This window comes from Pipra filicauda, unplaced genomic scaffold (assembly GCF_003945595.2).
Source record: "Pipra filicauda isolate LSUMZ 115617 unplaced genomic scaffold, ASM394559v2 scaffold416_size611912_pilon, whole genome shotgun sequence".
NCBI classification, from domain to species: domain Eukaryota; kingdom Metazoa; phylum Chordata; class Aves; order Passeriformes; family Pipridae; genus Pipra; species Pipra filicauda.
Genome location: NW_024104550.1, coordinates 311,081 through 449,326, shown reverse-complemented (window position 1 = coordinate 449,326; position 138,246 = coordinate 311,081). Strand labels below are relative to the sequence as shown.

Below are 138,246 nucleotides of genomic sequence, written 5' to 3'. Positions count from 1 at the left end.
TGAGGGTGAAAGTCACCTCGTGCTGATGCTGAGCACAAGTCTGCAGTATCAAAAGCCTGCCTGGGAGAGGCAGCAGGAGCTGCAACAGCAGAGAAATCCTGTGCTGGGCCCCAGGACAAAGCAAGTTTCACACAACACCCAAGTCAGGGTGTGCTAAAGTTCCCAGCCCACCCCCCTCCCACCCCGCCTGCTTTTCCTCTGTACTCAAAACTCTCTGTGGTGCCAGGTGGAGCACTGAGTAGGTGAGGGGCAGGCCCCAGGTGTGCAACAGCTCAAAGCCCTTCGACAGACAGAGCATGGTTTAGGACATACGTATCATTGTCCTCGTCTTCCAGCAGCAGCTTCTCGATGGGCAGCGCGCCGATGACCCGCCGGGCATCCTCCAGCTCCTGGGGGGCTGGCTCGGGGATGGAGATGGGCACGGGCACAAACTGAGGCCCCGAGAGCGTGGAAGAGGCTGGCTGGTACTGCAGAGTGGAGGCTGGCAGGGCAGAGAGGGGCTGTGCCCACGGGAAGTACGTGAGGGGCGGCTGCTGCTCCGTCACCTCGAGCGGGGGCACCACGGCCGGGGTGCTGCTCCGGGGCTGGCAGGGAAACAAAACTCAGTCAAACCAGTGGCCAGGTGGGGCAGGGGGTGGGGGGACACAGCACAGACTAGGGGTGCTCGGTCTGACCTCTAACATCCCTTTTCCTCTCCCTCTGGGTGCTCTGAGTGTGACACTTTCCCCATGAGAGCGGTGGCTGTGGGTGTCCCAGGTGCTGGCTGCCACGAGCTCACACTCGTGGTCCAGTTCCCTCTAGCTTTCTGTTCCCATTCCCACCCTCTCTGTAAGCCCATGGGACTCTCACACCCTGTGCTGGAAACTGCCTTCTTGACAGTCTCTTGCAAGTTGACTTTGCTGCCACGGGGCAGCTCGTTCTGGCTCTGGAACAGCCCATCCTGACCAGCCGTGTCACCCACGGCAGAGCCCCCTCAGAAATGGTGGCCTTTCCTCAGCACCGAAGGCCAGAGGGCACAGGGTGGGCTTTGGGTGCTTTGCTGGCTCTGTTTGAGCAGCTGAACCGAAGCATTGAAAGGAAAAATCAGCTGTTTGAGTTCCACTGAAACACGAGTCTCTGCCCTTCTCCTCCAAGGAGGAACAAATTATCTTGGGTCGTCCTGCAACCAAATATTCTGCTGTCTTTCCTATCTTTACGTGCTATTTTGACCTTCCTCTTCCATCAGTAAACAGCAACTTTGGAGAAATTTATTGCCAAGTCATTCTTCCTTCTTCACCTGTTGTGTTTCCTGGAATCCCATTTACCTGTGCTTTTTTTTTTTTTTAAGCTTGGAAATCAATAGTGAAGAACCCCTACTCAGCCTGGAGGAGTGGAAAAGGGCAGTGAATTTTGCCTGATTCCAGTACAACCACAGCTTTTTTGCCCTGTTCAAACCATCCTGATGTCCAGCCAGTGCTAGAACAGCTACATGGCGTGGATGCAAACACAGGAAACATTATGCAATTAAATAAATCAGACTAACTACACCAGTCAGCCCCATGGCTCTTGCTAGAAGGGACTTAGGGGAATCAGGGAATTAGCTAATTCCTTGGGGGGAATTAGCTGTCACTTGTAACCTTTGGCTCACTGCAAAACTGGCATTTTTGACTTACTGCAAAGTTGGTGATGAGTGGCTGGGAAGTGTAGGTCAGGACAGATGAAGGTCCCACCAGGGTGTAGCTGGGACACATGGGCTGGACGTACATGTCTGCTGTGTAGGGACAGCTGGCTGCCTCGTGGGACACATACTCGGGGTAGGTGGTCCACTGGGTCAGGGGCTGCAGGGATGTGGGAGAGGGCTGGGGGATCCAGCCAGAAGCCAGTGCTCCTTCATCTGTGACTGGCAGAGCAGGGGCAGGCACATCCATGTCGATGCAGGGCTGGCCTGATAAAAACAGGAGAGGGTTAAAGATTAAACCCAGCCCAGCCCAGCCTTCCCTGCAGCAAACACTGGGAGGGTCGGGGATACATTACCCATTGGGGAATAGGAAGGAAGTGGCTGATGGGGCAAAACAACCTGGAAGAGAGAAGAAAATAAATTCAGAGGTGAAGACCATCAGCATTAAATTCAATCCCTTAGAGAAGCACCGAGGGACAGAGCATATTGAGTGTTGTCAGCTGGTTATCAGCTACTACTGCACTGTCAGTGTCTGGATTTCCCCACCCAGATGAGCTGAGCCTGGCAGCCAGGACACATAACCCCAGCTCAAGGGGACCTTAAACTGGGCTTAAACCTTGTGTTGCAGAGGGAATTCCTCTTCAGAGAGGAGCCAGTCCACCTGCTCCCTCCTGGGAGGGCAAATAGAGGCTGAAACCAGGCAGCAAATCACCAAGGATGGCTCTGGGTCATCCCCTTCTGTGCTCTTGAACAAGCTGCCTCACTTCCAAGCCACTTTTTGTCCCCAGGAATTAGATCCTGCCAAGAGCAAAGCACTTTTCCCCTTTCAGTGGTGACTGAAGGTGCTCAGCACACTAAAGGGGGTATTAAAGGTATTTGCCAGGCAACACGAGGCTGCAGTGCCTGCTTTAGAGATGCAAAGATTTCTTTCACTGCCAAGGCAGTGCTGGGGCTGGTCAATCATTTAGCCACCCAGGAATGATTTTCCTCCCGTGTTTGCTTTCCTCCTACCGTTGCAGCTGCTGTTGCAGTGGCATTGTGGACATTCCCCCTCTTCCTTTTCAGCAGCTCCTTCACTGGCTCCTTAACACGGACTCCCTGGTAGGGCCGAGGCTGTGGCTGCTGGTCTGGAGCAGAAGCTGAGGGGGAAAAAAAAAATGCAGGTGACACTTATTTTCCTTTCTTGGAGCCCAAATCCTCGTGGCAGCCTGTTGGTCTGCAGGCTGGACCAGTCACATGGATGGAGCAGGTTTGTTTTATTCCCCTCAGACCTCACTCTGTGTCTCTGCTTTGTGTTGCTCGGTGCCCCTGACCTGCAGTGCAGCTTTACACACCCCCCAAAGGGCAAATCAGGCTGAGAACATCCAACAGGGGGGAGGTTTGGGTTGCTCAGTGCATATCTAGTCAGTGCCGTGACAGAACAGAGGGCAGAAAGAAGCAGAGATGTAAAAAAAGGGACATAAAAAAGTAGAGACGTAAAAAAGTAGAGACAAAAAAAAAAGACAGAGGAAGAGAGGGGAAAAAAGTAGATATTTAAGAGAAATACATGTTATTGAGTGTTTAGACACAAGCTACCCAAATTAGCAAAGCATCCTCACTTGGAAAGCCATTTAAACATCTTCAGTGGGATGTGAATGCCCCCTTTTGAGCAGAGGCAGGTGCTGAAGTGCCAGCCTGGCCCAGAGCTGTGTTTCTGTCCCAACACATGTGTTTCTTTGCTCATGGCCTGGCCAGGAGGTTTATAGCTGGGTGAGCTGAGTTACATTGCCAGCACCCAGAAACCTCAGAGCTTACCCCCAGAAACTCTGCCCCACTTTGAAAATTCAAGCTCTCAGCCAGGTAAAAAGGCCTCTCACAAACCCCTGCAGCAAGGGAGAGCAGAGCAAGCACATTTCTTCAAAAGCCAACATTAACAACTCATATTTTACAGGGTCTGTTTGGAGGCAATTGATAGCAGGAGGAAACCAGGGGATAACAGAGCTCAGATGTTTGTAAAGCCACCGATAGCAGTGGTGGCTCCCTGCCCCCTTTCACTGCACTTTGATGTGTAAATACACTAATTGATAAGCTTCCCATTTTTAAAGCTTGCAACTGGTTTTATGAAGCACAGGTGGGTATCCAGCTCGAGTCTTAATCTTGGAATATTATTCCTCCTCGGGAGCATTTATTTAGATTTATGTTCTGTGCTTCAAATCACAGATGAATCATCACACCTTGGATCATCTCTCTCATTTACATCTAATTATAGGCACCCTGAGATGTTTCTGTTACACCTGCCTGGGAGGAGAAAAGCTGAGTCTAAATCCAGAGGTTCTTAATCAACCTCGAAAATTATTTAACAGAATAAACATTTCTGACCTTTAAAAAAATTAAATACTTCTTTCCCTTCAACTTGGCTCTTCCATGAACTTATTTCTGACTCACCACATATAATTTAATCATGGAATCTTGACTGACCAGGATAAATCCTTTTGGTACCAGACAGCACCACGTTTATGTTTTGAACTGTTGTCTTTGTTACCTTTATGAACATTGGGGAAAATATTTTGATTTCAAATAGTAGTTGAAGCAAAGATGATTTTTCAAGCCTTTGCCTGATCTACCTTTCCTTTTCTGTGGACATTCTTGGTGTCATTTTAAATTAGGCTACTTGCATTCTCAGGAATCCTGTGGCTTTGGAAATGAAGTTTTTAAAGAGAATTAAGGTCACTCTAATTCTCCATACAAGCCTCCACAAGGGTTTTTAATACAGGTGAAATTTTTTGCTTTTTAAATTTAAATTGTACATTTAAATTTAATTTGTAGTCATTTACTTGAGTGAATTACCAACTCCACCAACCTGAGCTCTGCTCTGAGTTGCCTGAGAGGCAGAACTGAACCTCTTGGGGAGCATCTTATCCCCGAGTCATCACACCAGTTTCAAAGGGCCTCCTTGCAGAATTAGGGTGGGGAAGGATGGTGGTTTCTGGCTCCAGGTTTGGGGGATGGGAAAGAAGAAATTTACTGTAAAAGCTGACAAATATACCTATTCAGAGTTTCCGGTGCAAGCAGAGTAACCAAAAAAAAAAAAAAAATTATAAAAAAAAAAAGGTAAAAAACCAAAGTCTGCAGAACATATTTCGGTTCCCCCAAGCTGACCTCCAGAAGTAAAAATAATGCTAGCACAGCTGCTTTTCCACTGTTCAGGGGTGCACAGGGGCTGAGCACCACAGATGAACCACAGCAAAATGACTTTTGGCTTCAGCGGGCAATTATTCCTCAGCGAGCAAAAAACACCATCATTTACAAATATCAGCATTTTGACAAATAAGGACAATTAAAATATCCTCGTGAAGGAAGTACCTGGATCTAGCAGTCTCCAGCTCCTTATGCCAAGGTCTTAATAACCTCTGGAGCCAAGGTTCAATTATATTTTCATTTAAGCCATGAGCTGGAAAGGCCCCAAGGTCCACGGGGCCAAATTCCATTGCAACCAATCAAATTGTGTGTGACACAATTCCAGGACCACACGACAGCCAGGTGCTGTTCCTCAACAGGCAGCTGCTCCCTGGAGCAACACGAGGCATCACAAGGCAAGAAAGAAGGGAGGGGATCTAATCCAGGCAGGAGGAAGCTCTGTGCTGGTTTCTCCAGCCTGTTTTGGCTCCGGGCAGTGCTGCTGCCATCCTGAGCAATCCTGGCTGTGTGCTCAGGCTCAGGCTCCCTCCATCAATGTTATCACTCACTGTGTTTGCTGAGTGGCAGCAAAAGTCCAGCACAAGCCTTGAAGACTTTTGAACAACCTCCCAGTATCAAGGGACAGCAGAAGAAAGCCCATACTGGTGTTGGAGTCCAAACTACTCTGCAGCTCAGCCCAGAAGAGTCCAGTCTGCACAGACAAGGCCCCAGGTTGCCAACTTCAGTGGGCTCTGGGTGAGGATTTAACCACTCCATTAGTGCTGCTGTGAAGCTCTACTCACACATCTCCCTGCACTGGTTATCCCCCAGGCTGATCACAGCATATAAATATAATTTTTCCTGCTGAGTACGAGTCCAAGTCATGCTGGACACAGCAGGAGCATCCAATGGGATCTTACTGTTTGATTTTGGGGAGCAGCTCCAACCCCACTCCAGGGGCTGATGAGCTTCAGGAATGAGTGAGCAAAATGCAGAGGAGACTGATGTGTTGGGTGCTAATCCTGTAAACCCTGGCCCTTGAGTTGTCTGGGCTTTGGAGAACCTGGGAGATGGAAAAACTGTTCCCTGAGTGAAAAGCATTGGAAGAGTCTCCCCAGGAAGTGGTGGAGTCACTGTCCCTGCAAGTGTTCAAAACACAGACCTGGCACTTCCCAGTGCACTGCTGGGATTTGGTCAGAGCTTGAACCTGGTGACCTTGGTGGTCTTTTCCAACCTTAATGATTCCATGGTTCTGTGCCCACAGCACCTAGTGCAGCAGCCAACAACAGCCCGTTTTCACACGGTTTTGTCAGCCCCAGCTTTCTGGCAGCTCAGTGTTTGTGTGCAGAACACGTTACCACGTTATTAAGAACATCCATGAAACGCTGCTCCACGACCAGACAGGGAGAGAGAACGCCAAGGCACCGCCAAACAATCCAACCAGGCCACTTCAAAATGCACTTTCCTGTGCCTTTTTGCTTTAACCAGGGCTGAAAGTGGAGGGAAGGCAGTGGCAGAACAGCTGCTGGAAGGCTGCGAGTGCCGGAGCGTGACGGGTTTCAGGTCAGCGAACTTCCCATCAGCGCCACTGGCTGTCACACACACACACACACACACACACACACACACACACACACACACGAGCTGCAGCTCACAGTTTCAAACTACAGCCTTTCAACCCGGTCAGAACGATTTCCCACCAGGCAATTTTCGGTTTGAAAGACCCAGCTAATCCCTCCCTGCAGCCGCCACACTCACAGTCCCTGCTTCAGGAGATTTGCTGCTGCTCTGCTCCCCCCCTGACATGTGATAAGCTTATCAATTGATCAGTGTTAAATAGTCTCCCCTTGGCTTCTTTCACCTCCAGTGTAATAAATAATTGAAGAGAAACACAATAGAAAAAAAACTTTTTTCTTTTTTTTCTTATTTGCAGTAATGCCGAAAAGCAATCTGAACTAACTCTGAACAGCGAGGAAAAATTCAGATTTCAATTAGCAAACCAACGAGTTAATGGCTGGGTATTGAAGACCAAATCACGCTTATATCAGGTGCAGTGAACTTTGGCAAATAAAAAGAAGAAAGAGGCTTAGTTTTGTAGATGCTTGGATGCTTAGTCTCCAATCAAAACCTTTTTACAATGAGACATCAACGCCCACTTAGCCAGGGACTAAATATTTCATCATGGTCATGATCCTGCCCTTATTTCCTGGTTAGTTTCCCTCAATATGTTAAAAAGACGGAAAAAAAACAAGGTGATCTTTATCTCTGCTTTGTGGTAAGTCCAGGACAGGGAAACAAAGCATTGAAATGCATTTAATTGTCAAAAATCCCAGACAGTAACATGGCAGGGAGTCACTCAGGAGGAAGGTTCTTCATTTCAACTCCATCCCTGTCCCTCAGCATCCTTCAGGGTGTGTCCCTATTTCAATTGATCCAACCAATCAGTTAAAATGTTAAATACTCCAAAGTGACCCATCTGCAACTCAAGCCCTTGGAAACAACAACAACAACAACAACCAGTTATTTCTACCAAGACCCATCTTAGCAACTTACAGAAAACACAAGGAAAACTGGAGGGGATTTTCATTTATGCTGTTTGGTTCACTAGGGGTGGGTGTTTCAGCGAAGGTTTAGTTAATGCAAAGCACCAAATAAACACCTGGGCAGAGAATCTGCTTTACAACAAACAGAGCTCAGGGCAGGAGCAAAGAGCTGAGTGATGGTTCATTGCTCAGCATAAGGAAACAGGAGGGCTCTGAGCATAATGAAGTGAATAGACTAAATATTTCACTTTCTTACCAACAACTCAGGACAGGGTTTGAACACGTCTCTTATATCACATTATAACTACCAAAGTCAGTGGAACATTAATTTGACAGCAATATATTTCAGATTTGTGCCCAATATCTTTGTTTTCAGGGGTTCATCTGCCATCCAAGCACCAAATTAGCCTGGATTCATGTGCCCTTGGACCTGCCTGTGCTGTTCTTGGGGGCATGGAATGCTTTGGACAAATGTCCTTTCAAAGAGGTCTCCTTCATCCCTAAAATGACCTAAACCAGTGGAGGTCTGGAGAGCACTGTACAGAGCCTGCATTCTGCTCCCACACAGGGAAAGTGCTGCAGGTTGACAAATAAAAATGTCAAACTTTGGATTTTTCCACTTGGGCAGAAACAAGAATCAAGGAGAGATGTGAAGACTCCCGGGAAACAACGGAAAGGCTGGTTAGTGATCCCTGTTGCTTGGATTATTCTAATTAAAAAAAACACCAAAAACCACCAAAAAAAGAGCTTCCAAGTGCCAAATAAGAGCTGGATGCACTTGGCCATGCAGTGGTGGGGGCTACTAAAAATTACCTCTTTCAGAAGAAGGGGAAGCTGAGATAGACAGAAAGTGCCTTAACCATAAGTCTCACCCTCACGTCCTGATTCCTCCCAGCCCATAAATACTCTTTCCATTTTAGTAATGCAGGCTTTCCATTTAATTGCTGCTGTGGTCATTCGTAGAGTTTGACACCTGCTCTGCAGAGCATGGATGGGCTCAGCTTCTGTGCTATCCCTCTTTCCTGGTGGGGCTTCACCAGAATTGTCGCTCACGGGGCGCAGTTTCACCTCTCAGCCTCATTAGCTGATACTTTCAGGGGGGCTCTGTACAACCCTGCATCTGCTGCGGCCAGGGAAGGCTTCATCCACTTCAAAAGTGCTTGGGAAGAGATTTTTCAGAGGTGGGAACTCCCATCTCTCAATGCCAAGGGAATCCAGGTGGTCAGTGGAACAGGGGAAGAGCTGAATTCCTACCAGTGACTGCAGCAGGAGCTGAGCATCCTGAGCACTAAATACACAAAATTCTCACAGAATTTCCACCTGCTCCCATGCTTTTACATAAAAGACACCATCTGATGTGGCTGAAATGCCACAGGAGCCAGTTTTCAGGAGAGGTGTGTTCACGTTGTTTCCAAAGCAGGGGGTGACCACCCTGGCAAAGACACCTCAGAGGGAAGCAGCCGGTGCTGCCCATGAATTTGCCATCCCTGAAGGGCTGCTGGGCCTGCTCCCATCCAGCAGAATCCTGCCAAAAGCTGGGGAGCCCCGACCAGTCACTTCTGCTGTGCCGTGGGAGGGGATGTTTCGGGCTGAGACACTCGCTGGGGTTTTGCCGAGCGGAAAAACGGGCCCCTCTCCTGCAGAGAAGTTCCCCCCAGAGGGAACGACTTCCAGCTCTCAGGATCACCCATGTGAGACTCCCCGGAGCACAAGAGCCTTTGGCCATGGCAGGTGAGGGCAGGGGCTGCCAGCTTGCCCTCTGTTCCTCCCTGAAGGAGCAGAAGCCACCCTTCAGGAGGTGCCCTCACCCTCAGGTTGAGGTCACACCTATTTGGAGGAGCTCTTGTGTCACTCCTGTGCTTTGGGTTTGGGAGTTTCTTTGTCCTTTAATGGTTTTGTTGTTGTTGGGTATTTTTTTTTATAGCTGGGGAAAAGGTATGGAAATGACACCATTCCTTTTGAAGCCTCCTGTTTTCAGAGAATCATGGAACGGTTTGAGTTAGAAGGGACTTTAAAGATCATCTCATTCACCCTCTACCATGGGCAGGGACACCTTCCACTAGCCCAGGTTGCTCCAAGACCTGTCCAACCAGGCCTTGGACACTCCCAGGGATGGGGCAGCCACAGCTTCTCTGGGTAACCTGTGCCAGGGCCTCCCCACCCTCACAGCCAAAAATTCCTTCCCAATATCCCACCTAACCCTGCCCTCTGTCTGTGTGAAGCCATTCCCCTTGTCCCATCACTCCATGCCCTTGTCTAAAGTCCCTCTCCATCTCTCCTGGAGCCCCTTTAGGCACTGGAAGGGGCTCTCAGGTCTCCCTGGAGCCTTCTATTCTCCAGGCTGGACACCCCCAGCTCTCCCAGCCTGTGTCCATAGGAGACCACCTTGTGTGGTCACTCCACAGCTTAGACCAGTTTACCTGCAGGGTGAGGAATGCCAGAGCCTGACACCCACCCCTGGGTGTGCAGGGCTGGGTGTCAGCCCCAGTGTCCCTTTCCTGGCCCCTCAGTCCCACAGGAGTGCAAAGCAGAGCAGCTGCTGGCAGGAGCATCTTTCCACTGACGCTGGGATGTTTGTCCCAAACTCGGGGAAAAGCTTCCTTCGCCCCTCAGAATTTCTGCACAGGCTTGTTGCCCACCTACCACCCAGGATGTCCTTTGGTCAGAATACCTGAGTGGCTCATGTTGATTTTAGTTGTGTTGCAAACCCCTGCGTGGTAGAGGAAAGCTCCTATTTCCTAGGAAGGGATTCCTGGGGGAATCCCCAGCAGAGGTGGGATTTTATGCTGCCACATTAGCCCAGGGCTCATGCAAGCACACACCGAGTTCCCTGGTCACCTGTGCTGCCTCTGCACCACTTTATACCTTGGAGGAATGCAGTGGCTCCCACGGGGAACATCCACTGTGGTCACAGGTGCTTTGAGGCAGATGGGGCAGGAAACGAGAGGTCACAGCTGGTCACACCAACCAGAGACTCCCAGAGCTGCTGAGAAGTCCAACTTCCATGGAAACCTTTGGGATCTGGCACCTGGACACCTGCACTGACCTGAGCAGTCCCCCCATGGGTCTCCCTGACACCAGAACACCCTCCCTGCCCACCTTCAAAGCCAACACACACCAACCATCGCTGCAGTGGTGTAGGAAAGAAGCAGCATTAATAAGATTAATAAGATTTCCAGCAGTTCCATGTTGGGAAAAGGAACTCTGGCATTGCTACGAGGCTCGGGGGACATGGAGGGACAGGCAGGTATTGAACAGAAGTTGTTTTGCCAGGAATGATCAGCAGGGAATGGCTGACAATTTAATCTCTCCTCATGCAGGCTTGTAATTCCTGCTCCCCTCTGAGCACTGCACGTGTCAAAGAAAAAAAACAAAGGAAAAAACACCAATTTCCTCCCACCTAAAACATCAGGTTGTTAACATTGCTTTGTCACTGCAGGAAAAAAACCCCAAACAAGCCATTAATAGACTCGAGATGGAAGATTAGATGCAAGATTTGAATGTAATCATCTTGCAGTTTGCTCCACATCTTATAGCCACTGATCCTGAAAGCTACACAAGATAAAAGGAGAAAGGTGTGTTGTCATGGTGCTTCCCTTGGCTGCTCAGCACTTGTCAGACAAATTGAAACATGATTGAATGAGCAGCCAGAGCTTCTTGCTGAAGGATGTAACAGCATCATTTCACAAATATACATTTGAGCTTCCAAAGTGTTCAACTGAAAAAAAACCTCCAAAAACTCAGGAGAAACGTGCAAGAGAGAAAAACAGATTTCACTGCTAATCAGCTGAGAAAGGCAAATGCACAGTAAACCAACCTACAAGCTGTGACACAAAGAGGAGGGTTAGTTCCACATTAGATAAATCACTGGCAAGAGCTTAAGAAATCAAGTTCTTCCATTCAGGTGTGTTGTACCATTCCAGGCTGGTGGAACAGCACAAAGCATGGCAGCACAGTTGCTAAAATCAGCATCATCTGCTGACCCACAGTGACAGTGAAAACCCTGCAAGAAGCAAACACCTACCTGGATTGTGATCAGTAAACTATTCGGGCAAAGGTGGGCCCAGAGGAGTGAAATTATCTTGAAAACAAGAAAATTGATTTCCTGTAAAGTCATAACTGTATTGCCCTCAACTGCTTTGTTCCTTATCTTTTTTATTAGTTGAAAAAACAAAAAACAAAAACGAAGTACATATAAAAAAAAAAAAAAAGGCAGAGAAATAAGATTTCTCACAGGTTTCACTTTTAAAAAGGAAAATTTTCTGGTACGTAACCACCGTAACCTTTGATATAATACCTGCATCCTGTTATTGTTTTTATGAATCATAGTCTTCCACTTGATTCATAGTGATGAAGCAGCAATGCCCTGAGCTCACATCCCTGCTGGAAAATGAGCATCACACCTTATCACCTGCCTGTGCTCAGCATCTCCCCACGAGTGTCCTCTCCCCTTCTGTCCTACCCCGCTCACCACAACCCTCAGGCGTTACCAGAGCCACGAAAAGCAGAATCAGAGCCCACTTACATTTTTGCCAGTGCATGTTCTATGGCAGGATGGAGCCCCCCTTTTTTTTTTTTTGCCTCCTCCTGGCTGAGGGTGACCTGGCTCCGAGTCCTCGGCGGGGATGTGACACCAGTGAGTGTCAGGATGTTTCTTTGAGGTTTTTAAAAGCCCCGTGTTCCCGCTGAACCCTGTGATGTCACCACATCCTCCAACCACCACCCCTTGCACATTTTCCCTCGCTCTCTGCCGCTCCCCGCGATGCTCAGAGGCTCCTCCAAGAGCTGTGGGCTCTGGAAGATGTTGTGCATCAAAAAAAAAAAAAAAAAAGGTGTATTTGAACAAACAACCAAACCTGGAACCTGCCCCTCGCGGGACTTGTACCACGGATTTACAACAGGAGGTCAGAAGGTTTGGCAGCAGAGGGTCTTTTAAGTGAGGTTTTTGAGCCTCTCTGCCACTCAGGATGGTCTTGTTTTGCTAAGACAGTTGTTCTTCTGCTGTGTCTGGCACCTGGACACCTGCACTGACCTGAGCAGTCCCCCCATGGTCACACAGGGGGTCTTCCCAACATCAGAACACCCTCCCTGCCCACCTTCAAAGCCAGCACACACCAACCATCGCTGCAGTGGTGTAGGAAAGAAGCAGCATTAATAAGATTAATAAGATTTCCAGCAGTTCCATGTTGGGAAAAGGAACCCTGGCATTGCTACGAGGCTCGGGGGACACGGAGGGACAGGCAGGTATTGAACAGAAGTTGTTCTGCCAGGAATGATCAGCAGGGAACGGCACAAATCCTGCCTCCACACACCCTACCTGGGCAGAACCAGCCCTTTTTCAATGTGCAGCCCTTTTAAAACACAAAAGTGGAGTGTTTGCTCCTGCCTTGTGAGAATCTCAACTCCCCCGGGGGCCACTAAATTTGAACTGCTGAGGAAACACCTGTAAACACTTCAGGCCTCATTAGGCGAGGACGTCCTCGGTTTAAAAAAGAAACCCCTCTTTTTTTCTGTTTTGTTTTTATCAAAATACGACACATCCCCCCCGCTGAAGAAGAAACAGCCCTTCCAAAATAGCTGTAAAGTTGAAGGAAGGCTGAGAGAGACTCTCCACGGGAGTTTGAAGAATTAATGCCAAGTTCTTGGCATTAATAACAGCTCCATTATATCTCACCTACCCACACCATGAACACGACCTCTCAAACCTCTTAACACCCTTTCCTCTAAAAGCCAGACCACTGTGATGAGTTTTCACAATTAACACTGATCTGGGAGCTTCCTTCCCAGCGAAATAATTGTTGGAGGCTGCACAGTGAGTCCAGGATTCTGGCATTGCCATCTTCCCGTTCAGCTTTTAGTCACTGAGTTGCCAGGGCCCCAAAATCTGCTCTCCCAAATCTCCCATAAAAAGAGCAAGGCAGGGTCTGGCGAGTTCTCTGGCCAGAAGCCTATTAAAGGAATTTTAGCCTTTCAGGAATGGCAAACACCTCTTGGGAACGGGTCCATTTTGTGAACCATTTTGCAACACACCAAACTGTACTTAACGAGAAACCACAGATTAATCAGAGTAAGATAAATGGTTAATTTTACTCCAAAAAAAAAAAAAAAAAAAAAAAAAAAAAAAAAAAAAGAAACAAGCCCCAAAGGAAGTAGAGGGGAAAGAAATAAGGAATGTGTCATCCCCACACTGCTGCCCTCCAAAATAGCCCTCACCTCCCGGGTTCCCAGGCACGAGGGCATTGTTGAGCCACATTTTGCATATCTGCACTGCTGCTGAGTGCCAGCCCCACAGCACAACATCCTCTCTGCTGCTGAAGTGCTTAGTAATGGCAGAAAACCCCTTAGCTAATCCCACACAGGTGACCAGGTAAGCTGGAGTCCAACTCAGGGCCCAGGGAAAAGCCAAATAAGTGGAAAAGAACATTGCAACTGGTTCCAGTGGCCTTTCAGCTGCACCAGAGCAGGAAGAAATTGTGGTCTCTCATATCTCTGATCCAAAAAGCAATATCGTGTTTCTCCCTAAATTAATGGGATTTCATTCTAGGAACCTCTTAAATGTGTGGAATTAAGATAATGCAGCAGCAAATCTCTTCCTGAGCAATGAAATTTGAAAGGGGCCAAATCACTTGTTTAGATTTACTTAAAGCTCCCAAGGCAAAGTCAGGAGAAGTTCCTGGAGTGTGGCTTGAGCCAGCGTGTGAGGCAGGGCCAGAGGGGCTTTGGAGTGTTCTCTGATGGAGATTTTTTCTAGAAACACCCAAATTCTGGCAGCACAGAGCTAGTGGAATGCCCAGCACGGGAAATCAAGGGTTTAGGCAGGTTCCTGCCAGAAATAAGAGCTGATTTTTAAGTCTGAGAACACACTCTGTGTACATTTGGGCTCTGCAGAGCAGCACAAGCACGGTCTGAGATTTGTACACACCAGGGCTGAAGTGCCTGTGAAGGGAGGCTGTTTAATACACCAAAGTAAATATACAGACTCATATTAAAAGGATCTATATGTGCTTATCATCTCACCTTTAACTGTGCTTTAATTGAGCTCAGAAAAGCCGTGGATAACATTAAATAACTCAGGATTAAACTGGTTTTAAGGTCTTTACATCAATACTTTAAAAATATGAAGCCAGGCAGATAAAGTCTTATTGTAATAAACATCTGAAATGAGGAAGTTGCAAGAAAGGGGCATGTTTTCCTCAGATAAAACAGCCAGCACTGTTTTGGTGGCTGATAATCCTCCATTTCCATATTTTACACACAGTCACCAGATAAACTTTTGATGTGTTAACAAAGAGTAACTTCAGTTATACATTAAGACCTGAAGTGTGTGTAGCCTGGTGACCCCACACCACACCAAGCAGAATAAAATCTCTGCCAAACACGAGCTTTTTTCTCCTTTCATGCATTTTATAGATGCAATCTAGTTAAGGACCATTTAGTAGCGAGGTCCAAAGGAAGAGACAGAAGCAGAGAGAAAGATGAAAAACATCACTTAGCAAGTATCATATTTGCCTCTTCCTCTGACAGCTGTTTGTAAATCGTGATTTGAGTTTATACACATGAAAATGAATGATTATAAACTATAAACTTTCAGTCTACAAACACGGGTAGAGCCTCAGAGGTGCTGGAGACAAACCCATCCTTCCCTCTTTTATGTGGCAAAGACTGACTCCATCTCCCCTCTGCCCAGCAGTGGATTTACCAAAATTCACTGTACAGGGCACGGTCACATAGACCCTAAAAAAACCTCCCCTCCTGCCTCTGGTTCCCCTCAGCACAGAAATGCAGGTGAGCAGGATGAAGGGACTGAGAGAAGGCAGATTTTTGGTGATTGGTTTATACCATAAAACCTGATGCTGCTCTTGAGGGGAACTAAAACCAGGAGCTGCCCCTGCTCCGTCTGGCAGCACCACGGCCCTGCCAGGATTTTGGGGGCTGTAAAACCAGGGGGATATATTCTGTTTGTCACTCTGAACCTGAGCTTTACCTCATTCCCTCGTCTCTTTGATGTTGTCTGACAACCTCAGCTCCAGGGAATAAGTAATTTTCTTCCAAAAGTGGATTAATGCTGTTGACAGATGTCCTGGGTGTGGGATTTTCTTGTTGTTGTGTGGGGTTTTTTTTGGTTTGTCTCTCAACATGTCAATATTAGCACTTTAATCCTGTCATACACAATAAGAAGTAGGAATATATAAGTAGTAGTTTGATATTTCAGAGAGCTTTGTGGTCTGCAATCACAAACATTTGCCTCTGAGAACACAGAAACTAAATTAATTAGTGGATCTCCACCTTGTAGGTTTGAATGGGAGTTTAGAAGACAACCATGCTTAGAAAAGGTTCTCATACTTCTGTACCAATCGAGAGAGAGAGAGAGAGTAGAGGAAATGAAAAGCTGAGCCTTGTTTGAGGCAACAGGATTTGCCATATGACTGGGACAGATTTGCTATTTGAGATTACAAATTCTATAAGCCAGGTCTTTGCTTGGCAGCTCGACACGGGCTGTGAAAACAGAGCAAGAAATGATCCAGAACCAAAGCTCGGGGAGGCCTGGATTTGTTCCAGCTGGTTTGTGTAAATCACATCACCCAGCTCAGGAACATCCCACTGCACCCTGGGGAGCTCCCAGGGCAGAGCCAGAAGGGCAACAGGCACCTGCAGAGGTCTGAGTCACCCAAATCCCGACCACCTTGGGGGGGTGCTGGGCTCTGGCAGCAGAACTAAACTCATCTCCTAATTCTGGCAGAGTGATGAGGTGGCTGGACAAAAATTGCCTTGCTCAAGGTCACAGAAGAAATCTGCAGCAGGGCAGAGGCCAAGTTTTGGGGCCAGCCTTGTGTACAAGATGCTAATGATGTGCTTCCCAAGGGGTGCATCACCTTTTTCTCTCAGTGCCATCAGTGACACCGAAACCAGCACGGCACAATAAACTCCGTGATTTTTTATTTTTTTCTTCTCTTCTTTCGTTTTTTAATATTGATGTGAGCCTCACACCTCCCACATCAGCCTCTGAAACCAGCTCTGATTCATACCTCAGCTTTGATAAGGAACAAATGATGCAGCCTTTGGGTGTTCTCAGTGCTAGAGGTGAAGTCCTCGGGCAGCGTAAATCACCAAAGCCCTCAGGAGCCCCGAGGCAGCGATCCTGGGACATTCCACGTCCACTCCAGGGTTGCTGCATGGATTTTTCACACAAAGGAGTGGCCCCTACAGGTCAGGCTTTACATCAGGCACGGTGGAGAGCGGGAAATCTTTCCAAACTGCTGCACACAGATGGCTAAGAGAAGCTATTTCTGAGTCCTGAGTTCTAGAGTAGCAAGTTCTAGAGTAAAATAAAGTAAAATATCCAAGCCAACCATAATTGTCTGCACTTAAGGAGATGAGAGATTCCCATGAGCAGGCACTTTTGGGGTGCCCAGCAACAGGACGAGGATCAATGGCCGTGAACTAAACCACAAAAAGTTTCACCTCAGCATGAGGAAGAACTGTTTTCCAAGGAGGGGGGCAGAGCACTGGAAGAGCTGCCCAGGGAGGGCATGGAGACTCCCTCTCTGGAGACATTCCAAACCCACCTGGATGTGTTTCTGTGTCACCTGCTCCAGGTGACCCTGCCTTGGACTGGATGATCCCCAGAGGTCCCTTCCAACCCCAGCTATTCTGTGATTCTATGACTGAGCCAGCAAGAGGACCAGGAGCAGTGATGATCCCACCAGGCTGATGATCCCACCCCTTCCCTGCCTGCCTGCAAAGCCAGCCTGGAGCCACTGCCATGTAACCAAAATCCTGCCATGCCCACCGAAATCCTTGTCCCTGCAGCTCCTCTCTGCAGCAGGTGCCCAAACTGTGCCTGTGCATCTCACCAGCTCCCCCCAGACAATTTTGGGTGGGATGGCACTGGGAGCAGTCGATCTCCCCTTCCCCAAAGCAGCTGGTGTCCAGGGCTGAAGGGAGAAGGGCATCTCTGTAACTCCCCCACCCACAGGAACATCAGCCCGGGGCTTTTCTGGCTCCCAGAGTTTGTGCTCCCCCAGCACAGGGCAAACCACCCATCCAAACAACCTGTTGGGAAATTACACACAGAACCACCCCCAAAACAAACCTGACGGTGACAGAAATCAAACTCAGACCTCAAATGATTCATGAGGAGGAAACAGGATTAAGAATATCACTGAATGCTGAGCACGTAGGTCGCATGACCGGCCCTGGGAGCTGCCAGTGTGAGACAGCAGGGAAGCCTGGGGTTATCAGTCAGGGAAGAAATACAGCCTAAACATTTGTTCCATGTTCCCTCTGGAGCCTCAAACAGGCTTCTCTTCCCTGGCCTGCAGAGAAGCCAGTGACATGTTGCCCCAAAGACTGTGGTCCCTCTCTGTCGAGTTTACCAAAGCAAAGTATGTTTTTAAGGAGTTCTTACCATCATGTTTTTAGTGGCCTCCCTTTCTCCTCACAGAAGCAAAACTAAAAGACCAAAGAAGACATGTAACAAGAATTCAGAGAGACTTCCCACGACCTACATTCACCATTCATAGAACTGGGTTTCATTCACAATTCCTGTGACTGTTGACATGAATTCAGATCAAACCCATTTTCTGAGAATATCTGTTTTCCACACTAAGGCAAGTCCTGGAAAGGCATCTTGGAGCTCTCACTCCGTGTGCTCAGGTCATCTCAAACAGGAATATCAATGGCTGGAAAAGCCACACCGAGCCAAGCCACGTGCCCACCTCAGCCGAGCAAACCAGGCACTCAAACGCCTCCTTTCACCCCCAGATATTAAAACCCAACCACCAGCATTTCTGCAAGCTAAGGGCTTGAAACAGGTGCTCAGTATTCTACTATCAGATCAGATCTTCTGCCACAAACCACTCTGCTGCTCCTACCTGATTCATTTAGAACGTGAACCTGGACGCTGCTACCGAGGCAGAAGTTTAAAGCCTCACTGAGTCACAAGGAAAGTCAAGCCCCCACTGCCTGGTACCTCCTGCAACACATTCATGTTGAGAGCACTCTCTGAGCACGTTTGCCCCCAGAGTTTCGAGGAGAAAACAGGACTCAGCAGCTTTGGCAGCATCCTCGTGCCTGTCTTACCCTGAGACCTGTGATGTGGGACTGCAGAGGAGTGGGCAGAGAACAATAGCCCTGCCCTGAGCTGAGTGTACACAGCAGTTCCCATTGCTTCATTCAGCATTTACTTTCCTGTGGCCTCCCTCAAACATCTGGGAAACCCCCCCTTGAGGGTGCAGTTGGTTCTGAAAGCTCGGCACGTTTACTTTTCCCAGGACACACGAGGCACGAGAGGTGAGACAGCTCTCTCTACCTGCAGGACCACCCCCAGGCCCCAGCTCTTCTCTTCAGCCAGAGGTTTAATTCTCTGCTTAGTCTGGGGGAAAGGACTCAGTTGGGAAGTTGGGGGACAGGGGGAATAGGAAAAGCTTTGTACCATACTCACTATCCTTCCATTTTTGGGGTTACTCTGACTGTATTTTGACCAAAAAAAAAAAAAAAAAAAGGCAAGTTGTTGGCATTAAAAAGAAGCCCCAACAGCAAGTTCAGTGACATATTTCCCTGCCTCTGTACAATTAGAGAGAGAAGGGCTTCATGTCACAAAGCAAAACAGCATTTTCGTGTTTAAAACCGTACCCACGCTGAGCAGAACGTTGCAGCTCATTTTTGGGGTGTGGTGAGGTGTGATCTGCACTTGCTGCGAGTCAGTGGAAAGATTTCAGCAGCCACGCTCAGAGACACACCCAGACACGTGCCAGCCTTTGGATGCAGAGGTGGGCATCAATATTGGAGTGATCTGACTCTCCTGTCTCAGGCAAACAGCCCCTGACTGCACAAACCAGCTCTGAGTTAGAGTCCAGCACAACCCCAGCAAGAGCCACGTCAGCCCCTGACTGACAGCTGTCCCTGGCCCGAAACTCCACCAGAAAAAGGGCAGTGAAGCACAAGAAAAGGCTGTAATTTAGGTAAAAACAAAAGCTCTCCACTTTTCCAGTCAGTATTTACAAACCTGTCCTGAACAGGTTCGGATTAGTTGGGTGAAACTGCCACCTGCTGGTCCCCTCCCTGGCAGCCGCTGGGAATTAAAGAAAATAACCACGAAAATAATTCGGGGGCAACGCCGTTTCCCCTCAATCCGGGAGGGGATCCCTTGGGATCCGGGATCCCAAGTAAATCAAAATTCTGAAAAAAAGGGAGCAGTGCAGCAGCAGGCACAGGCAAAGGTGGGGGTGAGAGCAGCAGCAGCATCCTGGGGCAAACACGGCTGGTGTCCTGCTCTGGGGTTTGTTGGGGACACTCAGCTGAGCTGCTGCACCTCCAGGCACATTTATGGCACATTATAGCAAACACACACTATAAAACAAAGTCTGCTTGCAGACACAGATTCTCCATTTCTGTCTGTAAAGCTTTTATTTAACCCCAATAAAAAAAAAAAAAAAAAAAGTTCTGGATTTCCTCAGCACCAGCAGCAGCAGCAAAGGAACCCGAGAAAAATGCTCAAACCGGATATTTCTGTTTAAAATACAGCACTCACTGCTCTCCAACCACCTCTGCTACACACTTTTGAATTATCTCTCTCTTCTCTCTTGCAGTGCAGAGAGTTAGGGGTGTTTTCCCTCACAAAAAGAGTTTGATTAACACGGAATTCTCTGAAAAAGCAGGGCCTTTCCTTCTGGAGGACTCAGCTGTGAAAACCCTCTGCTTTTCTCTTCCAAGAACTGCAACACTCACTGGGTGACCTTTTATTGTGCTTAATAAAGGTACAGAAACCAGCCATAATTGAACCTGATGATTCTGGTGAGAGAACCAATGAAAGCATTTAATTTCCCATTTAATTGTCTCCTTTGTTCACCTGTCAGTGGCTTTGCACACTCTGCAGTTATTTATTTTCCACACAATTTCACCTCTGAAGGTGCTTTGAACCAGGGAAAGACTAATGATGCAAGTTTACCTCGCTGGGGAGCCTGGCCTCAGGAATCCTCACCTGCAGCAGGAGCTGAGGCTGCCAAAATTCATTCAACTCCTGCTCTCTTCTGCAGTGCCTGTAACTCGTTCCTGTCTGACCCAGCATCTCCAAAAACCTGATAAATTCAATGCTCACACTCCCAGGGGGAGATTTAGAACCATCGAGTGTTATGATTCTCACAGCCATGTACTCATTTGTGCTCTCAGGTGGATTGTTTTTGGTTGTTGGAAGTATTATTTTATCCAGATAAAGAGGCAAATACAGCCAGGAATGTACATTTCTGAGCGTGATTCCTGTGCAACAGTAAAAGGCACGAGTAATTCTGGAAATATCAGCCAAGACCACTGTGGAAAACCCTGCAACAAAGGTTCTGGGAGCTGCATTTCCCCTCTGAAAACCATCACACATTTCCTACTCATCTGTTTATCCTGAGGGTTTCTGTGCATCCCCAGCCTGGCAGAGGGCCAGGCCAGGCTTGGGTTTGATTAATGAATGGAAATAAATTCAAGATGGTTCCTCAGAGGGAATTCAGGGATTTCCCCTCACACCCTCAGTCTGTGAAACGCTGAATAAGTAACAAAAACAACAAAGCAAGACTGTAACAAACCTGTTTTAAATTATTTCATTTCTTCCCCCGTTGGAAAACGTCATTTTTAGAGGGAAAACACAAATTGCAGGATTTCCCTACTCGTGCCTTTGAGTGCTCTGTAACATGTCAGACTTACAGGGATGTCAGAAAATGAGGAGAGATGACAATGCACGTGGGCAGAACTGGAAATAACTTCTGTAGGCACTAAAATTCAGGGTTTTTTTTTTCCATGCACCTCCGTGTCCTGATGTCACTGAAAAGCTCCAACATCCAATTAACCCCCCAGATATCCCCTGGCACACAAACCCTCATTAATCCTCTCTGGGTGATGGTGCAGTCACTGGTTGTGACTGCAGTTGTAACCAGCTGGGAGACCTGAACCCAAATATTAAGAGTTGGTCACGGTTGTTTTTTTTTGGGTCTTTTTCTTTCCAGCTCACACGAGGCCAGGTGATTTCCAAAGAAGGAATTTTTAAGTCGCTTTTCTGTTTGCAGAAGGGTGGAATTTTCATATTGGACAGAGCTCCCTGGGGCTTGGGTTACACATTAAACAGCGTTAAAATTATTTATTCCTTTCCAATTGCAGGCAGGGAGGGCACAGATCCTGGGTCCTTGGGAGTTCAAGTGCATCACAAATGCAGGCACGCCGTGGCCAGGTGGATAAATTCAATTTTCAGGCAGAAGTTGCCAACACTGAGTGGAGAACTATGGGAAACACTTGGCTGCACATCACCTATTATCCATGGTGGAAAAACAGCCCCTGGAAAAGGGAAAAATTCACCGGGGGCTTGACAGGCAGTAAAAGAAACCTCGTGTGTTTTACCCAAGATTTAATTTATCCTCTGCCAGAAGCGGAAAATAACCTTTTGGAGGCAGGAGGTCAGGGCACAGATATCTGCCTGCTGCTGCTGCTGCTGGTGCTCGAGGCTCTCCCCGGATTTGCATGAAGTTTTGTGCCCTGATAACATCACAGAAAAACAAAACAAAGCGGGCGGTGCCGTTTCGGTCACAAGGGGGGGGAAGGTGGACTTTCCCAGCTGAACATCTCGGCTTCGTGACAAACGTTCTGACTCAATTACTCTGCTGCTTCCCCCGAGTTTGTGGGGCACAAGTGAAACGTCAGAAACAAACACACAGCTGAGCTGAGACTGGAATATTTTGATAGAAGGAAAAGGGGTGTTTTCTCACTTTCCCTCCCGACGAGGCTCGATGTGTTTTCTGAACAGCCACGAAAAATAAAAAAAAAAAATGGAACATTTCAGCCCCGAGTGAGGCTTAAAGAGGCAAAGCACAGAATGAATCCTGCCCTGTCATTAAACCACTGAATTTTGAGTTTAAACCACCCAGAAACGGAACGAGGTGTTCCGTGGTCTGTCTAAGAAAAAGGCAACTCAAATAAAGGGAATAAAGCCAAGCAAACCCCCAAGCCCAACACGTCCAACCAAACCCACAGGGTGCCAAGGTCAGGGCTCAGGGGTGAAGGGTCCCCCAGGAAGGTTGTGTTCTGCTCCCACCCTTTTGGAAAATCCACATCTCTCAGAAAGATCTCAGCACTTCCAGGGCAAGAATTCTGCTTTTGGTGAAAACCAGTTCCTCCCAGCACGTCAGGAAACGAGCACCACTGCAATTATTTACTCATTTAACAACAATATATAATAAAATACATAATGTTTTAAAACCAGTTTACAGCCTAAACTGCTCTTGTGACACATGTGACCCCTTTCTGGTTCATGTCCTGCCCTCACTGCTTTGGGAGAAAACTCAAAAGAAGAAATTCCCAGGAAAACAAGCTTTGGGAAAAGACAGGGCCAAGCCTAGAAATCTGTTCAGGAGGAAATCAGTTTATTAATTAAACTTAGTTTCCTTCTCCCTGACGAAAAGGGAGAATCCCTGGACCCTGAGCTTGGTGCTCTGTGGATTTGGCTGTGGTTGGATGTGTCGTGGTGGGGGGTTTGCTTGGCTTTGTTTTCTTTCCTTGGGTTGGTTGCACAAAAGCTTTACTGCACCACCTTCCGACCTGGAATTTCTCTCAAGCATCATCTCACCAAGCAAGGGGAGACTTTGGCTGTTCCATGTATTTTCTGAGGGAGAGCAGTGAATTAAATCACCAAGCACATCAACACTGGTCCCAGGGCCACACAACATAATTATCTGCGAGCTTTTGCAAGAACATTCATTATCTTAACAGAGGAGAATCCTGTAATTATCCCAGGCTGCACTGGAGGCAGAGTGAGGCAGGACACGACAGGTTTTATGGGGACCTCTGCGTTTTTCTGACTGGGACCTGTTTTTATGGGGACCATCCCATTTTTCTGAGCCCTTGCATTCGGCCCCAGGCACGAGCAGCCTCATGAAGTGCAGCTCAGGGCTGTTGACTGAGAAAACAACCCCTCATCCCACAGGAAGGGTGAGATTTGCTCAACCTCAGAGCAGCAAACTGGAAACTCTCTGAGAGAAGTGGGTGAACCCCTGAGCAGGTAAAATGCCTCTCGTGGTACTTCATTGCCAGCTCTGAGGTGCCAAGATTTGTCTTTTTTGTCGTTGTTTTGTTGGTTTTCTCCCCCCCCCTCCCACCCCCCCTTCCAACTGTTCTGGTTTATTTAATTTTTGGAATTTCACATTTCTCATAAAGAACCAGCACCTGGAATCAAGTGGGTAAGAGTATTTCTCCAATTAATTAAAGAAAGGCCAGTCCCAGGGACTTAACCTGCAGGGAAGTACCTGCAAACATGAGCCTAAAAGAGTGTTTGAGATTCAAGAATAGACTACAAATATGAAAACACTGAGGGTTATTTAATCCTGTTAATCTCAAGCCAATCCTACGGTTTTGAGGGTCAGATTTGGGGTTTTGGGGTATTAAAGCTGGTGTTATGGAGAGGAGGTCACTGCTCTCCCCAGAGAACAAGTCTCCTCTTGCTTTGCACAGGTGTAAGCCTCGTCCCAGGTACTTGCTCCTCCTTCAGCTCTGACTTTTTATTCTGGAATTACTGGAATGATAACAAAGAACCTGCATATTTAATCTGTCAATTGGCATTTCTCTTACTGGGTAAATGTTTAATTTTTTTCTCTTCCCCCCCCCCTTTTTTTTTTTTTTAAGCAAGATCTCCTCATGTGAGCTGCGTTTCCATCAGCCTCTCAAACCTGGATAAAGAGGAGCAAATTCCAGGCAACACCTGGATTTTTGCATTTTCTCATTTCCCTACCCAAACTTGCCCTCAGCCAGTCACACACCCTAGAAAGCTGCATCATCTTTCACCTCTGCTCCTTGATAAGTGTGGTTTTTTGGGAACATGATGCTGTTTTCTGCAGGAAAACATTGGCTCAGTTGGCAAAGTCCAACAGTGGGACCGATTCCCTAATTCAAACAACTCGATCTGTGGTCTGAAGTGAGAGTCATTCACCTTCTTGAGGAGAGTTAAACTTTTTCTTGGCGGCATTTCCACCCCCTGGAATGGCCCTAAAAGCCTGAGGTGTCAGCCTGTGGAGCTGTGTTCCCATTCCTCCCGTGCCCTGGGGTGAAAGGACTTTGCTGGAGGGGGCAGGAGCTCCAGTGCCAGGGAGTTAAACCTTTGAAGGGCAGGAATTTTGGGGGCAGCAGCTGAAGCCTAAGAGAGTGGTGCTGAGAAGAGAAGGATCAGGTGCAGGTTTGTGCTGATGGAGAAATTAGGTCAGGCTGCACAAGCCATGAGGTGATTTATGCTAATGAAATATTAACTCCCAGCCAGGGGGGATAGGTTGGCACTTCCATGGGAACTTGCTGCTGCTGGAGAAGAAAAAAAATACCCACGTGGCAAGAAACCAACCCAAACAATGGCCAGGTTGGGCTGCTCTGGTCAGAGAGGCTGATCCTCAAAGGCTGATCCTCAAAGGCTGACACAGCAACCATTTATTTATTCATGGCTCAAGCAAATGGCAGGAACTACAGCAAGAATAATCCTGGGCAAAGCTCTCCTCTCGGCAATAAATACATTTCTATAAAACACAAGAGTAGCAATTTGGCCTGGGTGAGATCCCTCATCCATCCCCTGTCTTATTGTGATGTTTCCCCTTCCATTTTATGCCTAAGCTTACTAAAACATAAAGGCTTGGCTGTTAAAGCTGTGTCACAACAGAACTGGGCACACAAAACTCTCAGAGATCAGTTTATTCCACTACAAAGGAACTTAATGCCACTGAATACATTTCTTAGCCCTGCTGATTAACAAGGTGTACTTCCTTATTTTTAGGTAAATACCAGCTGTCACAATTACTGAAGAAAACCAAAAAGCAATCCTGTACACAACAGTGAACAAATAAAATAGCTCAGCAAGCTTGGAAGTTTTACAGAGTTGTTTTTCAGGGTCCTGCTCTTATGTGTTATTATCCAGACATCAGCATATAAATGCCTGGGTCAAATTTCAGAATTAAGGGTTAACTTTGGATAGCATGAACTTGATTAGTGACCATAGGAGTGGGGTTGTTTTGGGGTTTTTTTGCTCCTCTCAGGCCAGCCAGAATTCCATTAAATTCCTGCCTTCCATTCCTACAGAAATTTATTTATTTATTTATTATTGTTCTTTTTTGCCTTTTTTTTAATTCAAAATTAATTCTCCATTTGCAAAGCAACTCCTCGGGGTCAAGGATAAGGGATAATAGTATTTCTACTCCTTTTTTCCAGGCAATGATATTACACACAAGGACAATAATGCAGCACCTCTGACTGCATTATTGCTGGCTGTAAATACCCAGTAATAATTCAGTATAGCCATAGAAATTCATGCTCAGGGCGGGATTTTTTGGGTGTATCTCAGGAAAGTGGCTCCAGGCAGCCCCACACCCAACCCCACACAGAATAAAGAGCATTTTTATGTCTGTATAAAACCATTTCTGCCTTTCCTTGTGCAGCCATGGTGGGGCTGCATTAACTGACCTCAGTGGGAGTCGTTTCTCTGATGCTGAAAGAATTTGGATGAAGGCCACTGGGAGTGAAATCTAATCTGGGTGTATGGGAAAAAGGGCCTGAAACTTGACCCCAGATTAGAAACCATTGTTGTTTGTGACTTTCAATGTATTTGTTCAGAAGGGTAAAATGGATTTGGGGCCTTTGTTTTCTTATCCCCACTCATGTATTGCTTTAATTATTAACCCTAAACAAGCAAATTTTAAATGTGTTTCACAGTTGATAGGGGAGTGTTTGCAATTTGGCCCATCTCAACTCTAGTTTCTGACTAATAGGCTGCCCCTCTCTCTCTCTCCAGAATCCCTGACATGCAGATATTAAGGAACATTCCTTATGTGGATTTTTTATTTGTTTGAGATGAGAGGTTTGCTGAGGATTTGGTTGCAGAAGCATAAATACCTGGCAAATATCTCCCTAAGTGAATCCTCCACTAGATCACCATCAAGTCTGAGATTAGGCAGAAAACGAAAGAAAACAGATTATTAATAAACACTGTATAGCCATCCCAATGGAAGCAGAACAAGAACGAGGAGGAAGGGCTTGCAGATAAAAGAACTGCATGGAAATAATCAGAAAATTTAGGGCTTTGGGGCTCAGCTTGCCCACCTTTGTTCACGTGCAACAACTCACTTCTCAGCACAAGCAAGAAAAGCTCTTTGAGCAGCACCAGCCTCTCCGAGAGCAGCAGATCCCACGTGCCTGTGTCTGTCAGGGGCAGGAATGAAAAGGTGAGAGGGACAATGTTGTGAAAGAGCTGTAGAGAAAGGCGGTGTTTGGCCTGGCCCCCAGCCACGACATTGTGTTTCAAAAACACCCAGCACAGAAAGGATCCTCTAAAAGGCCAACTGTAAACAGAGAGCACTGCTCGAGCACCCAGGCCCCCCCAAAAAATGTGTTTGTGGCTCTGGCTCGGGGACACGAAGCATTTAACCCCAAGTGAGCCCCCCCTCAAACCCAGCCTGCCCTCTGCTGAACCAGGAAAAAGCCCCCGTTGGACTGAAATGTGGGGATGGACAGGTCTAAATTAAATTCACAATCCCCATGAGCTGCAGGGGGACAAAAGGGGACATTTCCAAAGGTGTGGATGCCGGGGTAGCTCCACCCTGAGGTTCAGAAATGCAGAGATGGTAAAATAAAAGGAGGAATTGCTTTGATATTTATAGAAAAACAGTATAAAGACATTCAGAGCGAGAGCCAGAAGTCCTGGTGTTCTACAGTACTCTCATTTAAATGCCACCTTCCAAAAGTCCTTTGAGATGAACAATTTCACCTGAGCACCCCCCTGGACTGTTCTGGCTCAGGACCAAAGACCAGCCCCATTTTTGGGAGTCCTCTGCCCCTTCCACCACCTATTTGTTCCAGCTCAGGGTGGACCTGTCACAGCCAGGTCAGCAACCACCACGGATATTTGAGTCCCTGATTTCACAGGCAGGGAAAAGCAATAGAAGTCACATTTCTGCCACATTCCTCACTGATGCACGTTTTAAAACGACACCGGGAACACGGGGAAAGCCTCACACATCACCCTCATATATCGGATTTACTTCAACACGAGATTTCAACACCCTCTTCTACCTTCCCCTTCCCTGCTGAGCTCTGGTGGTACCTGAGGTGGTTTTTGGCTGCCCAGGGTTCCCTTCAGTCTAATTCCCAGCACCATCTAGTGACAGCACCTGGGATAGAAGGACAACGCTTCACGTTGCTCCCTCTCGGTTTTCTCGACCTGGTTTTGGTTTTAACTGGCCACGAATTAAAAGGACGGTGAAAAATTAAATACAAATAAATTATCGTTGAGTGAAAGTGAAAGAGTGAACACCGAGACCAACTCACTGTCTTGGTTCCCTGGTTGCACCAGGAATGCTGAAGTCACTGCTCATTAGGTCTGGTCTAAATGCTTTATTAAACTTGAGGATTTTTTTTTTAACAAGTTCTTAAAATTCACTTTCACTTTTGCAAAAACACATTTTAAAACGTTTCCTCAAAGTCAACCCCAATTATTGCGTTTTTCCAGAGCTTTCTGCTCCAACCTCCTTCAACCAAAATAACTGGCCAGAAATTCCCAAAACAGTTTAGGCAGCCTAAATCTGCATCCAACCAGGAACAGAAAGTGCTGAGCCCTGCTTGGAAATCCCTTCCCCCTGGTGCCCTGCAGCTACAGTTGGATGCTGTGGCACTCCCACCGTCTGAAGGTTATTTGTATAAAAAAAAAAATGAACCATCTGTGCATTTCAGAGCAACATTTTTAATACTGACAGCGTTAAAATTTATTTTAGAGCTATTCAGTGTACACACAAATGGATGTGGATCATTTTTTTTTCCTCTCCTGTGCCAGTTCCTCTGCATAAATATATCTGGCTTCCATTTTAGAAGCAGCACCCCCGTGGGTTCAGTTCACAGAGTCTCTGTCTGCCTCTGTGCAGCCAGTCCAGCCTGAGGCACAACAACCCACAGTTCCTCAATCATCACTTAGTTCTGAACAGAAGAGCTAAATGTACTTTGTTTCTGAAGTGATGAAGGAATAAAAAACAATGCCAAGAACAAATATCCAGGAGCCCTGTTCTCAGCAGGTGGAACTCTGGACAACCCTCCCAAAATTTAACAAGACCACGGCCCGAGGACTTGGGAAAACAAAACATCTTTAAACCACTTTGTTTCCAAAAATAATTTTGCTTGGCCCACTAAACATTCAGATTTCCAGAAGAACCAGACTCTGCAAATTCCAACCTGCTGGAAAACCAGCATCTGCAAGCACTCAGCAGCTGGGAAGGCACAGACAAGCTGCCTTTGAAAGCAGGCTTTAGGCTACAGATCCTTCTCTGTGGTTCCTAAAGGTTTGCTTTGGCAAGGAAAACACAAGAGGGGGGGGAAAAAAAAAAAGCACCTTCTCAAAATCTATCTGACAAAAAAACTTTCTCACTGAAAAACTGGTTAAAGCGAGAAGCACCCAAAGGAAGAATCATCACAGTGTTCCATAATAGTGGGATTTATCCCTTTTGTCTCTCTATGCCTGTTAGGCCTCTACATTTAAACTTTTGCCTTCCATTTGATGGATATTTGTGCAGGCATAAACTGGTGGAAAACAAGGTTGACCCCATGGCTGGCTGGTTGTCTGGAAAGCTGGGAAGTGCTGCACATTGTTTGGGATTGGGTGATCGATTCCATAATGGATTTGTCAAGCCAATGGAACAGAAACTTAACACAGTGATAGCTCATCTGTGCCCATGGGAGGTCACTGTTGCTTCACAGAACGGATCAGAACAGCCACTTTTAGGTCAACAGCTCAGTTCAGACAACAAACACCTCAAAAGCACTTCCATGGCAGCTCAGAGTCTCTTTCCTTACTCACCCTTCCAGGAGCACACCGAAAATCAGGCACACAGCCACGTTCCTCTGCGTGGAGGCTGATGCTTCTCAGAGCTGTGCTGGGAGGAAACCAAACCCCATCCTGGGCAGGTTAAAATAGTTTCTTCACCCCTGATCACCTGCAATTCCTCAGGAATAGGAGACACCTGGATGTCATCAACAATCAACTGCATCTGATCCCTCCAGGCAGCATCAGAGGGTGATGTCAGGCAGGAGAACCAGCTTTGCTTCGAGGTCTGAAGAGGTGAACCTGGGGAACCTCTTGGTTCATATCTGAGGGGGACCAAGTCAAACAGCCCAACAAGAGAGAGATTTTGTCATGGTGGAGGATTTCAGGTGGGTAAATACAGTCTGAACATGCCATCCCTGCCATCTCTGAATCCAAGGAAAACAGAGGTAACCATGGAGCATCACTGCAGGTGAGTCAGGCACGGACAGCTCTTGGAAATGAAACAACAGAAATCATGCAAAAAGTGGCAGTGACACTGTCACCATTGTCAGGGTGAGGGGGCTGGAGAGTGAGTCCCATGAGGGAGCTGGGGGGGCTCAGCCTGGAGAAAAGGAGGCTCAGGGGGGACCTTCTTGTTCTCCACAACTCCCTGACAGGAGGGTGCAGCCAGGGGGAAGTCGGGCTCTGCTCCCAGGGAACAAGGGACAGGATGAGAGGGAACAGCCTCAAGTTGTGTCAGGAGAGGTCCAGGCTGGATATCAGGAAGAGGTTCTTCGTGGGAAGGGTGATTAACCACTGGAATGGGCTTCCCAGGAAAGTGGGGCAGTCACCATCCCTGGAAGTGTTCAGTGAGTGACTGGGCATGGAACTCAGTGCTCTGGTCTAGTTGACAAGGTGGGGATCAGTCAAAGGTTGGATTTGATGACCTTGGAGATATTTTCCAACCTCTGTGATTCATCAGAGCTGTGACCCACTTGTCCTCTCCTGCCTTCACTGGGGATTTTCATCCTCCACAGAGAGGATGGTTCTGCAGATTTCAGACTGTTTCACAAGCCCTGGTGCCTTCAGCCCTCAGACCCGTGGGCTGTGGGTGGGGAAACTCAGCTGCCTGTACAAAACAAGGGGCATGGCTTCTTCAGGACAGAGATAAACCCAGCTGGAATTAAACAAATCAACAGGAATCCTTTGGATACCCTCCCTTCTCAGGGAAGATGGTCAGTGTGAGGGAAAGCATAGGTGAGGTGACATCACACAGCGTCCCTAAGTGAAGGTGGAATGATTTAGAAGGCACAACATGTGCCAACTGACCTTGTCCATGTCCCATGTTCTACTTCTGTCACCCAAGGGGACAGCAGAGCACAAATGGTTACTGGAAGAAAATCACCACCACCGAGTGAAAATACACCAAAGCCACAGGAGAGCAGGACAGCAGGACCAGAGCAGGCATTCCAAGGAGATCAGAATGACTAAGACAGATCAGTCTTGCCTTGGAGCAGTTTTGTGCTGCACAAGAGGTACATGGAGTTCACGTCTCACTCGTGGAAGTGCCTGGGAGCTGCCAGGGTTCACTTGCTCAGCACTGACATCTGCCCTCAGAGTTGGTTCTCTCTGAAGCCTCAGCCCCAGGACTCTGTCAGCAGTCACCCCACATCACCCCATGCCCTGTCTCTGCGTGGATAACGAGGCAGAGTGTTTACTGTGAAAGTGTGTGGCAAAACATGTCACAACCCCGTGTCCCTGCCAGCACAGGCTCAGGGCACATCCCAGTTACAGCATCATCCCAGCTTTCCATTGAGGGCATGCAAATGGAGCCTGCAGAGCAGAGAACTTCCCAGGAGAGACACTCAGGAGGAGAACCCGTGCATGTTCCACACCAGTGCTGAGTTTTATTCAGCCTTTTAAATTACCAGTCATCCATTTAGTTCAGGTCCTATTTACACAGGACTGCTGCTCAACTTTAAAGGGAATTATGTGCATAATTCTCTTTAAGGATGAGCTTTAAAATAGCTCTTGATGTTTTATTTGTAATCCAATCAGACACTGAAAGCGTGTGTGGGGGAAAGCCTCATCCTCTCTTCCTACACCAGTGCAAATCCCACCAGCTCCTAATCCCTCCACATGCAAAAGAGAACATTAATAAAGGAAACCTTTGCAAACAGTTTCACAGTCAGGTGAGTGAACAGTTGGCAAAGCAGCAGCATCCAAAGGGAAAGGCAGACAAACACCTAACCCAGCACATGCCGCTGAGGTGGGTGTGTGCATGGGAACATGTAGCAACAAGGGATGGAGGAAGCTGGAGAGCATTCCCCCTCCATCCAGAGAGAGAAAGGCAGCTCAACCCACTGCCAGCACACCCTGAAAGTTTGCATGGAGAGAGAGAGAGACTTGCAGGATGGGGTTGGACAGGAACTGGAATCCCAGCAGCTTCCAGGTGGTCACGGCTGTGTCTGCTGAAACTGCAGCAGCAGCAATCAGAATTCCTAAATCAGTCTATCAGTAATTACACCAGGAACAAAAACTCCCCCCAACGAAAGGCCTGGCATGCAGCAACTCCTGCACTGCAAACCTGTCCTTCCTAAAAGCTCAGACAGCTCTGTTCACACCCAAACCTGTGTTTTGACCTCACCCCCTTCCCCAGCTGGTCACTGAAGACCCTCACCCAAATGTTCACACTCATATCCTCATTTCTTACACCTTCAGTGCCTGAAATTGTCTCCCCTTCTTAGAATAGATAGTTATAAAAGCAGAAATCACTAAAACTGTGGAAGATAATGAATATATTCTACACCCCCGGTAGAAAATCCTTTTCCCAGCCCAGGTTTCACTGGGTAATAAGCTGAATAGTTCTGCCCACAGCTGTGGGAATCAAGAGGTACCAACTGCAGCAGTATCCACAAATCCTGGAAAGTCATATTTGGGATCTCTCTGCTTGCTGTTCATGCTGAAACCTGCCCTGCCTTGATGGATACACAAGAGGACATGATGGAGCATTATTAGAGGGTCCAAATTCAAAGTTGCTATTGAACAGACAGAGGTGAAGCTGTAAATGGACAGCTCATACCCAGCAGGGCTTGTTTACGTAATAAAGACTCATAAGAGCTATTTGAAATTAGAGTAACAAAGGATTCACTTCAAATATCAGGAACTTCTGAGGCTGGAAGCAGGAGAACCACGAGGTTCCCAGTCAAACAAAGCCTCGGAGATCATTTCTTGCAGTGGCCACGTTCCAAGGTTTTTGGTGCCAGCTTTGAAAATCTGCTTCTCTTCTCATGGCCACGGGGTTGCAGTTTGGTCCTTTCTGCACCAAAAAAAAAAAAAAAAAAAAAAGCCAGGCTGATTTCTGTTTTACTGTGGATGTAATCACAGATTGTAAACAAGCAGTGAAAACTATTCAACATATGGGAGGATGGAAGGGAATAGAAAGATGAGAAATCTCTGCTGTGATTTACTGCCCCATAAATGCAATGACTCACAGCAGCAATTTCCTGCTTGCAGTTGGCCAAATTCTCCCACCTATGCAAGTGTTGAGGAGTTCCTTTACTGCTGCCTCATCCTACTGACTTGCACAGGACCATTTCCAGAATAAAAGTGTCTCCTGTCACTGAGGGACCGGCTCCTGGCTCCAGCCTGACCTACACTCACACATTCAATAAGGAAAAGGGAGTGAAACGAAAGGAAAATATTTACCAAAATAGAGCAGGATGTGTCCTTAGCTAAAAACAGACACTCCTTGTGGCTGTCTCAGCATCAGAAAGGTAGATAACCTTTTAACTTCTGAAATATCCTTTAACAAGTCCCTTCCCTTCAGCAAACAGGTTACAATTCACTAAGGAATAAACTGGAATACTGGCTCTCCGTGTCTTTAATCCCTGAACACGACCTGCAGGGCCCTGTGGATTCCACAGGGATAAGAGAGAGCCCTTGCCAGGTGAAATCCCTGTGGATGTGGATGCAGCAGCCCCATCCACTCCTGTTTTCCAGCTCCAAATGCAGTTCCATTACTAGACAGTGAATGTGTGGGGCAGGGAGCCAGGTAACAGCCCTCCCAGTGCCTCTGCAATGCAGATCAGTTCCTTGTTCTACAAGCAGATCAAATCTCCTTTGATCAATACCTGAATAATCCTTTCAACATCCCTGAGCCTGCAGTTATTGCTCCCAGCACAGAGAAAGCAGGAGACAGGGGATTGTGCAGGTCAGGGAGAGGAGTCACTGCCCAGTTTAAACTCAAACACAGATTTGATATTGTCCTTCTAAATCTGCCCCAGAAAGTCTGGCTCCTCTCTGCTCAGCCTGATCCATAAGGTGATATTGCCTGGGAGTAAAGCTGGAATGCCTTCCAGGGCACAGCCAAGGAAGAAGATGCATTTGATAAGCGCTGTAATCTTTTTTTCCAAACTAGATACTTATCTAGTTATCTGCTTGTTGAGCTGAAGTGGCAAGAGCCCACAAGATGGTACAATGAAATACATTTCCCAGGGACATGAGGATGGATTTTAAATGTGATCCTGAGGCCTCCTTGTGACAGGGAAACAGATTCCCTACAAGAAGTGTCCCCATTTGTCATGGTCTAACCCCACAGGAATAAAACACCCCACAGTCACAGCTCACATCCCCTGGTGGGATGGGGAGGAGAGCTGTGAAAAGGCAAAAAAAAGCTCTGGGTTGTGATAAGAACAATTCTATAATTGAAATAAAGTAAATAATAGAAGTGAAAATAACAATAATAAATAGTAATGGGAATGAGAGAGAGGGGAGAGAGAGATAAATAAACCCCAAATAAAGCAGGTGAACACAATACAGTGTCTCAGCACCCACTGCCCAGCCAGTCCCCCACAGCTTCTTCTGCCCCCCCTCACTGAAAATTCCTCGATTTAGGGTAAACTCTACTGAGCAACAACTGCAACATCAGCGTGGTGTGAACGTTATCCTCACACTAAATCCAAAGCACAGCACTGCAGCAGCTGCTAAGAAGAAAACTAACTCTGTCCCAGCTAAAAACTGAGAAAAGAACTCCCAAAACTTCAGGATCACTTGTTTGCACAGTCCTGTCAACCACTCCAAGCCAGAGGTTCCTTTTCCCCACCCGTGCATTTTGCAGTAAATCAACTGGAATTTAACTTTTCCTTTTCATGCATAAAGAAAAAATATTTTTCAACCTGTAGCTAAGCTTTTCCTGGGAAAAGTAATTTCTTCATCAGCTGCTCGGGATTGTTAGGAAAGAGGGTGGAGCCTTCCCAGGCTGAACCATACCTGAGTATAAAGAGCAAGGGAGAACTGCAGCCAAGAAACTCTCAAAAGCTGCTTCCAGTGGCTGCTGGGATTCCAAAGCTGGTTTTATTCTGCAACTGCAACAACTTGCTGCTCGAAAGAGAGGAGGGAAGCTGGACCCAGCTCCCAGGGGCTAATTACATTGGAGAATTAAATACAATTACCGTGGTCTCAATGTGAAACTGGATTGATTTTTATTTTTTTTTTTTAACATAACTGAAAAGGGGTTTTTTCCCTCCACTCTTCTTTTTTTCCATCTTTTTTTCTGCCCACCCAGTGGAAATGTTGCAAACTGTCTGCGTGAGTCCTGAGCTGCTGGTCAACCAAAACATGGGTGAACCCGAAATCTGTGGCTACAGCCCAGGCCAGGGATCTCCACTGCCTGGAGAAACTGCCAGTCCCAAAAGCTGTTTTCAACAGAGCCCGTCGCTGCCAGATTCTGGATTAACTGAACTGAATGTTGCCAGTCCCCAGCTCTGCCCTCCTCCCTCACGTGAACCCCGAGAGATGTCTGCTCCTGCTGGTAAGAGAAACCCTTTATTCACATTCTCTGCTCTCTGCTTCTTTCACCACCTGAGAAGGCACAGTGGGCTGGGGGCTCCCCTGGTGCCAGCCCAGAGCTCCTGTGCCAGGAGAATCAAAGATGTTCAGCACGTTCTCCTGCTCAGCCCTGCTGGCATTTTTGTTGTGTCCTGCTGCTGAAGCCAGAAATTACCCTGTTTTGTAGAGGATGCTCAATACCCCACCATTCCTGTCCACCTCCAGCACTTTGCTGCTCGTTTACATTCCAGTTCTGAATCGAACAGCAAGGTAAAAGGTGTGACCTTCTGAGTGATTAACTTTCCAAAAGTGTGTTTGGTGAATCATTGCCTTTTGTAGAGTCTTCAGCTTCTAGGATGCATCTGGGCATGTAACCTCATCCATCATACAGCATTTTTTTACTGGAAAATCTTTTAAGACAACAATATATTAGCAATTTTTAGAAAGCTTTGCAGGGAGGCCTTTAAAATACCCTACAAATAGTAAATAATTCATTGTCAAAACACCAGTCCAAAAAAAAAAAAAAAAAGATCATCTCCATATCTAGCATAGTCTGAGAAATAAACTATGTTTTTTGAGGTCTCTGTGCTTTAATTATTCAGTGATAGGTTAAACACTGAGAAAAGCCAGAAATCTTAGCACAAAGCAACAATTCCATATGTGTTCCAAAGGCACCATTTGCTGCTGGGGATTCAGAGGCTGCTGCTGAAGGGGTGTCAGCTCTCAGCGCCCGGGGCAGGGAAGGGAAACAATACCACGCAACTAGAAACCACATCTTGTGTGGCTGGTTTCCATGCCAATCCTGCCTCCTCGGAGACATCCCGAGCCCGGGGAGCTGCACTGCTCCCATCTGCTGAGCTCCCAGGGTTCTCCTCCCCGGGATTTAGCCGGAGTCCAGCAGCTGCTGCAGAGAACTCCCAGGGATTTGGGAATGTGGGTACAGGCACCCCGTGGGTTACTCAGCGCTGGTTCCTCCAGCAGCAGGATCCGCTCACCCCGTGCACCTCTCTCACTTTAGGCTGCTGTGTTAACATAAGTGTGTTTAATCACAAGTGCTGGTTTTCCCTGGGCTGGGAAGAGGAGCTTCTCCCTGCTCCAGCCAGCGTTGCTGCCGGATGACTCCTCGCTCCGTATCCCACGCTCTCATTCCCAGCACTCGGGCTCCTCTGGAGCAGTGGCTTTCTCCAGGGTGTATTTGATGTGCTCACCAAGTGGGAAGACCGTGATCTAACGCATTAAACCCCCAATTTTGTAGTGTTACTGAATCCATTCTGTATGAAGAAGACTATTCCCGAGTGGGGGGGGGACACAGGACAGGGACACCAACAACAGTGTTACATAAAAGGTGTTTCAAAAGCAAATGCATTTAAGCTCCTAATCTGGGCAAGTCTTTCAAGTTTGGGGATACAAGTACAAGAAGACATAACACAAACAGTCACAGAGCAGCTTGTTTTGACAAAGACCAGCTTGTTTGGACAACAAAATATATTCTCAAATAACTATTTAGTTTGAGTAGGGAAAATCGTTGTTTCCCTTTGGATCACACCACGCTGACTTGCAAACACACTGAGAACCACTAAGCCACGGGACAGAGCATCACTGGCTTGGTCCTGAAACCATGGTGTTCCTTATTGCTCCCCTGATAACAGTACAACAAACCACAGGGCAGGAAACTGCCAAGCCAGGCTTACCACAACACAGGAAAATTAGAACATGACTAAGAGGGCCAGAGATCTAAACTGTGCTGACACATTCCCCAAAAGCAAACACGTGTTCCAGGTCACTGTGGCATCCCTCAGATAAAGGGCACAGAGAAAAAACGAGAAGGAATTTATTAAAGGAATTTTTAAGCAGAAAGGAGGGCCAGAGTTGTTTCCCCACAACTGATGATGAACGTTGGAATCACAGGTGGTCCCTCAGGGCCACCTCATCCTCCCACTCTTCTAACTCACAGAACTGTGTTACTTTAAGCATCGTGTTATGACTTTTCCAGACTCTGAACTTAGCTCTGATCCCCCTCAGAAGCGCTACATGGGTGTGAGAGTAAAGATGCCAGTGCGGGAATTACTGAGGAATATTCGGCTTTCCAAAGGCTTGGACCCAGCTCACAGCAAGGTGAGGACTCTCTGAGTTTAGAAAATCCCAGCCTGGTGCACACACATCACACTCCCAGCGTCCTGGAGAGGTTACACCTACGGCTGCTGCCTCTCCCAGCCACCAAACCTTTGGGTGAAGGTGGAGAATATACCAAATTTTGAACAGGGTGAGGGCCTGTGATAGGAACAGTTCTGAGGGAGTGACAGCAAGGACCACTCATGCCATAGATCATGGAATCAGGCCAAAGGTGGCCCAAGAACCAACAACAATAATGCTCCAGCAGCCCAGGTTTCTGAACAACCTGATAAAACAGCCCAGGGAGGTCGAGGACTCCCAGATGCTTGGTTTGATGTAAAGATCTTTATAAGGCTGCCATGAATTACCCACCCATGGAAATCTATTGCCCCACAGAATCTGTGCTGAGCAAAATAAGGTGGCACAGCAGACAGCTGACTTTGTTCATGTCACAGTGTTTGCCACTGTTTCATCTCCTCTCCTGTGTAACCATCTCAAACTGAGTCGGGTGGTTTTGTCTCCCCAGGAAACCTCATCAATGAAGATGGTAACCAAAGGATCCTCGGGAAAAACAGGTTTGGAAACTCCTTTCTGGGTAACAGAGCCTTGTTTTCCAGTAGGATTATCCATGATAGATACCCAAAGAGCCAGAACAATTCTCTCCCATGATGTGTGGAATCACAGAATCAATCAGGTCGGAAAAGACCTCTGAGATCATTGAGTCCAACCTGTGATTCCCAGCTCCCCTTAAACCACAGGAGGCAGGTTAGCTGTGCATCACCACCATGTGTGTGTTACCTGTTATCTGGGGCAGAACTTCTGATGGGAATATCTCCTGTGTGTATCTCTCCCCTCATCAGCTCGAGATAACTTGTTTCTTCCTTTCTTTCCAGCAGAGAAGAGAAGAGCTCACCCTTATACAGAGAAACAACTTAGACAGGTATGCATAACACCTTCAGGCCCGCTCTGCCAGCCTCCTGGGGCATAATTCCTGTTCTATCACCGAGGGAGAACAGGACACTTCATGCCTGATTTCCCTCCCCCCTCTTCCGCCCTCCCCGGTTTTGTTGCTGTTTCAGAGCAAGCAGAGCGTTGGGCAAACCCTGAAAGGCTTAGAGGACCTTGATATCCTGGTGGAGGTGCTGCAGGAGGATCTGAACAAAAGCCAGCTGAAGGAGGAGTCTCTGTGCCCCGTGCCAGCTGGGTTTGGGCAGGGCTTCTCCCCGGATCCGCCAAGCTCCCGGTGGGAACCTGCGGGGAGCAAGGAGAGGCAGCACAGCTCCACCAGGCTGCACCCAGGCTGCTGCTTTAAAGATTTCCACCCAGCACCGAGGGGAGTGGCAGAGAATTCTTTCCACGGTGACCAGAAAAACGTGCAGGTGCCCAGCTCACCTGGAACGTCCTCGAGGATGAGGGAGAAGGAGAGCAGCTGGTGGATCCAGGGGGCACACGCAGGCTCCCTGGAGGAATTCCCGAGGAATTCTTCCCAGAACACACCTGCACACTTCAACCCATCAGAGGTGCTCCTGGGAGCTCACACGGGCTCTGCAGATGCTGAAGTTGGACACCTGAAGTCGGCCCCAGTTTCTTTCAGCCAGCAGGACCTCTCTGCCATCTCCTTCTTCCAGTTCCAGCTGCACAGGGAAGAGAGTTTGCTGAGAAACATCCCAGCGGACAAACTGCTTGCTCCTGATGAGAATGGCAACAGGTCTCCACATTTTTTTTTTACTGAAATACATTCATTTGTATTGAAATTTACTGGGAGGAGCAAAAAATCCTGGCAGACAAAATCAGCAACTCCATTGCTAATACAGGGACTAAATAAATGCTTAAATATCCCAAGATTCTGGCATTTGCCACCCTGAACGTTTCATGCTTTAAAATACATTCTCCTTGTTAATTCTGAGTATTTTAACCACTGTTTTACCTTCTAATTGTTCCAAATTGAGTTCTATTCCAGGCTGCTGCACAAGGCTGTTGCTCAGGGAAGAAGAGCTCTGACTTATGCCCTGGCACAGAGATTTGCATCCCTAAATAAGATCGATGAGAAGGATGCAGAGAAACGGGTAGGAATGATAATTTTCCAGGACTAAGGTCATTTTCTGTCTCATCTCTCAAACCCCAGTCGAGCTCCAAGCGTCCTTTGGGACAGGGTATCCTGGAAAAGAAGGGAAAACAGGAACAGGGAGGGAGTGATGGAGCAAGTATTAGCACAAGTCCCAACTCTTCACCTCATTCTCTAACAAGCATTGTTGTTTTAAAACTACTTCTTGACTTTCACAACAACTATTTTTTGCCTTTCACACCAACTTTTTCCCCTTCTTCCCTTCCCAGACTGCCTTACATCTTGCTGCAGAGAAGAACCAGCACCTGATGGTGAGTGACCTGATATCCCTGGGGGCCAATGTCAACGAGCAGGACAGCTGTGGGAAAACTCCACTCCACCTGTGTGCACAGAACGGATACTTGAGGGTCTTAGAGGTGAGTTTTCGTTGGGCAAAGGGGTTTAAAATATACAGAGGGTTTCCATAGCTGAACATTAGCTTTGGTAATAGATGGAGTCAGGGGAGGAGGGGGTATTTTGGCACTGCCAAAGGTCAGGAATTACCTGGGTGTTCTTCATTTCAGGTTTTGAAACACTGCAAAAACAATGGGGTGTGTGTGGAAGTCGATCTGCCCGACCACTATGGTGAGAGGAAAAGCTTAAGCACGCAGATGCTCAGTGCAGACTCCAAATGTAGAGAGAGGGATTTGCTCCAGGGAGGGGCTCAGGCGCTGGGTTTGACATTCCCACGGTCTGTTCTGTCCAGGTTTAACCCCTCTGCACTGTGCTGCTCTCGCCCACACTGCCTTGGTGACAGAATCCCAAAAAACCCCCGCGGACACCGACATGGGGAGGTTCCTCAGACTCCGGCAGGACCAAATCCTGGAGGGAATTCAGTGCCTGCTGCAGATGGGAGGGAAGGCTGAGCTGCAGGTGAGGACAGAGCAGGCTGTTCTGGGGCCTTGGCTTTCCTCACTCCCCTGCAGTCACAGCTCTGCTGTTCTTTGCAGGCACCGAATCCCTGTCCAAGCCCCACGACGTGCCTGAAGCCGGAGGAGAACACGGAGCTCGTGGCTTTGCTCCGGGCTCACAGAGCCCAGGGACAGCCCAGCCTGCAGGAGGTAACTGGGGCTGAGCCCCACGGGCTCTGGGATCCAGCCCAGCAAATTCAAGGCAGGGATGGAAGCCAAACCACCCTGGCAATACAGCAGATGATGCTCCAGCCTTGCCCTACCTTGCACGGGGCAGAAAATCCCCTTCTCGTGGAAAAAGCACCGCACAAGCTCTTTTATCACCCTTCTATCCCATCCCAGCTCTAAGGACTGTTATATTTGTATATATAGAATCAAATATTGCCTTCTCTTGCTAAATTTTTGGTGCAGGAAACAAGACACCAACAGGGAAAAGCACAGCTTTGAGCGCTTAACAGAGGACAGAGTTTCTAAAGTGAAATTCTGCTCTGTAATGCAACACCTGGCAGAGATTCCAGGATTCTTGGCCAAGATTAAGCAAATATTCGGTGCTTATAAAAAAGGTTACAGCTCTTTTATCTTTTCCTGGGTCTTTTTTGGCTCTGTCAGATAACAGTTCCCACCAGTGGGACCAGAACCCAATAATATAAAAACAATTATTATGTATCTATTATATATGGGTGTATTATATGTATATAATATACTATATTATATATTTATATATTATATAGTATATAAGATATGTTTTTATATATTATGTATTATATATCATATATATTATATATATATTTATGTATTATAATATATATTATGTACACATATATATGTATATATACGTATACATATATTATATATACAATGTATAATGGATAAATATAACATTATAAATAATATATTAGTACCCAATAAAATAATATAGAAACATATTATAATAACATTTATATTAATTGTTATTAATTATATAATAATACTATATTATACTGATTGTATTATAATAATATAATAATAATCAATTAGAAATACCGACTAAAAGTCACATTTCAAGCCATTGAGGTGCCATCTTCTTTACAGTTGTGCACTGCAGGAGAGAAAACACAGCAGGAAAAAAAAAAATCAGTTCAATAATAACTGGAAATTTCCTGTTCTGGTTCTTCATCTGCACAGACTTACAGCTTGCTGGATGCTCCAAGAGGAATTCCCAGTCCCCCACCACCAGAGAACTTCCCTGAGCTTTGTCCCGTGGCATCCTTGGACCTCTTTGACGTCATTCTCAAAGGTAGCTGGGCACGGAACCTCTTTTCCTTGGAAACCTCCTCCCTGACCCCAGCCCAGGCAGGAAGCAGGGCAGCAGACGTGGGGATTTGAGGCTGAGATCTGTTGGTTCGTTGCCTTGCAGGGAAATGCTGAGGACTCTCCTCCCCCAACTCCCCCCACGCTCCGGCTGCTGCCCAGGGACAACCAGAGCACAGGCAGGACGAGTCTCCAGCTGGGAATATCTGCAAACTAAGGACCGGGGGGAATCCTCCCGGCAGGTCTCACCAGGATTAGGAATTCAGTGTCGGGGAATGAATGGGCCTCAATTTCCTCACCAAGCCGAGCTCTCGTGCTTCTCTCCTGAAGTCTGAGTTGGAGCTGTTCTGCTGGCTCATGGTTGTTGATGTGGGTGCCTAATTTAAGATAAAGACCTCCTTGTTTTTAGCCATCCAGGGCCTAGTCTTGAGGGTTACCAGTGTAAGATTTAGTCTCTACACTCTGAGTTTAATGTTCAGATGTGCTGAAAGTCTCAGGCAATCTGTCCTTTCAAACATGAGCTCTGGGAATTCAGAGTCTGATGAGCAGCATTTAATACTTTCTGCAGTCTGGCTCTGAATTTGTCCAAGGGTTGTCACTCTTTAAGGCAGTCCTATCAGAAAACCTCTCCAAAATAAAACATACACACTCTTACTGAGCATGTTTTTTTTCAACAAAAATCGAGCTTTTTTTATTTATGCAATCAGAATTTGTACCAATGATGGATTGTAGGTGAAGTCTGGGACAAAATATTTGGAATTGGTTCCTTTCACTCTGGGTGATCTAACAGAGGATTTTGCCTTTATAAAATTTAAATTTATAAAATTTAAATATGTAATAAACACTTTTCAAGGATTGCTCTTTATACAAAGCAATTTTGCAAGTTAGAAGGATGATGAGGAGCTTAACTTACCCTGTGCTGACAGAAAATCAGGTTATTCGGTAGAATTCCTATAAATTAGCTCACTTAAAAGGATTATTCCTTCCCAGACTTCCTACCATTTAATTTGGACTTCTGATTGCGAGGCAGCTGGTTTCTATGAAACTTCCCTGTTTGCTACATGTGGAGCAATGTACTTTTACAGAACCTAAACCCAAAAAAACCCACTGATCCAGCGCTGGCTCACGTGTGTCCCCTCCTGGTTTTCCAGGGAGATTTTCCACGTGGAACCACTGCAGGATCCAGTGTTAAGTACTCAGCATGTTTGGGGACCATTTTTTTAATGAAACCCTTTGCATTTTCTTCCTGTAAAAAAGGTTACTTTCGTGCTACTGGGTATCCTTTGGCGTTGAGCTCCAAGAGCTACGTTGCACAAGGTGAATTAGCTTTTGCTGCCAAATGGCAGAGTTTGAGTTAATTCCACTGGGGTTTGGGGCATGTCCTATGACTCTTATGCCCTGAACAGCTAAACAGTTCTCTTTTGTGTTTCCTCTAGACTGAATGAGGCACAATACTTCAAAATCTTCCAGTATTTCATTAGAAATATAGAGAGAATTTGTTATTCAGGTGATGAGTTGCATAACCCTATGGAATAATCATTCCTCTCCTTCCATAACTGTCCCTCATGTTTCAGTCATGTGAAGCCTTTTCTTTGTTTTCCTTTTTGTCCTGGTTTTTACTTGGAAACACAAATATTTTCCTCTCTGATTATTTTTCCCCTTTCGTTCTTCCTTCCTGTTTGCACTTGAACTCCCATCTGTTCTCGCAGAGATTTTTATTCCTTTGAAGACAATTAATGAGGACCTTCCAGGTTACTCAGCTTCTATTTGTGGGATTTAGGGATCAGATCCTACACCCATGGAAGTTCAAGAGTCCTTATTTTTAGTATAAACTAAGAAATTCTACATCACATACAGAGCCAAGGCTGAAGCAGTGAGTTGAACAGATAAAGAAGTGCATCAACAAGCATTTTCAGGGAAGAAAAATTATTCTCCTCACAGGATATCTTTAAAGAAGCACAGAAAACTATCATCTAGATCACAATATTAAGTTCTTTTAGTCACCATTCAGGTGAAAGGACAGGAACCTTCAGCTACTCATAGATATCATTTATTCAATATATTCAAAGATGAACTTGCTTCTAAAGTATATTCTACAAGTTATCCAGTAATTGCATTGATGTTAGTAGGTTGCTTTACATTGTTTCATTGTTCCTTCCTGTCAATAAATATATTATTTCATGCAGTAACTTGGTTTTTTGTACTGGTGTGTCCATCCTGCCCTCACAACAGAAGGGACCATCATGGGAAGAGCAAATTAAGCAGAGTTTAAAAGCTGACGAGTGTCTAAAGGTGTTGTTTGGCTTCTGAGAGCACAGAAAGCAACAGCATTATCACAAAATTTGGGGGAGGGGATTCATTTTTTAAAAATGAGAAATTTGAGAACCCTCTTTCTTTTCATCACCTCTAATTAGGAGCCAGACAAATTACTGTGGAAAAAAAAACCAAAACAACAAAGTCCAAGCAGCTCATCTGTGTCTGTGAAACATCCAAAAAACAAATTGCAGGGGGGACAAGTGGCATTGAAAAGGGGTGAAAATATCGGGGAAGATATTTTATGCATTCCTGGAGAAGCTCCTTAAATGTTAAATTGGAAGAGTAAAAACAAGACAAGAATGAGAGAAGAGAGGGGGTTTTGGCCCAGATTTTCAGCAGCGCAAAATTCCACAGAGGCTGTTGCAGAGCAGTAACTCTGGAAGGTGTCAGAAGCAGAACAGCTCCTCTGGGAGCTGCTTTCAATAGCTGGGGATGGCAGAAATCCTCCAGCATCCTCCTTTCCCACCACTCCTGCCAAATGGAATAACAGCACCCAAGTTCTTGGCACAGGGGTGTCCCAATCTGCAGGGATCCAGCTGATTTCCAAGCCTGTCACCCCGGCCTGGTACCACCCCCCAAGGTTGACCACAGCAGAAAATCAACCTCCTGGTTTGTTTTTATCCTCCAGAACGTGTCCTTGAAATCAGGATTTGCTGCACAGTCACAGTTACTGCATCCAAGATTCCCCCAGGCTGCTGGATTTTGCTTGAACAAGCCATCACCTCCCAGAGCCCAAAAACCTCAGCTGAGAAGCACAGGAACTGCTGCCCATGAAAACAGATAATGTCAAACAGAGAACAATGCCATGATTGTAAGGAAACCACAGACAAGCAAAGAAAATAAATTATATTACCAAAAAAAAAAAAAAAATTCCTTCTAACAGGCAAACAAAAAGAATTCAACCTTTTCAGATGAGGAACCAAGGGGGGTTGGGCGCTGAAGAAAACCCTCCACAGCCCTTTTGAGAGTGTGGATCAACAGCTGCCATTCAAGAAGAAACATGAACATTTCCTCCACACAACCCCTTATCCCACTTCCCATAACTCCACTTCTCTCCCCACGTGATGACAACCAGGCTGCACTGCAAGCAGAGCTGGAGGAGCCAAGTTTCTGAGCCAAGTGAGAGGGAGAGGCTGAGCTCTTGGCAGATTGGGATTCTTTCAGAGCAGTCTCACCCATCGAGTTTTATTTTTCCTGCTTTCTTTGTGGCTGGAGAAACTTGGAAGCCGAAGGGTTCAATTTAAACCCAGACATGTTTCTGCAGCTGTGTGGAGCAGAGCAGAGGAAATAAATTTAGGGAAGGGAGTCCCACTGACTGAAAAACCGAGGGTTCTCAAGCACTTTTAAGAGGGATCACAGTGGGGAGAGGCAAGAAAGAGAAAAGTGGGCAGCAGAGCTCTCAAGCTGCAGAAATCACCAGGACCCAGATTGTCCCAAACACCACCAGGAGCTGCAGTTCAGTGCTGAGCCTCATCACACTCACTTCATCAGCCTGTTTACCCAAAAATTTCACTTGTGCTGAAGCCAAGAATGCAGTTCAGCATCTGGAAGCTGCAGGACCTGCCCTAAAGAAATCCCTTCTGGCTCGGGACTGAGCGGGCTGGACTTCCAGGCATCCCAGATACTCACACCCACCTTGGCTTCAGTGGCACGGTTTTGGGGTTCACTCGGCTCAGCAGCAAGAGACTGGGCTCAGAGGTGGATAACACATCACTTCTGAGGGATAAACCCCCCAGAAGGTGTTACCCAGTTGCTCTCAGGAGGGCCCCAGGCACTGCTCTGCTCCCTGCTTGGCCATACCAGCTGTTACACCCATGAGAATCCTGCCTGGGTAGGTCCCAGCTCTTCATTATCTCTGTTTGGTATCTCTAACTATCATCACCAGCCAAGTCAGTTTACAGAAGTCTTGTTTTTTTTAACAAGCACAACGAGATCTCCAAACACAAACCCTGAAACGTGTGTGGTGTGATAAAGCAGGGGCAGAAACCATCCCAGCACCACTTCAGGAACCCAGAGAAACTCTCAGTGCAGGTCTGAAGGAGAGGAAGCAGAAGGAATTAACACAAAAATCCGGTGGCAGATTTTAAATATTAAGTTTGGCTCGGGTTTGCTCTGTTTTCAACAAAACCCCCCTGGATCCCTTTGCTGCTGCTGAGTAACCAGTTTTTGAATCCTTCACAATTACCTCTAGAAAGGTATTCGCAGCTAATTGGCTGCTGGAGGCAGAGAAACACACACTAACCTGCCTTCAAAGGTCCACACAGGGGCCAAAAATATTTTTCATCCTCACAAACCCTGAGACTTGAAGTGTTTTTGAGCCCCCTGAAAAACTCCAGTTGGAATTTTCTCCACCACGCTCTTCCTGCATCTCTTTGTGCCTCCTCCCTTAAGCAGGACTAAAAGGTTTGCTGAAAGGCTGTGCTGAAATCACATCTCAATGAAGCAACAAAGAGCTGCCTGCTAGAAAGGCTCTAGGAAATGCCAGTGAGCAGGAATTAATCCACCAGGGGTTTAAGTGGCTGGACAGTTCCTGATTTGGTTTTCTGGTGCTTCCAGGTGCACTCCTGGTTGTCGGGACCTTTCCATTTCCCTGGAATCATTACTCACCTCCCAGGCAATGCCTTGGCTGATGTTACAGCAGATAAGGTTCTGCAGAACCCAGCAGTTCTTCGAGTTCACAGCCAGGCAGTGTTTGCTCAGGTGGAGCTGTGAAAGTCCATCTTGGTGACATTTGTGTCTGTAACAGGGGTCAGAACAGAGCACTTTTATCTCCCCTGTCCACAGCAGGTCTTTCAAAAAAACACTTGTTTGTTTGAAACCAAAAATCTCAGCTGCATCCTCTCCCAGGTTAAATAAACTTTGGAGTTTAATTCCCTGAGGAAGCACTGCTGTATATCCCCCATCACCTCCTCCCCCAGGATCAGCTCCAGAGGTGCTAATTTATGTCATCCAAGGTTTTAATCCCTCTACGAAACGTTGCCATTGCAAAAATACAGCCACAGAGGCAAAGTGAAAATAAAATAACTTCCAGTCACTGAATTGTCCCTGGGACTTGAAAAAAATCCAAGCTCTTTGGCCTATACCCTCATTTGTTTAAATTTAAATTGTGATTCAGCTGGCTTTTGGGGATTACCTCAGAATAACCAGTCTTTGTGTTTGTTTTCCACCACAGCAAGCGAATCCCAAGTGCCAGAAGTTCTCTGCCCATTCAGTTCCCCAAAAAAGAACTTTATCCTTTTTTGGGAATCAAATGATCAGAAACTAGAAGAGAAGTAAAGAGGGTAGGGGAAAAAAAAAAGATAAATAAACCACAGAAGGCATGGAAAGAGGAAGGGAAATGAAAAGAGAATCTTGCTCGTGCTGGATCCCTTTCACAGCCCCAATACAATCAGGGGTAGTGACAAATAACCCTACAAAGCCACAGGTTGTGCTGGTGTGTTAGAGACACATTTTATGTGTTAAAGCCCAAGATAAGCTGCAGTTTTTAGATGTATTCAGTCCTCTGAGAGTCAGTTGGGGGCAGTGCCACCAAGAGACATCCCAGCTGTCACTGCCCAGCCTTTCCCTGGAAGCCACGAAAACTATTTCAGCACTGACATAAACTTCTCTTCAAAAAAAAAAAAACCTCCCTTGATCATAAACCAAGTGTTATCTAAAGGTAACCAGCTTCTTTAGCAGAGCCAAAGGCTGCTGTAAGTAATATCTGGAGAATAATGTTTATGTGGGGAAAAAAAATAATAGCCTGATGTAACTATGGAGTAGGTTCATCAAATATTTGCAGAACAATCTGCTCCACCTGTGGCTCTCCTTGCTTGGAAACCTGCAGTAAACTTCACAGAGAAATAAGACCCAAAATTTGGCTTAGCTGACTTACTAACCATGGGCCTTACAGACATACCTGCACCTACTTATTCAGATAGCATGAAATTAAAATAATAAATAATTCTTAAGCCCCGATGCCCAGGAAAAAAAAAATAACTCAAAACAACGTGCAGTTTGTAACATGAATATGGTGAAAGAGACTGAAAATACCAGTGATTAAGTTCAGCAAGGGCAAAAAAAAATGGCACTCCCAACCCAAATAATTACAGGAGTTAAAAAATCGTGTGTGCATGAGAGATGTTTTTACAAGTTGCAGAGTAGAGCGGTGAGAGACTGTTTTGCTCTGCTTTGCTCCCTTCAGGAGCTGTCACAGAAGGTGTGAATTCTCCAGTTTCTGTGTTCAATAATAAGGTGTTTTTAGAGGTTATTTATCCAATAGGCTGCTCGTTTTTCCATCTTCTCTAAAAATTAAATAGAAAAACTGGGCTTTGTTGTGTTTATTCTGTCCCTTTGCTGGAGTGGGACGTGAAGGTAGGTGATGATTAAAGGGGCAGCAGGTCAGCCAGGCCTTTGAGGGTGACTCAGGCATTAATTCTGGGACTTGTTCAGTCACAAAACATTTTATGGGGCTGTTGAATCCCAACCCCTGCCAGGAAAACGACAGCTTGACACACAGAGCAGTGCTGTGTACCAGTTCTGGGGAAAAGGGGAGTTGTGTATCTGCTTCTCACAGCCATCAGTTCACAACCTGAGACTCCAATTCTACTGGAGTTTATTTAACCTATATTTATTTTATTTAAATATTTAACCTATATATTTATTCTATTATTCTATTCTGTTTATTTAACCTGGACCCATCACCACTGGACACTGCTCAGGGTAGAAACAGCAACCAGATAAATGACTCCAAAAATACTTCCTCCTGTGGCTCCCTGAGTGAAGGAAGGCTCCTGATTGCCCCTGCTGTTCTCTGCCTGTGGAACCCAAAGCCTGGGGGAATCTCTGTGGTCATTCCCAGAGGCTGAGCTCTGCCAGACCCAGGGCTGGGAGCCTTGCCCAGCCTAATCTCCACTGAAATAAAACCTTCCAGCAGCAGAACTTCCAGGCTTTGCAGCAGAATGCAGAGCCCTGCAGCCGAAATGCAAACCAGCAGAATTTCCTGGGTGTGCTCTGAGATGGAGCAGCAGAGCAAAGCCCTGCAGGGGACAGGAGACAGGCAGAACCACAGCCACAGTTCCTGCATTCCAATCTGTTTTAGGCAGGACCTCTGCACAGGATTTCTCCAATGGGGGCAATTCCAGGCACGCTCAGAGGCAGAGATCTCTGTGCTTGGGGAATGCAAACCCAAACAAGGGGCTGAGTTTGGGCACTTCCAGCTCAGGCAGCCACAGAGTGGGAATGGTTTGGGTTGCAACTGGAAGCACAGGCAGCTCAGATGGAATGAAATCCTGCTTTAAGAACTCAATTAGAGTGGATATTCTCTTGCACATTCCCCTGCAGAACACATCCTTTGGCTGGAGAGCTCAGGCATTGCTGTGGGTAAAGACCAACTAATCCCTCCCTGGAACATCAGAGCTTTGCCAGAGGAGCAACAACAACAACTTCTGGCAGGTGGATATTGCCAGTTAAGACACAGTCCTAACTTTTGCACAAAAGATAAATAAATATCTCCTCTCTCTGAAAATCACTCTCTTGCTTCTCATTTTTGACTAGCCAGTGGAACGATGCCTGCCCTTCCAAATACACCAAAATATGTAAACCACTCATTTATTGTGTCCTTAGGAAAAAAAAAAAATCTACCCAGCTGCAGGTCTTTGAACTGGTATGGGAAGGACCTTTGAGAAATGTGAACATTTCCTGGTGCCCCAGAGGGGAGGGACGTGAAAATGTCACCCAGAAATGCTCTGCAATGTTTTTGTAGGTAATTCATCAGACAACAGAAGGCTCTGGGAGATACAGAACATGGGGGCACAGGCAGGCAGGGGCTGGGATAGCTGGGATATTGTGAGGGCAGGGCTTCAGGAGTGCCCATCAGTGTAAAAAGTGGCATTAATTCCCCGTTCCCCCAGCCCTGCAGGGCCAGGCTGCCCTCTGCTGTGGGAAGGGTGCAGGGCTGGCAGGAGCCCTGCCTGGTTTTGTCACCTTTAAAACCCCCCAGGAGGAATGAAAAAAAACAGAGAACCTTCCAAACCAGGTCCCTGAACTGCCTTCCAGGGTCTGCCACAGGTCTTGACAACCAGAGGGGGCAAACCAGCCGTGAATAATTGCCTTTTTTTTTATGATGAACACCAAAAAGACACCAACTTCCTGACAGCTTTTTGTGCTCTTCATAAACTATGCAGCCCACCCCAAAAATAAACCCCAACTGATGATCCCTGGTGGCAAATGAGGATTCCTGGACTTCCAAACTCACGGCTGCTGTAGGGACCCAGAAACTTCCCATCACAAAGTACAGGAGCAAATTGTCTCAAAGTGGTCATAAATAAACACTTCTCTGGGCTGCAACAGCCCTATTCCATGTGAATATTCTTCAGATTGGGCAGAGAGCAGCTCCTGTGGGGCAGTAAAACAGGGCTCAAATAACCCCCATGAATATTTCACACCAACACATCAGCACGTTTGAACTTTCACTGCCCATTAAATATTCAGCAGCCGAAAGGAAAGCTCTCCTTGGCTGGTACTCACCCACATTTGGCAGTTCCAGCTCCTCCATCCCACACATCCATGGCCTTTTTCCTCTTCCTTTTCTCTCTTTTTTCACTCTTGCCTCGTGACAATGGGGAGATGCAGCTTCCGAGCCACGAGGACTGTCAAAGTGGAATTTACTGCAAAAGAGGAGAACAGAGTCTGCCAATCTGTCCAGCAGGTATTTGTAGATAATTTACCAGAGATTCTTTGCTTCTCAGTCACTTACTGCTCTATAAAAATGCAGCCAGGCTTTAATTTTGCTCAGTGCCACCAGCAGTTCTTAGATAATGGATTGGGCTTGGTGAAATTCGTATTGTACACAGGTACATGGCTTAAACAACAAATGCAGAGCGGTGAATTTTATTGTCATAAGATTTGCAGATCAGAAGAGTTCCTTTCTGTGCTGTTTGTTGAAACAATGCTGGTACGAGGGAATATTTTGGTTGAAGCAGGGTTCATTTAACTGATTCGGGTATTTAAACCGGAGGGACGCTCCTTCACATCTACAGAATAAGCTGATTTACCTGAGAAAGACTGACGAGGCCTTCTGTTGCTGTTGTCCAAAGGCTTTCTGTGCCCTGGAGGGAACGTCACCCCCGTGCCGTGTCCCCCGGGGAGGTTCCGGCCGGCGGGAGCAGCGCCGCTGCCACAGGGCTGCCTGACGTGCCCAGTGGGCTTCTTCAACCCCAGGCCTGGCCAAAAAGCCTGCCTGCCCTGTGGCTCGGAGGCAGAGCAGCCCCTGGAAGGGCAGGAGACGTGCGTGTGCCTCGGGAAAGGTCGGGTGTTCCAGGTACGGGAGCAGCTCAGCCCCGTTCGCTCTCTCTCCACATCCCATCCCCACAGGGACAGCAGATTGTGCTGGTTTAAAGGGAAACCAGCAGGGGAAAAGAACCCAACTCAAAAGAGAGATTATAAGTCAGAATAACAACTTAATAAAATAATACAATAAGTACGATTATACAGACAAACAATTGGTTTTAACCCACAAAACCCGAATGTATAACCCAGCACCCTGGGGCAGGAACAGAGTGGTGTTGGTTGGGCCCCCTGAGCCCAAAGAAAAGGGAGAGGGGGAAAACCTGTTGGTGAGAGTGCTGGTGCAGTCTGGTCAAGAGTGGTGATTGCAGTCCAGTCGAGAGCGGTGGTCTCAGTCTGGTTGAGTGGTGATCTGCAGTCTTCCTCTGGATCCCACAAGTGCTTAAAAAAGTCCCAAGACCCCAAGATTATATATCCTCCAGTTCAGGCAGGAATGCCCAGTGCCTCCCTCAGGGCGGGGAGTTCCACAAAGGGTGTGAGGACAGGAGCATCCTCCTGTCTCCCAGTTTATTAGCCTGAGGGGTCAGGAGTACTCTGGGGTTTGGGTTACACCCATCCAGTGATGAACTGGTCCCAGCTGTTCTAACTAGGACACAGATCTACATCTATCCTGGGTTTCTCGGGGCCACATCAACCACTGGGAGGTTTGGGGGGGTCTGTGGCCACTGAAGCTCCCCCTGAGCTCGCTCAGATGAGGAGCAGCCCCGGTGCAGATGCTGTTCCATCCCTGCTGCAGGTTCCTAAAGGAGCCCCTGGTTTCCTTTGCAGCCCCGTGATGCCCAGTGCACCTGCCCCCCAGGGCACCAGAGCTCCTCAGGGGATGGAAGACACTGTGTCAGACAAGCATATGATGTTTGTCGAGATTCAGCCTCCCGAAATCAGGAAGGGCAGTGTCTGACCAAGAAAGGATGGGCCCGCTATTGCTCACAGAAGGTATTTCAATTCTAACACTTGTTAAATACATAGAGCAGGCAGAAAACACCCTAAAAGCAAGTTCCTTCCTTCAGAGGGCACAGCCAGCGTGGCAGCCAAGTGTTATCAGGGTTTTTCACAGAGGTTTTGCCTCTTCTTCCACCTGAAATAGCAACCCCGGGTTCCCCTGCTCGCTCAAAGCACCTGACTTGGACTGCTGATGTTATCCCTGTACTTCCTCCCGCAGGTCTGTGCTGCCCCCAGAGATTACCAGGGCTATGACAAGGTCCTTGGCCTCTGCATTTGTCACACGGACAGCCTGGAGGGGGTGTGTGACTCCCAGTGTAGGAGGCAGCAAAGGGACACCCTGCAGTTCACCTGTGCAGGGAAAAGAGCTCAGCTGCTCCTCACCCACAGCAATGGAAGCAAGGTAAAACCTGGGGGAACTTCCACAGCCTGCCTGGTTTTGCCAGGCTCTCCAAATTCTCACTAATCATTAACCAAATAGCATCTTTTGTTTCTTTTTCTTAGCAAATTATAGAATAAACCAAACCAAATATTCTATTACACGCACGGACTATTTTTGTACCTGGTCTGATATTCCAACTATGAGAAAAAAGAATGTAAAATAATTCTTGAACTCTGTTTCTTTTAGGCTGCTGTTTTCTTAGAAGACTTAAGAACAGTTCTACTAAGACCATATTTCTCTTTAAAAGATGTCTGTGCTTCAGAGCAAGGCAAATCCACCCATCCAACATACATTGTGGAGATGAGTGGTAAGGGAAAGAATAACAACAGCTGTAGCATTAGCAGGGTATTAAAAGGGTTTTAGTCACAATAAGCCTTTCCAGAGTATTTAAAACACAAATAATAAGAAATTTTGCTGCTTATATCCCAAGAGCATGCAGCAATATTAGTTTATCACTCCATGCAAAGCTTATCCCACTCAATCCCAGAACATTGGTTTGAAATGTGTGTGTTTCCAGCATTATAGGGAAGGACAGATATTCAGGGATTTCCCCCCAGTCCCTGAATTACGATAAACAGAGATGGAGAATCTCTTTGCCTGTCAAAAGACTCCCTTTCCAGTCCTTTATCTGTACAGATTTTTTTTCTTGTGCTTCAGATTTTCATGTAGAAAATCCACCAAGTAGAATCAGAAGCAGTTAAACATTCCCCCCCCCCCCCAGGATTCCAGAACCAAGAGCACTATTTGCACAGCCCAGGTGAAAATTTAGGAAAAACCATAGGAAAGAATCATTTGCCCATGTGCCCTTTGCACATGTTCATTGGCTTCAGCCAAGTCAAACCAGTTGCTACTTCAGGAACAGGTCTTGCAACATCAAACAAACCCTAAAGGCTTTGAGTAAGGCCCAAGCATTTTAAAGCCCTGCCCTAGAATGAGAAGAATGTACTAAAAAGTATTCAGTTGGGGTTTAGACTTTGCCAGTCACACCTGGGGCCTTTGGTGAGCAGACACTCTATAGAAGGAAAAGAAAAATTCAACATGCTGAAACCCAGAAGTGACCAATGTTTTTTTTGTACCACTTCAAGGGAGAGGATTTTTAGGGGTGTATAATCCTGACCCTCAAGTGTTTCACAAATTCATCATGATGAACGAGGCTTCATCACATCATAAAAACAACCCTCCTTCAGCAACAGCCCCAGGTGAGTTCTGCAACACTCCAAAGCAGGTATTTAATACAACCCCTCTAAGATTTAATTGTGCTTTGTCACATCAGCACTGACCCAGGTAGGAAACAACAGGAGTTAAATCCAACAGAACTCACCAGCTGATTGCTGGAGAGGCTGCTGGTGGAGAATTCAAACAAAACCCTTCTCCTGAGCTGTTCTGTGGAGAGAAAAGCTCAGTAATGATCCAAACTTAACAAGGTTTGTGTTACAGATAAGTCTGGGCAGGAAGAACTGGGGGGTTCCTGGGAGCAAAGCCTGAGCCCTCCCAACTCCACCCCCCGAGCTGCATTCCCGGGCATCCTGAATCCCATCACCTGCCTCAGTGGGAACGTCACCCTCCTGTTCGTGGTCTCCAAGGAGCATTACCCCGTTTATGATGTGTGAGTACAAACAGGACTCAGCCAGTGCCCTTTTACATCAGCTACAGAGAACAAGGAGGAGCTTTGCACTTTTTTCCCACACAGAATTAAGACAAAACTCGACTAAAAAGAACAGAATTCTCATTATTAAATGCACTTCAACGCATTTTTCACAGAGAAGGCTGTGGCATGGCAGGAAACAGCATGTCAGTCATTCACAAATTAACACTGGCCTATTAAAATAAGCAAAATTAAATCTACACATGCTGTTCCTGATGCTCTTTCTGACCTGTGTTCCCACTCTTTGCAACTTGGCTTCTCCTGACTTACCCTGTATTGTCCTTCCAGCTGACTTTGTCTTCCCTTTTTTGCAGCCAGTAAGTTTTAAGATCTTATTGGAGCTAAGTTTCAGGTTTTTATCAGCTAGTTCCTACTGCTCTGAGAGCCTTGGGAGCTCTGCCTGTGGGACAGTTATTTCTTAGGGCGGGTTTGTGGGTTCCCTCCCCTATGGCCTATTTTGATTTAATTTCTGCCATTCATCCAATTACAAATCACAAATAACACCAGGGATACGTAATCAATAAAAGAAACTCCATCTGGTTTCCATGTTGACCAAACACCTGTAAGGTTTCCCAGTCATTTTTGCACTGTTAATAAACATCATTTTTCAGCTTAAACATCCTTCTTGGGGTTAATTGCTGGTACTTTATATATTTTTTTTTTTTTTGGGGGGGAGGAAAGTGGTTGGAGCAGCCCAAAATAAAACTGAGGGTGATTAAACACTGGAGGTGTGTGAACAATTAAAAGTTCAGTGCCTAAACTCCCAGTGATGCTCAGCTATTCCCTGAGGTGATGGATAACAGCTCAGTAATTCCCTGCTGGAATGATGAGCCTACACCCCAAAAAAAACCAGGAGTAGTGAGGAAAACTCTTGCTTTTTCCCTCCTAGAAACAACCTGTACAACACCAACGCTGAGTTTGACTGGGGAGACTTCAGGAGCCTCAGGGAGGAGGTCAGAGAGGCCTCCCAGGAATTCCTGCTCTTCCTTTTCCAGTTCCAGGAGCCCGGGACCTTCGTGCTCCACCTGAGCAGCAACAGGCACAAGAGGATGGTTTGTATCCAGGAATCTTGGCATTCCAGGGGCTGTCCCTCTTGGCACAGCATCCCATGCTCCACGTGGATGTTTGGAACGCAGGAAGTTTTAAAAATAAATATATATAAAAATATATATATATTTATATATAAATATATATACTGTACAGGTGAGTGCAGCAATAAAGAGGTGAGTTAAGCAGGGGGTTAAATATGGGGGTCAAATGATGCAACTCCTGCAAAGCCTGGACTCTGTGACAGCCCAAATGACCCTTTTTACATAAATCCTCGTGCCTATTTCAGTGAGATGCAGTGACCTGTGACTGGCCTTTCCCTTGCAGTACCTGAGGGTGATGCCCCCGGCAGGACAGTGCTATGAAGAGGGGCCTTTCCTGCCCCCAACCCCCAGGTTTGCTGTCCAGGTGGGAATGGCCAGGAAAAGGGAGCTCCTCCTCCAACCTGACTGGGCAGCAATTGCTGGAGTGAGCACAGGACTCCTCCTGCTGCTTGTTGCCTCTGTGGCACTGACAGTAAGTGAGAGTCGCACAAAATTCGGGTTTTTTAAAGGATATTATAAGATTTTAGGCAAGAACCCCACAAGTGACTCCTCCCCTAAGCATCACCCATAAAGCTGAAAATTAGAATTACTTGTAACTCAACCTCATGTTTTACATATGGGGTAAAATCCGTCCCTATGGATTGATCCAGTGCCACCAAAGCCCCAGGATATTTACCTCTCACATGGGCCACCTGGAGACATTCAGGGTATAAATGAACTTCATTCCCATTTTCTGATTCATCAACAAGACGACACTTAAATTTTTTTGGTTTAAATGCCTGACCAAACCTGCCTCAAAATAAAGAAAACATAAATAAGTCCTGAAAAGCTTTTACAAAAAAAACTGTCAGCCATAAATAAGTTTCTGCAACGTTCAGGTTTGCTTTCCTTATTCAGACAGAAGTCCCAGCAACCACAAAATACCTGAGATTCAAACCCCAGATGGTCTTTCAGACTGGTAACCCCCCAAAGTAATTCATTTTTTTTCCTAGCATGTTCTGAATTCAACAGGATATTTTTTTTTTCTGCAGTCAGACTGCTGAGGTAATGGGAGAAAATGTGATTTATTCAGCCAGCAGATGCAAACAGCAGATAACTGCACTTCCTTCCCCTTGGCTTCAGCCTTATCTGCTGGGATTACTAATTCTGCTGGTTTAGAATAAATGAATGATATATTTAGAAACCAGACTCTGGGGGTCCTCGCTCGTCAGGTGAGGATGGATCCTGGTGGCTGAGTGAGGGACATGTGGATCACACACTGACAGGGCGTGTCCAAAGAGGAAAAGGAACTCCCCTGTTTCACTCTGTGGTGTTTTGCAGCTCCTGTGCCAGGGCCTTGGCTGGTCCCAGAGGGGCAGCCCCTGCCCTGCATTCCGAAGGCAGCAGCTCCAGTACAACCTGGACAGCTACTCCTCCGAGATTCCAGGAGTCTTTTCCATCAGAAAACGTCACCCCTGGCTGCAGCAGCAGGGCAGGGGGGCTGGGGAATCCTGCAGCACCCGTGGAACAGGTCAGGGCACAGAACCCCCAAACCCCAGGGGCTCTGGCGGGTTCCTGCCCCAGCAGAGCCCCAGAGCCACGGCCAGCAGTGGGCAGAGGCTGCTGAACCCAGGGGGTCCCAGGCATCTCTGTTCCAAACCAGTCTGGGATTAAAAACAAAAATAAATCAAATTAATCACTGAGTCCCCGTGTTTCAGCCTGCTTCCCGAGGAGAGGGGCTGGCTGGGAGCCTGAGGAACAGATCGACCTGGAGTCCTTTAACACCAATGCCTTCTTTGAGCTGCTGCTGAGACAGTCCCTGTCTGTCACAGCCTCACTGGGCCACTTCAAAGAAGAGGTAAATCCTGTTCGGGGCTGCTTTTTATGCAGAAAGAACCTAAAACACATAATTTTATCTGTTACCATTTTTCATTAACCTTTGGCTACTAGGTAGATGTTTTATTTCAACTTTCACCTTTTTAGAGCACGTAATACAAATATATCCTCATGTTGTTTATAACATGTAATAGGGTGGGGAAAGCAGTGACCTTAAGGCAGAATAATTTGGTTTTCTCATGGTACTGACCTGATATAGTTTTTGGAAAATGACTTCATCTTCCAGCTTCAATTTTTCATCTGTAAAACAAAAATAATATGGATTTCCTGGTCACAAACTGAAGAGCTGCAGATTAAACTGAGGAGAAAAGAATAAATGAACACACAGTAACATGTGAGCAGGTTATTTGAATTTCATAAGAAATATCTCAGTTGAAAGAGATGGAAGAGCCTTTTGCAGCCCTAAGGATGAATCCACCTGTGGTCCTCATGTAACTCCACGTGAGGTTTAAAGGACAGCAGAGGGAGCTGGATTACAACGAGCACTCAACAGATAAAAAATGTGGAGAAATCCTTGTCCCCTGATCTGAGACAGGGCATTAATGTGTTTGTGCTGAAAACTGACACCAGCTGTGCTTTGGTTCTATAAAGAGGGGTGTTTTTTTTGAAGGGAGACTCCAAATCACCTTTTGTGGTCCTTTCTTTTCTTTTTGTTTTGGACCTCAGGTAAAAATCCTGTATCAGAGGCTCACGAGTGAAATGTCTGCACTGAAAAACCTTTGGATGGAGACTCTGAGTATCCCAGGAAAGGTGGAGGCTGAGAGCACAGAGGGTTGTGCAAAGGCAAAGCAGCAGGTAGAGCTCAGTCCAGCAGCATTTATACACAGAATAACATTTATACATAGAATAACAAATTCTCAGGACTCTCTTTTAAAAATTTTAGGCCTGGTTGTATAAAACATCACTTTTAAAACTGCAGAGATTTAATATTTCACAGGCTGCAAAACAGTTAATTGGAATATGTGGGAGCAGCTGGGTCTTGACAGCATTTAAAGCTGCTGCTTTGTGCTGACACAGAAACTCATCTCTGACAGATTATTTATTATTAGTATTATTTTCTTAATGTGATACATCCACGCACCCCAATTCTTCTGGGGGGTGGTCTCTGCAGAGGTTTCAGCTGTAAATTCATCTGCTCCAGTGTGTGTTGCAGCTTCTCTTTTCACATCACAAAGTGTTTACATCATAACTTATTGCACTGTCAGTTAATTACATTGACTTTATATTGAAATAGACAATGTAACTTGTCAATATTGCAATATTTTCGTCTTTGTGTCAATATTTGTGCCAATACGTCAATATTTTTAACAAGGAAGATACACTGTGATCTGTTTCATTGATTTTTCTGGGAGTTGCAGTGTTCCATTGTCACTAAAGCTCCACTGAATGAAACCATTTCATGGCTCGAAAAGAGAAATATACCCATGGTTTCACACGGGAAAATACGTGTGCAACACAGTAAGGAGCTGCAATTTTCATTAAGGACTTATTATATCTCCTGTTAAAAGGATGCCCTGAGTTATCAGCCTGCTCAGAGCTGGGTAATTGTAATTCAGCATATTAGAGCTGTCAGCTCCAATGGACACACCAAAATCGTTTTAAATCATTTCAATTTCTCATCTTTGCTGTTTTAGCAAAGGGCAGAAAAGTCACCAGCTCTGCTCACAGCTGGATTTAATAAATAAATAAATAAATAAAAATAAAGGAAAATACTTCTGGATTTTTTTATCCCACCCAGGCAGAGGAGGAGATGCAGCGAAGGAAGGAGTTGGCTGCTGGGTACGAGCAGAGCCTGAGCAGGCAGATGAGGTTGTTGCAGCAGGAGCTGGAGTGGCAGGAGGAGAACTGTGTCCTGTTCAACTCTGCCCTGAGGGAGGGGGTCAGGCTGGCACAGACACTCACAGAGGGAGCAGCTCCTGGAGGAGAACAACCACGAGGCTGCACAAGGTACCCAACAAAGGGCAAAGTTATCTGCAGCTTTCCTGCCCTGGCGAGGGAAGCATTCCTAGCCCCACAGGTTTTTTGGCCTGTGGTTGGCAATGCCAACACCTGCAAGTTTAAAACTGATCCTCAGTCCAGCAGATCAGGTGGTGCAGATCATAATTTTCACATTTATGAGAAGTAAAATACAGGTTTTTAGAGGTGTATCACGAAGTTGTGAGATATCCAAGCTCCAAACTGGACCTGGCTATCAGAGTCTTTTTAGGTTGGATAAGGGAAATATAAAAGTTCCTAAGAATTAAAATCTTTTGCGGCCAAGTGGAAATTTTGCACACAGGGGTTTTTTTTCTCTCTTTGGACTAAGAATAAAGAAAATCCATCACTTTGACAGAGGACACCTCACAACCAATCAGAAGGAAGGGAAAAGCCCCTTTTCAGAGAAAACAAACATTTTTAGGCAAAAAATGAATATATTCAACTTATCTGGAAAAGGGTGGAATTTTGTGAAACTATAAAATGTATGAAAATTAAACCCAAAGGGTCTTTTCTCCCCCAAAAGCTCAGTGTGAGACCAGACCCAGCACGCTGAACAAATTCTTTTTTGTTTCGTGAGTTTTTGCCGTCCTTCTAGATTTAAGGGAGAGATATTTCTCACACATCTATTTAAAACAAATCTAGAAAAATCTCAGGCTGAGACAAGCTGGGGAGATTCCCATCGGAATCTCGGGAACAGGACTATTTTGAGTGTCCCAAGGGCCGTGGCTCTGGGATGCCACCCCAGCTGTAGCCAGTGTGCCACCCCTGATCACTGGCAGGATCAGAATGGTGTGATGAACAGAAAACAGAGACACAAAGTGCTGTTTTCACTCCACCAGCCAAAGCAAATACTCATCAAGCCCTCTAATTGCCAAATGCAGATATAATTTGTATACCCACCAAAATCCTCCCTTTGCTGCTCCATTTAAACTCTCTTACCTCACCTTCAGCAATAATTATTTTATCTCTTGAGTTGCAGGCTGCTGGCCCAGGTGGAGGCTGCAATCAGCAGGATGTCAAGTGTAATACTGAAGGAGAGTCACCACCTCAAAGCCTGGGGAGTGCTGGGGGAAGGGACAGGAGCTCCCCTTCTGAGCCAGGATCAAAGCAGGACACTCACCAAGCAGGAGCTCGTGGGTAACTGCGGCCTCTAGAAACCTGTTTGAAGGCTGTGTTCGTGTGTGAGGAGGTGTGGGCAGGGCAGGGCAGCAGAGCTGAGAAAACACAGGTCACCAAAAGCAGCCAGGTCACAGAGGAACCCCCAGCCAAGTCAAAAAAGAGAGTATTCAGAAAACATCCTCCTCGAATTCCCACTAGCAGCTTGTGAATTCAGGGGTTGTTACTGAAGCAAAGCCATCAGCAGAAGGTTTCTCTGTTGTTTCTCAGGGAGAATGTCAGATTTGCACTCATTAAGATCTTTGAGTACTGGCTAATTATCTCCTAGCAATGGAGAGGGCAATGAACTATTCTGTGGGCGAGACTCACTGAGTGCAATCAATTTGTTCTCGTGTTGTTGGCTGTTTTCTGACATTCTCACCTGTGTTGTGGTGTGACAAACTGTAAAAGGTACCCAGACACCAAGATCCCTCTTCCTTTCACCCTTTGAAGAGGAACAGAAGTAAAAACAGGACAACAAAACCCACCTTGGATGTTTCAGTGGCTGTTGCAGATTGAGGCCACGAAACCCAAACCCCTGAGTGGACATTTAGGAACCATCAATCCCCTCCGTGTCACGAAGCTCAGGCAGACAGGGCAGAGAGAGGATGGAACTGCCACGTGCTGCAGGCATTTCCCCCCAGGCACCTTCTGTAAAAGGAGAAAAGCTCAGTTTATTTATTCTCACCCTTTTCCTGCCCTTGCAGATGATTTTTATAAACCCCCTCCCACAACTCCCACATTGTGCAAGACCTACAGGTTGTTTCTTCTCCCCCCTCCCCACCTGTTGTGACCTGTTTTTAGGCTCCAATGGCACTGCTGGAGCACCTGCCATGGTCTACACGGATCCCATCACTGGGCTCTTGACTCCTTTCCCTCACTGCTCCCTCCTGCTGAGTAGTCACTGCCCTGGACCAGTTCCCAGCCACCATTTCCTGCACCCCCAGACTGGAAAGGTGCTTCCCCTAGCTGGGAATGTTGGCTATGATCCCACCAGCTCCAGGCTGGTCTGTGCTGCTGATTCTGGCTCGGGTGAGTGCCACAATCCAACCATCAACTGGTCCCACTGCCTGTTTGTGGAGCACAGTTATGGTGGGGGGGTTTGGTTAAAGCAAAACAGAGGACAAACCAAACAGCCCAGTTTGCTGCACTCAAATGTACTTTTCCTGTGACAGAACCTGAAGAAAATCTGAGAATGCTTCTCATCAGCATGGCCCTGGAAGGTGGTGCTGTTCAGATAGATGTAAGACCTACTGTATGGATATATTTGGTGTTACAAGGCTTGGAGACAAGGGAGCATTGAGATATTCCTAATTTCTGACAGATTTCAGCCCCTCCGTTCATTAAACCATAAAAATTAAATGCTAAGAAACTCGCAGCTTTTAGGGAATGGCCAAAGCCAAAAGAATTAAATTTGAAAAGCCTTCCCACACTCCCCATAACCACGGCCAATCTCCCCTGGTCCTGCCTGCAGGAGGGCGACCCGAGCCCGAAGTGCCCGTGTTCCCCTACCTTCCTTACCCGGTCTGTCCCAGCACTGACCTGCCCGTGGAGACAAAGCTCCCAGCCCTGTGTCCCGAGAAAACCTCCAGCATGGGAGGCCTCATGTGGGATCCAGCGACGGGGATGGAAGTGCCAGTGCTGGGGGTGACGATCCACCCCGGCACGGGGCAGAGCCTGGCGGTGGGTGGCACGTACCTGAACCCCCTGACGGGCATGTTGGCACCTCTGGAGCTCTGGGGGCCCATGATGGAGCCAGAGGGAGGCAAGATCGTCCCAATCCTCGGGGTTGGTCTGGATGGTAGCACTGGTAGGTCTTTTCCAGATGCTAATCCTTCTCTCTCTCCTGTAGTTCTGCTTTACAATTCGTGATAAACACAGGTGATAATCTGTGTCATCCTAGGAAAGGGGAAAACAAAGAGATTGTAAAACTTAATTGCACCCCCATAAAGACAGAAAACAGACCAACCTTCCCTGTCCTCCTAGCCAGGAATTATGTCCAAACTGGGCCAGGTCAAAAAGCTGGCTGGCACCTCTTATGGAAGAACATATGAATTTATAACTTGGTGTAGAGATAATAAATTAGTCTTAGCTGTGAGAATAAACCTCTGTAGAATACCTGGAATAGCAATGTATATGCATGTGATATAATGAACATGTATGGGATGTTTGGAATAAATATCAGGCTCATGCCTGTATCAGGGTGGCAGGCCTAGGAGAGGTTCTGTCTCCTCCTGTCACCACAGCATTGTTTGCTTTTACCATATAATAAATTCTAATTTGAAAAGCTATTTATCTGAGACTCACAAATTTATCACTTTATAATTCACTAAAACTATCTGGTGACTCTGTAAGAGATACCTGAGGTCATCATTCCTTAACTATGACACAGCCACTGAAGCTGATTTGACCTAAAGATGGTCCCATTGCTCTATTGCAATATTAAATAAAGTAGCATGAAATGCATCATTAAGAAGCTCAGGGAGGGTGAAGCTCCAGATTTTTAAAAAGCATTTTCACATATCTGTACTCTTTATCATTTATTTTGGAATATATATTAGACCCAAAAGGAGGAGTGGGGACCTTAACCTTTTTGTAAAGCAGGAAGTAGGGGACTTATTTAAGAACATTTTGTGAGCCAAATTATTTTACAAATGACCTCAAAATCCCCAGTTCCCCTCCCTATTTCCCATCAAACCCATTTCTGCTTCCCTTGAAGCAAACGCTCAAGGTGCCCTTTCCTGGCAGGGAAGGGCTGGACCCCAGGTGATGTTCTGTCCTTGTTTCTCCTGTTCCTTGACTGCAGGAGAAGTTTTACCTCTCGGTGGGCTGGTGGGCCCTTCTGGACACCCGGTGCTCCTTGGAGATTCCTTCACTGAGCCTCTGAGTGGGAAGCTGTGCCGGGTGCAGGGGTTTCACCTGCAGCAGGGCCGGGTCGTGCCCCACGCCGGAGGGTACCAGGCTGTGCTGGAGAACGACTGGCTGCTGGCACAAACCCGAGTGCTGGACGCCCTAAAGCGCTTCAAGGCATCGTTTCTGGAAGGTTCCTGCCTGGCAGCAGACAGATTAGCAGCACTGAAGGCTGCAGCAGAGGAGCTGGAGGAGTCTTTGGCCGCCAAGTGCCACCATGTGCTGCACCGCCTGCAGAGCCTGGGGGAAAAGCAGGAGGTGGCTGCAAGGATCAGGAGCAACGGGGGAAAACTGGGTAGGTACAAAGCAAGCAGCCTGTTCCCATGCCATCCCACCACAGGGGACAGCAGTGAAACCACTGTGACTCCTGGGAGGATCCCATGCGGGGCTGAGGCTTGGATTTGATGATCCTCGTGGGTCCTTTCCAGCTCAGCACCTTCTGTGATCCCATCACAGCACCTCAAACTTCCAGGAAGCTTTTTGTCAAAATAGCTTTGCTGGTGATGCCCCCAGCCAGGTATTAACTGGAAGCTGCAGCAGGAATAACAGCACTGCAGCCCCCTGGAAGGGAAAACAGTTCTTTCCATCACAAACCTGTTCAGTGTTTTACGTTTTTCGTCTCTTTTGAACGAACCAGGTATGATCAGATACCCTGGCACAGAGATGTGGATCCCTGCAGTGTTTGGAATGGAAATCCCAGATCCCAGTGGATCCGGTCTGATGGTGCCAATCCTGGGAATAGACTGTGACTGGAACACTGGGCAGCCCTCCCCACTTGCAGGAACCATGGAAGATACCAATGGAAAAGGTAGAGAAGGAAATTGAGTTGGATGCTGTAAACAACAAATAACAAAGACACAATAAAGCACCCTACCAAAACAGAGCAGTTTCTACCTCGACTCTGAATGGAAAATGTGGCATTTGTGGTCTAAAATTCTAAATATTACACTTAGTTTTTCCTTACCCACAGGCCTCGTCCCCATCACTTTTGGTGCCAGGGCCATAAGTCCAATTACAGGTGAAATTGGGCCTGTTATAGGTGCCCAAAGAAACCCCTGGACACACAATGTGATTCCTGCTGTTCAGTCCCTTGGAGCTTTACCCAGGAAAGCCACAGATCCAGATCTGGTAAACAAAGCCCCAAACTCTCTTTACTTGCAGGTTTGTTATCTGGGGGAAATTCTTTGTTGGGGCTTTTCTACTATGGGTGGAAATTTCACTTATTTCTCTGCCCCACAAGTAACATTTGCTTATAGTACAAGATGACAGAAATATGTCATTATACTTCTCTTTTCATTATCTGCTTTTTTCCCCCCTTCTATTTCTATCTTTTTCTGCTGGTCTTTGTACCTTCTAGATCTTTTAAGTCTATTTGATATCTTTCCCCTACCCCAAGATATTGGGACACTGATTTGGACATGAATTATAACATGCACAGACTTAGGACTGCAAACACTCACCCCCTGTGGCAACAAAGTTGGATATATGCTGTGAAAGGCACTGAGAGGAGCTGTCATCACTGGCTTTAATCACATTTATAATCCTTCTTCAGCTTCCTGCAGAGCTAAGCTGTTGTGTCTTTCATTGCTTTACAGCTGGACTTTCTAGAAAAGGAAATAAAGTCAAGGCATTTATACTGGCACTGCAGGAGGAAAAAGGAAGAAGGGCTCCTTAAAAAGCTGAACTCTCTATTTCTTGATGTCCTTGATGCTGTGAAAGAGGGGAAGGCACAACAGGTATGGTGCCTTTTTTTTGGAGCTGGCTCCAGGAAAGTTCTTTAAAAATTCCTTGGGGATTCACATGTATCAAAAATTCAGATATCACTGATGGGATGGTTCTGAATCCAAGCTATTCCCCTCCCCATTCAAAACCAAAAGGTAAATGGAGCCTTTGCTGCCTCAGTGTGGCCATTCCCAGAGTGAGGAATGCTGGCAGGTGTCCCCATGGAATAACCAGCAGGTGAAATCCAGCAGAGACAGGGGACTGGCACCAGTTCCTACACAATCAGAATAATTACAAGGCTACAAAAAAGCATTAACCCAGTCAGCCAAGCTCTTGCTCTCTCTGCAAAGGAAAATGCCTCCCACCAATTCCTGATCTCCTGAGCTGGCAACACCATCTAAAGCTCCCTCTCCTCTTCCATTTCTTACAGACACAGCTCAAGGAAAAACTGGAAGACATTGAGGAACTGTGCCATTTTCTGAAAGTCTCCTCTCTGCAGGAAGCTGAGAGACGAACCTCCAAATATTTTGGTAGCCAGGTGGCCACTGAACTGTCTGTGCTGTTCAAAGGTACAAAAGGGCAGCTCCAGCCCCACTGCTTTCTGTGCTGGGTGATCCCTCTGCCAGGTTACCCTGAGCCTCAGGAATTACTTGTGTCCTCCTGAAGCAAGATAGTCCAGAGGTAGGATCTGAAAATGGGGCTGTTATAAAAGATGAAGAGTGTAGAGGTGTGAATCACACAGAGGGGAAATGACTGGAGGTTTGCCCTGGGAATTCCCAGTGGATTCTCAGGTGGGTGCTTCTGCTAATATTGGCTTCTTACAGCTGACAGAGAGGAGAAAGAACGGGAAATGCAGGTCCTGCTGGAGATCAGGAAGGCACTGGAGAAGCTGGTGGAGCTCATGGAAAAGATGGAACTGGAAGAAGAGCGGATATTCCTGCAGCTGAGAGAGGGAGAGAGGAGCAGGAGCCACATCCCAGGGGCTGAGGCAGCACCAGAGCTGAGGGTCAGAAAGGTGAGGTCACTGCTGGGCTGAACCTGGGCCCCATCACAGAACATTCTGTGCTCAAAGACACTGTACTGAGGTATTCCCACTTCCAGGAACATCCCCAGTGCTTCTCCAGGCAAGCATTACCTGGTCCTGCAGAGCAGGCACCTGCTTCTACCCCAGCAAGACCTGCTGATGTAAAACCAATGCCTTCTACTGGCTGATGGGGTGGCAAACATATTGCCAGGAAGCTTTCATCTTAGCTCTTCTTTGCATCATCTGCAGCTTCTGTGGCTATTCTTTGAGGGCTACATGGCCACAAGTGCTCCAGAGCTGTCACAGCAGCTTTCCAGATGGTGGCTGGCCCAATTACGTGTGAGAAGGGCAATGAAAGCCAGGATTTGCAGTTATATTTTGTATTATTTCTTCCAGGTCATGCTTGCCCTCGCCTCTGAGTCTCAGGAATGGATCCTGAAACAACAAGCCAGTGTGGAGACTGCCCACACCAGACTGGAATATTTGAGGGACTTGTCAATCATCCAAGCACAGCAGGCAAAGGTACTGCAAATAAAAGCAATTGTGGTGCTTGTCTAACAAAAGCACAGGCAGCTGCCACGCTCTGAGAACATCATCCAAGAACACCCCAGCCAGGGATCAGAGCCCTGCAAAACAACAGCAAACTGGCACGGGAAGGACATCAAATGCAAGTCATGCAGTTAAAAAAAATCACACCTTACAGCTTCTCTATCAGCTTGAAGGATGTGGGAAAAAAAAACAAAACTGAGAGTTGGGGGCTGTAGGACAACAATTGGAAAAGGCTTTTAAGTTCCTGAGGCAGAGGGCTGTAACATCCCATGGAGTCACTGAACAGTGTGAACTGGCAATATCAGGTTTTCAAGAAGAGGCTTTTTTTCAAATGATGTTCTTGGCAGGCACGAAATGGCCTCTCTCTGCTTTGTGCTGGTTTTCAGGTGCTTTTCTCGGGCTCTCGACGGTGCTTTGAGAACTATCAGACAACCAGATTTTATGGCATCAGTGGGGTCTCACATGGCACACACCTGGAAATCCAACAAAACCTGATCCCTCTGCTCAAGTCCCTGGTTCAGAAGCTGGAGGAAAACAGCAAAAGCAGTTTATCACCTGAGACACCAGGTAAGAGCGTTACCTTATTTTAGCCTGGCCTTGAAAAACAGGCTGGAACCTTTCAACTTCCATTCTAGAAAGACATTCTCCTTCTGACAGCTGAAAAATCAGACTTTGGTTCTATTTTGTAAGAGTTAAAGATCTCCTTGGACTCAGTGTGCAAAACCTTTATGATGTGTGTAAACTTGCCATAGGGTGGGATGAGCCCTGAAATCACTTGTTTTCTCTTGCCAGGCCTCACCAAAATTAATCTATCTTCTGCAAAACAATTAATATCTTGCAGCAAATACATTTTCCCATGTTTCTTCTACAGGCTACTCATCAAGGAGCACTTTAAAAGCATCTGCTGCTCCCCCAGAGGCATTAAGAGCTGAAGCAAGCCAGGAGAGCACTTCAGCTTCCACAGTATCCCCTGTTCTGCCCACTTCACCCTCAGAAAGGATCAGCCACATGCAACAAGAAGTCCTGACAAGGTAAAGAAATCCTTGCTCTGCCTTAATTGCCTCTGCCTTTTTAGTTACAAAAAAAATACATTATTTACAAGTTTGGGAGGTTTCTCTCCCCACCAGGCTCAGATTTGGGGGTTGGGTGTGGCTCAGCAGAAGGCTCCTGTTCTCCAGGTTTACGGATGAGCCAAGTGATGACCACATAGAACCAGGGATGTGTTTTCAGCCTGTCTCCTGCCTCTCTGGCTGCAGGTTTCTCTTGGAGAAACACGCCTGTGAACTGGCACATCTGGAGCTGTCCCTGCTGGCAGAAGAAATGAACACTCTCTGTTCCTTTTGTGAATCCAAGGCTGAGGAGGAGGAACACCCCGAAGGAAGTTGGGTAAGGTTGGCATTGTGTCGTCTCAGAGTTCTCAGCTGATACACAGGAGGAGGAGTTTTCCACTATTTGAATTCCTTTCCATTTCCCCACGTGGCTTCAGAAAAGGAAATTAAACAAAATAGTTTGAGAAGAAAGAAATCTTCCAGCTATTGCAAAGCCAAACAGAACCTAAATTAGTTGTCCCCTCTCAAGTTAAAGGAGAAGGGGCAGTGGTCTCATTTTCAGTAATTCTTGGGTACTTAATCTCACAATAAATCAGGCTTTTCATGGTGCTTAAGTGAGACATCTGGTTTCTGGATCTGTTTTTTGCATCTTGGGCTCAGTGGGACTCAATTCTTTTGATGCTCCTGATCACAAAGAAGTTTCAAGTTGGGATGTCTATAATATTTTCAGGGCCCGAAGAGCAGGAAAGGAACAGAAGCCACTGCCTCAAAGGATTCACTCCTGAAAGCCCTGTCAGAACAGCACCACCACGCTGGGCAAGCACTGTGTGAGAGACAAGTGCAGGAAATCAAACTTTTGGGCCTCAGCCCAGAGCTGACAGTGCCCAAAGAGCCCCTGCACATCCTGCAAGAAATCCCACAGCAGTTGGCACTTTGTCTTCTTGGCTCACAAACCTCACCCTGGGAGTTCCCTGAGCAGCAGGTGAGTTTAAGGTGGGGTTTTTTTATGTCATTGTCACCTCCCTGCTGGGCAAGGATGGACTTCACCTTCCCTGGGGGCACGGACACACTGCAGGGGTGTTATCAGAGCCCCTGAAGTGTCCCAGAATCCTAAAGGATCCAGCTCTCCCTGGAAAAATTCTCTACTTCTGGTGCCCACACTCATTAGTATTGAATACATAGAATATATTTGCAGTGCTGCAGAAACCCTCCCACCCTTTCTTTTCTTTTGCTCGACAGAAACAACACTCCAGGGAAGTCCAGCACTCCCCAGCCCCTGTCACTCAAATGCTCCAGGTTTCAGCAGTGAAGATAGTGAAGCTGGAAGCTCTGAGACAAGTGTGTCTCTACAGGGTCCTGGACCTCTACTGCAACCTCCAGGTACAGGCACTGCATGCTTTTCATGCCTCAAGGCAATTCATAACATTTGGAGGGCAAAATCGCACATCCTGGCTGAAAATCTACAGGTGTGCAGGCACAGAAACCTCCCCTATGGGTCAGCCTGGCACAAACCCCACTGTTCAAAGCCCTGCAATTATGCTCAGGGCTGGAAAAGAGAAAAAGGAAAAAGGCACCCCCAAAAAAGGAAAAAGGCGCCCCCCAAAAAAGGAAAAAGGCGCCCCCCAAAAAAGGAAAAAGGCGCCCCCCAAAAAAGGAAAAAGGCGCCCCCCAAAAAAGGAAAAAGGCGCCCCCAAAAAAGGAAAAAAGGCGCCCCCAAAAAAGGAAAAATGCCCCCAAAAAAAGGGAAAAAGGCCGCCCCCAAAAAAGGAAAAAGGCGCCCCCAAAAAAGGAAAAGGCGCCCCCAAAAAAAGGAAAAAGGCGCCCCCCAAAAAAAGGAAAAAGGCGCCCCCAAAAAAGGAAAAAAGGCGCCCCAAAAAAGGAAAAAGGCGCCCCCAAAAAAGGAAAAGGCGCCCCCAAAAAAAGGAAAAGGCGCCCCAAAAAGGAAAAAAGGGCGCCCCCAAAAAAGGAAAAGGCGGCCCCCAAAAAAGGAAAAAGGCGCCCCCAAAAAGGAAAAAAGGCGCCCCCAAAAAAGGAAAAAGGCGCCCCAAAAAAGGAAAAAGGAGCCCCCAAAAAAAGAAAAAGGTTCCCCCAAAAAAGGAAAAAGGCGCCCCCAAAAAAGGAAAAAGGCGCCCCCAAAAAAAGGAAAAAGGCGCCCCAAAAAAAGGAAAAAGGCGCCCCAAAAAAGGGGGGAAAAGGGAAAAAGTTAATTTCTATTTAAAAAACCCCAATAATTTTCTTGTCTCCCTTTGCTTCACCTGCTGCAGCCCCTGCGCTGCCCCGAAGGCGTGCCGAGCATCCCGAGCAGTGCGGAGCACTAAGGGCGCGGGGAAGCAGCGGCCCGGGAGGTTGCTCGGAGCAGAGAGGGACAGCAGGTGGCCAGAGCAGCGGCTTTTCTCCAGGAGCACCACCGGGAGGGGGATCTGCTCAAAGGGCTGGACACGGAGGCAGAGGCCGAGCTGAGGAAGGTGCAGGCACAGTTTAGGCTGGAACTCCGAGCCCAGACAGAGGAGAAGGTACAGCAGCTGAGACCTTTGTGTTGTCATTTACTCACAGCCACGCAGGGGCAGCAGGAAAACCTCTGGCACTGTGGTTTTAGCCACATTTTAGGTGCTTCACTAGGAGCATGCTGCTTCATTTCACTGCTGATAAATAAGTAATTATTCTTCTTCCCCAGAAAAAAAACATTGAGTCAGCTATCACAACCCTGGAAGGGGCAGAGCCCACCTTAATTATATTAAGGTTGCAGCCTCAGTTCTCTGCTCTTTGCCCTGAAAATAGTACTGTGGTTGTGCTGTACTCAGCCTATACATAGAACTTAAAAGATATCAAGGGTTGACCTTGACCTCGACCTCAAGCCCTCAGAATTAAGCTTTAAGGAGTCACTTAAGGGAAGGTAAAAGAAGCGTATTAACCCATTTGCTTCTTTTTGAATATTTTATTAACAATGTTTGGGGAGACCCACTGACCAAATACTTCTCTAACTGTCAAAGGAAAATTTTAAGAGCCCCCTTAGAAATTGGATTGTTTTTAGGGTGCTTCATTTCCCACCCCCCTACATCCCCATTTCCAACCTGCAGTGATGAGGCTGGACTCGATCCCGGAGGTCTTTTCCAACCCTGTGGTTCTGATTCCATAACTGGAACATTCCCATGCTTCCTCAAGCCTCTGAGACTTTGTCATGTTGCTTTTTTTCCTCTCCCAGATAAAAGCCAGAGAAACAAAAATTATCCAGGAGACCGAAGGAGGGAAGTTTGGGAATCTCGTGGCTTATTCCATCCTGTCTCAGAGACACCTGAGGGAAACAGTCACTTTGCTCCAAGATTCCTCCAGGCTCAAGAAGGTGGCCTTGAGGTGCCAAAAGGAGGGCACAGGCCTGGAACACCTCGTGGGAGAAGTAAAGTTCTCTTGCTGGTTTGGTTTAGAACCTGCAGCTCCTCCAGTGTGTTGTTACAAAACTCACATTTAAAGACTTTCAGGAATTGTGACTGTTTAGATAAATAGGAGAGTTAACTCCAGATTACAGTGTATTGCATTATTTTTTTAATGCCAAAAAATAATTGAAACTATGCTGGGATTTGCTACAAAAAAAATCAGGCACTTCAGATCCATTTTAACATGGATTTACTCAAGGCTCCTTTGTGAGCCTTAAATTAATTTTCAGTGGCTGTGAGTTTGTGATTTGGGCGTTTATAAACAGCAAAATTAAAGGCTGTATAGGACTGACATGTTTTTAACCTCTGTCCTCGATGTGTTGTGCAGAAAGTAAAACAACCAAAGGAGGTTCACACATTTCATGCTCCAGTTCACAGGAGCATTTTCTCTTCCAGGATTTATCAGTTGATGGTGACACCAGGGACGTTCTGCATCTCCTGAAGGACAACTCAGAGCATGTACTTCTAGTGCTGGAATTTATACAAACTGTAAGATTATTACAACTGAGAGAGAGACACTTCAAGGAAATAGTCAGCAGCCTAAAAGGCTCCGAGAAGGTAAAACTAAATATATTATTAGTCAATAGATTACCTTGCAGCTTTATTCAGAAAATCATGAGTAGTTTGCATTGCTGTTGTTACTGTGCAAAGGACTTTGTTCTTCAAGCATCAGAGTTTCTTGAACAAAACCAGGATCTTGGGTTTGGATCTTTCTTTCCTCTTTTTTTCATCTCTAGTTTGTGGAGGAAGCAAATCTCATAACCAGTGAAGTGAGAAAATTCAGAGAGCAGAAAATGAGAAGGCTGGAGGGACAGTTGAAAGCCTCCCTGAAAAACAGAGGAACCAGGAAGAGTATTTCAAGCAGTTTTGATCCACTGCAGGTCAGAAAAGAGCAAATCCCAAATGTTTCCTAATTGAACACTCATCATATGCACAGGACATAAGATTAATGGTCTGATGCTAATGAGGCCATGGCTGCAGCTGTCCTGTGCTAGCAAATTCACAACAAATATGGGAAGAAAAGGGTTGAAGGGAGAGATTAGGAATATAAGAGTTGAAGGGATGGGAGAAGAACACCTTCCAAAAGCGGGTTATGCACGAAAGTACAGGGGGAACAAAGAAAAAGAATTTAATGGAATTTTCTGCTTTGCAGATCAAAATCACCACCTTGGAAAGAGAAGAAACCACAGAAGAAAGGGAAGACCCGTGGCAGGCTTTCCAAGGGGAGCATCTGGACCTCAAAGGATCTCCCAGCTGGGCAACACCAGCTGAAGGAGCAAAGCTGCAGGATCAGCTGCTCCCTGGAGAGCAGAGGAGGAGGAGGAGGAGGGAGCTCTCAGAGCTGCAGCAGGACGGGGTACTGTGAGACCACACACCCTCTCCAGCTTTTGGGAGGGGATTTTTTGCTATTTTCTGATCTTGAGCCTCAAAGATCACGAGGACTGCTGCTCATCATCACAGAGGGTGAGAAACTCAGCAGCATTTTCCAGGCACTGCCTCTGACAGCTCCTCACTTTTCCTCCTAGGACTCGAGGGAAGAGCACAGTGAAGGAAAAGCTTTCTCAGGGAAGGATTTTCACCCAGATTTGCAGGAGCTGAGGATGAGATCAGGAGGAGATAGAAAAGAAAACACGCAGCAAAGCAGCAGTTCTGCATCCTCCACCCCCCAGCCCCTCAGGGCTCCAGGGACCCACCAGAAGGCAGAGGAACAGCTCCTCTGCTTCTTGGCTAAGAGTAAGTCTGGGCTGCCACAGCAATCTCAAGTAACCTGGGATATTTTTTGGCTGCTAATACATCACCTGGAGGGCATTAATGCTTTGGGAAAGGAATGATCAGGGAAGAAGTGGATGGAACTCCTAAAATAGGGAGGTTATTACCAAAATTCTGATTTAAAACCGGGCATGGGTGCTAGGACAGAAATAAAGTGTCTTACCTAGGTGATGTTTCTGCATCTGCAGAGCTGGGCTTTTTTCATCCTGAGGTCAGCAGGGCTTTAGGGGTTTTCTCAAAATATCAGCAGCTCCTTGATAAGTAGCAGAATTTCCTGTTCTTTGGACTGAAAATATTTCATTAGGATTCAGGTGAACTCTCACATGTGATCTTAATGTTTCAGGGTCTTTTCCAGCACCTTCTCTATGAAGCAAACAGCTGTTTGTTTACTCATTAGCTTAATTAAGAGGAAAAAGCAAACAGTGCAAGAGTCACCCAATTATCACAATACCAGACAAGTGTTTCCCTATGAAGCCCTTTAGAGAGATTTCAAAACACTTCTACAGCTTTAAACTTCTTACAGAATTAGGCAATTAGTTAAAAATACAACTTTTAGTCCTATCAGTTGATTTTTAAACTGATGTCTTAGGCCCAAATACTATATAGGAAAGTCAAAATTAGCTGATGGAACGAGAGGAAAGGACACAAACCCCTCTGGAATTATTTGTGGTCGTTACCTGGTGTATTCTTTCCTCACAGATATCAGGGTGCTGAAGCAGGCAGAGCACGTGATGGCCTCCAGAATCATTCTGCTGAATCCACAGTTCACAACAGCTCCTCTGGGTGGTAAAAACTTCAGTCATTTGTTTGGCTTTTGGCTCTTTTCCTGCCAATTGCCTCCTTTCCACCTGCTTAACAACAAAATACACGAGCCTCCTGTGAGACCTGCATGAGTAACTTGCCCACAGATGTGATTTAGCAATGATATAGTCCTTACAATAAACCTAAAACCAGGTTTAGAACATTTAAACAGGTAAATGTTGCTGTAATTAGCTGGAAAAAAAAGAATCCTACCAATTCTCACGAGATATGGAATTTGACAATTTAAAAGAAAGCCACTATTCACAGAATTCAGGGCAAGCAGAAATTCTTTTTTCTTATCAATAAATCTTGTGGCAAAGACAACTTTAAGAGAAATGGAGAGGAGTGTTCTGGTAAGCAGCTCAAACAAGAACTACAGGAAGGAGAAGTGTTTGGGCTGGGGGCTGTTTTTTTTTTTACTGAAATAGAACAATATTCTTCCTCATTAAACAGACTTCCCCACGACATTTAAGATACGTGAAAAAAGGAGGAAAACTAGTGAATTGGATAATTTTTGGAGAGAAAGGTACTCACATGTTTGTCCAGACTTTAACATCACACCCCAAACAGCAGAATTAGTCACCTGTTTGACCTCGTCTGTGTAACTCCAGTGTGGGAAATGTTTGCTCAGACGCCGGTGAGAGATGGACTGTTTAGGAAAGCAACATTTATTTGTTTGTTTACACAGGTGGTGACGAAACCAAGTGTGTAAAAACCTCTTTTCTCCTGGATCTGCTGAGGGAGGTGAACGAGGAGCTCCGGAGTCACGCGGTGGCAGCTGGGCTGGGGCAGAGCCAAGGGCTGGCCCGAGGTAAATCCCACCTCTGCTCTTTCTCCTGGAACAGCCAGAATTGGGGGTGAGGTGAAGATTTCATGTGTCATCCTTCAAAGAGCTGTTTGTTGTGGCCAGATTTTGCTGCACAGAAACCTGGGTTCCCTCCCGAGCTCTCCTGGTGAGGGAGAATCATAGAATTAGAGAATCCCAGAATCAGCTGGGTTGGAAGGGACCTCCCAGATCATCAAAGTCCAACCTTTGATCCAACACCACTGTGCTTCCCAGCCCATGGCACTGATGCCACATCCAGTCTCTTCTTAAACACCTCCAGGGATGGAGAATCCACCCCTTCCCTGGGCAGCCCATTCCAATGGCTGAGCACCCTCTCTGCAAAGAAATTCTTCCTAATATCCAACCTAACCCTCCCCTGGCACAGCTTCAGACTGAGCCCTCTTGCCTGGGAAAAGAGACCAACCCCCCCTGGCTCCCCCCTCCTGTCAGGGAGTTGCAGAGAGTGAGGAGGTCTCCCCTGAGCCTCCTCTTCTCCAGGCTGAGCCCCCCCAGCTCCCTCAGCCTCTCCTCCCAGCACTTGTGCTCCAGTCCCTTCCCCAGCCTCGCTGCTCTTCTCTGGCCCTGCTCCTTCAGAAAGGGCTGAACACACAGAGCCAGCCCTGACTGTGCTGCTGAGCAGCTCTGAGACACACAGGCTTCATGTCCCTTTCCTGGGCCTGAGCTATCAGAAATTCCTCCACTAAAAGTCAAGTTTTAGACATTTCCTAAGGGTATCAAGGCACTTCATGACCCTTATGATAATTCACAATGCACCAGCAGGGCCTCACTTCGCACTGAACAGTGCCTAAGATGAGAAATGCAGTATATTCTACACTTGCACTGCAGTGTTACAGCTTGGGTTCTATTTTCACCTTTTTTTTTTTTGTCCAATTAATCTGGTGAAATGCTACTTTTCTTGCAGCAGCAAGTTGGGCTCAGGGTACAGAGGATGCCTCGTGGACTCAGGGAGAGGAACCAGCAGCAGTTGATCCTGCAGCCCTCTCTGCCAGAGAGTTTGTCATTTATCAGTATGGCATCTCCATCCTACAGTTTCTCAGACTTCACATTAATGTAAGTGTTTAAAACCTTGATATTTTTAGACACTGATATTTAATAATCAACAGCGGTAATAAAAGAAACTCCTTGGTTATAAAATCAATTATACCAGTTATAAAAATCAATTAGAGAGTGACCATTGAGCCAATAACAGGAATTAAATTCCAGTCCTGTTTTCTCCACAATGGTGTAGAGATTTGAAGTCAAATCTCTTCCCCAAAAGATCTAGTCAGTTTTTATATTTGTTGTGGCACCTTTCTTAAGCACATCACTCAGGTAATGAAGAATTAATCCCTGCACATTGCATAACACTGTGATAAAACATCTTCCCTTTATATCTTGGAACAATAATTCTCTCGTTTTCTCTGCACAGTTCTTAGCACACCATGGCTTTGGTCTGGGTAAACTCTCCAGGGTCTTTCATAGGAGTCTCAAACAAATAATAAAGTTGCAGTGACCACAGCCAGAGCTCCAGGACTGGAGCACACTTCCATTTACTTAATTAAAAAACTGGCAAGAGGAAATCCTAAGGTTATTTTTTTAAACAGCCTCCATTTCCACGTGGGATTGGTTTGGCTCTGGGAACCCACTGCAAATCAAGGCTGACATTTCAATGAACCTGGAGCCCATGAATCCCTCTCCCCCTGCAGCCCTGGTGTGCTCTCAGCTCTTACAGAACCTTTCTCCTTCTCTTTGCAGGCCCCAGAAATCAGGCTGTGTGTGGCCTCCAGCCTCCCCCCCAGTGATGCCACAGGCAATGCCTTCAGGGGCTCTTTCTTTTACCAGGTTTGCCCACTCCACACCTAGTCAGCCTTCGCAATACTTTGGTATCCATTAAGTTCTGGGGCTGGGAAGTAAAATGCAAAAATAATTCCTACCTTCCCAGTCACAGCATGCTTGATGCTCTCTAGGAAAAACATTGATATAAGAAATCCTCAAGTGTTAATAAGCTCCAGATAAATCTGAACACAAACTAACAGCACTGGAGGATGCTGAGTTCAAATATATATTTAATGTGAGGGTCATACCCAAAGCCCATTTGTTAAATCAGCTCTAATTATCCAGTTTCTCGTGTCCAAGTTTTACCACTTTCATTTTGACCAAATTCTCTCTAGGTCAGCTTGACAGGAGTTAGTGTATCAGCATTTTACTCACTATAATTAGATTACAGAAAGTGACTATTTAGTGTTATTTCTTCCTATAAATGAGGTGTGCAGAGAGGAGCTTTCTCAGGTTCATGATCTATAAATATAAACCTGCCCAGGGCAGAGAATGCACAAATGCTTTAGATTCACATCATAGACCATTAAATGAAGTCTCAGGACTGCCCTGTGCATATGGATATTCCCCTGTACTGATTTGAATCCTTGGACTTACCTAAAATCGAGGCAAAGCACTGGAAGAGCTGCATCAGCAGAGCCAATTCCTGCTGTGCTTCTGTCTCAGCTCTGGATACTCATTTTTTTTTCCTCAGAATTCCAAGAACAAACTCTTCGTCCTGAGGGATTGCCTGAGCTCTGTGGGAGGTTTCCTGCTCCTCCTGGTGCACTGCTTGGCTCATGTCTCTGCTGCTGAGCTCCACCACGACACCAGCCCCCTCTTCCTGAGGCTTTTTTATCAGGTGTGTTCCAAGTGCAATTCCATTATCCTCGTGTTTGTTAAAAAAATAATCACTCTAAAAGTGAGGGCTTAATGCTTTGTGCAACTTCAGCAACGAAAGGGGAGATGAAATAAGGTTTTTATAACGAGTTAACAATTACCTGAACTGCCACTACAGCTGCACAGGGGGCTGTTCACAGCAAGATTCTTATTCAACGTTTGAAGAACTGTTCTGCCTTAGGTGAAGCCAGTGAGAAAGCAGAAAAATGCACCAAATCATGCATTAATACCCTGCCTGCACACAAACAACACCAACACCTCTGTTCCACTGACAGCTGAGGAGATAAAACCCCCACGACTGCCTTCTAACCATCACCTGGGAGAACCCAACAGAGAATTCTCACGATCACAGCCCTGCCTACAAACACAGTTACACCAAATTCATTGGGAAAAGAAAAAGGAATGGGGGGATCCTTCCCCAACACCTTGATGTGACACAGCAGGTTCTCAAAGCCTTTCAGAAAGAGTCATGTTTGGGTTTTTTTTTCCCCCCTCTCCAGGCACTGAAAGCCTGTCTCAGTGAAATGTTCTCCCTCAGACTGCAGCTCTCAGCAGCTCCCCAGGGCAGTAAATGCCAGGGGATAAGCCAGGTGTTGCTGAAGGAGGAACCCTTCTCCAAGGAGGAAGCAAACCTCATCTCCCAGCTTTACCAAGTCAAAGTGAAGAGGCCCACGGACATGGAAGGCTTTGAGAAGGTAACGAGAAAGCTCAGCACCAACATTTTCTTGCTTTGCTACAAAAACGACAATTTAACTTATTTATAGATGCCTGTGCCCATGTGCCTGCAGTTAATAAACTGGAATAGAGGACATTCACTCTGAACACACTTTTTTAAGCACTGGAACAGGCTGTGCAGAGAGGTTGTGGATCCTCCCTCCTTGGAGACACCCAAAACCCCTCAGGACACAGCCTGTAGATGACTCTGCTTAAGCAGGGGGGGGTTACAATAAATTATTTACCTTCAGGCAAATCATTAAGTCAGCATAAAAAGCATCACCATGTAAAACACATTTAAGGAGCCTATAAAAATTAAAGTTAGCAATTAACTGCTTTCTCCACTTCTGTGCTCATCCCACAGCACATGAAGAACAACCTCCTGCTCCACATGAAATCTGAGGAACCACTGCACGACAAGTGGCTTGTGGAGAAAAAAGAACATTTCCCTCATGGAAAGGACAGCTTGGGATGGTAAGAATAATTTGCCAGGAGCTGTTATTTACTATTTATATTTACTATTTATTATTTCGCCACCTTGTACAGTGACATTTGCTTTTCTGTTTTGCTCCCGTGAAGAGCCTGTGATTAAAGTTTCACAACTGGCATTTCTCCCCTCTCATTTTAAGCACTTCTTTCTATGTTTTTTTTAGCTTTGAAGAGGAAACCTGCACTTCCTTGTCCCCTTCGGAACTTGAGGATAAAGTGGACGTGTTAACTGAGGAGCTGGTGCAGATCATAGAGGATGAACACCAGTTTCTAAGCAGCAAAGGCAACGAAGACCTGCTTTGTTACTACCTTGAAATCACTAGTTTGGAGAAGGACTGTCTGGTAAAACAAATCAATGCATTAGAGGAGGAAATAGCCCTGGGCAGAAAGTTGTAGTGGCACTCAAAGACTTGGTGGTTTTGTTCTACCTTGGGTCTCTGCTTTGGCTATCAGGCTTTAAGCCAAAGTAAACCCTCTATTTTTGTTTTATCTGTGGTGTATTTTTCCTCTCCATACTAAAGGCTCATTAAATCAGGAGTGGAAGCAGTGCAGTGGTTTGAGTGACAAGACTTTGGCCCCCACCACTGACATTTCTGGCCACGGCCAAGCAGCAAAAAGAAATATTGCTGCAAAAGCCCAGACTCAGAGTTTCCAGGAATAGAAGCAAAATACAGAATCACTCAGTTCTGCTCAGTGTCAAATGCATTATTTTTTAAACTGGTGGATCAATCTACAACATGTTGTGAAGTTCAGCTGAATAGTTACACTTTTCTGACTTTATGACACAGCAAAAGCTATAGATATAATTACCCCAAGTGACTGTATCTACACAATTACACACCAAGAGCAAGAAATATTATTTTCCACCACTGAAAACAACTTGCCCAGCCCAGACAACCTTTACTTGTCCTGGAGTCACCATATCTCAGCTCTCTCCCATACAGGAAGGCAGGTCCTGCACTGTCCAAGCCCAGCTCTGCTCTTAGGCTTGGGGAGACAGTCTCTCCTCCTCCCAAATTCAAGAGTCAAACCCTGAAACACATGAAACATTCAGTATTTGCTGATCAGTGAAGCATCACCACAGCCTCTGGTGCAGGTGAAAAAGCAAGTGAGGGAAGAGCAGAGTCACTCAAGATCCTTCCTTCCCTCACCAGCACAGGGCAATTCAATAATTTCATGAGTCACTAAACACCCTCAACATTTCTGCTGGTGATATTTAGATCTCTGCTCACAACCCAGCTGTCCTTGCTGCCCCTGCCAGAAGGAAGCAAACTGTCCTTCAAAGCAACTTAGGGGCATGTTTTTTTTTTTTTCTTCCTTGACTTGCTTGTGTTTCCACCAAAAAGGTTTTAAACTCCCTTCAGGGCACCAGTAGCAGATCAGATAGCTTTTATAAAAAAATCATAAAATAGTTTATTGATATTTGCATTTTTTTTTTTTCAACTCACAAAAGGAGTCTCAAAACAATTTTTCAGTCTTCCATTAGCATTAATATAAACATTTAAAACCTCAGATAAAACCACAGGAAAAAAAGAGCAAAAAAACAGCTTCAGACACACAGAGCAAGAGAGGCAGGGATTAGAGACAGCGAGTGCTTTGTGTTTTGACCAAGTTTTGCAGTGCCAGCCCTTCATCCCATTCCACAGTCAGTGCTCCTAAAACAGCCCAAAGCGGGCACAGCCACGGATCTACCGCTTGGTGTTGACCCAGTGGTACCTGTCCACATGTGGCCCTGAGAAGGCAGCTGAGGGCCTGGAGACCTTGTAACCCCTGTGCTGGCCATGGTAGGAGCCATCAGCCAGGTAGGTCTTCCTGGGGAGATACAGGGACCAGGGCTGCGTGGGAGCCTTGTAGTAGTCGCTGAACTGAACAGCAAGAAACGGGATCGTGTTAAAAGTGTGTTTGGGGAAGAGGGGGAACTGTCTCTTGCATTCCCTCGTGAGGAAGCCTAAGGAGCAGCTCCCAGCTCCTACAAAAAGCTCTATCCCATTCCCAGAATCACTTAGGTTGGGAAAAAACCCTCCAAGATATCAAAGTCCAACCATCCCCCCAGTACTTCCAAGCCCACCACATCTACACATCTCAAATCCCTCCCAGTCACAACATCACCACCACCCCGGGCAGCCTGTGGGAAAGAGGCTTCCCCAATATCCAACCTAAACCTTCCCCAGAGCAACTCAAGGCTGTCTCCTCTTGCTCTGTTGGTTGTTACCTCCACAGAACCTCCTCTGGAGAGCAAGAAGGTCCCCCCAAGCCTCCTTTTCTCCGGGCTGAGCCCTCCCTGAGCCAGAGCAGCAACATCATCCTGTGCCCACTCACCTGGTACACACTGTTGGGGTTGCTGACAGTAGGGATGGCTCTGGGCTCCCTGAGGAAGCTCTCCTCATCCGAGGAGCTGCCAGAGTGACAGTCCAGGGCTGCCCTCTCCACGGCATAGTTGATGAGCTGCGGCAGCTCGGGGTTCTCCTTCCCGTCGAAGCGCACGATGGTGAAGGGCTCGTTCTTCTCCCCGTACCTGGAAGGGACTGGAGGTGTGTGGTGCTGCTCTGCACAAGCAGGGACAGCTCTGAAGGGGCCAGCTGGCACCAGCAGGTGAGCAGGCCCTCAGATGTCAAGGCTCTGAACAGGCTCGAGTTGATGACCCTTGCCCAGAGCACCCGACGTGCATCGGCCACCCCTTCTGAGCTCACCTGCAGCTGACCTCAAAGGGGTCAACCCACACTGTCATCTCCTTGGGCAAACCCAGCTCGTTGAAGTCCACACCACTCTCCACACAGGCTTGCTCCAGCAGGGGCTCTCTGGCCTGGTGTTTGTTTATCCTGATGCACCTGGGTAAGAGCAAAGGGCAGGAGGATCTTGGCAAGCCCTGCTGCTACAGGAGCACACTCAAAATCACTGCTGGTCTTCCCAACACACGGATCTCAGGCTGCACTGCAGCTTGGCAAGCCCTGCTGCTACAGGAGCACACTCAAAAATCACTGTTTGCTTTCCCAACACGTTCAGCCTGGTGATGCAGGTTCTCCCTCAGAGCCCCAACCAGCAGCTCAGCCTAAGGAGCTGATTTATGAACTCGATCAAGGCTTTGTTTTAAGCCCATAAAGCACTGACTCACTTCATCGGTAGTTTATGAGAATTAAAGGCAGTTAGAACAATTCCAAAAGGCAAAAAGCATTTGAGTTCTGCTTCCAAGGAGTCAGAGGCTGCTTAAGGCACTTAGTGCATATTGTCCTGAGACTTCCACCTCAGTCTCCAGTCACACACTGAAAAACAGTTGCACCTCCACCAGTTAATAACTCTTTTTCCCTTGAGCTTAAGGGATAACCAAGGGGTTCCCTTGCAGTTTTGTATCATTTATTTCCAATTTAAGGCCTCCAGGGTACTCAGGACCCCTTGAACATCACACAAAGCCTCCATTCCCTCTCCTGTTCCATTGAGTGTCCTCTCACCTGAAGGCTTGTCCTCGGGATGGGTTGTCCACGTACCAGTGATTCTTGTACTTCTCAAACAGGATGGCAGTCAGGCTGGCTGCAAATTTCTCTATTTTTTGCTTGCTCAGCTTATCTTCCCTTTTCACCAGCTTTGTGATGAAGAAGACCGTGGCAGCAATTTCATCTTTCATCTTAAATTGCAGCACACAAGGTGCTTCAGCTGTTGGACAGTCAGCAGTACAGATGAGACACTACAGTAGAGAGATTTAATAACATTAAGGTACTATCACGTTCCAAGAATAGATGCTGCAAAACCTGCACAAGCCAGGGCAGATAGAGCCTAGATAAGTCTGAGTGCCAAATGAAGGATAAATTTAGTTTTGGGTATTGAAACCAATTCAATGCATTACTAGAAGGCACTTGCACAAAGCAAGTTAACAGCCTATATAAAATATGAGTTTAAAATATAGTGCTACTTATTATATATCACATATAGGCAACAACCAGCAGGGCTTATAATTAATTACACAGCTATTAAATACAAAGAAGACCAAAAGCATCACCTTTTCAGAGCAGAGCAGGCAAAAACCCAGGATACACTTTATAAACAGCTTCAAAGAGGCTCCAAGAAAACACCTAAAACACTATAAAAACTATTTGCACAGAAAGGAAAAGCCCCTCAGCTCCCCAGATCCTCCCTTTCTCTGGTGGAGTTTGCTCAGGCTTTATATAGGACAGGCAGTTGGGATGTAACAACACTCAGGTGTGCAGGAGGTTCAGGTGTGTGGCAGGGCATTAACTAACACTGCTTTCAAAGGCATTTCAGTCTGCTTGGCTTTATTCCAAAACCAGCTCCTGGTTTTTAGGGTTTATTTAGAGTATATTCAGTTGACTTGTCCCTCAGTCTGCCTTATAAATACCTGTGAAATATTGAAGTGAAATATTCACCGGGAGAAAAACAGTGCCAGGTTTATTAATTGATTATTAAAATTGTGCTTGGCTGCTTCTGGCAGATTTAACTGCTTTCTATGTGAAACCCTCACATTTGGTATTGTTGATTTTGAAAACTGCATCATTCTGCATTTATCATGTCATCCATCTTCCTAATGATCTAATTATTATATTATCATATTAATGATCATATTATTCTATTATATATTATATATTATATATTATATATTATATATTATATATGATATGATATATGATATATGATATATATGATATATGATATATTATATATTATATATTATTATTATTTTATATATATTATATATATTATTATAAGAAACATATTATAGATGTATTTAGTTTTTGAGTTGTTTCATGCTCTGTTTAAGAGCAGTTCCTCAAATGTGAGAGTTTAAAACTTCAGGCAGTGTGACTAAGAGCTGATGTTCCCTTTCCCTTCTGCTGCCTCAGGAAGTTGTGTCTGCAGTGTCAGAGACCAGGAACTGCCCAGACAAAAGAACAAACGAAGGCAAAAAGAGCTGAGTGGTTCAACTGGCTCCTGCTGGGGCTGCAGATGCTGTTGCAGGGCTCCCATTTCAGCCCTGGAGCAGATTGTGCTCCAAGACAAGGGAGGAGAAACACGGGCTGTGAAGGCACAAGTTGGCAGGAGGAGCCAGCTTTGCAGAAATGTGCCTCAAAACACGAATTTCGGGCTATTTCTGGGTTTCCTCTCTCTCCACGCACACAGTTCCTTGCTCTACAGTTTCTTTCTGCATCCCTCCAAAAAAAGACTCACTGAGGATTTTAGTAGAAACTCTGGTTTTAAGGAACGAGTAATAAAACACCAATATATAATAAAATTTTATAGTATATATAGTATAACTATAGTATAAATATGGTATAAATAGTATAAATAAATATAATAGTATAAATAAAACTAATATAATAATATAGAAAACCAATATAATAATATAGAAATACACATATATTACATGTACATATTACATGGACATATACATATATGTACATATTATATATACATATACATATATATTATATATACATAAATATACACATTATATATACATATATAATATACACATTATATATATACATATATATTATATATGTATATATATAGATTTTATATACATATACATATATTAAATACATATACATATATAAAATATATAAATATATATCAAATTATATAAAAATAATGTGTACTAAGTATATATAAATATATGGATAATATATAAAATAATCTATAAAAATAAATTAATAATAAAAAATTAATGAATGGAATATACAAATAATAAGTAATAAAAGAACTCCATATGTCTTCTCCTGCTTTTTCTCACATATCAAAATACTTCCTTAACAAGTGGGGATCTTTCCACAGCCACTCAAATGAGAGGGAACTCAAAGTCTGGGGTAGAAAATGAACCCTCCCAAGGAGCCCTGGGCAGTGCCAGGGTAACAAAGAACCCCCAGTGCTGTGAGCACAAGAGTTCCCTCATCATGTGCTCTGCTCCTGGGGGCTTGGGATGACACAGGAGGATTCTGTTCCCTGCACAAGCCCTGAGTCATCCCTTCCCTTTCCCATGGAGAATAAGGGAAGAACATTGCCTGGGCCCTGCTTTTTTCTTTTTTGTTTTGTTATTTTTTTTGGTAGGACAACAGGAAACCACTGCTGAGCCCTGCCTGCAAGAATGTCCACACCACATTTTTCAGCCTCTTTCTAGGCAGTCTGAGGAGGGTTTTGCTCGCTGCTGCCTGTCTGCATCCAGCACCAGAATTAGCTCTGGGCAACAGATGAACATTCTTGAGCAGGAAAACTGGCTTTTCATGCCTCAGGCCTGAGTTTTATGCCAGAGATTAAACTTGCTTTAAAAATGTCAGGGAGTTGATGGGTCGTTCTCTGATCCGAGTGGATTCCCTTGCAAGCACTGCAGGCCATGTTTCTTTGTATTTTTTTTTAAACTCTGCTGTGTGGTGGCACCCCAGAACAACAAAAATAAAAGTTCTCAAGGGACCTCAAAACTTTTGATCACACAGATTTTGCTGCGGCGGAGAGAGAAGTGGGTGTTATAAAAATATAGAGGCAACTACCTCAGATCTGGGGGGGGTTTAACTCCACTGACAAAATTGGTGTCCAGGAAAATACCAGAGAGCAAGATTTGCCACCTACAAATGATGGACAATGCACAAACCTATAATTTTTAAAGTTTTCTCAATCCCAGACACACAGATTGGGATGATGCTGTTTTTCCTGCCAAATCTTAGGAAGCTGCTGTTGAGTCTGATTTCTCTGACCTCATGCCATTTGTTCTCAGTATCAGATTATCATCTAATAAAATATGTGATCTCTCCCTATAAATCTTGTTTTCCTTTTATTCTTGAGTTATTCAGGCTAAAATAACATTCTCACTGCAGAATTCTAGCAGGCATTGCAGGGAGTCCATCCTATGCCCCTGGAGTGAATGACTGGATTGTGATTTCCATGTGGATCTGAGCCTGACACGGTTCAGCCTCAGGAATTACCCAGTTCCTGCCCTTTCCTCAATAAATGCTGGTTTGGATCAGGAGGACACACGAGTGGATGGGACTTTGAAGCATCTGGTACCTTCCTGCTTTCTCCAACATGCTCAGGCAGGCCCTGGGAGAGGGGGAGTTCTGTGCCAAAGGGGTGCAGTGACTGGATTCCACAAAGACAAGCCTGAATCCCTCCACCACCCCTTTTGTTGGGTTATTTGTTCCCATGGCTCACACAATAAACTGCAGGTCAGCAGCAAACAAACTCCTCACCTGAGAAACCAGGTGCCACCATGCAGGCAGTCAGGCACTAAGGTGACATTTCTTGGGGGCTGGGAGGCAAAAGTCAGGTTAAATTCTGCACATTTGCAGAGACAAACATGGGGAAAATTTAAGCAAACCCTTGGCAATTCACCCAGTTGGCTCTAATTATTCAGGTGGTCATGGACACAGAAGTAGAGTTCTGAGGACTTTTAACTTGTTATTTTTGACATCATGCAGGAGTTCAAGCTTTTTGCTGTTAATGGCACAGAAACCAGAAGAGCAGGGAGCGTTTCTGGCTTCTCATTTCAGTGACCAGAAAACCTGGTTTAATTAGGTGGATTCATTGAACTCAAACCCTTCACAGTGCTGGCACTTGTCTCTGAGCTGAAGAAAACACGGCCCTGGGTGCTGTGTTTGGTTAATAACAGCTAAGAAACAAAATGCCTAAACCAAAACTGGCACAGTCCATGCCAATGTGAGACCTATTAAATAACAGCCAACAGATTGTGCTCCCCCTCATTCCCAAACAGGAGGAGCATCCCAGCAGATTTAGCAAAAAGTTGGATAGCCAAGTGTTCTGAGTGATAAACGAGATAAATGAGGAGACAGTCGTGCCTTTGGTTAAATATTATGCTGTCGGGTTTTAATCCTTATTAGGAAAAGAAAAAAGCCAAACCACTAAAAGCCACTGCAGCACAAGTGCCTGGACATTCAGGGGGCTGATCCAGAGCTCCCTGAACACGGGGGAAATCCGTCCAAAGACTTCAGTGGGATTCAGCTCAGGCCCCTAACCCGGCACAAGAATTCTTGGCCAGATTAAATGATTGGTCTCCTGGGTGCCCAGGCAAGCCCAGGCATGAGCTGTGAGTGTCTCCAGTAACTGCAGGCCAGGAGCAAACACTGTTTCCCCACACACTCTCTGGCAGGAGTCAGCCCTGCAGAATTTTTTTGCAGTTTTCTTGCTTTAAAGGCTTGAGGACATGGAAGTAATGAAACCCAGAGCAGCTCTATGGGAGCAAATCTTCCCCCTGCAAGCCACTTGATCTCTGTGGGTGAGGGATGACAGACAACTCCTCCAGCTGAGCAGCTGAAGTTCACAACTGTTGCTACAAAGACCAGTAAAGCTGAGTGATTCCCATATGGAAGAACATCCAAGGTGGCAATCTTCTTAGGGAAAAGCAGAGTGCATTTGTTTTGTCTGCCCTGATCACACTCAGAAGCATCACAGGAACACAGCACCTATTTGGTTGACTGTGCCATTACTCAGAGGGCAGAGAAACCTCATATCTGGATGTTACAAACCTACACCTTTACTTAAATCTCTGGGCAGAGAGTTATTTTTGACTGGAACAAACCAGAAACCGAAGGCACAATTTTTTTTATGTGTCTGAGTACCACATATTGCTAGAATTTAAGATCATCAGTCTTGAGTGACTTAAGAAATTAGAAAAAACTTAAAAAAGAGAAATACTGGTGTTGGTTTAGGATGTTTTAAAATTGAATAACAAGGGAAAGACTGCAAAGGTACCTGGGATTATCTTATGGAGTCTAAGAGCTCTTGTCATAGCCCCCTAAATTTTACTTCTGATGTAATCAGGTGTTGATGTCTGTTCTTTCTTCTTCCCTAATTGCATGCCATGATTTTCAGAGGGAGAGAGGGATGCATTGGGCTAAGTAGGTCAAGGGCAAGCAAACAGAAATGGCTTTGGGTAGACCCCCAAATAATAGGGGGAGAGGTGAAGAAAGTCACAAATGAAGTGGTTCAGCCTGTGCCTCCCACTGCAGCACGAGGCATTCATCCCTCGGAGCTGTTGGGCACTTTTGGGGCCTCCTGGTGTGGATAAAAGCAGGCTGAAGCCCCAGTGCCCAGATATGAGCCCAGAGGGACGTGGCTGGAGTGCCACAAGTGATGCCACAGGTGACACCAGAGCCCGGACCACCCTCACCTGGAGCCTCACAGGGGCCAGGGCGGAAAACCCGCGCTCGTGTCCCGTGTTGGCTCTGCCCATGGAAACCTCCCGTGCAACAAAACTGCCCGTGCCCAGAGCCACCTGGGACAGCCAGTCCCCTGCAGGAGCCCTGGCTGGGTGGCCATGGTGACAGAGTGTACACAGAGGGCGTGGGGCTGACCCACAGCACGGGCTGGGGACACTCCGACCCGCGGGAAGAGCCGGGACACTCCTCGGGAACCATCCCCAGGGGAGTGTCTGCCAGCAGCACCTGCTGGGGGCTCGGGGGGGAAATCCAGAGGGAAGCAGCTCTCCATTTCTGCCTTTCCATCACGTCTTCTTCAGCATTTCATTCCAAGTGCAGGATGACTGCAAGGTAAGCTGCCTGGGGGTAAGTCCTGACTTCCTTTTGTGCATTTTAACACTGAGGTGTTCATGGGTGAAGGCTGGCAAAGTTGATTAATTTGCAGGCAAACTTATCCTTGTCACCTCACAGACTCTGTCTCATTCCTTATTTAGCTTGATAAATCTCCATAAAATTGTTTTATCCCGTTATTAATTGCATACACATCTGATAGACACAGGGCATAATTGATTCTAACTCCTTGCAGAATTGATTCTAACTCCTTGAAGAATTGATTCTCACTCATAGAACTGATTCTAACTCCTTGCAGAATTGACTCTCACTCCTTACACACACTCAGTGTGCTCTGCAGAGCAGATTTACTGATTTCTTTGGCTACCACAAATTAGTGCAAAAGGTTGGAGTGGCCTCCTGACAGCATGATCTGTGTTCCTGTATTTTTTGGGGGGGGGAACTAGTGAAATTCTGTCATCCTGAAAACCTTTGAATGGCAATTGCATGAATCCCAAATTACAGCACGTTAACCCAACTGCCCAGCTACAAACCAGATGTGATGTTATTCACACTGATTATTTTATCTTGACCCAAAATTGCAGCTGCATTTGCCTTTCCACCTCTGGACACAGCTCCCAGCAAGGACTCCATGCCAAGGTTTTCTCCATTGTGGTGCAGGGTAATAATTTATATTTTAGTATTTAATTGCTTTGTCTTTGCACTCTTGAAATTATCTTTGTGTTGCATTCATTGCAGTTTTAATTATTAAGCACAATTAATTTGTGGTATAAAGACTTGGTATTTAGTAGAATAAGGGTGATATGACCAATGTTTTGATTATTGTCAATTCCTTGTTATTCTAAAAGCAAGAGTATATTTATATAATTATTGGCAGTGCTTTCTTTTTGTTCTAGGTTTGAATTCCATGAGCCTCTGAGCAGTGCTTGGTTTGTAGGCAGTGTAATTAGCTGATTGTACCCCCTGCTCCACAATCACTAACTCCACTGCCATCAAAACAAGGCACAGGATTCCCTGCTCCAACCTCAGGCCAGAAAACTGCACCACAAATCCTCCTCACCCTTACTCCCAGTGCAAAATTAGTAATATTTATTAATTTGCAGCTTTATTTCCAGAATTTTACCTGTCCAACAGAATTGTATGTTGGTGGTATCAAGTGAAATCTTAGTTTTCTTGAAGCTGGTGCTAAAATCCTTGGGAGCTTTCCTGGACCTGTGTGTTGTGTTTAAATTGATTATCTTAATTGCTTATGCCCCAAGACTGGACTAAGAATTTATCTTGGTTGCATCCTTCAGGGTATTGGGAAAAAAATTTGTCTATACTTTTCATGTTTTATTTAACAACCCAGTAAGTGAAGGGGGGTTTTAAGCAATGATTATTAAATATTAAACTCGCTGGATGGATAAGTGATTTTTACTCTGACCACTTGGCTTAACCTTCAGGAATTTCAATAATAGTGCTGGAACCTGCTGTGGGAGGGTTGGTTTTTTTCTAAACAAAATCCCAGTTTTCACCCAAGTAGGGGTTGGAAGGCTTTCCATCAGCCTGGTTACCAGGCAGTGTAGTTAGCTGATTGCCCAAAGCAACAATCACTAGCCACACAGCCAGGTGAAAAGGTGTGCAGGATCATCTCCGTGGAAATCGGGCACGTGGGAATTCCGGAGGCACGAGGCAGCCTGACCTCCTTGCAGAGGGCTCAGCAAGGGAAAAGTGCTGAATCCCTGTCCCAGCAGGAGACCCCAGTTGTACTGGGGGCTGCACTGGTTTGCTCACAGGACACTGGAAACCAGGAGGACAAAATAAAGGGGGTTTTCTCCTCCCCCTTGGCAGCCCTCAGCCCCCATCCTGACCCTGCTCCTCTCTCACAGCCCAGGGCCTCTGTTCTCACATTTACCTCCATTTATTCCCCTTGAACAAATAAAATTGAGGACTGTGGTGGCAACTCTCTGGGGGCTCGAGCCTGAACCTGAGTGAAAAAGTCTCGAAGGCAGAAACTTTTGCTGGAGCCTCTGGAAAATCAGCATTCCACCCAGACATCAACACAATTCACACGAGCAAAGGAAACTAAGACAACCACCACGAAGTTCTGTGAGAACATTTCCAGCCTGACTCTGCAATTTTTTTTTCTTTCTTTTTTTTTCTTTTCTAATTTTAGTCAAGTCTTCCCCGTTTTTACTGAAAAACCTGCAGCCTGGGGGTGGGAAGCAGGCCAGACAAGAGCAATCTGTGAGAGGTACAGAGAGGTGCTGAGCTCTGCAAGTCTTTCCTGCAAGTCAGCAAACCCTCCTTTCCCTATTAACAATTCCAAAAGGCATCCCATCCATTACCATCAATTAGTCTGCTTTCTGAATTCTGGCTGGAGCCAGCAACAGTTCCCTGAATCTTACATTCTTTTTTAATTTTTTTTTTTTTTTTTTTAAATCAGTAACAATAGATGAGAGCCAGGGTTTGCAGCCATAGAGATGACTGATTGATTGCACTGAATAAATCACTTTGTACAACTACAAGCCTCACATAAGTCTAAAAGAAATTCAAATGAATGCACTGAGTGAAATAAGAATAATGTTCAGATTATTATCAGTCATAGGTGTCACACAGTGCTCAAATCCAGACTTCAGGCTTGATCCAGATGTGCTGTTCCTGCACCCCTGGAAGCTCTGTTGTCTCCACAGTGGTGCAGGGACAGGGGATTATCCAACAAATTCCCTAAGCAAGGAGGATCCTGTAGGCTGTGGGACACTGAAAGTCCAGCCCAGACAGCAGGAAGCAAAAAGTGTACGAGGTAAATGAAGTTTAGGCCAGCTAAATATAGTTATTGGACAATTTTCAACCCCAAAACCACAAGGAGAAGAGATGGTGTCTGAATTTCTCAGTTCCATGTGCCAAAGGGATCTTCACAGCCTGGCCACTCTTGGTTGTTTGATTTTTTCATGGCTGTCTCGAGGTTTTTATCCCCTGAAAACACCAAAACTCAGTTTATAACAAAGTTATGAGACTGGCTGCTCTGCTCCCTAAAAAGCTCTCAGAAACTTAATTTGAGCAATCAAAGGAAGAACTCCATGTAGGGATTTTTATTATTATCAGTATTGAATTCAAGATTTACTGACATACAGTGGTTTTCCTTGGCCTGGCCGGATGTTTATCAGGAGAATAAAATCCAGGAGTAAGAGGGTTGAATTAAATTAATGCTCTTCTTTCCTTCTGCTGTAACTCCCAAGATACAAAGCAGCGATAAATGAGTTGAAGGTTAAACATCTGTTCTTCTGAAGAACTATATATCTGAATTAATACAATTTCATTGCTCAATTGTAGAGAGCAGAACTGAAATTTTAAAGCTGATGAGTGCAGTGATTTGAGAAATAACTTGGAAAACAAGATTTCAAAGGACCCTTTCAGAAATGACGTATTCATTTTAGACATAAAAGCCTCCTTTCTTCTTCCTTCTTATTTAAGCTTTTAAGTTGGTTCATATGAAGTACCTCCTCTTCTCAAAGTTTATTAAAATGCTGAACCCAGACTATCTGCTCTGCCCAAATTCTGTGCATTTAAAGCTGGGTCTGCTTTTTATTTCCCTCGGTCTAAATAGTCAGGTCCTATCTGGGGGAGGGGGGAAAGATGTTCTGGATATTATTGTCATTATTATTGCAATGACTACTCAGTTTTATCCTATACTAATATATATTAAGATATGGACATTAAAAGGCTGAAAGCCTGCTGCTTTTGTTCTGTACTTTACTTTCTATATATTTTCCATTTTTTTCTAAATATTAAGAGAAGGAGGTGGAAGCTTCGACATTTTCCTTAATCTTGCTTTAATTCAGGTTGGAATTCTGAAAGTCAGGGAGAAGACCAGTTGACAAAGTGTTTCCATATTTCTGAAAGGGCCAGGAAATGTCACAAAGGCTGTTCCTGTTTCACAGACACGACCCAGGCTGCAAAGCCATGGCCTGAGCTCAGCTCCAACACTGAGATCCCTGATTTCTGGTGACCTGGAGTGGGCTGTGCTCGTGGTACTTTAAAGGATTTTCCTCTATTTAAAATACTGATTTCAGAAGGAGCTTCTCTAACTGAGCTCCCAAGAGCGGGTCTAGGTTTGAAATACATAAAAACCATTAATCTCTTATTTTAAAGAAAGCACCGATCCCGGTGCTCTGTCCTGCAAAAACCCCCTTGGAGCCCGAGCCAGAAAATCCGTGGATGGAGAACGCTGCAGGAAACAGGTGCGGAGCAGCTTCCCGGCCACCAGGAAACGGGCTGGGGGGGTCGGCAATGTTCGAAGCAGAGCCCCCGTGCTCTGTGCCCGCTCCCGGAGCGCTTTCCCGAGGGCAGCCGCGCATCCTCAGCCCGGGGAGGATGCGCCCCTGGCTGGGTCTGGCTCTGCCTGCGGGGGCGGCTCCCCACGCCCCGGGGGGAGTGTGGGACAGGTATAAAACCGGGCGGGGGAACACGCGGAGGGATGAAGAGTTTGGAGCGGGGAAGGAGGTGGAGCGGAGAGAGGAGCGGAGAGAGGAGCGGAGAGAGGAGCGGAGAGAGGAGCGGAGAGAGGAGGCGCATCCCGAGCCCGGGCGGTGCCGCTTCCCGAGCGCAGGGGCTGAGCCGAGCCCGCTGGCCCGGAGCCCGAGAAGGGGAGGGAAGGAGGGAAGGAGGGAAGGAGGAGGTGCCGGTGCCGGCTCCCTCCCGTCCCCTCGGGCCGCGGATCCGGGGCGATGCTCGCGGCCGCGGCGCTGTGCGCGGCCGCGCTGGGCTGCGCGGCGGGGGCGCGGCTGCTCAGCGGTAAGAGGGGGTTTGCGGGGGGATGCGGGGGGGTTGCCCGGCGCTGGGATCGCCCCCCTGGCACGGAGAGGGAGCTCCGGCTCTGCTGCCGCTCGCCCCTGGCGCTGGGAGGGTCGGGATGCGCGGGAATGTCGCGACACGGGGAGGATGCGGATGCGGGGGGAAGGTTGGGCTTGGTGGGCTTGGTCTGCAACTCCCTCGGGAGGGGCAGAGGAGGGACAGGCCTTGAGCTCTGCTCTGTGGGGAGCAGGGACAGGACCCCAGAGAATGGCCTGGAGCTGTGTCAGGGCAGGGTCAGGTTGGATCTCAGGAAAAGGTTCTTCCCCCAGAGGCTGGTTGGGCACTGCCCAGGCTCCCCAGGGCAGCGGGCACAGCCCCAAGGCTGCCAGAGCTCAAGATGATCCTCTCAGACACATGGTGTGACTCTTGGGGGTGGTCCTGTGCAGGGATAAGTGTTGGACTCAATGGTTCTTGTGCACCTCTTCCAGCTCAGCCTGTTCTGGGATTCTGTCCCTTCCAACTTTCGTGACTGTGATTTTTCCCTGCCCTGCCCTGGGGAGCTCACTGAAGTCAGCAGACTTTGGGGCAGATCCCGTCTAGGCAGTGAGGAGATAAGGGGAAAATACAAGGAACCCTTTCAGCGCTGCTTACAGCTACACAGACAGCATGCCCTGTAACTCAAACCTTCTTTGGGATCCCAAAGAGCAGTAATCAGACATCAACTACAGTAGATTTTTCCTTAGCTGAAAGTAATGGCTGATGAGGCAGAGATTTTCTGCCAGTAAGTGGAAAAAAATTGCACTTGTGTATCAGAAAGACCCTGAGTGCAGCTTGTGACAGTATTTGTAGACAGTTAGTGAAGCTTTTTTAATAACAATGTGCTGTCTGTGTTTTTCTCATGCCTTTCACAACAGCAGTGGACATATCCCTCAGAAGAGGTAAGGGGGCTTTGCCTGTCTCACCAAGCCTGGATGAGTGTAAAGTTCCCAAGAGAAATACAGGTTATGCCAGAAATGTATTCTCTAACACTGCAGTTGTAGTAAAAAACTGTTCCTGTTGTAACTTCCGTGTAAAGTGTTAACAGACTGATTCTGACTAGTTAACTGTTCAAAAATTCCCCTATGAAAGGTCTTTAAACTCTCACTCTTACAGTGCTCATGTAGGAATACAGAAGAACAAAGCAAAGCCAGCAAATAACCCACGGAGGGGTTTATAATGACCCGTCCTCTCATCCTGTTTGTTCTGAGCACGTTACAAATGTTGCTGAATGTTTTCCTTCTGTGCAGACACGTAGGTTAGCAGATTGTGTCTGCAGAGAAATATTTACTGAGTAGAACAAAACTGTTTGTTTCCACAGTCTAAATATTGGGACTGTTGTGCTGAGGAACGCAGGAGTGCCTGGATTCAGATGATGTGTCTGTTCACTTTGATCTCCCCTTGTAACCAAAATAAGCTTGTGCTGCTTCTGCATGAGAAAGTTCTTGGCTTCTGACAGCCTGAAAGCAGACACTGTTTCCTTCCTGGGCAGTCAGAAGCACCACCCAGAGCAGAGGGAACTGGGCTGGGGGAACATGTCTTGTTCGCCCCAGTAGAGACACTGAAAACTGGAAGAGTAAGTGTAGGTGGGAGAATGGGAAGGAATCCTTCCCTGGGAGGGTGGGGAGGCCCTGGCACAGGTTGCCCAGAGAAGCTGTGGCTGCCCCATCCCTGGAAGTGTCCCAGGCCAGGTTGGAGCAACCTGGGATAGTGGAAGGTGTCCCTGCCTGTGGCAGAGGGTGGAACTGGGTGAGCTTTCAGATCTTTTCCAACCCAAACCATTCCATGACTGCAATATAAACTCCATGGAACTATTACACACACCCTGAAAGATAAATCCCTGCTGTTTCTGCTTGTGTAAGGGAATCTCTGATTTTAGCTGCTTAATTCCTTAAAAACAACAATAAATTTAAAAAATCCTCTTTGAACTCCTGCAAGGGAGCTCTGTTCTGAAAATGCTGCATATGTGAGCTTGCTGTCTGGCACAGCATTGCTTCTCTGGGAGGAACTCCCAGGATCTGGAACTCACAGAAAAAATCGTGAGGGAGCTGAGAAGAGCAGGACATGAAAGGACAGTGCTAAAAACTGTTTGATGCAGTAAGAAAAGCTTGGAGGTGCCATTGCCAGGCCAGGGACACAAGAGGCTCTTTACCTGTCTACTTTTCCATAGAAACAGTGCAAAACTCGTCCAGATGGAAGCATTAGCACCGAAGTCTGGCCCTGCAGGCAGAGTTGCTGTGACAGGTCCCTCTCCCTCCCTGCAGGACAGACAGTTTGCCGCCGCGGGACGCAGAAACCCTGCTACAAAATCGTGTATTTCCACGATGCCTCCCGCAGAACCAGCTACGAGGAGGCTCAGCTGGCCTGCCAGGCTGACGGGGGACACCTGGTGAGCATCGAGAGTGCAGCAGAGCAGAGACTCATCGAAACCTTCGTCAGGAGCCTCCTGGCTTCCGATGGGGATTTCTGGATTGGGCTCCGGAGGAAAAAGGAGGAGGAGGAGGAGAACAATAGTACAGAGTGCCAGAACTTCTACTCCTGGTCGGATGGCAGCTCAGCCAAGTTCAGGTGGGTGCCTGTGGGTGGCACTGGGAGGCAAAAGGGTCAGGGACTGTCACCTGCCTTCAGCAACCACAAAGGATTCTGTCAAATGACCCAAGGAATATTGTCCCAGCTGCCATCTGTGATTCATCCCACCCAGATATAGTTACCCTGCTCTGGAGACTCTCTGTTGCTCCATGTGACACCTAGAGTGTTTAACTCGGGCTAATTGATGATTTTTGGTTGCTAAAAGGAGGGGGAAGAACAAGTGATCTGGTCTTAAAAAATCTGATTAGGCAGCTACAAAATATGTGCTTTGACCTGGAGGTTCCTGCACTTCAGATGCCCTGGAGCTCATCCCTGAGCAATGGGCTCTTTCCCTTCCACTTGCTGAAGGAATGACATTTTTTTTTCCTGTGAGACAGTTAAATCTGAGAGCTGCAGGATTTCTTTGTAGATGTGAAAAGTTCAAGTCTTCACAACATTTGTGAGATTTCTGCCTCCCTGTCTTAAGGTGAGAGAAACCACAGCATTTGTTGAAATTTAAAATATCAAAGCAACAACATTTACGCCAATCTGCATTCTCCTTCCTATTGCACATGGGTACAAACATCTTGCCAGTGACCTTCTTGCCTTGGCAGCTCATCAGATATTTCAGTTGCCCTGTGAAGGAATGAATAAAACTGCTTTTAGTGCTGTTGGGTGCATTAAAGTTCCTCCTGTGGTTCAGATATTGGGGGTGGATAATGGGAAGCTGGAGCCAGATCTGCTGCTAAGAAACAGGCCCAGCTTTATTGCCTTCCATTGGTGAGACACAGCTTATTTGTGCTAAATGATAAAGCCAAGGAAAACACCAGGGGAGGAAGGAAGTGAGGGAGAAATACAGCGTTGGAATGATTGAAAAAACACTGCTTTAACACACAGGGGTGTTTTCCCATGTGGAGTACCTTGGGATAGCTGGAATTATCTCTATTGTACGGGTCAGCTTGGCAGGCAAAACATGGTTTGCTCCAAAATAGTGGGTACTGAGCACTTGTCAAAATCTAAACCCAGCTTAGAAGAGTTCTCTGAGCTGCAGAAGATGCCTCCTCAATAGCAATGGTGTTCCAGGGGGCTGAGCCTCCTTCCTGGGTGCTCTTGGAAAAGCCTGCACAGTTGTCTGGTGGTGAAGTTTATTATTAGAACAACAACAACAAAAAGAAAATTATGTGCAAGCCAGTGCTGGTGCATTTCCAGACAGAGAAAAACAGATCCCCCTTTAGCTTTTTCATTTCCTCATTAAAGAGGTGTTGAAATTTTGCGAGGCACCGAGGCCAGAGAGCAAAACAAAATAACTGTGGTAGATGATTTTGCACAGGTCTAAAATCGTTTGGGAAAGTCAAATTTCTCCCGAGGGGTTCCAGGCAGGGAGGGGCTCAGCCCTTTGCTCCTGAACGTTTAACACCCTGATTGCTGAGTTGTGGGTTTTTTTTTCCTTTGGAAAAATCGGAATTGCGAGAATAAATAACTGTACTCCCAGGGGAAGGGCGGGGTGGGAGGGTGTGCTGTGACCCTCTGGCTGTGCCCTCTGGGGTATGTTCCCATCTGAGCTCCCGGGAAGTGATGTCGGGTGGCCCCTGCCCGTGTTGGTTGTGTTTTCCCAGGAACTGGTACGTGGATGAGCCATCCTGTGGGAGTGAGATCTGCGTTGTGATGTACCACCAGCCATCTGCCCCGCCAGGTGTCGGGGGGCCTTACATGTTTCAGTGGAACGACGACAGATGCAACATGAAAAATAACTTCATTTGCAAATATTCCCTCGGTAATGAGTCATTCTGTGCCTTTGAAACCCAACCCCCAGAAGGTACGAGGAGGCTGCAGGGACACAGGGAAACCCTTCCTCGGCTTCACTGCTGGGAGATGGGTATCTCTGAGTTCGTGCAAGTGCTGGGGGAAGCAATCTCAGCATTAATATCTGCAGCTCCCTGTGACTTGGTACAAATTTTCAGAGGGTTTTTATGAAGTGTGAAGTGTTTGAGGTCTCAGCTGGGGCCTGAGGGAGAGAGAACACCAGAGAAGGGTGCTCATGGTGTTGGTCTCCCCACTCAAATTGTGCTTTTCTCTTTTCTTTCAGAGAAGCCAACAAATGCTCCAATAGAGAATCCTCAGAGAGGTGAGCTGGAGTTTGGGGCTCTTCTTCAATGATAAGTTAACTTTCAGAGGCAGCCCTGTGTTACAGTCATTCTCAGCAGGCTGAAAACACACTGAGCAAGAAACTCCCCTGCAGTCTGCACTTTTCCTTGTGCTATTCCATAACCCATTCTGTAGGAAAACAGCCTGGCTGCTGTCGATGCAGGTCATGGAAGCAGGAGGGCCAGTACCCTTTACCCATCTTTGCAGCTCTCAGTCTCTCCCATCCCCTCACCCTCACTTTTATGACTCTTAAGCTCTTTCAAAAAGAAAATCTGCAATGTTAACTAAGCTGCTTCTTCCCAGATGTTGCCACGGAGCCCTCGAGCCCAGTGCTGCCAGGAGAACCCCGGAGGAGAGGTGTTAATGTGACAGCTGTGGGAGCCAGAGGTACTTTGTGCCCTCCCCCCTGGCTGTGCAAATCCACATTTTTCACATTTGGTTGCAAACAGTTTCAAATGTTTGACCCAAATGTTTGACCCAAACTGAAAAAACCCCCGCCCTTCCCTCAAATCTTCCCCTTCAGTAGAAACCTGAACTGGCTGCTTTGGCCACCAAAATGTTCAAAATCTAAAGTGTTCTGGGTCTGGAAAAGGTACTTTTATTGAATCATTTTTGAGTGGCTAAATTGACCATGTTTTGTTTGTAAGTGTATATGATTAACTGTGAGAATCTTCCAATTCCTTCTTACCACTGACTCCTTTTTACCCCTAGAACCTGTTCAGAGTCTTGCCTACATCCTTATTCCCGGCATTCCTGTGCTGCTGCTCCTGGTGGTCATTACAGGCATCTCCTGTTTTTGGCTTTTTGTGAAGAGGTAAGTGGTGGTTTTATGTTAAAACCACCTATGGTAGCATTTCCTGGCAGTAATCTCACAGCTGCTTTTGGCACCCTGTGAGGTGCTCTGCAGCCAAAGAAATGTTTAAAAAGTGCAGTGGGTGCTCCAGGCTGAGTTATTTTCAAGCAAAATTTTAAGTAAATCACATTATAGCATATTAGTGTGTTCACAGACATAGTAGTCAGGGAACAGTGTAAACAAGATAATGATTTTCATGTGGCAGCACTTCATCTTTCTTATTAAAGATTCGAATCATCGATTTTTGAATTATCAGATGTTCACCTTTGAAAGTGAAAAATGTGGAGATAAAAGGAGCAAGTAATACTTGTTGATAAGTAATATCTCCATGTTTTCCCTGTGTGCACAGTGGCTCTGCTGGGGGTGCTGGTTGTGGTTTTGGGAACGTCAGGGTTGGGTTTTGCTGCCTCAGTATCTCCAGGTCGTGCCAAGGGGCTGTTCTGGGTGTGCAGCACGGAATGACAAATAATTCCCAATTTTATGCAGAGCCTGGACTCTGAGGGTCAGCTTCCCTCGAGGGTCAGCATTAAATTACTGTAAGAGGTGTGGTATTGCTTTGTGCCATAATAGGGGTTTTTTGTTTCCCCCCCATTCCCCAGGAGGGAGGAGCGGATGGACAGAAGCCCCAAGGAGGAGGATACCTGGCTGTCCAACAGCCCCAGCCTGGACATCTACAAAGTCATCACCAAGCAGTCGGAGGCAGACCTGGCTGGGACCAGGCCTGGCACCAAGAATTCCTCCTTCCGGGCCCGGGAGCACTCGGAGCTGGGCAGGGACAGGCAGGAGGCAGCGCCCAAACCCCCCAGCAGTGGCTTTGGGACCGAGAGTGGCTTTGTCACCAACGACATCTACGAGCTCTGTGGGGACCGTGTGGGCAGGAGCCAGGAGTCCACCTGGGTGGACAATGAGATTTATGGATATTGAGCAAACGGACAGAAAAAAAAACCCTGGAACTCAGATGACAAGGTGGATGCTGAGACGAGTTTACCTGCCCTGTCCATGCACTTGTTTTAATAACAGTTACACATGGTGTTTATCCTGGGTTTGCATTTCCCCATATTCTTCTCTTTTTTTTTTTTTTTTTTTTTTTTTTTTTGAAAGAATGTGGGTTTTTAACGATCCAGACTGAAAAGAATGTGTATATTTTGCTTTGCATCAAGCCCCCTTTGCCCTGGGAACGGTTTGTTAATAATCTTGATTCACTTTTTTGTACCAAAGATATGCCTTGAAAAACTAGAGGACAATCCAAAATCCTTATTTATTTAACTGACCCAGTTGTCTTAAAGGTGCTAAAAGTTGCCTGTCAGGTGTGATGGAGCCCTGCTTTCCTGGACATGGGGAGTGGGGAATGAATGCCTTGGTGTGCTTTGCTTGTGTGTGCAACTTTTACTTTACCTATTAAACTGCCTTTGTCTCAAACCACGAATTTTCTCACTTTTCCACTTCTTTCCCTCATCCTCCTGGGAGGGAGGGAGTGAGGGGACACCAAGAACATAAAGTATGTCAAGCAGGAACACAAATAGGACACACCTTTTGCCCTGCAGGTGTTTCTGGCTCCAGGAGAGAGCAATGTTTTGCTGCTGAACAAATCTCTGAAGCACCTAAAATGAATTTTTAGCTCTGGACAGGGTTCCCTTAAGAGCTTGCTCTCCTCCCTTGCATGGAAATAAATAAATAGGAAAAGGAAGAATTTTCACAAGCCACCAGGAAACAAAGGTTTGGCAAAAGGTGTTTTATGCGTGGCTGAAACAACAACAGAACTGAGTGCAGGGGTAGCCACGAACCTGTTCTGCCAAAGTAAACAGGCAGGAAGAGGATTTAACTGCAAACACTGAAATATTTCAGTGCACAAGGGCTCTGTGCTGCACATCTGCAGTGTCACGGTGTCTGCCAAGCCCCTGCTGTTCCTCCACCAGAACGTGGTGCAAGATGAAGCCCTGAAAGAAGTAATTCCTTTGGAAAAAAAAAAAAAAGAATTAATCTTCCAGGTCTTTTGGAAATGGCATCGAGTTAGCAACAATTTCTCCTGAAAAGCAAAATCCTTACACAGGAGAATAGGCAGTGCTGGGCACTTGGAATGCCTGGAGTTTCCAATGCAGTAATTAGTGCTCTTTCATCAAGAAAAAAATCGATCCGTTTTGACTCTTATATTCTTGGTCTCTTCCCTCGGTTTTTTGGGGTGGTTTGTTGTTGTTGTTTGGTTTTTTTGGGTTTGTTTGTTTGGTTTTTTTTGCAGGCATTAAGCATCAGGCACATCCTGAGCATTTCAGGCGTTGAAAAGCAGAAAACGAGAGGCAAAGCTTGCCAGAGGTCGGAGATGAGGCGTCTGAGATGTGTTTTGGTCTGGTCCCGGCTCCCTGAGCTCGGGCAGCGAGCTGCGTGTGCCCAGCTGAGGGGATTTGAGAATTCCTGCTGCTGGACGTCTCCTCTGGAGCCCTGGAGCTGCAGTGACCACACGAGGGCATGTGCGCTCCACGTTTGTCCTCCACGAGCTGCTCCATCCCTGCTTTGCCAGGAGCGCTGGGATCCCTTTCCCTGGAGCACGGCAGGACACATCGGTGGCCGCTAAAATGTGCAGGACAAAGGATGTTTTTGTGACTGCAGAAGTGGCCAGGAAGCAAATAAATGTTTTAATACTAAAGAATCCGGTTTATAATGAAGCGGCTGTGAATGAATATCAGGCAGTATTTGGCACAGTGGAGAAAAAGTTACTTTTAACGCACCAAGCTCGAGTCTGTAAAAAAAAAATGAAGCCCCTCCACAGCAGAGAAATGTCACAAGTGGCACTTTGGGATGACACCACTTTCTATTCAAGTAGGATTATGGAAAGCTTGCTCATGTACCTATCAATCACTTAAAAGGGTGGATGTCTGACTAACTCAAGTCATCAGTTAGTCATTGCCAGAACTTCTGAAGGGGATAAATAGAACAGTGAGAGCACTCTGGTTGTTCTCCATGGCAGCCCAAGTCAGCAGCATCATCTCCAAATGTCATTCCTTAGAGAATCTCAGGAACAGGGAAGGACAGGCATTAATTTTTGCACAGAGAACTTCAGCTCCCTTTGCAGAACAGTCATCACTCTTTGACACGTAGCAAATTTAACCAACTTTTCACAAGTATGACACAGCCTTACGTGTAGAACTTGTACAAAAAAAGGGAAAGCAAGAGGCACAAGTTTGTTCCTTGCTTTCTTCCACTTGTTCTTTTCGTGGCCACACTCTGTTTTGAGCTGTGTTTGCATCAGAAAAGCTCTGTGGCTGTGTTGCTGATTCAGAAGACACGAGCTGTTCCATCAGCTTTTGGCTGTTCCATCAGCCTTGTTTGGTCAGTGGAATGGAGCAAAGATTCCAGGGGTGATTCCTGGTACCCAAAGTGAATCCTCCAGCCTGAGATGGGGCAGAGGATAAGAGTGGTCAGAGAGGGACAGGCATGAACTAGGAGAGCAAAGATTACTGCAGAGTTAAAATGGCATTTTTGGAATGAAAGCAAGCTCATGTGTAAGTGCACAGACAAATCAGACCTGGTGGACTTAGTACTGGAAAGGGAATTTAGCATGAAAGGCCTTAACTTTTTTCACACATTCTCAACTCTGAAGGTCCTCTAACCATTTCATGTCAAAGGGCCTAACAGAGCTTCCCAATCTGTCTTTCCAGGTGTGCAGGAAATAAATAGAGGAATAGTTTAGTTATGGAAGGGACCTGCAAAAGTTATCTAGTCCAACTGCCTGACCACTAGAGGGAAAAACAAAAGTTAAAAGTGTGTCATTAGGGCATGATTCAAGTGCCTGTCAGACAGTGACAGGCCTGGGGCATTGACCCACTCTCCAGGAAGCCTGTTCCAGTGTTTGACCACCCTCTTGGTAAAGAAATGCTTCCCAATAACCAGTTTGAACCTCCCCTGACGCAGCTTTGAGCCCTTCCCACAAGTCCTGTCGTTGGATTCCAGGGAGAAGAGCTCAGCACCTCCATCTCCACATCCCCTCCAGAGAGCCAGGAGGTTGTCCCTCAGCCTCCTTTTCTCCCAGCTGGATGAAGGCAGAGGCCCCTCACAGGACATCCCTCCTCCTGCAGCCCCATCAGCAGCTCCATGAACCTCCTCTGGATGCACCCAAGCACCTTCTGAAATGGTGGGGCCCAGAGCTGCACCCAGCACTCTGTGTGATCTGCCTGGGATTTTGGGGGGCTGATGTACCAACAAGAGGCATCTTTGTGATCTGGAATAACTGGGGCCACTGGAAAAGCTGCCCAGTGCCAGAGAGAGAGGATTTGTGTCAGGAAACTGCCTTAAGGACCCATGAAGTCTGATGCAGGTGCAGCAGCTCAGGGTCTCAGTGCATGGAGCCCCTGATTTAGGGCTGGAGAGACACCTGGGGCCGACCCATTCCCCCTCATCCTGCTAACGAGCTGGGCCTGCTGGGATCTCATTAATGGGATAATGGGATCTTATTAATGCAGGGGGTGGGTTTGACCCCCCCCCCCTACAGCCACACTGTGGGGCACCTACCGAGCTGGGAGAGCAGGAGGGGATGCCCACACCAAGCCGTGGGGGGAGCCTGGGGGACCCACCGACCCTCAGCATCACTGCCTCATCCCTGTCTCTACCTCCATCCCCCCCTCCATCCTGGTTCCCGTCTCCATCCCCATCTCTACCTCTATCCCTGTCCCCATCCTCGTCCCTGTCTCCATCCCTGTCCCCATCCCCATCTCTACCTCTATCCCTGTCCCCATCCTCATCCCCATCCTCGTCCCTCTCTCCATCCCTGTCCCCGTCTCCATCCCCACCTCTGTCCCCATCCCTATCCTCATCCCCACCCCATCCATCCCCATTCCATTCCCTATCCCCTTCCCCATCCCTATCCCCATCCATCCCCATCCTCTTTCTCACCCCTACCCCTATCCATCCCCTGTCCTCTTCTCCATCCCATCCCCATCCCCTGTCCTCTTCCCCATCCCCTCCCCATCCCGTCCTCTTCCCCATCCCCTCCCCATCCCCTGCGCTCTCCCCCGTCCCTCCCGTCCCCTCTCCCGGCTCTGTCCCCACCCCACGCCCGGGCTCGGCCCCGCTGGGCGGGCGCGCCGCCGGTTTCCATGGCGAGCCCCCGCCCGCGGTGACGCGCGCGGTGACGCCGCTCGGTGTCCGTGTGTCGGTCCGTCGGCGGCGGAGGGACGGGCGGAGCGGGCGGAGGGGGCGGCGCGGCCCCGGGGCCGCCGAGCACCGACCCCGAGCAGCCCGAGCCGCCGCCGCCGCCGCCCCCCGAGCCCAGCATGGTGATGGCCGAGCCCCGGCGGCCCCCGGCGCTGCTGCCCCGCGGGCTCGGCCCTGTCCGCGTCGGCTTCTACGACATCGAGGGCACGCTGGGCAAGGGCAACTTCGCCGTGGTGAAGCTGGCGCGGCACCGCATCACCCGCAGCGAGGTGAGGTCGCTCCCGCCGCATCCCGACCCCCCGTCCCGCCCCGCGCATCGCCGCGCTCCGCTGCCGCCCCGGGGATGGAGCCCGCCCGGGATGGGGGGACCCGGCTCCGGGATGGGGGGACCCCCTCCGGCGGTGGAGCCGGCCCCGGGATGGGGGTGCCCTCCGCAGGATGGGGGTACCCCCCCGGGGATGGACCTGGCCGCGGGGATGGGGGTACCCCACCAGGGATGGGGGTACCCTGCCCCGGGGATGGAGCCAGCACCGGATTGGGGGTACCCAGCCCTAGGATGGGGGTGTTCCCCTGGGATGAGGGTACCCCTCCGGGGATGGAGCCAGCCCCGCACTGGGGGTACCCAGCCCTAGGTCGGGGGTACCCCTCCGGGGATGGACCCGGCCCCGGAATGGGGGTACCCGCCCCCGGAGCCGGCTATTCCCTTGCGCGCCCCTCGCCCGCTTTTGTCCCTCCTTCCGGCACCTCCCGCGGCGAAGGGGATATTTTATTTTATTGCAGCAGCCGGGTTGGTTTTTCCTGCTTTCATCTTGCCCGGGAAGGGCAGGATAACGCCTCCTCCCAGCCCCTGTGGCTCAGGCCGCGGGCGAGTGCTCGGGGATGTCACCCCAAGGATGGCACCCTCCCGACCCCGAGCGTCCTCGGGGTGAGCAGGGCAGGCGGCTGCTGGGTGAGTTGGGGAGCTCTCCCTGTGAGCCGGGGAGGTTCAAACCTTGTGTCGTGCCCGCTGTCGTGCCCTGGGTCTGTCCCGGTGTCCTGACCCGGCCGGTGCTTGCAGATGAGCAGAGCTTCTCCCTCCCTGGGTTATCCGTTCCAGCAGAGGAACTTGTGTGTGTCCTGAATCCTTCCGTCCAGCATCCTGCAAGTTGACCAAATTCAACCATTTTTAGCCTCTTTGTTTAACCGCCCCCGTGTATTGCCCGGTGATTATTGTTAATACCTTGTGCTTTACCTACAACAAAAATGATTGTCAGTCTGGGTGGATAAAATGTGGTCGTGTTCACTTTAAAAGGGGGAAAAAAAAAAGAAGGTGTCTGGTGAGAGTAATGGCTCTGAGAGATCAGCTTTCTCCTATATGTTGCTCTTAGGTAGTTTTAGTCACTACACCTAGAGGTGAGGTTTTTGTAAGCCTGTGTTCTGGCTGCTTTCATTGTTTGCTGAAGAAGAGGTTACCGTGCTGCTCTGTGCCTGACAAAAGTCATTAAAATGTTTCCTGAAGTACAGAGTGAAAACTGAACAGACCTGCAGTTTATTCATCACCCTGGGCTCGTGTGGCAAAACCATTCCTTGCAGGAATGGAGAAATGCTCAGTTAAGGGAAGCAAACTCATGGTGCTCACACTGCTCTGGCCACACAGGGCTAGATGAGCTTTGCATCCCGGGGGTTAACAGCAATTTTTCTTATTTCTCAAGTTCATAACAGACTCAGCTCTTTTCAAGCCCTTCCTTGCTGTTCCTGAAGAGCCAAGCAAAGCCCTGGCAGTGTTAGTGTTCCCTTCCCAAGTTTGTTGCCAGATGCCAAACTTGTAAAGGCTTCACTTGAAGATATTAAGTTGTCACTTGCTCTTCTTTGGCAGACTCTGTGATGGGGGTGAGAACTTTAATCTTTATTTGTATTGTACTTTTACAAAGTATGTTTGTTTAGCATTGTTCAAAATAACAAAGGTTACAGAAAACTTAGAGCTCAGCAGCTTCTCAACTCTGCTATGATTTTATTTCATCCATGTCCTAAGAAATTGCTGAATTCCAGTCCATTCTAATACATAATAATGATATTATTTTTTTTAAAAACCAACTTTTCTGTCCAGTCTGAAGCCTCTTTACCTTCTGTGTGATTTTTACAGCAGATTTGCCTGTGTTGGAGGTTTGTGTCAAGGTCTTTGATTTTTTTTTTATTTATTTTTTATTTTTATTTTTTTATTTTTATGGTGCAGCTGCATCATATATCTGCAGCAGGAGATGCAGGAGTGTTTATCTGGAATTTAATTGCTGAGTTAGTTGCTGGAAGTACTTACATGGCCTTTGAGGAAGGGGAACCCTATTAAGATTACTTCTGGTGATGTCAGAGGAAATAAATTCCAGCCAAATACTATTTGGAATAAGCACTTCCAGTTTGGAGCACCTCATCTGATTGTTAGCTCACTGGGCACACAAAGTGGAAGTCCTGCTTGTTCATGTCTCCAGATGGAAGGCAGGTCGTATTTCAAGCTTGTTCTGAACTATTGCTTAAATTTCTTGAGTTGCTGATTTCTCTGTGCCTGTAATAAAATTCCAGGGGCAGAATACTCAGTTTTTTAGAAAGGCTTGTGTTCTGCTGCAGGAAGGTCTGTGCTGTGTTGCTGCTGAGACTTGCTCAGAAAAGCTGTTTTAAAGGACTATTTCCTTGCCTGAGTTTCTCCTGAACCTCCCCATTTGAAACCCTTTACATTCAGAACCTCTTTGTCGTTGGGCTCGTTTAGCATCAGTGTTTTGAAACAGTATTTCGTGTGGCTTCGACCTGTAAAATATTTGCTTTTTTGGTTTTACACAACTCTGCCCAGCCAATAACCATCAAATTAGAAAGGATGGGATCTTATTGCCTTGAACGTCAGCGCTCACAGATGACGTACAATCCATCCTTTTTATGGAGAACCTGCAGGTGGGACCAGAGAATTGCAGAGTACAGGTGAGAATGGCATGAGAGCAGCCAGGGGTGGTGGATGGGGGGTGCAAAGTCAGAAACCTCATCGTCAATCCCACAGCCCTAAAATTGCACAATCAGTCAAAGAGAAGTGTGAAAGTTAAGGAAAATGGGGGGGATTTGTGGGAATAGAGGTGGTGCCTGGCTCTTTTTCCTGCCAGTCCATTCAGGGTGCCCCAAAAAGGGGCCAGGGCTGCCCTCGACCTTTGCTTTGCTTGTTGGAGTGTTTGTTGCCAGTGGAGTGGAGGGCACGTGCTTTCCTGCCACGCTCATTTATCCTCTTGCCCAGAAATCCTGTGATCCCAGGGTAACTTCTGTTAATGAGGCGTGGAAATAAGCAACAGATTTTTATTTCTTTTCCCCCCTCCGTCCTCGGAAGGAGAAAGGAAAAGGGAACAGAGGTAACTGGGAGCAGAAAGTTGAAGAAGACGGAGATTTGCTCCTGGTGAAATAGGGTGACGTGTGAAATAATGGAAAAGCTCTTGGAATAGGTGAAGGTGCTGCTTGGAAAAAGCACTTTCAGGAGGAAGGCAGGTCTTTGGGAATAGGCTGTGAGAGAGAGAGAGTCGTGTTCCCCACCCACCCCCAAAACTCTGTAACCAACACCCCCCAAGGATTAATCACCTCCAGAGGGACACTGGGCGTTGCTCCCCAGGTGAAAATAAAGTTCTTTATGTCCCCGTGGATCACACTGTGCCTCCAACTGCCTGCTGGGTTACAGGGACTTTGTATTTTTCTCTGGCAAAATAAAAATTAAAAAATAAAACCAGCTCTTGAGAGGAACTGTGGTAGCAGTTTAGCTGCTCAGGTGTGCTTAGGTGGGACACAGGCAGGGACAGTTTGGATGTGAATTTGGGGGGAGAAAAGTTGTGTTGTGGTTTGTTTTTTTTTTTTTTTTTTTTTTTTTTTTTTTTTGTTTGGTGTTTGGGTTTTGCCTTGTTTTTTTTTTTCCTTTGAAGAATTAAATGAATAACATGCAAACAATGAAAACTGAAAGCTGGAGTAGCTGAAGAGCAGAGGAACTTTCATCTTCTTTGACAATCATTTCATCTTCACTTCTTGGCAGCTTCAATTCCCAGATGTCAGATGAGGATTGAGCAAACTCCAGTCTAGTAAAAGAGGGAAGGAAATATGTGCTATCCCTAATATTTTACAAATTAGTGGGAATCACGAAAGTTGCAAAGATATTTTGGAATGTGACCCTTTGAGCAGCACAAACTGGTGATGGGGGAAGGGAGGGAACGGGATCCCCCTTTTGTTTTCCTTGTCAGAAGAAGTTTGTGCTAATATTATATATTGATATTTGGCCGGGGTTTTTCTGTTGTTTGTTTCTAGCTGTTGCTAGTAGTTGTTGGCAAGCTGTGTATTTAGGAACAAAACACACTCTTTCAGATAGGAAACTGTTCCAGGGCTTGAAGGAGCTTCTCCACCTCTAAGAATTACATCCCTTTTCCTGTCATCGTGACCCAGCTGAGCTCATGGACACGAGTGAGCTGCTGAATGCTCTGTTCCTCCTCACATCATTATGAAAGATGGTGCTGGAGTTTTAAGCATTTCCAAGTGGTTCTTCTCTCTAAATCCTCTCTGGCCCCGGCAGGATGTGTGAAAGTTAAAAGATGCAGAACAGACTTGAGATGTTTAATCTGCATTTGAGTGTGGAAGAAGAGGTGGCAGCTGCTCCTGTGCTGCTTCTCCCATAGGAGATGCACATATATAATGTGCACATATATAACATGCACGCTGAGAATTGCACAAGGGCTGCAAAAAGCAAATTTTTTCTCCTTCAGGTAGGTTTTTACTGTGTTAAAAAAACCCTCTGAATGGTACCAAGTAACTGCACATCATGAGAGAAATAGTGGTTTGATGCAATGGGGTGGGATTTTTTTAAACCAAAAACCTGTTTAAACTTGAGATATAGTTTGTTCTTCCTTAGTTTGTAGCTCCAGTAAGATATTCCTAATTAGCAGAGAGCTGTGCTTAGGGTTGTTTCAAGTACCTGTGGTTACACAACACACACCTTTATGGATCCATTGGTGGTGGCTGTCGACTGCCTGATGCAGCTCCAGAAGTCCTGTTTGGGAATTTTGGACAGATTATGGATGCAGCAGCACAAAATTCACCTTTTAACATGATAACAGAGGTAGCAAGTAGTTTTCTGAGGCACTGGCTCGTTCCACGGTGCTCCAGTACTTTGTTTTCCAACATATAATGTGATTTCTCAAGGAGTTCAGTGTTAGCTGTGTTAATAAAGAGCATTTTACGGTGCTGTCAGGATTATCTGGTGATGTCTGGGTGAAAACATTCCTGTGGCAGTTTTCCTCCAGGTCCTGGACGCATGGCAGTGGTAATAATTTGGGGGGGGTCTGTGTGGATGGACAACAGGAGGTCACTTTGTGCATTAACCTTCTGTGACCTGTTCTACATCTCCACTCAGCTTTTATTTGTGGCTTTGGGGAGAGGGAAGGAAATGTTTCCAAACTCTTGGAAGAGGGTTTTTCTGGAGCCATTTTGCTCCCAGTGACTGTGTGCCCTGAAGACTTGTTTTCCCTGAAGAAGGTTTTGGTTTCAGTCTTTCAACAGCCTTGGAGAGCTGTTTTATTTTGAGCGAGGAGATGGGATAGGAAACTTCTGGAAAAGGAAGAAAGTAGGAAACACTGGAACATGATTCACTGCTCTTGGCCAGAAAGTGCAGTGAAGGTTGTAGCAGGATCTGTGGCCGTGCTTCCCAAACTTATATCACCCATTCTTTCTTTATTATTCTTTTTTTTCAACGCTGCTTTCCTCTAATCACATTTTACTGGTGGTTGCTCAGGAAATAAGAGCTGCTCAGGGATTTTAACCGTGTAAAGACAAAAAAAAAAAAGCCCTTTTTTTATTTATATGAAATTGCATACTTCTATTTTTATTTATATGAAATTGCTTCTATTTTTATTTATATGAAATTGCTCACTTCTTAGGAACTGACATGATATGGTTGCAGAGCATCATTAACCTCGGAGAACATAAAACTGCAGTGGGCACTTGTTATTGAGGAACTGGAGTGGAATTGGAAGTACTTAATCTTTAAAAGGGAAGAAGGACAAATGAGTTATCTTGGGTTTTCTAGGGAAGTGGATACTCTTTTTTTTATTTTTTTATTTTTTTTTTTAAAATCTGGGAAACCAAAGTTAAAAAAACTGTTGCTGTTGGAAGGTGGGAAGTGCAGAGTTCAGGGTAAAATGCTGGAGATTTTTGGAGCTTTTTATCTCCCAAACTGGACATACCTTGTTCCTGGAGTGGAAGGTGCATCACCACTGTGTGACAGGAATGTCACACTGCTGCAGAGGAACCCTTTCTTTGGTTTTTAAGGGAGAAAGAGCAGGTTCCAGCCCTCTGAAACCCCAAATAACGGGTGTGAAATGCAGAGATGAGGAGGATGAAGGAGAAGGCAGCTCCTGTCTCTGGCTGAGCGCAGAGGGACGGGGTAAAATGAGTTAGAGGAAGGGCAGAAATGTGACACAGGGGTTGTTTTTAATAAATATTTCCTGATATCTGAGGTTCAGTGGCTTTGCTGTGGTTGCTTTGACGCTCTGGAGCTTTCTAGGGAAGCGATTTCTCCTCAGGCTCAGAACTGGTGCCTGCAGAAAATCAGCAGTAACCAGAAGTCCTTTTATGAGGTGTGATCTTAAATTGGGCTGGGGAGGCTGAAAGGTGTGTGGAGGGGGTTGTGGTGGGGTTTTTTTTTCCCTCTAAAGCTGCAGGAATGATTATTTGCATCCTCTGCTGCCTCGTGGCATCAGGGCAGAAGGTCTGAATGAGAAAGTGGCTTCACTTTATTTTTGTGCAAACCCCAAGTGGAGCTGGAAGGAATAGGACTGGAATGGGGGGTAACAAACAGGAGCAGGACCAACGTGCTTGATTTGCCTGGGTTTTGTCCAAAGGCAGAAACTTTCAAAGGGAGACTTGTGATTTTTTTTTTAGTATTTACCACCTTGAGCATCACTGTTCCATGTGATGAAGAATAGAGGCTGTGCAATAACTTGTGATTAATGGTGAAATTTGTAGCATGTGGCCTTTTTTGCTTGTTTTTAATGGCTGCATATGACAACATTCTTATGTTTATTGTTTCTTGATAAAATTGTTTTAGAGAGTTCTACATTATTTTTAAAAATTGCTTAAAAGTTTTAGACGTTGTTTAAAAAGAAAATCCCACAGCTGCCTTTTGAAAATTTTTTTTTGTCTGTTTTAGATGAGTCTTGTTCTGCTTCAGCTCTGCAAAAGAGCCTCCTGCATCTCACAACCCGATTTTCCCTGATTACCATTTAATCACTCATAGCAGAATCTTATTTTCCTGTTGGATGAGGGAGACAAGGGACTTCTAAAGAGGTTGTGGAGCAAAGGCAGAGTGAAATGAAGTCAATAAATAGTTAATTGTGAATTCAGGTGGGTCCCTAATCAGTGTTACTGGAGATAATGAGGTTCACCTCCTGTGGATTTTGTCTCCTGCTCAGCAGCTGTCTCCCATGTTCAATAGTTTGTGAAATGCTGTTATAATTGGGAGCATTTGTGTGACTTACATTGTTTGCTCCTGCTTCAGCATTAATAGTGTGATATTCAGGGTGAATAAACACCATTTATACATTCAGCACTCTTTAGTATTTTTATCCTTTGCATGGTTTTTAGACTGGCAACGTTTTTGCTTTCTTCTTGGTTCAGATTTTCTCCTTGGTTCACATTTTCTCCTTGGTTCAAATTTTCTCCTTGGTTCAAATTTTCTCCTTGGGTTCAAATTTTCTCCTTGGGTTCAAATTTTCTCCTTGGGTTCAAATTTTCTCCTTGGGTTCAAATTTTCTTCTTGGGTTCAAATTTTCTGAGTGTCTTCTGTTTGAGACTTCCTAAACATGTGTAGTCACCTTCCCTTTGCAGGTGGTAGTTAAAACCAAGGTCAATAGGACCAAGATGTGTTTTGTGAACTAACTGAGATGTCTTTCCAAGGTTTGACTGATAAATAGATCTGTAGAGTTGGGTTGTTGTCTTTTTTTTTTTTTTCTCTGAAGGGATAAACTGCAGATGTCCTTTTTGTAGTTGCATACTAATTAACAATTAAACATGTCACAGTTGAAACCACGTGGATCCACCGCCATGTTTCGATGATTTGGGTTGAGCCAGCAGTTTTTCTCACTTTAAAATATCACTTTGCAGTTGTGGGATTCAAATGGACTCCAGCAATGGACACCAAGAGGCTTTTAAAGAGGGTTTTTGTCCCTGTCAGCTGTTCCTACCTGCTGTTGATACAAGAGCACCTGGAGCACTGGCTTCTGTGTCTTCCATCCCATGTAAAACCTGCTTTTTCTGGCATATTTAATGCTGTCAGTCTGTATTTTTTTAGCGTGGGATTGGAAATTCTGAACTCCAAGAAACCCTCCAGTCATCTGGGGTCGTTGCATTGTCCCCCTGTATAATGAGGGCAAAACTAATGAGGAAAACGTTGGGGAGTTTTCATCTCACTCTTGCTGTTTGTCTGCAGGTGGCAATAAAAATCATTGACAAATCTCAGCTGGATGCTGTGAATCTGGAGAAGATCTACAGGGAAGTGCAGATAATGAAGATGCTGGATCACCCACACATCATAAAGCTCTATCAGGTGGGGGCAGTGGTGGCTCTTCCCCTTTCTCCCCATCTCTTTTGCTCTTGGATGAACTCTTCAGTGAAAGATTTTGAAGGTTTTTTAATTGTGATTTTTATTTATTTTTTTTTTTTTAGTGCCCGTAGTTTGTACAGTAAAATATGGGTTTGTTTTGTAGTGGTTTCTCTTCTGTTTCATCTTGTGTTCCTGCAGCACATGGTGAAATGTTTGGGGCTGCTGGCATTTCTGCTCCAGTTCAGTCTTGCCTTTAAGGCTTTCCTGAGATACTCCCTTTAGGATCTCCCCGTTGGGGCTCTGTTTAACAAACACAGATAACACACCCTTGCTTCAAATAAACCTGGCTCAACAAAGATCTGGGTGTGCTAAAGCTCTGAATTTAAGGTCATCTGACAACATCTCCAAAGGCAAAACGAGCACAAGGACTTGGACCTGTGGTGGAGTTCTGGATAAAGATGAAGATCCCAATTTAACTTTGTTTTATGTGAAAGGAACTGGCACTTGATCTATAAAATATTGATCTGCCAAGCAGAGAGGGACCTTTAAAGAGTTAAATTAAATGAAGTAATATCTTCCACAGTTCCTTCTGAGTGAATGGCAACACACAAAAATGGTAGAGGAGGGACTGAGAAAAGTTAAATTAAGTCTGGAGATCAGGAAGATCATTTAAAGAGGGGGGTGATGATTATGCAGTGCTTAATCCTTCACTATTAGTGCATTGGCTGGTTAAAAATGCGTTTGACAGGTGAGTTTATTTTTAAAATAGCCTTCAAATTGTCCCACTTGGCTGCTTTTATCACGTGCCCATCACTGTGCTGGGTTCCCACCAGGAGTTTGAGTTGTCTTGTCTCAAATAAAATGCAAAGACCAAATTCACCAAGGTCTTGTCCACGAACAGCTCGTGCTGGACTGTTTTATTGAGATTGTTGAAAGAGACCCAAAATGTGTTGAAATGGTTGTGTTGTGCTCAAGGTTAAATCCAAAATGATTTTTTTGAACTGGAGGATTTTTCCCTTTGGGTCAATATTTTGATTGTGCTTTTTGCACACCTTGTGCAGTTGGAAAGATGGTGATAACTCCAAGTGCAAGGCAAAGCTTCCAGATCTTTAGCAGAAGAATAAGGATCCATTTTGGTGGTTTTTTTGCTTCTTGCTCTTCCCACAAGCACTCATGTGTGATTTCTTCATCGGCAGGTGATGGAGACCAAAAGCATGTTGTACCTCGTGACAGAATTTGCCAAAAATGGAGAAATTTTCGGTAAGCAAGGGAATATTTTCGTCTTCAACATTTTAATGCACTGGGTAACTAAGGATCTTTCTGGGTCTGTTGTTGGAGACTTAATATTTCTGTACACTTTTGTCTGAAGTCATAATTTTTTTTCTGCTTTACTGGAGTGATTTCTCAGAGTGGCTTCTGGAATTGAGGATGGGATATTCTGCTGTGGGTGGATTTGCCACTGTTATATTAAGATACTTTAAGGACACTGTGACGTGTTCTTCAAGGTGTGGGGGTCAGGAGCTGGTAACTGGTTAATGTTCTTTTAATGCCCTGTCAGGCTTGGTGTTAAACAGCCTGGTATTAAACCTCACTGAGTCTTTTCAGCTCTGCTAAACCATCCCCTCGTGGTGCTGACTGATAGTTCATGGGCAGGGTTGGTTTTGACCTGCTTCAGGGAAATTTTCCCCACTCAGCAGCAGTTTTGTGTAGCCATGACTTTCCCCAGTTAAATGTCACTGCAGTGAATAATGTGTTCAGCCCCAACCCTTCAAATCCTGTCACCTTTTGGATGATATCTTTACTTTTAAAGATATCTTTTGTAACTTGGCAGAGCACACGAATGAAAAAGGTTTCATTTGTGCTCAAGACTTTACAGATCTGGAGAGTAAATATTTGGGAAAACACTTCTCACTCAAAACAGCAGCCAGACGTGCAAACACTCCTACATTAAATATGTACAGTAACCATGCAAAGTGTGCTCTGGGTGTGCAGAAGAAAAAGCAACAGTTCCATTGACACTCTTCCCAGTGCTTCTCTTGCAAACTTGCGGTGACTGATGCACAGTTTAACCAAAGTGACCTAAATTCTGCACTGGATTTTGTCCTGCTCACTGGGGAAGCCCGAGTCGTGTTCTTTTGTCCTCAAACTAAATTTTACCGAGGGTGAGGTTCCCTTCATAACTAGTCCTGGTGACTCTGCACTACCCAAGAACAGAACACAGTCTCTGATGCTTTTTAGACCATTTCAGCACAAAAACCTCCCTCAACAGAGCCAGACAGGAACTGAAATTTATTTTTTTTTTAATGATAAAGATTTTTTATACCATTTAATGTAGATTCCTCTGCTGAAATTCCAGCCACTGATTGCTGCATTCATAAGATTGGAAATACAGGGAAATCCCCTGAGAAGGGATTATTTGTTCCTTACTGAGCTTGAACTGGGTGAAGGATGTCTTGACTGCCTGAACCTGAACCCAGCTCTCAGAAGGTTGGAAGGGATTTGTAGGGAATGACTGTCCAGCTCTGCAGTGGGTTGCTCAGGACCCTGGATGGGGGCTACACCCTTAAGCCATCCTGTTCCAACGTTTTGACCACCTGCAGAGAAAAGAACCCTTGGGTTTAAACTGGATTTCTTGTGTTTCAGTTGGTTTCCACTGCCTTTTGTCCTTTTGCTGGGCACTTCAGCTGAGAGGAGCCTGGCTTTGCCACCTCCCTCCTCTTCAGTATTTATACACAAAATGAGATTTCCCTCTGCACCTTGTCTTCTCCAGGCTGAGCCCCCACTGCTCTCTGAGCTCTGCAGGCCCTTAATCATGTTCATTAACCATCACTGTGCTCACTTTGGTGTGTAACAGAGCTTTAACATTCCAAATTTAGCACGGGTACAAACCTAAATGAAGGACTGCATCTTAAAGCACTGACCACTGGGTTTGCAGGGCAATGTCTGAGTCATATGTTTTGAAGTAAATACACCTTAATCTTTCAATTGTCCAGCAAACAATTGTACTTTGGGCCGCTGAAAAGGCTGGACAGGGAGCTGGGGACAAAAGTCCTGCTGTGGATCCAGCTGAACCTAAAGTGTCTTCTGGTTTCTGTTTTATTATAGTAAAATGAAAAAATCCAAACCCTGCTGTAGAAATGTGTAGGCAGAGGGTGACACAAGGCTGAGATTTGCCCAAGGGGGTGAATTGTGGAGGTTTCCTGGCAGAGGTGGCTTTGCTGCTTCAGGCTGTGCAAGAGGGGTATGTCCAGTAAAACCCAGGGCTCTGCACACACATATTCCAGCAGTGCCCACCTTCTGGATGTCTCCAGCAAGTTTCAGCTGTCCTGGAGTGGTTCCTGTGCCCGGGGGCTGGCACAGAGCCTGGATCCCAGTGCCAGCCTGCCCTGTTTGCACACTGGTTAATGCACAAGCGGGGCCCATGCCCTGGTTGGATGTGCTGGGTTCTCCCTCTCTGGGTCATTTCAGAACAAATGGCCTCTTCCACTCAGAGCTGGTGAAACACTGAGGGCCAACTTGGTTTGGGGTCTTTAAATGAGTCCTGACAGGCCAGAGCCGTAAAAGCCAAATGACAGCTTGGATTCATTAACTTGTTTGCTGCATTGCTAACAAATGATGGATTAACAGCTTAAAGAGCTGGCTTGTGCTCAGGGTAATTTAGTTTGTGCCTTTGATATCTGACTTCACCTTGATATCATATGATTTGTCAGTCACTTTGTGACTGAATGATATTTAGCTTGCAAATATTATGATCTCCCCTTACTGCCAGGCTTTTGTTTGTTCTTGTGCTTTGCCAAGTTAAACCAGCTGAAAAGTGTTTGAAGGCTTGGGTAGGTTAGAAGCTCTGAGCAGAGTTTTCAGACCTGCTGGTTCCAGGGATCAGATTTTATCCTGATGAAAGCAGAAAAGTTTTTAAATGAAAATACTGCAGACAGTTACAAAGCCCCCAAACAATATTTTAATTAAAAATCCCCTAAAACACAAGCTAACAAAGCCAGGTCTGGCATTGTGTTGGGCAAGATGATCCTGCTTGGATCACTGATGTCACACAAGTGGCTTAGAAGATACAATTAATTGCTGGGTATAAAATCCATATACATTTGCTGCTCCTTGGCCATTCTTTGTAGGATGTCAAAGGCAATTCCAAACCCATCCTAACATTTGATTCTTTGATTTTTGTGCTCGTAAGAGAAAGAATAGAATTGGCTGTAGAAGCTCTTTCTGTCAAGACTCACCCAGCTGCTGCTCCCCTTGTTTTTGTTCCTGAGCATAAATGGAGTTTGTTGCTTTCAGGGCTAACGTTGGTTTTTACAACGTAATCAAATATGAAAACAAAATGTTCTTTTCTGCCTGTGACGCAACGAAGACAAGAGGGAGGTCAGGATGGGCACTCTATGGGTGCTTGTTTTATTTCCAGAAAACAAAAAAATAAATACTTTCAGCCGCTGTGCAGCCTCTGCTGAGGCTTCAGAGGGAGAAGTGTGGTGTGGAGCCTGCGGGAACTGAGCAGCCCAAAGCCTGAAGTACCTCGTGGTGGGTGAAGCCAGTTATTCCAAGCACTCCCCACGAGTTGTGCTCTGTGAAAATACTGCTCAGGCAGCTCTGAAAGAAGGAGCGGAGCAGAGTTTCGTGACGCATCAACTTTTTCTTACTCTTATTTGTTTTTTTTTTTCCTTTCCCCCGTTGTTGGGGAGGGTGTTTCCCATTCTTTCCGAGGGCAGGGCGGGAGGATAAAGGGTTTGGCTGAGGCACCTTCTGAGTGCTGTTTATTGGAGGGGAACCCCTTGTTCCCAGGGCCGTTCCTGGCTGTCCAGCCCACTTTAAGCCTGGCTTATCTCCCCAGATTACCTGGCCAGCCACGGCCGCCTGAGCGAGTCCGAGGCCCGGCGCAAGTTCTGGCAGATCCTGTCGGCGGTGGAGTATTGCCATGGCAGGAAGATCGTGCACAGGGACCTGAAGGCTGAGAACCTCCTGCTGGACAACAACATGAACATCAAAATAGCAGGTACTCCCAGTGCAGGGGAGGTGCAGTAACTCCTTGCTTTTGTTAGGGCCGTGCCAGTCCCTCGGTTGGTGCTGCCCAGGAGATCCTGCTGTGCTTGAGGCACAGAAAATGGGTGATAACGTGTCGTATTTTTGCGCTTTGTGGTCCAAATGTTTCCTGGATTTATTTCCTGGATTATCCCTGTTACGCTTTCAAGAAAAAAAAACAAAACAAAAAAGAAACAATTTTTTTTTTTTTAGAGTTACAGATGCTTTTTGTGGGTGCCGTGACACGTCTCTGATGCTGCCAGATGTTCAGGTTAAAACAGAGTTAATCAAATAACTTCTTTCAACATTGGGGGGAAAAAAACCTCAAAATGGAAGCTTATTGATTTTTTTTTTCCCCTTTTTGCATGCATGATTTCATTTTAATTATAAATTTAGAGGCAGCAGATGTTGCTAGCGATGGAAATAATTTTCATTACAATTCCATGAATCCTTCCATACTGATTTTAGCCCGGCAGGACTTGGGAAAAGTGGGTAATATCTTGATTTGGGGGACTGTTGAACTTGAGACATCACTAGTATGGGAGCAGGGAGGGAAGGTGAGAGCTGTGAGGAGCTGCTTTGGGAAGGAGTGAGTTTGCTTGTCCTGAAAAGGAGCTGTGACTCCACAGCCAGTCAGGCTGAGAAGGGTAAAGTGATAAAACATTTCTGATCATTGCTGCATTATTTTACCCTTCCTGGCAATTCTGAAACGGTGAAAGGGTTTTGGTACATCCTTGAGCTTTAACCCAATGGGTTCATCAGCACTGCTGCTGTTTGTGGGGCATTTTTCCTTTTCTCATTTCTGATTTCATCCCTGCATTCATCTCCAGGAGCACCTGGAGATTTATGGCTGACAGACAATTTATTTACCAGGACAATTTATGCCTTCAGTAAATACTGTGTCTAAGGGCTGCAAGTCACCCACTTGCTATGAGTAATGGAACTAAATGGGAGGGAATTTTTGTGCTATTGTTCGTCTGAGCTTTCCTCGCCTTCTCCCCATTCCCACCACCACACTTTGCCTCCTGATTTCTCTCCCCGTCACTGTGCTGCCCTGTAGGTTGTTCTGTTCAGCCTGGCACAGTTTTTCAGAGCTCCTCAGGGCTCTCATCCGTGCTGTATGCAGAGTTATTCCTTTCCTGGATGTCCTCAGCGCTGCAGGGACGTGAATTCCTGCCCCCCCCGAACACGACACGGGCTCACAAAAACACTCCTTCAAAGGCATCTCGGGAGACCCGTTAACCAAAGCAAGGTTAGAGCCATGAACTGCTCAGGCACAGAGAATTTCAATGCTCAGGTTCTCCAGGGACTCAAATAAAAGCACTGATAAATGGTAGTTATGAGATTCCATCAGCTGCTGCTGCTCTTTCCTGCCTCGGCTGCTCTCCTGCTCTACTTCTCTATTACAGAAAGTTAATTACAGGTGGTCTGTATGCAAATGAGCCCATTAGCTGGCACTGGTTCTTCCATGTGTCTCTGTCAAGCTTTATCAGGTTTGCTTGAGTGATAAAGGAGGAAAGTTAAGACTGCTTGGAAACTTTGTAGTGATTTGCGCTGAGTCAGTCGTTTTGTTTTTCTCTCCAAAGGAGAGAAATGATGAACTCCCCAGAATGTTTATCTGTGATTTTGGAGTTATCTGGTGCCGTGCAGAGCCCTGAGAACACTCTCTTCCAGTCATTCATACTCTTCATGGCCCATTTATCAAAGTGTGGAAGAACAGAGGGCAGCCAGGATCCCAGCTCTGATAGCTGGAATTAGGCTCTAATTTGAATTAACCTAGGAATTGAAAAATGGCACAGTAACTGATGAATTACTTTGATAAAGCTCTGCACTGTCAGTGTTTACACAGGGTTCCAGCACTAAGCATGAGGCTCTTCCTTCCTGATCACTCCAAGCAGCTAAAAAATCCCCATAGGGGTACTCCTGGCCATTCCAGGCTCTTCCTGACTTCCAGTGGTCCTCTTGATTCATTCTGGTGCTTCTGAGACTTTTATTGAAGCTTTTACTCTTGGAGGACACAACATTTTTTAGTCAAATACAGAAAAGTGCGTAAAGTTACCTCTGTATTTCAGCTGCTGGGAGAATAAGATTCAAAAATAAATGCTCCTAAAACTGTGAGCTGGGTGAGGCTGCCACCTTTGATTAAAACAGCAGGCTGAGCTGCAATTTAATAGTGTTAATGTTGCTCTAAAAGGAATGGGATGGATAGCATTCATAGGATCTTTCTTTTCAGTCTTAGTAATTAGCCAGGAAGTGGAGGATGTGTAAAACACTCGAGGGGAGAGCTTTGATGGACTCATTTTCTAGAAGGTATGGGAGGTGGCTGGGAGCAAAACCTTCAAACCTCAAGTTTAGCCTAAGGAGCAAAAAGTGAAGGTATTAATGAGATAGAGTGAAGGCTGCAGGTGAGGAATGCCACTCCAGGTTTGACATGGAAATGGTTCTTCCCAAAGTTCCTGGATTGGTCATGTCACCTTTACCTTTTGCTGGTTTTTGAGGGGATCTTAGGGACTGATTTGGGTTCCTGCTCACTGATAACACCGTGCTCTCACAGGGACACAACGTGCTCCTGGTCTGTGCAGAGTAAAACCCTGTGCACTTGTGGGGATGGAATGCAGAATGGGACACAGGGAGCTGCAGGATGGGACACAGGGAGGTGGAGAATGGGACACAGGGAGCTGCAGGATGGGGGACAGGGAGCTGCAGGATGGGACAGGGAGCTGCAGGATGGGACACAGGGAGCTGCAGGATGGGACACAGGGAGCTGCAGGATGGGACACAGGGAACTGCAGGATGGGACAGGGAGCTGCAGGATGGGACACAGGGAGCTGCCCTCCGTGTGCCCCCAGCCCTGCCAGGCTGGGATGCCTGGGAGATGCCTGCAGAGCTCCAGTGCCATGCTGGTGGCCAAGGCTCCGTGTTTGGAGCAGCCCAGGTAGCAGAGACTGTTATTTTGAAGCAGGTTGTAGTGCTGGTTTGTCTTGCTGGTGGACAGTAAAATATGCATTGACGTCAGAAGTGGCTGCTCAGCATTCAGGCCGTGAAGTGGGTCAGGTTTGTGTCTGACTCGCTCATACCTTGCCTTTATCAGCACCTCTCTCCCCATTATCTCCGTGGCTCACATTACTGCTCCAACAAAGGCTGCCTGTGGCTCCCTGCAGCCCGGGCACATTGAGCTGTGCTGGTGATTGCAGGAGAATGGATTAATTACAGCTCCCAGGGCCGGATCCCCTCGGCAGGATCGCGGAGGGACAAACGAGAGGCTCCCTGGTCCTGCTGGAGGGATGCACGGCACAAGCTGCGGTGGCCCTGGCAGGGAGCTCCCTTTTCTCAGGTTGCAAACGGGGCTGAAACCTCGGGGCCGTTTCCATTTTTACCGGGAAAACAGATTCCACGGGGATGATGCGCGTTTCGAAAAATGATACCTTCCAAATTCGAGGTTATCCTGAAGGGGGTAATAATGAGATTGAGAAACCGAATGCCACAACTGTGGAGAGCCAATGTTTGCAGATTGCACAAACACAGAGTTTATTCAGCTCGACACAATGCTGCAAATGATGGGATTTTTTTAACGTGCAGATTCAGGCAAACGTTAAGAAGATCACCCCATTATATAATCTCAGTCCTCTGGTAATGAGTCCAATTTCAGTCCTTTTAGAATTCTGTGGCTGGCATATGTTTTTGGGGTTGGGTTTTTTGTTGTTGTTGTTGTTGTTGTGTTTTTGGGGTTTTTTTTGAGGGCTGGCACATTTTCCCCTCAAACACCAGTAATGTTTCTCTGGAATGAAAAAATCTGAACAGTGTTCTTAGGTTAAAAATGGCCACCTCGGATCCACAGTGGTTGTGGCAGATCAGCAACTGCAAAGTAGAAACAGGGTGGAAGAGAGAGGATGAGAGGTGGAGTGATTGTCTTGTGCTTAATTGAATCCTGGCCATTCTAACACTCCAAAAAGTGGGACAACTAAACTGATGGTGGAGTAATTAAAAATTGAGGAAGCCCCACGGACCAAGCATCCAGCATCCTGTCTGAATCCTGAACTTTTTCTTTGAAATGGTTTTCCTGGGTGCTGTCAGTTCTCTGGAGTCCTCTAGAAATGGTTTCACGTCATTTGAAGGCACAACTGTGAAAAGCATAATAGAAACAACAAAAGGTGACTATAATGTTATGTACCCTAACAAATAATGGTGATCTTCCAGGGAATCACTTTGTCCAACAATGGAATATAATTTTAAAGGTAAGAGCCAGCTGCTGAAATACAGAACAGTGTTTTTAAGTCCAGTGTGAGTCAGTAGGTATCTGCCTCTTCCTGGGCTTTGTGTTGTCAATGCACGTGGTTTGTTCAGCAGAAATTCATGACTGAAGGCCACTGGTGTTTAACTGGGCATGGAAAAGGGAAGAAATTGAAGTTTTAGAGCTGCAGGTCAAAGACAGAGCGAAGGAACCACTTTCCAGGTGTATGGGACAACACTCCTGCCCCAGGCACACAGACTGGTGAGGAATTCTGTCCTGGGTGACTTCTGCTTCCCATCCCTGCCCCAGACCCCAGCATGTGGTGTTGCTGCTCACACAGTTCATCCTGGGCTGCTCCTTCTGCTGTCAGTTTATGGCCCTTCCATTCATGAATTTGCCTAATAAAGCTCAGTGGTCTGTGCTGTCACAAGCCCATCAGGTGCCAGCCAAGTGCTGCTCTTCCACCCAGTTCAGCACTGTCTGGGCACTGGAAGTTCTGTTCATTCTCCTGCTCGGAGAGGGAGCAAAGGTAAGAGCCTGGCAGGGATCGAATCCTTCCATTCCAGGATGTTCTTGAGGTACTTCTGGTAACCATGCACTGTAAACTATTATGTGTTGTGAAATTAGTCATGGGAAGATAATAGGAACGCACACCTGAGGCTTCTCTTGCATTGGTCAGTCATGCTGAAAGACTCTGTTCTTTTGGCTGCTCAGATTTGTTGATGTGATTTCCAGGTGCTCACATCCACCAAAGGGACTGACTTGAAATCCAGCGTGGACAGGCCGAGGGTTTCACTTTCCTGAGGGTTTGAAATCCTTGTGTTTCCGAGCAGGTCACGCTTGCTTTGGCTGTGCTTACAAATCCATGTACTCGTGAATCTGATACGAAGATTTATGAGGGTGGCACCTGAGTAAGAGCTGCAGTTCAGAGATAAAGCCTGATATTTATCTGCAAGTTCTTAAGAGGATGTTGAAAATCTTGACAAATCCGAGATAAGTGAAGGGAGAAATCAGATTTAATGACACCTACACGGAATGGCAAAATGCTTCTGAGGGAAGAAATTGCTTCGTGTCTCCTGAAGTTATTGTCAAGGTTGCCAAGCCAATTATGTGTGAAGAAAAGTCTTCTCAAAGAGAATAATAAGAAAAAAAAAATAATTCACAACAAAAGTCTGGCTGTGATGGGGGGGGGAAAGGCAGGTGACACACACAGTGACTGGGGGGCTTTGGGGCAGAAGATTTTGTTGTTGTCACAGCTGAAGTTGCAGCAGGAACAACTCAGCTGAGCTCAGTGTCAGCAGTCAGGTTCAGTGCCCATGTTGCTGCTCTAAAACAACTCCAGGTTAACTTTAAGCCTGGTAAGTTTTCCTTCAGTGCCTCTCTATTGCTTTGATTCCCAGGGTTCTCCCATGATGTGTGTGAGAGAACCAGATCTTTCCTCTGAGCACCCCAAACTGGGCAAATGGGAGTAGATGAAGTGTGAGCAGAGCCTGCCCTGTGTGCCACCACAGTGCTGTCGAGTTTGCTATCTGCTGAGCAGCATTATAGACCTCGGAGCTATTCAGAGCTGGGGCTACTAAATCAACAGCCTGATTCCTGTTTGTCACCACTGTTGACTTCCACAGCATGGCTCCAGTCCCCCCCAACACTCAGCACTGCCCTGGTGGAAGGGGAGAACCATCAGACTGTCTGGCTCTGAGCACTGGTGGCTGTCATCCTGCTTTCTCACTGCTGGGTTATTAGAAATGGTGACTAACATTAGCCCTGAGGGACCCACATATTTTATTGTGCCGTAAAAAGGAGCGTTTTAAAGAGCTGCTCAGCTGTGGGATGGTAGTTTCAGTGCTAGACAGTCCCAGTAGCCGTGTCCTTCCCAGCAAAAGTCCCTGTGTTTTCCCAAGCTTGTTGCTTTTGGCAGAGTTCCTTCCTCCCGGCTCCGAAGTTGATGCTTTTGTTGTCAAAATTCTGTTGTGTATTCAAGGCTTAGAGAGCACCTCAGGAAAGCCCAGGAAGTCTCAGATCCAGTGCTAGCTCTCAATATATCTCCTGGCAAGTAAATAAACTCGTTTGTCTGTGTGGCCGTCAGTTTGTTGAATTGTAACTGTAGTTGTTTATAAACTTGGGTTTAGCAAACTGGTGCAAGTTTACAGGTTGTGAAGTTTCTCAGTGTCTTGATAATTCCACAGTTGTCATGAAAACAGCAGTGCAGGACGTGCAGCATCCCAGGAGTTTCAGTGGGAGCCCTGAGGGAAGGATTTGGGATATAGAGCCTTTCAGGAATCGAAGTGCACGTAATTATTCTTCGTGGTGCAACTGGAGGCTGGAGTGACTTTTTCCCCCCTTGATTTCTCCACAGATTTTGGCTTTGGGAATTTCTATAAGACTGGTGAACCTCTGACAACGTGGTGTGGGAGCCCCCCCTATGCAGCCCCAGAAGTCTTTGAAGGCCAGCAGTACGAGGGACCCCAGCTGGATATCTGGGTATCATTATCCTTTTTTTTCTTTTTTTTTTTTTAACTGGCTTTAAGTCAACTTTTAGAAAGCTGGAACAAAGGAATCATCTTTGATTTTTTTTATATATTTTTTTTAAGCTGCAGACGAGCTGTTTCTCTTCAGGTTTATTTCTTGAGTGTCACAAAATGCTTCTTAGCACTGAGTGGAATTGAGTTTACCTGTCCAGGTGGTTGTTTGGTTGTTAAATGGGCATTGCAGGTGGGTGTCAGCCCACTGAGGAAAAACTGCAGCTCCTCCAAAAGCTCCCTGAGTGAATGAGGGAACTTTGCTTTTTTTCCAGTGCATTTAGTATTTTCTGTGTTAAGTGGGAATTGAACTTGGAAGTCCTTGAGGAGGTTAAAGGGACTCTCAGGCACTGAGACACAGGAGAGGTGACTCTTTGCTTTGCTTTTGGAGCTGGAAACAAGAAGGTTTGTGCCACAAATATCTTTACTGCAGCAGCTGCCTGGTTCTGAGTTGGTGTCTCCATGTGTATCATCCCGATTGGAGAGGACAGAGAGGGCAATCCCTGCTCTTGTGCAACGGAAAAGGGACTGAAACCAACTGCAGGAGTTCTGTGCACCCTTCAGAGCCTGCTTTTCATTCCTAATTTGGTTTTGTTTGGGGCTTTTTCGGTTTTTATTTCACTTTTCTGGCACTTGGGACGACTGATCCTCATCTCAGAGCAAGCCCAGGCAGCACATGAGGTTTGCAGGGAGAGAGAGCACTGCCCACAGCATCACCCAGGCACTGACACTTGGGCTGCACAAACAGGGCACTTGGTGGAAAGTCACCTTTTGGCTGCTAATCTGATTTCATCTAATTGCCCTGACAGATAAAAGCCGTGCTTTTAGGGTACATGTGTTTGTCTGTGTGCTTGTATCTCCACGTATACCTGGAGAGATGTGGATTTTAGAAAGGCTCCAGCCTTTCTGGACCTTTAGCAACGGGTAAACACAGAGCAGACGTCAGCCAGGCACTGTTTGAACATCAGAAGGGAATCTCTGAACTTTGGTAAATATTCTTTCTATATTTAAGTTCTTAAATCATTAACAGAATCTGGCTGCCCACAGAGAAGTGGATAAAATCATCATCATCATCCTCAATTCTGTCCTGAGTTAAGGATTCTCTGTCTCTTCACAACATTTCTGCTGCAGGTGCTGAGCCTGCAGGAGGGATGGAACAACCCCCAGTTCAGTTTTTGGCAGGTTAAGGAAGGGACTTTTTAAAATGTATATATATATATATTTAATTTTTAAAATCTCTGTCCCACTTGCAAAGTTTTAAGGTGAATTACCTGCTTTTTTCCTCCCCCTTGAGAAATCCAGTCTGTGTCAGTCTGTGCCAGTGCTGTGTCAGTCTGACTGGCACGAGGCTCTGCTGTGGTTATCTCATGTGGTGGTTTTTTTGGTTTTTTTGGCATATCCTGCAAGACCCTTTCCATTGGCAGTGCCAGTTAACCTGCACACTTACAGGAATGAGCTTGAGAACTGACCTGAATATTCCCTCTCTCTTCCAGAGCATGGGGGTGGTGCTCTATGTGCTGGTGTGTGGAGCTTTACCTTTTGATGGACCAACCCTCCCCATCCTGAGGCAAAGGGTTCTGGAAGGAAGGTTCAGGATCCCCTATTTTATGTCAGAAGGTAACTGTGTGTCCTCTTACACTCTTGAATAAATCCCAGGACAACCTGTGTTGTGTTGTGGTGCAGCTGCACACGTGGGGCTGTGCCTCTAGTTGACCACACTGTGCATTTAAAGAAGCTGAAGGGCTTTTCTCCTTCTTAATGTGACTTTCACTCTTGTTTTGAGAGGTTGTTTGAGCCCTCAGGAGCTGTGGTGGGCAGCAGTGAGGCAGCTCCTGTTGGCATCTCTATGCTGGGTCTCGGGTGCCCCTGAGGAATCCTTTTCTAACACTGGTAATTCTTCTTTTCCCAAGAGTGTGAGCACCTGATTAGAAGAATGCTGGTCCTGGACCCCTCCAAAAGGTTGACTATTGCTCAGATTAAGGAGCACAAGTGGATGCTTGTAGAAGTTCCTGCCCAGAGGCCAATTCTTTACCCACCAGGAGAGGAGAACGAGCCTTCCCTCGGGGAGTACAACGAGCAGGTCCTGAGGCTGATGCACAGCCTTGGCATAGACCAGCAGAAAACTGTGGAGGTAAAATACACCCAAAGGGCTATTTCCTGAGTGGGGTTGGACAAACCATTAACTTGGCAGCTGGAGGGAGAGGAGGGGAAATTGGAATTGGAAGCAAATTAATTTTGAGCTTTTAAGAGGGTGGTAAATGAAAATCAAAAAGGAGCATGAAAGCAGAAAGCAGCTGAGTGTCTCTGCCCTGTCCCAAGTCGTGCTTGTTACCAAACATAAATGCCAAGGCTCCCCGTGGAGTTAACACAGTCATTTCCTTTAGGATGGTTGGTCGGGGAGGAGCTCAGTCCTTTCTCCAGGCTCAGCTCTGTGAAGGCTCAGAGTGGCACCTGAATGGTGGCTACAAGTCCTGCTGCAGCCCAGGATGTGTCACTGAACTAAACTCTGCTTTGAAACCTTCCTAGTTCAGAACAACTCAGCTTACCCACCCCACTGCCTCTTAAATGTCCCCCCCCAGCGATTCTTTCTTTCTTTCCCCTGGTCTTGCAGAACATAAAAAAACCCCAAGTATTTGGCTGCCCCCACACTCGTGTGCCTCTCTTTTTCAGTCCCTGCAGAACAAGAGCTACAACCACTTTGCTGCCATCTATTACCTGCTGGTGGAGAGGCTCAAGTCCCACCGGAGCAGCTTCCCAGTGGAGCAGAGGGTGGACGCGCGGCAGCGCCGGCCCAGCACCATCGCCGAGCAGACCGTGGCCAAGGTGAGGAGGGGGGCCCTGAAGGCATCCTTCCCTTTGGAAAAACCCTGCAGTTCACCTGCAATCCGCTGCTGGGTTTCTGATTTCTGCAGCGTGTGGTTTCATTCTGCTCTGCTGGGCACCCGCGTGGTTTGACCTCAGACCCCACTTCTTTTTATTCCAGTCATATTCGCTTCCTTTTTTTTGTGAACTTCAAACCTTCTGCTGGCAAACCACGGGTTAAAGAGTTAGAGGAGCACCAGTTCTGGAGACTGTGCAACACTTGGAGTATCTTTAATGTGATTACCAAACGAGCTGTTGAGTTTATGGAGGGCTGTGTTAGCATGGGGGCTAAAAGCATGCAGGCTCCACTTAGTGTTATAAACACAGTCACTCTAAAGGGACCTGTTGAAAATAAAATCACTTTCTCCCCCGCTGTTCTCTAGCTATGCTTTCTGTCTCCCCTGAAATGAAGCGTGGCAAGGAGTAGTAAAGAGAAGCCCAAAAGAAAACACATCAGGTTAAGATGCCAATTCATTGTAGTATCTTAAGTACCTGATAAAAATGTCATTATCTTGAGCCACTTAATGGCTGAAGACTGAGAGATTTGTTCCTAAATGAAGTCATTTCTTTTTAAGATTTCCACTGCTTTTTCCTCCAGCAGGAGCCCAGTTTCCTCTGTGTGCACAGAGCCAACGTGGTGACTAATTGATTTAAGTCTTGAGGATGTCATGTGTATTTTATCAAGAGCAGTTCTGGGGGCTCTTTACATCTGGTGCCACTGCATGGCTGTCCCCTTAGTCCCCTCCTAATGACACTGCCTGATTCAGCACAGGCTCTGAGGCTGCTCGGTCAGCTTCTTCCAGAAGGAAAGGTCCAGTTTGTCCCAATAATTGAGATTCTTTTTTAATTTTTTTTTTAACGTGTTCTTTTGTTTCATTGAGATACACAGGCATTGTACAGCTCCTCTGTTAATGCATGACTGGAACCATGAAAGACTTGGCTTAAGATGACTCAGGCTTAGCGTGGTCTCAAGTAAATACTCTCTCAAATTCCCAGCCCCCTGGGTCCTGTGCTGCTGCTGCAGGGAGAAATTGCCCAGATTCCACTTCCAAGAGAAATCACAGCCACGCTGCTCCTTTTTTATTTGCTTCAGGCAGCGAGACACTTATTTGGGTTTGGAGTCTGTCGAGGTGAAAGCCAAACAGCCCCAGCTATGAAAACACAGGTCAGGAGCAGCAGCGGGGCTGACAAAGATTAAACCAGCCACTTCCTTGGATGGCAGCTCTGGTGATAGAAAGTCACAGCCTTCAAAAGCAAATTATTAATTGTGAGGTGCATTAAAAGCAGGTGGAGCCAGAACAAGGAGGAAGAAAACACCTCCTGGCAGGTGTTGTCCTAAATTCCTGTACTTCAGAGCCATGTCACCACTTTTTTCTTCAGCCACAGCCTCGCAGTTGTCCCGAGGAGCAGGATGATTTGTTTTCACACATGGTGGCACCACAGCTCCTGTGTAAGGCTGATTGTTCCCTTTTGGACAGGCGAGTGGTGTGGGTGCTGCACTCCAGGGAATGAAGGCTAAGGAACAGTGGGAAAATCACTGTTTTCCTCCTTGTGCCATGCCTGCCTTCCCTGGGACACACCTCTCCCTCCAGCAGTGCTCCTCTGAGAAAACATCTCCTTTCACCCCCAGCCTGCTCTGTTCTTCCTCAGGCTGCTCCCTGCAGGAATCAGGGCATGTTAGAAAAGTCACTGAAACTACCCCTGTGCTCATGGTTTGTACTGAATATAAAAGGGAGCTTTTGTAGCCCCAAAGGGTCCCAGGCACTGTCTGTGCTGCTGGAAGGTGCTCACCTTCCCAAAGCAGCTGCTGGGATGCCATGTGGGGGTTGTTTGTGTGGGTTTTGGGGTGGTAGTGCTTTTTTTTTTTGCAGTGTAAAGGCTAAGGATGTCATTCCTCTGGAGTGAAGAAATAAATCTTGCGCTTCTGCTCTGGCCGTGGGTGACGTGCTGTTGGATTTGTGGCTCTGTGTGGTGTTCTCCACCCAAAACTGTTCCACTTTTTGAGCTCTTCACATCTCTCCCTTTAGGCCCAGGCTGTGGTCCCCTCAGTGAACCTGCACTCACAGAATGCAAGGCTCTTGCAGTCCTCAGGTCTCCCCTCAGCCTCAGGAGCAGAAGCCTTTTCCTTCCCTCCCTCCAGCTGCCAGGGAGAGGCAGCATTTATGGAGGAGGAAAGAGTCGAGACACCAAAGGTACGGCTTGAAATCACCCCGTTGTTGCTTTTTTTTGCTCATTAAGGCTAAAAAAGATTGTTGCCTTTTAAATTACTGCCTCAAAGCACAGCTAATGGTGGTGCCTGTTTCCTTAAATTTTAAGTATTTAAGCATCAGACTTGTAGGTATTCCACATTCTTTTTCCACTTCTCTTCCATATAACTCTCCACAGCCGTGTCTTTTTTCATCCTTAATCTGCCTCTCGTGTTCTTTGCTTACATTCCAGTCTTACCACACTGTATTTGTAAAAGAAAAACCAACCTACAAAAGTGTGTTGTTTTCCCCCCCCCCCCATTTTCTTCTCAAATGTGTTTCAAGAGCCCTGAAGGCTCTTCATGTACAGCTTCTAATACAAAGGGGTAACTGCTGAGTGTCTAAATAACCTACTCAGCTACTCATCCCAAAATTCAGACAAATGAGGACAGGAAGGTCCAATGGAACCTGAACCAGGAGCTTCTGTTGCCAGCAAAAGCAATTAAAATACCACGAACATAAAATCCCCTCTCTCTGTGCCAGTCTCACAGTAAGCCAGCAATAAGTTACATTTTTGCTAATTTTTCCTGTGGAATGGTGAGTATCCAGCAGGACCTTCTGACTGTCAAAACCCATTAGAACATTCCTGGAGCTGGGAATGCCTGCAGAACCCTCACTGGGGTTTGTTTCCTGAGATCAGGCTGCAAGGAAGGCAGCAAAGAAGTGGAGTTAGCAGTCAGGAGGGGAAATGGCTTAAAATAATTACATTTATATGAAGTATGTTATTGTTCTCGTAAAACTGTTGTTCTTTCTCATATCACATCCTGTTGTAACTTGAATTTCAGTGTATTTATTTTGCCTGGTGCCAGCTGGGGGGGTGATTTCATGCTTGCCAGTTTGGAGCTTTTATTGCTCCCAGTTAGTTACCAACACTGGGAGTGTGGCCCTGGTTCTCAGCACCGTTTTAACCCACCCCTTGTGTGGTCTCTTACAGCTGGAAAGCGAAAAAGCAGTTCAAAGACATTTGGAAATTACCATTTCAGACTTTATTTTGCATCCCCCTTTGCTTTACAGATGCAATTTGGCCAGAGTAGGTGAACAACTGGTGACTAGTGAGGTGTCAGATCACAAGTGACCTGGGAATATTCAGTGTTTTAAGTATTGTAGAACATGTCCTCCAAAGAATTCCAAGCTCTGATCCCTGTGCCATGATAAACTGCAGGGAGCCAACTGCCCATGTGGGATTGGTTCTCCCCTTCCTTTCCAGCACTTTTGCTGCCAGATCAATCCAAGGCATTTGATTGGAAAAGTCACAAATGAAAAGTAAGGTGTGCAGGGAATTAAGCTCAGAGATTGAATCCAGCACGTTAAAGCAGAGGCAGCAGATCCAGGATTTTCCAGTGCAAGGATCATCATTTTACTGCTGCTCAAACCCTTTAGAGCTGTTTCTTGCTGCTGCTTTAAGATATTTCCCTACAGTGCTGCCCTATAACCTGCTCCAGGACCATTTGTTAACAGCCACTGTTGATGCAGTGAAGCTTCTTTTCCAAACACACCTGTTTTCAAAATGCCTGAGAACTTGGAAGGAAATTCAGGAATGGCTCATCTACAGTTTTACACAGAAATCACCTGCAGCAGTGCCAGGTTTTATGCCAAAGGAATGTGTTGTCCTGTAAAACATGGACAAAACACTAATTACAGAACAAACTTCCTGCCCAAAACTGCAGGACATGGCAGCTTTAAACCCAAACAGGCTGCAAATGGTAAAGAGTTAGTTCATGTACAGAAAGATTCCTGGCAAACTGATGTGGAGAATAAAACCAGAATTAAAATCCTAGGAATATTTTTGGTTGGAGAGGTGCCTCTAAAGGCCTCTCAAGTCCAACCTCCTGCTAAAGGCAGCTCTGACTTCAAAGCTGGAGGAGGTTGGTTGAAGCTTTATCAAGCTGAGTGGATCCAAGGAGGGGGATTCCAAACTTCTCTAGGCAACCCGTGCTTGCAGAGGAACAACATTAATCAAATGCACTTCTGCTGGGAAGGGTGCATTTATGGAATTACTCCTGAGCACAGCCCTGCAAGAATGCTGCAGGATGGAATACAAGGCTGGCTTTTCCCAGGGTGTTTATCTGAGCATGATAAACGAGCACAGGAGGTATAGTAAGGGGGAAGCAAAAGTTATTGTACATTCCATAGATGTTTTATACTTGTGGCTAAGCTGGCAAAGTTTTGAATAACTCCAAAAAAACCCAAACAGTCAAAAAACCTGAAACAAACCAACCCCCTAAACAAACAAATAAAACCCAAAACAAATGAAACACCCCAAACCCAACAACAAACAAACAGAGAAACTGAAAACAAAACCCCAGAGCAAACCATCAGCCCTGGAGAACATAATACAGTGGAAAGAAGAGTATTTAGACTTAGGGAGTGGAGTATTAAGGGAACACCAGTGCTGATCCTACACGGGGGACATCGTTGAGAGTCGTGCATGACAAACAAGTCTGACTTGACTCAGAACATCACAGAGAGGTTCACACATTTTAAACACTCCCCCCTGCCTTCAGCCCACACCCCAGGCAGGGATTTCCTGCCCTCTGTGCCCAAAACCAAGGTGTCCATGTCCTCCCTGTGCCCCCCAGGTCAACGGCTGCCTGCTGGACCCCGTGCCCCCCGTGGTGATGAGGAAGGGATGCCAGTCCCTGCCCAGCAGCATGATGGAAACGTCCATTGATGAAGGGATAGAGACAGAAGGGGAGGCAGAGGATGACCCTGCCCAGGCGTTTGCAGCCCTCCAAGCAGCTCGTGTTGGGAAGAGACGTCACACCCTGGCAGAGGTCACCAACCAGCTGGTGATGGTGCCAGGCACAGGTACAGAGCTCAGCAAGGGCATCTCAGGGCTCATTCCCTGCTCTCAGCGCTCTGTCTGATAAACTGATGGGGAAAAACGTGGGGGTTTAAGGGTGGCAGGTGTAAGATAACAAGTTACTTGGTATTTGCTGGAAAGGCCAAAGGGAGGAACAGCAGAACACCCCAAAACCTGCCATGGAGAGGGTAAAAAAGGAAAGCAGCAAATACACAACTGGCTGAGCTCATGTGCAAACCCAACAGCCTGGCAAACTGGCTTGTTCTTTTTCACATAACTGAACATCACCAAATCATTCATCCCCTGAAGATGTGCTGCCAGAGGACAATGGGGAAACAGAAAGTTCTGGATTCCCAGGTATTCCAAAACCCAGCAGGATGAATAAGCCTTGCAGGCTACAGCCTTGCCAGGATTATCTGTGGGGGGGAACAAAACCAACCCTGAACACTTTCCAAACAAGCCAGTGAACATCTGCAGGGTGTCTGATTGCTGCAAAATAATGCAAACCCCAGCAGTAAATCCCCATTCTGATACTGCAAGTGTTACACGACAGTTACTTTATGAAGCTTGATTTTTTTTTTTGACTGTTTCCTCTAAGATAGTCACTGTTGGCAGGAGTAGCTCGAGCCTGTGCTTTGTTAAATTACTGCTGCACTTGCCTTTTATTCTGAGTTATTATTTATTATGGGTTGTTGGGTTTTCTTCCACAGGGAAAGTGTATTCGTTGGATGAGAACTCCTCCCTGGGCAGCATCGACTCCGAGTACGACATGGGATCCATCCAGAGGGACATTAAATTCCTGGGAGAGACCCCCTCCTTGAAGGAAATGGTGCTGAGCAACCAGCAGGCCCCTCGGGTGACCCCCCCTTTCATCGGGCTGAGACCTGCCAACCCAACCATGCAGGCCCTGAGCTCCCAAAAAAGGGAGGCCCACAACCGCTCCCCCGTCAGCTTCCGAGAGGGACGGAGGGCCTCCGACACCTCCCTCACACAAGGTAATCACAGCTGCTCCCAGAAATTCATTATAATTACACCTGGGCACGGTAGGGAATGTCCTCCGTGCACGGAAGCACCACTGTGGGACTGGGTTGCCCCTCATCTCATGTTTCAGTGCTCAGTGGACATGAATTAAACTGATTTTCTGACCAGGGGTTTTTTTGCTCGACTCTTCTTCCCCCAGGAATTGTAGCATTCAGGCAGCACCTCCAGAACCTGGCACGAACCAAAGGAATCCTGGAACTGAACAAAGTCCAGCTGCTCTATGAACAGATGGGGTCAGAAGAGGAGCCTTCCCTGACATCAGCTGCCACCCAGCTGCAGGAGCTCATGAACAGCCCTGCACAGGTACTCAGGGCAGAAACCAAGCTCCACCTTCCAGGTGTTAACACTTTGGGGCAGAGTAGGAGAGGATGAGGTGTTCTTGAGACCTGAGAGGAGCTCATTTACAGATAAGTTTCCCTGTTCTCCTTTCCTGCAGACTGGAGAACGAGCCTTTGCCATCCTGGTGCTGTCAGTGAGTGGCCCTTTCAGCTTCCCACAACCCAACATCTTCCTCCTGCTTTTAATCTGCAGGGTGTTGTAGATTTAACAAAGCCCAGCAACACCTTTCCTTGGTGGAGCTGGGCTGGTATAATTGCAAGAAGTGCAAAAGCCTGACTTGCACAGTGAAATGTTAAATACGTTCCCAGGGAGTTGTTTCAGGTGGAACACGTCAGGCAATCAGGAATGTGGTGACTGTGAAACCTCTGGGGGAGCTTTTCTGGGGAGTTTTCTGGGGGAATCCTCGAAGTAAAAGGGTTAAAGCCTTTTCTGATCATGAAACCTGTTCCTGTTCTCTCTGCAGGAGGAACCATCCCAGCAGCAGCAGCAGGAGGCCTCCCCTGCTTTCCCTAATGGTGCACATCCCCCAGTGTTGTCCAGAAGGCAGAGCCTGGAAACACAGTACCTGAAACACAGGCTGCAGGTACCACCCCTGCCCTCCCCAGACTGACCCCAGCTGCTGGTCCTGCCCAGCACATAGGCCCTGGGGCTCCCCTTAGTCAGGAAAATCAGACTCAGTCAGCAGAAAATGGCTGAACTGGAAATTATACTGTATTTTTCTTTGGTCAGACACTGACCCTGATTATGCAAAGAGTGTATTACTGCTGTTTTCCTACTCTGCTAGTGTATAGTAGCTGCTAGGAATACATATTATTAGTGTAACACCCCATAAAGGTTGTGCCTCAGCACCTGAGCAGCCACTTCTTAACCCCCCTTACAGTTCCACACCCTCCTTTATTTTAAACCCATTTTTGTATTGCTTTAGTTTACAAAAACTTGATTTTTTTTTTTTCTCCCCCAGTTTTTCAGCTTGCAGCTTCTCTTTCACTCGGGAAGAAATCCTTCCATGGGTTTTTATGCCACAATCTCTCATGCAAAAATACTGTCTAAGGGTTAGAAGCCAATAAGCAGCACTTGTGCTGGGTTTATATAGAGGCTCTGTTGGCAGCTGGATTGCTCTGCCAGAAGGGCAGACAGTCTTTCTCTGGCTTTCTGGGCTAATGCATTAAATCAAATGCCATTAACACCAGCCCTGCTTGCCTTGCAGAAGCCCACTCTGCTCTCAAAAGCTCAGAACACTTGCCAGCTCTACTGCAAAGAACTGCCCCGGAGTCTGGAACAGCAGCTACAGGAGCACAGGTAAGAACCTTTCCAACGATGCAGACGAGTCATTCCTGCCCTCAGGAGCAAGAAAAGGACTGGAACAATCTCTGTCCGGTTAGAAATCATTTGAAAGAGGAAAGCTTCACTTCAAAACTTGCAGTAAGGACACAGTCCTTATTTTAAAAGGGGGGTAACAGTCCTGCCCTGTCTTTACGGATTTCTGTGGCTAATCTTCAGCCCCCGGGTTCCCCAGGATAAAATACAATGCATCTCATTCTTAGAAAAGTGAATTAAACCATGCACGGGGTTGACTTAATGGCACGGGCAAAATTCAGTAGGTGATAGAGAAGGTGATCAAAAGGAGATCTTTGCACCTTTGCCGAGGGGTGACAGCTCTGATGGGCTGTGAAAGGGAAGGGGCGAGATTGTTCCGGGATTTTTCAGTGTTGCCCTTCCCTCCCCTCTGGAGCTGTGTGAGTGCCCAGTTTTCCGTGTTGCCCTTCCCTCCCTGCTGGGGCTGTGTGAGTGCCAGCCTGCAGGACTCGTGCAGGCTCCTCAGGGTCTCCAAAGGCAGGGCTGTGACTGCCTTTTTGCCCCCCTGCTCCAGGTTGCACCAGAAGCGGCTCTTCCTGCAGAAGCAGTCCCAGCTCCAAGCCTACTTCAACCAGATGCAAATCGCCGAGAGCTCCTACCCGAGGTCAGCCCAGCTGCCCCTGCCCTGCCAGGAGGAGCCCCAGCAGCCCCAGCAGCAGCAGCAGCCGGCCCAGTTCAGCCTGCAGCAGCCCCTGAGCCCCGTGCTGGAGCCCTCCCAGGAACAGATGCAATACGACCCCTTCCTCAGCCAGTACCAGAAGGTCCCGCTGGACCCGCTGCCCTCCCAGCTCAGCAGCTCCTCCAGGCTGTCCTCGCCCGTGCAGGTGCAGCAGCAGCCACCACAGCCCTTACAATATTCCTATCAGACTTGTGACTTGCCCGTGGTCCCCTCCTCCGAGCCAGACTACCCCGAGCAGTGCCAGTACCCCCTGGACCCGGCCCCCCAGAGCAGTGTAGCATTGCCTGACAGCCAGGGCAGCTCTGCCTCCCCCGAGCCCCAGCCCAGCTACGACCCCCTGACCCTGGCAGAGCTGCCTGGACTCTTTGATTGTGAAATGATGGAGACTGTAGACCCCCAGCACAGTGGCTACGTCCTGGTGAATTAGCACCGCCGACGTGCGAGACGGGACGAATGGGAGAAGCATGTGAATTTTTGGGGGTTTGTTTTTTTTTTTCAGTTCCTACCCCAGAATTCGTGGTAATTTTTTTAAACCCTTGAATTAGCAAGGGAACTAAAAAAAAAATCTACCTGGCTGGAGGAAAAAAAAAAAAGGATAAAAAAAAAAAAAAAAAGAAAAAGCAGGAGGTCTCAAGAGGTGTTTGGCCACTGGCTCCTCTGGCAGTGGCAGGGACTGGAGAACAGAGTGCAGCTTCATCCCACAGAGTCTGCATAGAAGGAGGCAAAAAAAGGTGAGTTTTAGAGGAAGGAAATAGCCCCTTCTAAAAAATTTGGGGAGTCGGTCAGCGTTCACCCAACAACATTCACCTGGAGGAAGGAGAGCGAGCGTGCACTGTATCCTACTTCTTGGCAATAAAAGCAATAGTTCCCATTGAAATTCAGGGTAGATTTGGGTCTGCACTGATGGCAACATGAGGTGGAAATAAGGGAAAGTCGCACTTTGGCATCCAGCTGCTGGTTAAGCTGCTGATCTGGAACTGCTCCGGGGTAAGTCCGAGATCACCGGGTGTCTCAGGCAGCCTCCGCTCCCTCCTGCAAGCAAACAGTGTTTCCCGGGCCTGCCAAGGAGCTCTTCTGCTACAGGAACCTGGATCTCTGCTGTGGGACACCTTGACTTTGTCAAAAGATACCTGGAACTCACACAGGGCACCACAGAGGTTCGTGGAGACCTCTGGGTGGGGATCAGAGTCCTGGAGGATAAAGGATTTACTAAGAGAGAGACAGAAGGTGAGAAGGACCAGGAGAGAAAGCAAGAGCTGCAGCCAGGGGCATTAAAAAATAATAAAATCCACCTGGGTGGCTTTTGAAATCACCCCTTTTTGCAGGCAGGCCTTGTGGAGGGCTCTGTCCTGGAGAAGTTCTGGTGGCTGGAAAGGATCCATCTGTCCTTCGGTTGCGTTTGGAAAAACAAGCAAACAAACTGTGTTTTGAAATTTGCAGTATGTGTTGCTGGTGGTTTGTTGAGCTTTGTATATTTGGACAATTATTTAGGGTTTTAGAACTTAAGGGTAAAAACAATGAGCTAAAAAAAAAAAAAGCAAACAAAAAAAACACCCCTGTGAAGTGATAGTGCTGTGCCTTTTTCAGTTCTTTATCAGCCTATATGCTTTTTTCTGAAGAAAGTAGACAATACCCCATTTATATCCTTGCTGTGGCCAAAGTCCCTTCAGAGCACACGTTCCACCATGTGGGACATGTTTAACTTTCTCAGTGTTTTAATTGCTCGTGTATATAGAACGTTGAAAGTATTACAGCAATATTCAGCATCAAACTGTTGATGTGTCAACCATTTCAAGGAAACACTCAACTCAACAAGCAGTTGTGTCTCCAGAGCTTTCAGTCACGAAATCCACATCACAGGAGGATTGCTTAGGGATCTGCAGAAAGTTGGGATCTCCACTCTGGGGTTTGTCTCCAACCTTTAAGTATTGTGGGACACGGCAGGACAGTAGGTGGACAGTTCAGCCCTTTTCTGAGCAAACATTAAGCACAATTGCAGCTTCACTAAAGCACAAAGGATGAGAGAAACTGTGCTGATCACACACGGAGAGAACAACCAGTGTTTGCTGGAAAGCTTGGTGAGCTCTAAAGGTCTTTGATGCTACAAATCCTGAGGATGCAGGGAGGTGGATAATCAGCATTCACAGCAATAAGACCACATTTAAATGTGGAACAGAAGGACTTCAGTCACTGTATGTGAAGGAGGGAAGGGTTTAACAACTGACAGAAGGCACCTGGCTCCCTGTGTGCTACAGAGAGACGACTCCTGTTGCCTGCTCTGGTGCTGGTCCAGGTGTGCAGCTGGACTCAATCCTCAGCTTCTACCTCCGATCCCACAGAGATTCTCAAGGCAGCAGCAAAGCAGAGCTTAAAAAACAGGGATCACATCCTTACACTACTGCTGGGATGCAAGGTAAAGAGGGCTAGAAAGCTCCACTTTCAATAGCTGAGGGGGAGGAGGTTTTTATGGTGTGGTTTCCCTTCCAAAGGGAATTCATCCAGTGCAGTCAGTGTGACACCCCTGTGCCACTGCAGTGACTGCCAGAGGGGAGGGAACCAGCCTGGAAAACCTGCAGCATGACAGGCCAGGCATTGCCCTGCTGCAGAGGGAGAAAAAGGGGAAACAGAAAGTCCTGTCCTTCCATTCCTCCTTCCCCACCCCACAGCATAACCAGCACGGGCTGGGGTTTTAGTGTCTCTCCCAATATTGGAGGAACTGAGCAGTAAAAGCTGCCCCCAGGATCCCTCTGCTCCAGGAGCTGGGGCACTGCCAGAGCTGCAGCCACTTCCTTCCCCGTCCCACTCCAGGATCCTGCACCTTTCAGGACTCAAAGGATGAAAATAATTCCGTTCTGGAGTTCTGCAGTTCGTTTATCAGGATGTGCCAACGAGTCTAAGCTCCTTTGAGCTTTGCAGTGCTGGGCAGGGGGAACCTACAGTATTTTTTAACGTAGTTTAGACTGGCTCTTCCCCTCAGCCAAAAGCATATTTAACATTTCATGTCATTTCCTTTAAGCCAATTAGACTAAAAGGCTTCTAAAGCCTTCTCATACAGAGAGTATCCATTGGGCACCACTTCTTGCTCCTCTGAAGTGGCTTTTTTTGTTCAGATCTGTCCTGTCTAACATTAGAGAACTGTGTACACTACTGTTAGAGTAATTACTAGCTTTATTATCTTGTATTACAGACTCCTTTGAAGAGACTTTGGTGTGATGTATATGGGGTACAAATTTCATACGGAGAAAAGTGCAATATGTGTGTGTGTGGTATGTTCTTTAACGTATTTTTTTAAGGAGTTAGAGGGTTTAGTCTCTGCTTTGGGATAAATGCACTAGTTTTGTGAGCTCCAGTTTGGCAAGTTCATCCGTAGTATTTACATGCAACTG

At 46.6% G+C, this 138,246-nt stretch overlaps 6 protein-coding genes and 2 long non-coding RNA genes across 9 annotated transcripts; 4 read left to right on the top strand and 4 right to left on the bottom strand.

Annotated features, from left to right (window-relative positions):
- Nucleotides 1-272: 272 nt before the first annotated feature.
- On the bottom strand, nucleotides 273-11,897 carry POU2AF1 (POU class 2 homeobox associating factor 1). Its single transcript, XM_027734519.2, has 5 exons — nucleotides 11,882-11,897; nucleotides 2,669-2,796; nucleotides 2,014-2,056; nucleotides 1,653-1,924; nucleotides 273-584 (listed from the first exon to the last, which is right to left on the bottom strand). Exons 1-5 carry the CDS (start codon nucleotides 11,895-11,897, stop codon nucleotides 273-275), a joined length of 771 nt encoding a protein of 256 aa, XP_027590320.1.
- Nucleotides 11,898-34,834: 22,937 nt separating this feature from the next.
- On the top strand, nucleotides 34,835-40,444 carry LOC120324078 (NF-kappa-B inhibitor zeta-like). Its single transcript, XM_039385498.1, has 11 exons — nucleotides 34,835-34,952; nucleotides 36,963-37,084; nucleotides 37,608-37,656; nucleotides 37,978-38,021; nucleotides 38,161-38,789; nucleotides 39,042-39,147; nucleotides 39,416-39,562; nucleotides 39,710-39,770; nucleotides 39,892-40,058; nucleotides 40,112-40,246; nucleotides 40,439-40,444. The coding sequence occupies exons 1-11, from the start codon at nucleotides 34,937-34,939 to the stop codon at nucleotides 40,442-40,444; spliced, it is 1,482 nt and encodes a 493-aa protein (XP_039241432.1). The 5' UTR covers nucleotides 34,835-34,936.
- Nucleotides 40,445-41,562: 1,118 nt separating this feature from the next.
- Nucleotides 41,563-46,870, bottom strand: LOC120324081. The gene is made up of 3 exons (XR_005565082.1): nucleotides 46,836-46,870; nucleotides 46,310-46,439; nucleotides 41,563-41,763 (listed from the first exon to the last, which is right to left on the bottom strand). It is a non-coding gene; the product is annotated as an uncharacterized LOC120324081 (long non-coding RNA).
- A 10,338-nt stretch (nucleotides 46,871-57,208) lies between these two features.
- LOC120324083 lies at nucleotides 57,209-61,889 on the bottom strand. Its single transcript, XR_005565084.1, has 3 exons — nucleotides 61,851-61,889; nucleotides 60,641-60,803; nucleotides 57,209-57,260 (listed from the first exon to the last, which is right to left on the bottom strand). It is a non-coding gene; the product is annotated as an uncharacterized LOC120324083 (long non-coding RNA).
- Nucleotides 61,890-75,676: 13,787 nt separating this feature from the next.
- On the top strand, nucleotides 75,677-78,667 carry LOC120324080. The gene is made up of 5 exons (XM_039385507.1): nucleotides 75,677-75,691; nucleotides 76,765-76,911; nucleotides 77,450-77,644; nucleotides 78,028-78,137; nucleotides 78,317-78,667. The coding sequence occupies exons 1-5, from the start codon at nucleotides 75,677-75,679 to the stop codon at nucleotides 78,546-78,548; spliced, it is 699 nt and encodes a 232-aa protein (XP_039241441.1). The 3' UTR covers nucleotides 78,549-78,667.
- A 1,173-nt stretch (nucleotides 78,668-79,840) lies between these two features.
- On the bottom strand, nucleotides 79,841-81,771 carry BTG4 (BTG anti-proliferation factor 4). Its single transcript, XM_027734522.1, has 4 exons — nucleotides 81,599-81,771; nucleotides 80,843-80,980; nucleotides 80,472-80,667; nucleotides 79,841-80,017 (listed from the first exon to the last, which is right to left on the bottom strand). The coding sequence occupies exons 1-4, from the start codon at nucleotides 81,769-81,771 to the stop codon at nucleotides 79,841-79,843; spliced, it is 684 nt and encodes a 227-aa protein (XP_027590323.1).
- A 7,412-nt stretch (nucleotides 81,772-89,183) lies between these two features.
- On the top strand, nucleotides 89,184-99,092 carry LAYN (layilin). Of its 2 annotated transcripts, XM_039385515.1 has the most exons (8): nucleotides 89,184-92,428; nucleotides 93,343-93,366; nucleotides 94,729-95,032; nucleotides 96,649-96,806; nucleotides 97,119-97,157; nucleotides 97,481-97,564; nucleotides 97,889-97,991; nucleotides 98,630-99,092. In XM_039385515.1, the coding sequence occupies exons 1-8, from the start codon at nucleotides 92,362-92,364 to the stop codon at nucleotides 98,952-98,954; spliced, it is 1,104 nt and encodes a 367-aa protein (XP_039241449.1). In that variant the 5' UTR covers nucleotides 89,184-92,361; the 3' UTR covers nucleotides 98,955-99,092. The 2 variants fall into 2 exon arrangements, with proteins under 2 accessions (XP_039241449.1, XP_027590335.1); XM_027734534.2 differs by lacking the exon at nucleotides 93,343-93,366.
- A 4,168-nt stretch (nucleotides 99,093-103,260) lies between these two features.
- SIK2 (salt inducible kinase 2) lies at nucleotides 103,261-135,393 on the top strand. Its single transcript, XM_027734495.2, has 15 exons — nucleotides 103,261-103,444; nucleotides 111,640-111,756; nucleotides 112,950-113,013; nucleotides 116,597-116,758; nucleotides 123,372-123,496; nucleotides 125,028-125,151; nucleotides 125,445-125,665; nucleotides 126,205-126,357; nucleotides 128,424-128,588; nucleotides 131,222-131,450; nucleotides 132,156-132,440; nucleotides 132,626-132,789; nucleotides 133,289-133,408; nucleotides 134,033-134,124; nucleotides 134,696-135,393. The coding sequence occupies exons 1-15, from the start codon at nucleotides 103,295-103,297 to the stop codon at nucleotides 135,285-135,287; spliced, it is 2,763 nt and encodes a 920-aa protein (XP_027590296.2). The 5' UTR covers nucleotides 103,261-103,294; the 3' UTR covers nucleotides 135,288-135,393.
- The last annotated feature ends 2,853 nt before the right edge of the window (nucleotides 135,394-138,246 follow it).

Excerpts from the sequence above, each read along its gene's own strand:
- POU2AF1 (XM_027734519.2), bottom strand. Across the intron at positions 2,057-2,668 it reads CTGCAACAGCAGCTGCAACG|GTTGTTTTGCCCCATCAGCC; the intron begins GTAGGAGGAAAG and ends TCTCTCTTCCAG. Across the intron at positions 1,925-2,013 it reads TCCTTCCTATTCCCCAATGG|GCCAGCCCTGCATCGACATG; the intron begins GTAATGTATCCC and ends TGTTTTTATCAG.
- LOC120324078 (XM_039385498.1), top strand. Across the intron at positions 37,085-37,607 it reads TGGACCCAGCTCACAGCAAG|GAAACCTCATCAATGAAGAT; the intron begins GTGAGGACTCTC and ends TTGTCTCCCCAG. Across the intron at positions 39,771-39,891 it reads CGATCTGCCCGACCACTATG|GTTTAACCCCTCTGCACTGT; the intron begins GTGAGAGGAAAA and ends TGTTCTGTCCAG.
- LOC120324080 (XM_039385507.1), top strand. Across the intron at positions 76,912-77,449 it reads TCCTGAGGCTTTTTTATCAG|GCACTGAAAGCCTGTCTCAG; the intron begins GTGTGTTCCAAG and ends CCCCCTCTCCAG. Across the intron at positions 78,138-78,316 it reads GGAAAGGACAGCTTGGGATG|CTTTGAAGAGGAAACCTGCA; the intron begins GTAAGAATAATT and ends TGTTTTTTTTAG.
- BTG4 (XM_027734522.1), bottom strand. The coding sequence starts at position 81,771 with ATGAAAGATGAAATTGCTGCCACGGTCTTCTTCATCACAAAGCTGGTG. Across the intron at positions 80,981-81,598 it reads TCCCGAGGACAAGCCTTCAG|GTGCATCAGGATAAACAAAC; the intron begins GTGAGAGGACAC and ends GCTCTTACCCAG. Across the intron at positions 80,018-80,471 it reads ACCCCAACAGTGTGTACCAG|TTCAGCGACTACTACAAGGC; the intron begins GTGAGTGGGCAC and ends CTTGCTGTTCAG.
- LAYN (XM_039385515.1), top strand. The coding sequence starts at position 92,362 with ATGCTCGCGGCCGCGGCGCTGTGCGCGGCCGCGCTGGGCTGCGCGGCG. Across the intron at positions 96,807-97,118 it reads CATTTGCAAATATTCCCTCG|AGAAGCCAACAAATGCTCCA; the intron begins GTAATGAGTCAT and ends CTTTTCTTTCAG. Across the intron at positions 97,992-98,629 it reads TTTTGGCTTTTTGTGAAGAG|GAGGGAGGAGCGGATGGACA; the intron begins GTAAGTGGTGGT and ends CCCATTCCCCAG.
- SIK2 (XM_027734495.2), top strand. The coding sequence starts at position 103,295 with ATGGTGATGGCCGAGCCCCGGCGGCCCCCGGCGCTGCTGCCCCGCGGG. Across the intron at positions 113,014-116,596 it reads CAAAAATGGAGAAATTTTCG|ATTACCTGGCCAGCCACGGC; the intron begins GTAAGCAAGGGA and ends TTATCTCCCCAG. Across the intron at positions 134,125-134,695 it reads CAGCAGCTACAGGAGCACAG|GTTGCACCAGAAGCGGCTCT; the intron begins GTAAGAACCTTT and ends CCCCTGCTCCAG.